Genomic DNA, 144,179 nt, shown 5'->3' with positions numbered 1-144,179 from the left:
GTTAGAAATGCTAACTGCCTAAATAATTATGGAGGGCAATGTATGAACACAGTATTCTGCTGGGACACTGACATTCTTAATGCCAAGCTTGGTTTGTGTAATGAACTGGGAAGGAACCAGGAAACACTGTTGTTTGGTCAAAAGTAGGGCACTAAATATGGAGTAGGGGTTATTTGGGATAGTTTAATTATAGAGGAAATGATGGGTGTGTGAATGCTGAGATAAACAACCATGACTCTCTAGAGGCTCTGGGAGGATTCAAGATTAGACCTGGAGACCAGAATGATACACTTGCTTTGGCAGTGATGATGATCATCATCACATTGTTAATGATGATGATAATCACAATGTTAATGATGATGATAATCCGAGTGATAATGATCTTCACTATAATAATGTTAATGATGATGATAATCACAGTGATAATGTTAATGATGATGATCTTCAGAGTAATAATGTTAATAATGATGATTCGGATCCTTCATTACCATACTTGACCTTTGATATAGGGTCAATATAATGGGATGCTGTAATTGGTTGTTCAAAAAGTAAACAACAGTTTCCCTAAACCGACATCAAAGCATCAGTCAAGACTCCAGGAACAGTGTTCTATAGACAGATATGTCTATAGAAGTGTAGCTCTTTGGACAGCTGTTGTTAGGGTATCGTCAAGGTGTTGTCTAGCTGTCGTTAGGGTATCGTCAAGGTGTTGTCTAGCTGTCGTTAGGGTATCGTCAAGGTGTTGTCTAGCTGTCGTTAGGGTATCGTCAAGGTGTTGTCTAGCTGTCGTTTGGGTATTGTCAAGGTGTTGTCTAGCTGTCGTTAGGGTATCGTCAAGGTGTTGTCTAGCTGTCGTTAGAGTATCGTCAAGCTGTTGTCTAGCTGTCGTTAGGGTATTGTCAAGGTATTGTCTAGCTGTCGTTAGGGTATTGTCAAGGTGTTGTCTAGCTGTCGTTAGCGTATCGTCAAGCTGTTGTCTAGCTGTCGTTAGGGTATCGTCAAGGTGTTGTCTAGCTGTTGTTAGGGTAACGTCCAGCTGTTGTCTAGTTGTCATTAGGGTATCGTCAAGCTGTTGTCTAGCTGTCATTAGGGTATCGTCAAGGTGTTGTCTAGCTGTCGTTAGGGTATCGTCAAGCTGTTGTCTAGCTGTCGTTAGAGTATCGTCAAGGTGTTGTCTAGCTGTCGTTAGGGTATTGTCAAGGTGTTGTCTAGCTGTCGTTAGGGTATCGTCAAGGTGTTGTCTAGCTGTTGTCTAGCTGTCGTTAGGGTATTGTCAAGGTGTTGTCTAGCTGTCGTTAGGGTATTGTCAAGGTGTTGTCTAGCTGTCGTTAGGGTATCGTCAAGCTGTTGTCTAGCTGTCGTTAGGGTATCGTCAAGCTGTTGTCTAGCTGTCGTTAGGGTATCGTCAAGGTGTTGTCTAGCTGTCGTTAGGGTATCGTCAAGGTGTTGTCTAGCTGTTGTTAGGGTATCGTCAAGCTGTTGTCTAGCTGTCGTTAGAGTATCGTCAAGCTGTTGTCTAGCTGTCGTTAGGGTATCGTCAAGGTGTTGTCTAGCTGTTGTCTAGCTGTCGTTAGGGTATCATCAAGGTGTTGTCTAGCTGTCGTTAGGGTATTGTCAAGGTGTTGTCTAGCTGTCGTTAGGGTATCGTCCAGCTGTTGTCTAGCTGTCGTTAGGGTATCGTCAAGCTGTTGTCTAGCTGTCGTTAGGGTATCGTCAAGGTGTTGTCTAGCTGTTGTTAGGGTATCGTCCAGCTGTTGTCTAGCTGTCATTAGGGTATCGTCAAGCTGTTGTCTAGCTGTCATTAGGGTATCGTCAAGGTGTTGTCTAGCTGTCGTTAGGGTATCGTCAAGCTGTTGTCTAGCTGTCGTTAGGGTATTGTCAAGGTGTTGTCTAGCTGTCGTTAGGGTATCGTCAAGGTGTTGTCTAGCTGTTGTCTAGCTGTCGTTAGGGTATTGTCAAGGTGTTGTCTAGCTGTCGTTAGGGTATTGTCAAGGTGTTGTCTAGCTGTCGTTAGAGTATCGTCAAGCTGTTGTCTAGCTGTCGTTAGGGTATTGTCAAGGTATTGTCTAGCTGTCGTTAGGGTATTGTCAAGGTGTTGTCTAGCTGTCGTTAGCGTATCGTCAAGCTGTTGTCTAGCTGTCGTTAGGGTATCGTCAAGGTGTTGTCTAGCTGTTGTTAGGGTAACGTCCAGCTGTTGTCTAGTTGTCATTAGGGTATCGTCAAGCTGTTGTCTAGCTGTCATTAGGGTATCGTCAAGGTGTTGTCTAGCTGTCGTTAGGGTATCGTCAAGCTGTTGTCTAGCTGTCGTTAGAGTATCGTCAAGGTGTTGTCTAGCTGTCGTTAGGGTATTGTCAAGGTGTTGTCTAGCTGTCGTTAGGGTATCGTCAAGGTGTTGTCTAGCTGTTGTCTAGCTGTCGTTAGGGTATTGTCAAGGTGTTGTCTAGCTGTCGTTAGGGTATTGTCAAGGTGTTGTCTAGCTGTCGTTAGGGTATCGTCCAGCTGTTGTCTAGCTGTCGTTAGGGTATCGTCAAGCTGTTGTCTAGCTGTCGTTAGGGTATCGTCAAGGTGTTGTCTAGCTGTCGTTAGGGTATCGTCAAGGTGTTGTCTAGCTGTTGTTAGGGTATCGTCAAGCTGTTGTCTAGCTGTCGTTAGAGTATCGTCAAGCTGTTGTCTAGCTGTCGTTAGGGTATCGTCAAGGTGTTGTCTAGCTGTTGTCTAGCTGTCGTTAGGGTATCATCAAGGTGTTGTCTAGCTGTCGTTAGGGTATTGTCAAGGTGTTGTCTAGCTGTCGTTAGGGTATCGTCCAGCTGTTGTCTAGCTGTCGTTAGGGTATCGTCAAGCTGTTGTCTAGCTGTCGTTAGGGTATCGTCAAGGTGTTGTCTAGCTGTTGTTAGGGTATCGTCCAGCTGTTGTCTAGCTGTCATTAGGGTATCGTCAAGCTGTTGTCTAGCTGTCATTAGGGTATCGTCAAGGTGTTGTCTAGCTGTCGTTAGGGTATCGTCAAGCTGTTGTCTAGCTGTCGTTAGGGTATTGTCAAGGTGTTGTCTAGCTGTCGTTAGGGTATCGTCAAGGTGTTGTCTAGCTGTTGTCTAGCTGTCGTTAGGGTATTGTCAAGGTGTTGTCTAGCTGTCGTTAGGGTATTGTCAAGGTGTTGTCTAGCTGTCGTTAGGGTATTGTCAAGGTGTTGTCTAGCTGTCGTTAGGGTATTGTCAAGGTGTTGTCTAGCTGTCGTTAGGGTATCGTCCAGCTGTTGTCTAGCTGTCGTTAGGGTATCGTCAAGCTGTTGTCTAGCTGTCGTTAGGGTATCGTCAAGGTGTTGTCTAGCTGTCGTTAGGGTATCGTCAAGCTGTTGTCTAGCTGTCGTTAGAATATCGTCAAGGTGTTGTCTAGCTGTCGTTAGGGTATTGTCAAGGTGTTGTCTAGCTGTCGTTAGGGTATTGTCAAGGTGTTGTCTAGCTGTCGTTAGGGTATTGTCAAGGTGTTGTCTAGCTGTCGTTAGGGTATCGTCAAGGTGTTGTCTAGCTGTCGTTAGAGTATCGTCAAGCTGTTGTCTAGCTGTCGTTAGGGTATTGTCAAGGTGTTGTCTAGCTGTCGTTAGGGTATTGTCAAGGTGTTGTCTAGCTGTCGTTAGCGTATCGTCAAGCTGTTGTCTAGCTGTCGTTAGGGTATCGTCAAGGTGTTGTCTAGCTGTTGTTAGGGTATCGTCCAGCTGTTTTCTAGTTGTCATTAGGGTATCGTCAAGCTGTTGTCTAGCTGTCATTAGGGTATCGTCAAGGTGTTGTCTAGCTGTCGTTAGGGTATCGTCAAGCTGTTGTCTAGCTGTCGTTAGAGTATCGTCAAGGTGTTGTCTAGCTGTCGTTAGGGTATTGTCAAGGTGTTGTCTAGCTGTCGTTAGGGTATCGTCAAGGTGTTGTCTAGCTGTTGTCTAGCTGTCGTTATGGTATTGTCAAGGTGTTGTCTAGCTGTCGTTAGGGTATTGTCAAGGTGTTGTCTAGCTGTCGTTAGGGTATCGTCCAGCTGTTGTCTAGCTGTCGTTAGGGTATCGTCAAGCTGTTGTCTAGCTGTCGTTAGGGTATTGTCAAGGTGTTGTCTAGCTGTCGTTAGGGTATTGTCAAGGTGTTGTCTAGCTGTCGTTAGGGTATCGTCAAGGTGTTGTCTAGCTGTTGTCTAGCTGTCGTTAGGGTATCGTCAAGGTGTTGTCTAGCTGTCGTTAGGGTATCGTCAAGGTGTTGTCTAGCTGTCGTTAGGGTATCGTCAAGGTGTTGTCTAGCTGTCGTTTGGGTATTGTCAAGGTGTTGTCTAGCTGTCGTTAGGGTATCGTCAAGGTGTTGTCTAGCTGTCGTTAGAGTATCGTCAAGCTGTTGTCTAGCTGTCGTTAGGGTATTGTCAAGGTATTGTCTAGCTGTCGTTAGGGTATTGTCAAGGTGTTGTCTAGCTGTCGTTAGCGTATCGTCAAGCTGTTGTCTAGCTGTCGTTAGGGTATCGTCAAGGTGTTGTCTAGCTGTTGTTAGGGTATCGTCCAGCTGTTGTCTAGTTGTCATTAGGGTATCGTCAAGCTGTTGTCTAGCTGTCGTTAGGGTATCGTCAAGGTGTTGTCTAGCTGTCGTTAGGGTATCGTCAAGCTGTTGTCTAGCTGTCGTTAGGGTATCGTCAAGGTGTTGTCTAGCTGTCGTTAGGGTATTGTCAAGGTGTTGTCTAGCTGTCGTTAGGGTATCGTCAAGGTGTTGTCTAGCTGTTGTCTAGCTGTCGTTAGGGTATTGTCAAGGTGTTGTCTAGCTGTCGTTAGGGTATTGTCAAGGTGTTGTCTAGCTGTCGTTAGGGTATCGTCCAGCTGTTGTCTAGCTGTCGTTAGGGTATCGTCAAGCTGTTGTCTAGCTGTCGTTAGGGTATCGTCAAGGTGTTGTCTAGCTGTCATTAGGGTATCGTCAAGGTGTTGTCTAGCTGTTGTTAGGGTATCGTCAAGCTGTTGTCTAGCTGTCGTTAGAGTATCGTCAAGCTGTTGTCTAGCTGTCGTTAGGGTATCGTCAAGGTGTTGTCTAGCTGTTGTCTAGCTGTCGTTAGGGTATCATCAAGGTGTTGTCTAGCTGTCGTTAGGGTATTGTCAAGGTGTTGTCCTAGCTGTCGTTAGGGTATCGTCCAGCTGTTGTCTAGCTGTCGTTAGGGTATCGTCAAGCTGTTGTCTAGCTGTCGTTAGGGTATCGTCAAGGTGTTGTCTAGCTGTTGTTAGGGTATCGTCCAGCTGTTGTCTAGCTGTCATTAGGGTATCGTCAAGCTGTTGTCTAGCTGTCATTAGGGTATCGTCAAGGTGTTGTCTAGCTGTCGTTAGGGTATCGTCAAGCTGTTGTCTAGCTGTCGTTAGGGTATTGTCAAGGTGTTGTCTAGCTGTCGTTAGGGTATCGTCAAGGTGTTGTCTAGCTGTTGTCTAGCTGTCGTTAGGGTATTGTCAAGGTGTTGTCTAGCTGTCGTTAGGGTATTGTCAAGGTGTTGTCTAGCTGTCGTTAGGGTATTGTCAAGGTGTTGTCTAGCTGTCGTTAGGGTATCGTCAAGGTGTTGTCTAGCTGTCGTTAGGGTATCGTCCAGCTGTTGTCTAGCTGTCGTTAGGGTATCGTCAAGCTGTTGTCTAGCTGTCGTTAGGGTATCGTCAAGGTGTTGTCTAGCTGTCGTTAGGGTATCGTCAAGCTGTTGTCTAGCTGTCGTTAGAATATCGTCAAGGTGTTGTCTAGCTGTCGTTAGGGTATTGTCAAGGTGTTGTCTAGCTGTCGTTAGGGTATTGTCAAGGTGTTGTCTAGCTGTCGTTAGGGTATTGTCAAGGTGTTGTCTAGCTGTCGTTAGGGTATCGTCAAGGTGTTGTCTAGCTGTCGTTAGAGTATCGTCAAGCTGTTGTCTAGCTGTCGTTAGGGTATTGTCAAGGTGTTGTCTAGCTGTCGTTAGGGTATTGTCAAGGTGTTGTCTAGCTGTCGTTAGCGTATCGTCAAGCTGTTGTCTAGCTGTCGTTAGGGTATCGTCAAGGTGTTGTCTAGCTGTTGTTAGGGTATCGTCCAGCTGTTGTCTAGTTGTCATTAGGGTATCGTCAAGCTGTTGTCTAGCTGTCATTAGGGTATCGTCAAGGTGTTGTCTAGCTGTCGTTAGGGTATCGTCAAGCTGTTGTCTAGCTGTCGTTAGAGTATCGTCAAGGTGTTGTCTAGCTGTCGTTAGGGTATTGTCAAGGTGTTGTCTAGCTGTCGTTAGGGTATCGTCAAGGTGTTGTCTAGCTGTTGTCTAGCTGTCGTTATGGTATTGTCAAGGTGTTGTCTAGCTGTCGTTATGGTATTGTCAAGGTGTTGTCTAGCTGTCGTTAGGGTATCGTCCAGCTGTTGTCTAGCTGTCGTTAGGGTATCGTCAAGCTGTTGTCTAGCTGTCGTTAGGGTATTGTCAAGGTGTTGTCTAGCTGTCGTTAGGGTATTGTCAAGGTGTTGTCTAGCTGTCGTTAGGGTATCGTCAAGGTGTTGTCTAGCTGTTGTCTAGCTGTCGTTAGGGTATTGTCAAGGTGTTGTCTAGCTGTCGTTAGGGTATTGTCAAGGTGTTGTCTAGCTGTCGTTAGGGTATCGTCCAGCTGTTGTCTAGCTGTCGTTAGGGTATCGTCAAGCTGTTGTCTAGCTGTCGTTAGGGTATCGTCAAGGTGTTGTCTAGCTGTCATTAGGGTATCGTCAAGGTGTTGTCTAGCTGTCGTTAGGGTATCGTCAAGCTGTTGTCTAGCTGTCGTTAGAGTATCGTCAAGGTGTTGTCTAGCTGTCGTTAGGGTATTGTCAAGGTGTTGTCTAGCTGTCGTTAGGGTATCGTCAAGGTGTTGTCTAGCTGTTGTCTAGCTGTCGTTAGGGTATTGTCAAGGTGTTGTCTAGCTGTTGTTAGGGTATTGTCAAGGTGTTGTCTAGCTGTCGTTAGGGTATCGTCAAGGTGTTGTCTAGCTGTCGTTAGGGTATTGTCAAGGTGTTGTCTAGCTGTCGGTCCACCTCTCTTCCCTCTTTCCTCCACTTCTCCTCCACTTCTCCTCCACCTTTCCCCACCTCCTCAATCTCTCCCTCCATCCCCTACACCTCTCCTACACCTCTCCCACACCTCTCCCACACCTCTCCTACACCTCTCCCACACCTCTTCCACACCTCTCCTACACCTCTCCCACACCTCTCCTACACCTCTCCCACACCTCTCCCACACCTCTCCTACACCTCTCCTACACCTTTTCCACACCTCTCCTACACCTCTTCCACACCTCTCCTACACCTCTCCTACACCTCTCCCATACCTCTCCCACACCTCTCCTACACCTCTCCTACACCTCTCCCACACCTCTCCCACACCTCTCCCACACCTCTCCTACACCTCTCCCACACCTCTCCCACACCTCTCCTACACCTCTCCTACACCTCTCCCACACCTCTCCCACACCTCTCCTACACCTCTCCTACACCTCTCCCACACCTCTCCCACACCTCTCCTACACCTCTCCTACACCTCTTCCACACTTCTCCTACACCTCTCCTACACCTCTCCTACACCTCTTCCACACCTCTCCTACACCTCTCCTACACCTCTCCCACACCTCTCCTACACCTCTCCCATACCTCTCCTACACCTCTCCCACACCTCTCCCACACCTCTCCTACACCTCTCCTACACCTCTTCCACACTTCTCCTACACCTCTCCTACACCTCTCCTACACCTCTCCCACACCTCTCCTACACCTCTCCCATACCTCTCCCACACCTCTCCCACACCTCTCCTACACCTCTCTTACACCTCTCCTACACTTCTCCTACACCTCTCCTACACCTCTCTTTGCTCCCCAGTGAAATGTAATGTAACAGTACAGTTGAGAGTGGTTTATTGTACACATCCTCACAACCAGAACAGAGATTTTTACAGTTGTCACCTGCTCATGTGGATAAGAGAGATCAAGATTTTTGGTTCTGCTTTCCTGACAGTTCAAACCATAGACTGTATAAATAATGGACGACGCCCTTTCGCTCTTTTCCATTGGTGAAAAATTAAGCCACCAGTGTCCTGATACGGCGCTGACATCTTGGACTTGCGTCTGCGCAGATAGCGATCTTGGGACCTGTTCTGCGCAGTAGTTATGCGCAGTAGCGAGAAGGAAGTAAAGCCGTAAAGCCGCGAAATCAACGGCCACCCCTGTGCCCCGCCCTCTCTCTCCCTCGCAGAATGCGCATACCGTAATCAATCGCAAGTCCAAGTACAGTACAACCTTTGCTTGTTAAACCTAGACGATATGTTATAGCCTAACTTACATCATGTTTAACCTTAATTTAGAATAGGCCTAATACAAAAATAATTGGTAACTTCTAGCTAACGATCACCTGCTAGCTATTAACATGGCTATTAACGAGGCTTGTTGTCTTTTAGCTAACGTTAGCTAGCCCATTACAGTTATTTACTAATTAAATAGCTTATAAATTTAACTTACCGAAAAAATCGATTGGAAATGCCAGATCGGTTAGCACAATGTACTGCAGAACAACCCATTATGTCCATGTGAAATTATATCAATTATAGAAATTTAGAGATTAAATGTAAAGTTCCAATCACCTCAGTCCTCCGAAGATTCAGTGGCTCCTCGGCTCAGATAGCTGTCAATCACAGCTGTGAATCACGACGTCACACCACCGTTTTTAGAGCATTAAATAACTAACTAAAAACAAACTTATTTTAAAAACAAACTCTTGAATTTACATTAGCGTGATACAAACTACAGTAAATGACAGAAACCAGCTTCGGAAAAAATATATTTGAAGGGTAATTTAATTGTTTAGTTGGTCTCGCGTCCCATTGAATAACATGGGGAGGGCGGGGTTTATGACCTATACTGGGACCACTCACCAGGGGGCGATCGAGACGTTTTGGCTTCACTTTTCAGGGCTTGTGCGGCACGCTTGGTTCAAACTTAGATCCTCTAGAGAATTGTTTGGATGTCTTTTCCAGCAACACTGGTTGTCAACCGTTGAGTAGCCATATTACACATATAACTGACAACTGTCTGTCTGTAACATCCACTTCCATTTTACCAACAGCCTTTTTCTGACTATTGAATCGTGTGACATCTGTCCCTGTGTTTCTAGGTGTGGTGAGGCATCATGGGTAGTTTTAAGGGCCATGCATTGCCAGGTTGTTTCTTCCTGTTAGCAGGCCTGTGGTGGGCTGGAAGGTTCTCCCTGTGGTACACCACCCGCAGGAACAAGAGTCTAGGCTCCACCCGTCTGGCTAGTCGCTCCACACAACACCGGCTGGAGATCATCGAGGGATCCACCATTGTGTTCTTCTCTGTGGTTGGTGAGCATCACCATGGTTTAACATGGTCCATGCATGGCTGACCTTACTAATATCTTCTAGACAAAATGTAAGTGATCTGATTGGTTGGTCAACATACACTGATCTACAAAAGTGGTTCTACCAACTAGGGTCACTCAGGAGGTGGTGTATTAGTTGGTTAGTCCAGTATGGTTGCTTGCCTCAGCTCGGGCATCTGTCAGCACAGTCAGTGTGGAAGACTGTAGAGGATTTTCCACCAGACCTGTGGGGATTCTGGGATAGGCATCTAGGTTGAGCAGCATAATAAGAACCAGAACGGCATTGGATGTGCTTTGGAAGACACGTCTTGACATTGGCTGTAAGTTGCTGTGATAAAACAGAGCCTTCATCAAAAATAAAACAGCAATAATAAAATAATAATAGCTGAAAACGTCCGATTTGTACAATTGTTAATTGTTAGTCATTCTAATATTGTTGAGATACAGTTAGGTCTGGAAATATTTGGACACTGACACAGTTTTCATAGTTTTGTCCCTGTACGCCAACACAATGGACTTGAAATGAAACAGCCGGTGGTTGAACAAAAATATCATATGAAACGTTTAAGGATTGCAACCATTTTCATACACAGTCCCCTTATTTCAGGGGCTCAAATGTAATTGGACAAATTAACACAATCATAAATAAAATGTTCATTTTTAATACTTTGTCAAGAATCCTTTCCAGGCAATGACTGCTTGAAGTCTGGAATGCATGGACATCACCAAATGTTAGGTTTCCTCCTTTGTGATGGTTTGCCAGGCCTTTACTGCAGCTGTCTTCAGTTGTTGTTTGTTCATGGGTAGTTCTGCCTTAGGTTTTGTCTTCAGCAATTAAAATGCATGCTCGATCGGATTGAGATCAGGTGATTGACTTGGCCATTGCAGAATATTGCACATCTTTGCCTTCAACAACTCCTGGATTGCTTTTGCAGCATGTTTTGGGTCCAACTGTAAAGTGAAGCACTGTCCAATCAACTTTGAATTTAGCTGAATCTGAGCAGACAACATATCCCTATACATTTCAGAATTCATCCGACTGCTTCTGTCTTCTGTCACATCATCAGTAAACACTAGTGACCCAGTGCAATTGGAAGCCATGCATGCCCATGCCATCACACTGCCTCCACCGTGTTTTACAGATGATGTGGTATGCTTTGGATCATGAGCTATTCCAAGCCTTCTCAATACTTTTTTTCTTCCCATCATTCTGGTACAGGTTGATCTTCGTTTCATCTGTCCAAAGAATGCTGTTCCAGAACTGGGCTGGCTTTTTTTAGATTTCTTTTGGCAAAGTCTAATCTGGCCTTTCTATTCTTGAGGCTTATGAATAGTTTGCACCTTGTGGTGAACCCTCTGTATTTGCTCTTGTGATGTCTTCTCTTTATGGTAGACTTGGATAATGATTTGCCTACCTCCTGGAGGGTGTTCTTCACTTGGCTGGATGTTGTGAAGGGGTTTTTCTTTACCATGGAAAGGATCCTACGATTGTCCAGCACTGTTGTCTTCTGTGGACATCCAGGCCTTTTTGTGTTGCAGAGCTCACCAGTGCGTTCTTTTTTTCTCAGAATGTACCAAATTGTTGATTTGGCCACGCCTAATGTTCTTGCTATCTCTCTGATGGACTTCTTTTGCAGCCTAAGGATGGCCTGTTTCACATGCATTGAGAGCTCCTTTGACCACATGTTGTGGGTTTACAGCAACAGCTTCAACAAATGCAAATGACACACCTGGAATCAACTCCAGACCTTTTACCTGCTTAATTGATGAAGAAATAACAAAGTAATAGCCCACACCTGTCCATGAAACAGCTTTTGAGTGAATTGTCCAATCACTTATGGTACTTTGAAAAAGAGTAGGCTACATTTTAAATTGCTGTAATTCCTAAACCCTTCCTCCAATTTGGATGTGAATACCCTCCGATTAAAACTGAGAGACTGCATTTTAAGCACATATTCATTATTTATCTGTAACTTTAATATATCTTGGAAAACAGTGAAAATAACAAAACTTGTGTCAGTGTCCAATTAATTCTGGACCTAACTGTATTGTTACTGATAATGTATGACAGCGAAAAACTATATTTGGAAGAGATCTGCTCCTAAAAAAATCTGTTTTTCTTGGCTGCTTATGGGAATCAGGCTTGTTTTGTGCGGGGTTCCAGGGATGCTTGCAGAGCAGTTTGGGCCAGATGGGCCATGGCTTCATCTGTATGACCACACGGAGCAGCACTGGGAAAAGCTCCACAACTGGCAGCACTCAACCATGTACCTGTTCTTTGGCCTGGCCGGAGCCATCTCTGTAATCGTACACGCCACTGAAGCTGCTCCGCTCGCCCTTGACAGACTCATGCTGGCCATGGCTTTCTTCATGGAAGGTAACAGGACTGGGGAGGCTGAGGAGGTGGACATGTGGTGTAGTTACACTGATCCTGAATAAAGAGATGTGGTGTTCCTATTTTAGGGTTAGGTGTTTAGGGGTTGTATTTCCTTGAGTTTTTGTTCTATACCACCTGCTGTCCATGCGTGTTTACTGGGATCAGGGTTAGGGGTTAGGGTTGTATTTGGGTTATAAAGCATCTCTCTGCTCTTCTCAGGGTTCTTGTTCCTGTATCACCTTCACGGTCGGGCCATGCTGGATGTCCATGTCCACCAGTTGCTGCTGTTCAGTGTGTTTGGAGAGGCTTTGGTGTCCTTCCTGGAGGTGTTCCACAGAGGGAACATTCTGCTGGAGCTGCTCAGAGCATCGCTTACCATACTGCAGGGCAGCTGGTTCTGGCAGGTCAGTCTGGTTCTGACTGTTATGGTTCTGTTCTTCCCTTCACTGCATGATGTTCTGTTTAGACCAGAATTCACAAGTAGTGAATTATATATGAGGGATTATAGCTCAGGTACATACATCCATCAAGATGAATCAATGAATCCTGAAACCCAGTGTTTTGACCCTCTAGTTGAAAAGCCCTGCTCTAACACCTCTGTTCCCCCCAACAGATTGGTTTTGTGCTGTACCCCCCCAGCGGAGTGGAGTGGGACTTAATGGACCACGACAACATGATGTTCATCACCATGTGTTACTGTTGGCACCTGGCTGTTGGTCTGCTGACTGTCAGCATGGTTTACTGCACCGTCAGCTGGTGAGAAGCGTCTTATCGATTAATATCACATAACCTTCCTTGTTAATATCACATTACCTTACTGGTTGATATTACATTACCTAAATGGTTAATATCACATTACCTTACTGGTTGATATTACATTACCTAAATGGTTAATATCACATGACCTTACTTGTTGATATTACATGACCTAAATGGTTAATATCACATGACCATAGTGGTTAATATTACATGATCTTATGGGTTAATCTCACATGACCTTACTGGTTAATATGATATTACCTTATAGGGTAATATCATATGACCTTACTGGTTAATAATACATGTACCTATCGGTTAAAATTACATGTTATTATTGGTTAATATTATGAGTAATTAAATAATTGGTTAATATTACATTATCTTATCGGTTAATAGTACATGTTATTATTGGTTAATGTTACATGATTGTACTGGTTAATATTACATGTTCTTATTGGTTAATGTTACATGTTATTATTGGTTAATGTTACATGATCGTTCTGGTTAATATTACATGTTCTTATTGGTTAATAGTACATGTTATTATTGGTTAATGTTACATGATCATACTGGTTAATATTACATGTTCTTATTGGTTAATGTTACATGTTATTATTGGTTAATGTTACATGATCGTTCTGGTTAATATTACATGTTCTTATTGGTTAATAGTACATGTTATTATTGGTTAATGTTACATGATCGTACTGGTTAATATTACATGTTCTTATTGGTTAATGTTACATGTTATTAGTGATTAATCATCATGTTAAAACTCATTGAGATTGTTCCCTCAATTCTAATTGTGTGTCTACCCCCCATCCCCCTTGGCAGTGTGGTGAAGTCCAGACTGAAGAAGACCCCCCCAATAGAGATGGGACTGCTCAAACCCAGGGAGAGGGAGCAGGAGTCAGAGGATGAAATCCTGTAACAGAAACATCACCAAGAGAGATTCTTATGAAGCCCTGTGTTTAACTCCACCCAGCCCTACATCACCTGACAGCAGCACCAATCACATGCAGTGATCTATTTTGGATTTTATATCAGGAAGTCAAGCAACCCTGTTCTTCCTGGACCCAGTCTCTCTACATCCTCCCAGAAGATGCTTCATTAGTCCTAAAAAGATGCTGACATTGTTTTAATTTGCATTTTAATATAATTTTGCTAAGGAGTATTAGATATCCTATTGTATTTATTTAGCAAATGGAGCATTATGGAGGGGGGGGGGGTACAGGGAGTCTAAATCTGAAAAGTGGGTCCAGGGATTAACCCTAGATCTCCAGAGAGATACCATACATGTGTAGAGACACTCAGCACTGATGGTGAACTTTGAGTGAAATATTCTGTGTACTCAAATGATAAAAGCTACCCAAAGGGTGGCCAGTCAAGCTGTTCTGCCATAGTTTGTGTAATTATGTGTGTAGCAGTGACATCACCTGGCCAGGTTGTGTAACAACATGTATCATACTGGAGACTCGGTCTACATAACAGTAGATTCAATGGAACAAACATTACTTCTAAGTCCTAGAAACATACGTTATGTCAGTAAATATATTGTGCCTTGGATTATGAATAATATGAATTAAACTCTTGATAACACTTGACAAGAATGATGGGGATAAATACTGGATAGGATTGAAGAGAACAAAGAGGCCTGACAGAGCTGCTGGGAAGCCCTTGGGCTTTTATTATAAATCTAAACCCAAACTAAAAGGGAAAATAAAAACACAACAACCAAGGGTCAATGAGTGTAGCTGGAGCACTCTACTCTACTCTACTCTACTCTACTCTACTCTACTCTACTCTACTCTACTCTACTCTACTCTACTCTACTCTACTCTACTCTACTCTACTCTACTCTACTCTACTCTACAGCACCCACAGACTCTCCAACCATACCCATCTGGGAGTTCCTTTTATCCTGGCCCAGATGAGCCGTAATGGACTCCAGGTGAGGGTTGTCAGGGTTCTAGGTTTGGGCTGCGTTCAGCAGCCCCACAGTTCTCCTCTGAGCTACCCTGAGGGTACGGTGGCACGGCGCTGAAGCTCCACTTGGGCGCCCCCACGCCACATAATTCCATAACGCAGTTTAGTCACCATGACTCTTGTCCTCTGCTCATTATTTTCATTTAACTCTTTATTCACTTGATTATAGTTGGACCTTTTGTAGTTACATGTTTGTAATCTGTTGAAAACTGCTGTGTACGTGTAAACTTGTCAGGATTTCATTTTGTTTGGTCTATATAGACAGAAGAAATGAGATATTAGGGGTCAGCCATTTAGAAGAAAGGAGATTTAATATTAAACCCAGGATTCCAGGGCTGTAGACACTGACCAATCAAATAATTGGAACCTGTTGATAAAGACTAGAGGGTAGTATGTTGTTGACCCTACATTAAAAGATGAGAGAAATCTAACCTTTGATTGAGGTAAAATTGTTAAAAAACAGTAATCACGATTTTTTTAGGCTAAATCTCTACTCATAAAAATTGTGTTATTATATCTTATGCTATGAATTAAGAATCATAATAATTGTGGTATAATATATTATGCTATGAATTAAGAATCATAATAATTTTGGTATATTATATTATGCTATGAATTAATAATCATAATAATTGTGGTATGATATATTATGCTATGAATTAATAATCATAATAATTGTGGTATAATATATTATGCTATGAATTAATAATCATAATAATTGTGGTATAATATATTATGCTATGAATTAATAATCATAATAATTGCGGTAGTGTTTTGTGAAATGTATGGGCAAAAGTCAGATCCAAGACTTGCCCAAACTGCAGATACTGAGCTTTTATTCCTATGTGCAAGACAAAACACTATACTAAGCCATACTATCTAACCCACTCCACCGGCCTATAATGGAAGTTGTTTATATTGGTGAACAGTAGTAGCCCATGGGATGGAACTCCTGAAGCACGCCATTCGACTATCCTCCGACCTTAGGGAAGAAACAGTGGGTAAAGTGCTGGGCGTTGTACCGGATCGCACGTTCCAGCTGGGAAAGATTTAGAAATCGCCACTCTTGCATGGTGACCGAACTGGAATTCAGAACAAGTTTTTCACCGTTTTCCGGAGTTCCCAGTAGTCATTAGGGCACCAGTCGTAGTCGGAATTATCCTTGTTAAAAATTCCGATTTTGTTTAAACACCGCATTAGTGCGTCTGTCGGTGGCGTCTTTATGAGTACCTTCGAAGATTGAAGTACCTTAATTGCTAACATCGTTTGGAAACACTAGCCATCAGAATAAAACAATTCATGATCATATATGTTCCGATTTTACTGCGCTCAGCCAACCCAATATAAATCATGGACAAGCTTAAGTCGGTTTTGAACGGCACGGATGGACCCAAAGAACCACCAAACATTCTTCAGGTGAAAACACATGTATTTATGCTACTTTAACTATACTAGCCTGTTATGAGTTAGTGTGGTTAACGTTTCATAACCCTTTTAGTCAACGTCATAATTAGATAAGGAACGTCAGGGTAGAAAACTTTGGTTAGGCCTAAATGCATTTGTTAATCATCCATAAATTTTTTTTGTATACAAACAGAATATATATATTCATTTAATTCCTTGATTAATTGATCTTGTGAACTCGCCCTATAGCTCTCCACTAAATAACCTTTTCTCGTTTCAGGCTGCAAATGAAGCGTCTACTCTTAGTTGGGGTACCCGAGTAAAGGGTTTTATCGGCTGCTTCGTGATTGGCGTTATATGCACAGTTTTGGTGAGTGGACATATGGGTATAAAACATACATTTATTTCTTACATTGTGTGCGTAATTTCGCACCGTGCATTTCTTTTTAGGAGACGTGCACCCGAGATGTCGTGTTACTGGTTTAGCCTGCTTTCAGGAATGTTCAGTATCTCTTTTTGTATTGTTTAGTTAACATGTGCTATGTGCTTTGTTTAGTTCAAATGGAACTCGTCACCTATGTGTTTCCTGCTTTGCCCCGAAATAACTTAAGACTAAATTAATGGAGCTGAAAACTCTGTCATCCTGACAGACTGGCTGTATTCACTGTGTTGACACCTGGCTATGGTTCTATGAAAGTCTAGTAGATACTTATCAAGAACCTTCCTCAAATGTGAAGGACGTTGATTGAAAAATAATGTGTTATTTAACCTGTGTTGACATATTTTACATCAACAGGGGCCATGTTTGCTCTTCATTCCCAAAATAGGTATCCTCCTCTTCATCATCTTTTATACATTTGGAAACATCTTCTCACTGTGCAGGTGAGACCATCAGTGGGAAACCAACTCTGTAAATATGTCACTGTACATGACACTGTCCTTAGAAACCTTTCAGCATGTATTAGGGGGAATATTTATTTCTGAGACAGGCCAGCCTGTTATTTCTGACCCTGTTCTGATCATCTTGTTCTAACTGACTCTGACCCCAAGACTGTGATTGTCCCCATAGAACCATGTTCTGATCAACCATAAGAATGTGATTGCACCAAAAGAAACCATGTTCTAACCAATGCCAAGGAGGTGACTGTCCCCATAGAACCATGTTCAAACAACCCTAAGAATGTGACGTTCTTTACAGCACTATGTTCCTGATGGGGCCAATCAAACAGCTGAAGAGAATGTGTGACAAGACCAGAGCTCTGGCTACCACCATCATGTTGGTGAGGATCAAGCGGACCATCATTGGTCTGTGGCTAGGGCGGGTGTGTCTGTGGCCGGGGCGGGTGTGTCTGTCTGCGGCGTGTGTCTGTATATGACACTTGACCAATTTACTGAACCAGCTTTTAATTACAACAATGTAAGGAAACCAAGGGACTGATTAAGTTTGAGCACTTGTTTTTCTCTTTTTCTAGACATGTCTCGTGTTAACTCTCTGTGCAGCCTTCTGGGTGAGTCAGCCTTAACAAGGTCTGGTCCATGGCTGGACGTAACCCTAACCTACACTAAACTGAACCATAACCCTAACCTTCCCCTTGATTGAACATAATGTCCTAACATGGGCAAAGCAGCTTGTAGTTTAATAAATTACCTGTATTTACATGCCTGATATGCATGTTGGATTTGGGCAAGAGCTCACCAGAGCGGTCATGCACCAATGCTTGAGGCCATGCACCTCTTATACACTCACCTAAAGGATTATTAGGAACACCTGTTCAATTTCTCATTAATGCAATTATCTAGTCAACCAATCACATGGCAGTTGCTTCAATGCATTTAGGGGTGTGGTCCTGGTCAAGACAATCCCCTGAACTCCAAACTGAATGTCAGAATGGGAAAGAAAGGTGATTTAAGCAATTTTGAGCGTGGCATGGTTGGTGGTGCCAGACGGGCCGGTCTGAGTATTTCACAATCTGCTCAGTTACTAGGATTTTCACGCACAACCATTTCTAGGGTTTACAAAGAATGGTGTGAAAAGGGAAAAACATCCAGTATGCGGCAGTCCTGTGGGTGAAAATGCCTTGTTGATGCTAGAGGTCAGAGGAGTTCCGAAGGCGAAAGGGGGTCAAACACAGTATTAGTATGATGTTCCTAATAATCCTTTAGGTGAGTGTATAATGTTATATGAAAGGTATTGATGAGTTCTTTCACATATTTCAGAGTAAATCGTAAAATGCATGTTATTAACTTAAATGTTTGTTTTAGTGGAAGAACTTTGGCCTGGCTTTGTTGTTTTGCATTCTGCAATGCATAGCATTAGCCTGGTGAGTGAACATATTCTTAAAGTGTTTAATTTGTTCATTAATACACATCTGTTAGTTTTTTGTTGGCTTTAAAAATCTGAAAGAGAGGGATGTGTAATTATTAATTTCTGTAAACGTGTGTTCTCTGCAGGTACGGCTTATCGTATATCCCTTTTATCAGGCAAGTTGGCTTTTTATCATTTATGAAGAGTGTGGGTTCAAATGACTCTTTCTGCAAATAATTACAAGTTACAAATGTATACATGATGGATTCTATAAATCATTTAAAACAACAGCTGTGTGTGTGACACCTGATTATTTGTTTCCCTTTAGAGATGCAGTCCTGAAGGTAATCATGATGTGTGTGAAGTGAAGCATCCCCACTTGACAGAAGGAAAAATACTGCAACTTCCTGGAAGGTGTTTTAGACCTTTCACCCCCTGTCAAAAACTGTGCAGCTTCAGAAATGACAAATCTTACAGCAAGATTGCACTGTCTCCTCTTGGGCCTATGACCTTGCAAAATGTGAGGGAGGTTTTATTGTATGAGGTTTTATTTGCTCTGCTTTTGGTTTGTTTTTAGATGCCCTGCTCTATACACATACATACATACATACATACATACATACATAATTAATGTTAATGTTTTTAATATATTCCTGTATTTGTCTAACATGCTGGGAAATCCTGGGAATGCTAATTGAAGAAATGGAACAACTAAGTTGGCCCATTGTATGCAATTGTTAAACGGTTCAATAACATCCTGTAAATTGTTTAATTTATTATAAATAAAGGATTTCACAGTCATTCATACTGAATGTTTAAGGAAAGAAACGAATGGACTAAATAACATAACGTTACTGTAGAGGACATCCCTTTTGATGTTTCTATCTGTAGAAACAAAACAGTCTGAATGAACGAAACTATGGGAATGGAAGTACGTCTTTGTGTTGTGGGAGACAGAGAGGAACAGCTGAAGTACGGAATAGTCAATAGTACGAGCTAGAAACTCGACCACCAGGGGGCGTATGCGGTCCGGTTTCATTCACCAGGACCTACAAGAACACGCCTCCACTTTCCAACGTCATCAAACCAGGAAGTGAACTAAGTCGTTTGGCGCGTACCTTCCTGTTCTCTGTTACTCTGCTGCTTTGGGAAATATGGCGAGCTTCCCTCAAAGAATAAAAAATAGCGTTCCAGAAGAAAACAAGAGCAGTTTGTCTGAAAAAGATTTGCAGAAAATGGGTTTGCAAGGTTTGTTTTGGGGAAGATGTAGGTAACGTCGGTTAGCCTTTGACCCACTGACTGTCAAGTCAACGCTGTTCACTTGAGCCATGGTGGCTAAACTCGTTTGAGTTCAATACTCTAGTAGCTGGCAACCAAACTTGTTTGTCATTGTCAATATTTCATGTACATTTGTAGCGGAATTCTTGTCTGGAAAACACTAATTGTTTATATAGACATTAGGTAAATGTAGCAATGACTTTACTCAATTTTAAAATATTTCGGAACAACCAAAGAATGTTTGCAGTTATACATTTAACCACAAATACCGTAGCTCTGTATTGGGAAAATAAGGGGATTACCAGATGTTATTTTACCTGGTGTTTTATTTTAAACATCAGACTGGAGCAATGAGCATAACTGTCTAGGGTGCAGAAAGTGCAGTTGCATCTGGAGCACATTTACTGATAGGTAGAGACCCAAACAAAACCTTTGATTTGAGATAAAAGGGCAGCCAATCACTGTTCTTGATTCCCACATCCAATCAGTGCTGTGGTTTTCTCAGGGATCCAGTTGAGGGCCTATCAGCTGGACGGAGTGCGGTGGCTCACTCAGTGCCTAGCCAACCAGCAGGGATGTATCCTAGGAGATGAAATGGGCCTGGGCAAGACCTGCCAGGTGAGAGGCCACCTAGCACCTACACACCCACAGAGATGAATAGAGGAAGCCCTTAGTGACAAAGAGGTGTGTAGAGAAAGCCCCAGTGTCAAAAACAGATGTGTAGAAATCTACTAATGACACCCACAGAGATGTGTAGAGAAAGCCCCTAGTGACATCCACAGAGATGGGTAGAGAAAGCCCCTAGTGACATCCACAGAGATGGGTAGAGAAAGCCCCTAGTGACACCCACAGAGATGGGTAGAGAAAGCCCCTAGTGACACCCACAGAGATGTTTAGAGAAAGCCCCTGGTGACATCCACAGAGATGGGTAGAGAAAGCCCCTGGTGACACCCAGGTGTCTTTGTCTTAACTCTGTATGTGTTATGTAGACATGACATTAATCAGTTTGTGAACCATCATTTTGATTGCTTTCTTGTCTGCCTGTGTTTTGTTGTCTGTCTGTGTGTGTTTTGTTGTCTGTCTGTGTGCATTTTTTGGTCTGTCTGTGTGCGTTTTGTTGTCTGTCTGTGTGCGTTTTGCCGTCTGTCTGTGTGTGTTCTGTCTGTGTGTATTGTGTCTGTGTGTTGTGTGTGTGTGTTGTGTCTGTCTGATTGTGTGTGTGTTGTTTCTGTCTGTCTGTGTGTGTGTTGTTTCTGTCTGTGTGTGTGTTACTCCTCAGACCATCTCTCTGCTGCTGTACCTGCGAGGGGTCCTGGGACAGGGGGGTCCGTTCCTGATCCTCAGTCCTCTGTCTGTCATGGGTAACTGGAGGAGTGAGATGGAGCGGTGAGGAGAACAGCACACGGTTAACTTGTCTTCTTTTTAAAACATTGATAGAAAAAACAACTCAGAACAGGATTTATATTGCTTGAAAACACTGCAGTTTTTTCCCCAAACCACAAATTGGGCAATGCTTTCCTTCAACCATTAGGGGGAGGCTCTCACACATTGCACTTAATTAACCAGATAAGTCTGTTGAAAACCAAATATCATTTTCAGTGACAACCTGGCCATTTGCCTAAAATGTAAATAACTTGGTACCAATCTGTGTCCTTTATAAACTCAGTAAACTAGAATGTAAAGGTCACAGTGATGTGTGTTTAAGGGGGTCAGCATCTAAAGGTCACAGTGATGGGTGTTTAAGGGGGTCAGCATGTAAAGGTCACAGTGATGTGTGTTTAAGGGGGTCAGCATGTAAAGGTCACAGTGATGTGTGTTTATGGGGGTCAGCATGTAAAGGTCACAGTGATGTGTGTTTAAGGGGGTCAGCATGTAAAGGTCACAGTGATGTGTGTTTATGGGGGTCAGCATGTAAGGGTTGAATGGAAAACCTACAGGGCGGTAGCTCTCCAGGAACAGGATTGAGCGGCCCTGCTATAGACGATGTCTCTGTAATCAAGGATTGCCAGGATGATAATTTTTACAAGGACCCTGGACAGTGTGGGTGAGGGATGCCTCGTTGCAGAAAACAACCAAACACAATCTTCTGTATTTAACTTGGTGGGTGATGTGGGTACTGAATGAGAGTGTGCATTCTAGAAAAGGTATTGTTACCAAGCTATCTGTGCATGTGGACGTACTAGAGCTCAGTCCCAGTCAGGCCAGGATGTTTGGCCTGACTGTAACTGAGATGGAAAGTGTCTAACTACCACAGCTCTGACCCCAGACGCATCTGGTGAGTACTGGGACACATCACAGAATACAAATGGAGGAATAGCAGTGGGGTGCCTCTAGGCATCTCTGAGGTAAACATGGCTTTACCTAAATGTACCTCTACTTTTCACCTACAAGAATCAGAAAAAAATATGAAAATATCCCATACCAAACTTGAGATATTGCAATCGCAGTAACCATAGCAACCCGATTTCCCTCACTACTGCCGTTTAACTAACCTTTTCAGCAAGATAGACAAAAAGTACAAGTATTTCATATATTCCTCTATGTGTCAGCTATTTAAATCTGAAGAAATTACAAAAATATCTCTTACCAAACTCAAGATATTGAAACCACTGTAACCATGGCAACACGTTAAGAAATATTTTTTAAAACAACAACCGTTCAAACCACTTTTCCAGCAAGATAGACAAACAGTATGAATACTTCATATATTCCTCTACCTCTCATCTATTTAAATCTGAAAAAATAACAAAAAGACCTCTAACCAAAGTCAAGATACAGCAGTAACCATAGCAACATGATCTGACAAATAAACTTGAAACTGAAACTTGGTTGGCAGCCTGTTTCAGGGTGGCTCTGATTGAATATTTCACTGTGCTAGGGTTAGTTCACAGCATTGTGGAAACATGCTGGGAACCTTTAACTTTATATTAAATATACAGTGGGGAGAACAAATATTTAATACACTTCTGATTTTGCTGTCTGTCATTTTTATCATAGGTACTTTTCAACTGTGAGTGACGGAATCTAAAACAAAAATCCAGAAAATTACATTGTGTGATTTTTAAGTAATTAATTTGCTTTTTATTGCATGACATAAGTATTTGATACATCAGAAAAGCAGAACTTAATATTTGGTACAGAAACCTTTGTTTGCAATTACAGAGATCATACGTGTCCTGTAGTTCTTGACCAGGTTTGCACACACTGCAGCAGAGATTTTGGCCCACTCCTCCATAGAGACCTTCTCCAGATCCTTCAGGTTTCGGGGCTGTCGCTGGGCAATACGGACTTTCAGCTCCCTTCAAAGATTTTCTATTGGTTTCAGGTCTGGAGACTGGCTAGGCCACTCAAGGACTTTGAGATGCTTCTTATGGAGCCACTCCTTAGTTTCCTGGCTGTGTGTTTTGGGTTGTTGTCATGCTGGAAGACCCAGCCACGACTCATCTTCAATGCTCTTACTGAGGGAAGGTGGTTGTTGGCCAAGATCTCGCAATACATGGCCCCATCCATCCTCCCCTCAATACGGTGCCGTCGTCCTGTCCCCTTTCCAGAAAAGCATACCCAAAGAATGATGTTTCCACCTCCATGCTTCACGGTTGGGATGGTGTTCTTGGGGTTGTACTCATCCTTCTTCCTCCAAACATGGCGAGTGGAGTTTAGACCTCTATTTCTGTCTCATCAGACCACATGACTTTCTCCCCTTCCTCCTCTGGATCATCCAGATGGTCATTGTCAAACTTCAGACGGCCTGGACATGTGCTGGCTTGAGCAGGGAAACCTTGCGTGCGCTGCAGGATTTTAATCCATGACGGCATAGTGTGTTACTAATGATTTTCTTTGAGACTGTGGTCCCAGCTCTCTTCAGGTCATTGACCAGGTACTGCCATGTAGTTCTGGGCTGATCCCTCATCTTCCTCATGATCATTGATGCCCCACGAGGTGAGATCTTGCATGGAGCCCCAGACCGAGGGAGATTGACTGTCATCTTGTTCAAACAGGTGCAGTTAATACAGGTAATGAGTGGAGAACAGGAGGGCTTCTTAAAGAAAAACAAACAGGTCTGTGAGAGCCGGAATTCTTACTGGTTGGTAGGTGATCAAATACTTATGTCATGCAATAAAATGCTAATTAATTACTTAAAAATCATACAATGGGATTTTCTGGATTTTTGTTTTAGATTCCGTCTCTCACAGTTGAAGAGTACCTATGATAAAAATGACAGACCTCTACATGCTTTGTAAGTGGGAAAACCTTCAAAATCATCCGTGTATCAAATACTTGTTCTCCCCACTTTATACATAACCTCTGCCTGGACCACTTCCTTATCCAAAGAGCTACAGCCTATAGTGTTGTTCTTGTGTTCTGTTAGGCTCTTGTCCTGCGTTCTGACTTGCCTTTTTCCTGTTTTCTGATTGGCAGTTATCCAGCACTCTGATAAGGTATGTTTGTTTTCTTCCTAGCTTTTCTCCTTGTCTGAAAGTGCTATGCTACTCAGGAGACAAAGACAAGAGAGCTGAGTTGCAGAGAGACATGGACACCACACACTACCATGTCCTACTGACTACATATGAGGTATAACTCACTACCATGTTATACTGACTACATGAGGTATAACTCACTACCATGTTCTACTGACTACATATGAGGTATAACTCACTACCATGTTCTACTGACTACATATGAGGTATAACTCACTACCATGTTATACTGACTACATGAGGTATAACTCACTACCATGTTCTACTGACTACATATGAGGTATAACTCACTACCATGTTCTACTCACTACATATGAGGTATAACTCACTACCATGTTCTACTGACTACATATGAGGTATAACTCACTACCATGTTATACTGACTACATGAGGTATAACTCACTACCATGTTCTACTGACTACAAATGAGGTATAACTCACTACCATGTTCTACTCACTACATATGAGGTATAACACTCACTACCATGTTCTACTGTCTACATAAAAGTTATAACAAACTTCCATGTTTTACTGACCAGATAACAGTTATAACATACTACTTTTAAAGTCTGATTGGGATCATTCCTCTTCAGTTTTGTTAAATTAGTGTTGTCCTTCTATCACAAAAAAATCCATTATTGGTTTCTTGCGCACATACAGTGGGGAGAACAAGTACATGATACACTGCCGATTTTGAACTTCTTTATATTTAAACTCATGGGCAAAATAACATGTTATAATGAGCACTATGTTAGCAGGCAACATATTTATGTGGTGCTGCCATATAAAAAAAACCCTGATATGCTAAACACAGCACCTTTAGCAACACATTGATTAAACTGACCTGAGACACCAACAATCTTTGCCACCATCCTATAAGCTTTATTGCGCTTGTACCCCACTATAATTAGCTTTTCCTCCAGTTGGTAGCAGAACCTTTCACACGGAGCAAAATTATTTCATGTGCTGTTGCACTACAACGACGGCCCAACAAGGAAGACCGTCTCTTGTTTATGAAATACTCTACTTCCATTGGATAGACGTCTTGCATTAGCAGGATTCATTTACATAATATTGACCGTGGCCAACTTCTTCATGCACCGGAACAGCTTAAGCAGCCGCGCTGCCTTGAGATGCTTTGCCCAACCGCCAACCACGCCTTGACGGCATCCATAGAAAATGAATTGTATCCGTCCAAGGCAGCGAGTGCGCCAGAACAGTGGACGTGCACCATGACTGACTGACTGACTGACTGACTGACTGACTGACTGACTACCACTTGCTAAATAGCGTAGTGGTTAGAGATGCAGACTCGCATGCCGGGGACCAGTGTTCGAGTAAGCCTAAAATTAGACTCTTCATGGTTATATTGCGACTGTTTGTCTGTCTCTCTTACTGTAGGCTAACTGATTAAGCTACCTAAGGTATTTTGCACTGCTGGGAAACAATTTGAGACAAACCATTTGAGTAAGATAGGGGGGTTGGGATTCATCTCACACATGAATAATGTAATGGAAGGCAGAATATAATTTGTTTATATGTTTGGGAGAAACATAAATATGCAAAATAACATACTGTACTATATTTAATATATGTGTACATTTTATTTAGAATTTTCACCAGGGCAAGGCATTCTGGGGCCCTAGGCGGCTGCCTACTTTGCCTCATGGTAGTGCTGCCTCTGGCTATACCAACACGCGGCATATGTATATGTTTGTCTCCTAGTGGTTAAAGACACACTAGAGTGGCTGATGTCATAGAGGCCATTTGAAATAATCTTCAATAATTTATTTATTTTAGAGTGCAAAATAGCTATGGTGTAATGTAGGTAGATACAGGATAGTTCTTTAAATACAGTGAAAATGTACATTTCTTTATTTCCTAAGATAACAAATAACATTAAATTATAATACATATATGTATTTGTATTAGGGTTGAACCATATTGGAAATAACTGACATTGCGATATATTGTTTTTCTGCAATATATATTGCGATATGAAAAAACAGAGGATCTCTTCAGAAAGCGCTTTGGCTATCAACCTGACAGTCTGTATCCTTCATTCGTCCCCGGCCCCATCCTCTACAATTAAAATGCATGAAACTTATGAACATTTTTATATTTCAGAACAGGTTGCTAGGTAATAACATGTAACAGTAATAGTATAGCAATAGCAACAGTAGTAAAATAGAATGCGCTATTGGGCATAACTTACCAACTGCAAGATGCAGTCTGTTGCGGAAGCTCTGCAATCTGGTCCACTTGTTCAGGTGCAGCCTTCACCATGTTCGCGGCATTGTCTGTTGTAATACAGACTAGACGACTCTCATCTAGGCTCCAATCAGATAAAGCTTCTCTCATCCCTGTTGCGATGTTCTCACTTGTATGATCCTCTGGGAAAAATGCAGTTTGCAAACAGTGACTTTTCAGATGGAAGTCCTCATTAATAAAGTGTACGGGCAGACTTATGTAGGGCTTCGTTGTCTGGCTGGACCACAAGTCTGTTGTTGCTGTATAATATTTCACTTGTGACAGCTCTGTTTCAACTTGTCTTGCATCTCCTGTACAACTCTGGAATGGCAACTTGAGGAAAATAGTTGTGTGATGTCATTACATACCGCTTGTCAAGCAAACGGATCATGTTTTTAAAACGCACTTTGGTAACCGTGTCTTTTGGCGACGTGAAATGTTATTGAATCTTTGATTTCTCTTTGCCGTTTGGAACCTTTCTTGTATGGCGTTTTTGCTTTGGACGGCATTGAGATGCTTTGCAGTCGTCATACGAGGATTCGTGGTGCCGCCTCAAATGATCAGATAAATTGGTGGCGTTGCCTCATGTTGTACCTGTTTTGGGTCAGTATCATCAGTACCGCCCACTGTGACCCCCATCCATGCGTGGGTCGTCTCACCAGCTGCTCGGCGAACTTCGCCAACAACATAAGATGTCTGCGACTGTTGAGAGGTTAGCCAACCTTGCTGTAGGCAAGTGAGCAGTGTAGAAACACACACACAATGGCCTTACTAAATTACTGGATTATACTTAGAATTTCCATCTAATATAGTAATAAACAATAGGATTTCATTGTACTGTGGAATAGCAACATTTCCACCACACTTATTCCACAATGACTGCAACCATGAAAAAGTGACATATGGAATTGTGAAATAAAATGTTAAATGTAGAAATACACTATTAAATATTTTACATGTTTTTTATTAATTATTTTATTTATAATTGAAATGATATATTACCCTTTACATTTAATTATTGCATGGGGTTTATATTTAACAAAGTCCCTAAAATTCCTCTTCACAAACTCGTTCATTATTTTAAAAGACAATTCTTAATGGATAATTGGGACAGATTTGGGTTTTGGGCCCACAGCTGAAAAGCTCTGCCCTCAACAGCTCTCAATGTGGCAACACTGTTTCAAGCAACTGTATTATTTTCTGCAAGTAATACATTTCTGTCATTGTCAGATCTGTCTCAGAGATGCTTCATTCTTAAAGAGGTGAGTCAGGGATTGACATCTTAACTGCTCTCTGTATTAACTCTATGCTATGACAGCTGTCAGTGTGCTCTACTACAACACTGATGGTCAGAACCAACCTGGGTCTGTATTAACTCTATGCTATGACAGCTGTCAGTATGCTCTACTATAACATCATTGGTCAGAACCAACTTGTATCTGTTGTGCAGGAGAACGTGGAAGGTCCTGGTAGTTGATGAGGCCCACAGACTGAAGAACCACAACTCCTTGTTGCACAAAGTCCTGCTGGAGGTACTGCTACTAATAATTAGATTTATTCTAGTCCTGATTAAGATCATAGCACTAATAGAGGTATTCTAGTCCTGATTGAGATAATAGTACTAATAGAGGTATTCTAGTCCTGATTGAGGTAATAGTACTAATAGAGGTATTCTAGTCCTGATTGAAATAATAGTACTAATAGAGGTATTCTAGTCCTGATTGAGATCATAGTACTAATAGATGTATTCTAGTCCTGATTGAGATCTTAGCACTAATAGAGGTATTCTAGTCCTGATTGAGATCATAGTACTAATATAGGTATTCTAGTCCTGATTGAGGTAATAGTACTAATAGATGTATTCATATTCACCATAACTCTCACTCTCAACCCCTTTTTTCTTCTCTCCCTAGTTTTCTCTCGGTTTCAGATTGCTGTTGACAGGAACTCCTATCCAGAACAATTTGTTGGAGGTCTACAGTCTGTTGGCATTCATCGAGCCTGGTCTCTTTCCTTTAGACCAGGCTGAGGAGTTCACCAGCAGATACAGCCATGTGCAGACACAGCCTGCTCTGGGTAGGATGCTCTGTTGACCTGTTAGACACCCCAGTTATGTAATCATAATGCTATATCAGGGGTTTAAACCTTAACTAGTGGACCTGGTAGAGACCCCAATGATGTAATAATAATGCTATATCAGGGGTTTAAACCTTAACTAGTGGACCTGGTAGAGACCCCAGTTATGTAATCATAATGCTATATCAGGGGTTTAAACCTTAACTAGTGGACCTGGTAGAGACCCCAATGATGTAATCATAATGCTATATCAGGGGTTTAAACCTTAACTAGTGGACCTGGTAGAGACCCCAGTTATGTAATCATAATGCTATATCAGGGGTTTAAACCTTAACAAGTGGACCTGGTAGAGACCCCAATGATGTAATAATAATGCTATATCAGGGGTCTAAACCTTATTGTTCTGTTACAGGCTCTTTTTGTCCGCTGTCATGCTTCGGTGTCTATATCTGACACCAGTGATCTACAAAGTCTGTTTACCGTGTCTGTCCATGTGTGTTTCTATCTGTGTGTTTGTGTGTCTGTGTTCAGCCAGTGAGCTCCAGAGTGTGCTTCAGCCATTCCTTTTGAGGAGAGTAAAGTCTGAGGTGGCAGCCGATCTCCCAAAGAAGACCGAGTTGCTGATGTATCATGGCCTTTCAGCCCTGCAGAAGAGATACTACAAGGCCATACTCATGAAGGACGTGGGTGAGACTGATGTTGCATACAAACCATATCCTGATCTATAACCATATCCTGATCTATAACCATATCCTGATCTATAACCATATCCTGATCTATAACCATAACCACATTAATAACCATATCCTGATCTATAACCATAACCACATTAATAACCATATCCTGATCTATAACCATAACAACATTAATAACCATATCCTGATCTATAAACATAACCACATTAATAACCATATCCTGATCTATAAACATAACCACATTAATAACCATATCCTGATCTATAACCATTACCACAATAATAACCGTATCCCGATCTATAACCATAACCATATTTATAACCCCAACCTGATCTTTAACCATAATCTGATCAATAACCATAACTTAATCTATAACTATAACCAGATTTATAACCATATCCTGATCTATAACATTAACCTAATCTATAACCATAACCTGATCTATAATCATGACATGATTTATATTCCTATTGTGATCTATAACCATAACCTGATATAAAAACATAAAATGATGTAAGACCATAACCGGATCACAAAAACATACTTTAATCTATAACCATAACCTGATCTATAACCATATCCTAATCTATAATGATAACAATATATACAGTGGGGAGAACAAGTATTTGATACACTGCCGATTTAGCAGGTTTTCCTTCTTACAAAGCATGTAGAAGTCTGTCATTTTTATCATAGGTACTTTTCAACTGTGAGTGACGGAATCTAAAACAAAAATCCAGAAAATTACATTTTGTTATTTTTAAGTAATTAATTTGCTTTTTATTGCATGACATAAGTATTTGATACATCAGAAAAGCAGAACTTAATATTTGGTACAGAAACCTTTGTTTGCAATTACAGAGATCATACGTGTCCTGTAGTTCTTGACCAGGTTTGCACACACTGCAGCAGGGATTTTGGCCTACTCCTCCATACAGACCTTCTCCAGATCCTTCAGGTTTCAGGGCTGTCACTGGGCAATACAGACTTTCAGCTCCCTCCAAAGACTTTGTATTGGTTTCAGGTCAGGAGACTGGCTAGGCCACTCCAGGATCTTGAGATGCTTCTTATGGAGCCACTCCTTAGTTGCCCTGGCTGTGTGTTTCAGGTCGTTGTCATGCTGGAAGACCCAGCCACGACCCATCTTCAATGCTCTTACTGAGGGAAGGAGGTTGTTGGCCAAGATCTCGCGATACATGGCCCCATCCATCCTCCCCTCAATACGGTGCAGTCGTCCTGTCCCCTTTCCAGAAAAAAAATGATGTTTCCACCTCCATGCTTCACGGTTGGGATGGTGTTCTTGGGGTTGTACTCATCCTTCTTCTTCCTCCAAACAATAGAGTCTCATCAGACCACATGACCTTCTCCAATTCCTCCCCTGGATCATCCAGATGGTCATTGGCAAACTTCAGACGGCCTGGACATGCGTTGGCTTGAGCAGGGAAACCTTGCGTGCGCTGCAGGATTTTAATCTCTGACGGCATAGTGTGTTACTAATGGTTTTCTTTGAGACTGTGGTCCCAGCTCTCTTCAGGTCTTTGACCAGGTCCTGCCGTGTAGTTCTGGGCTCATCCCTCACCTTCCTCATGATCATTGATGCCCCACGAGGTGAGATCTTGCATGGAGCCCCAGACCGAGGGAGATTGACCGTCATCTTGAACTTCTTCCATTTTCTAATAATTGCGCTAACAGTTGTTGCTTTCTCACCAAGCTGCTTGCCTATTGTCATTTAGCCCATCCCAGCCTTGTGCAGGTCTACAATTTTATTTCTGATGTCCTTACACTGCTCTCTGGTCTTGGCCATTGTGGAGAGGTTGGAGTCTGATTGAGTGTGTGGACAGGTGTCTTTTAGACAGGTAACGAGTTCAAACAGGTACAGTTAATACAGGTAATGAGTGGAGAACAGGAGGGCTTCTTAAAGAAAAACTAAGAGGTCTGTGAGAGCTGGAATTCTTACTGGTTGGTAGGTGATCAAATACTTGTGATTATACTATTATACAAATACTCACACAATGTGATTTTCTGGATTTTTGTTTTAGATTCCGTCACTCACAATTCAAGTGTAGTTATGATAAAAATGACAGACCTCTACATGCTTTGTAAGTAGGAAACATTGCAGATTTTACAGGTTATCAAATTCTTGTTCTCCCCACTGTAACCATAACCACATCTATAACCATAACCACATCTATAACCATAACCACATCTATAACCATAACCTGATATAACAACCATAGCCTGATCTATAACCATAACATGATCTAAGACCATAACGGAATCCAAAAACCATAACCACATCTCAAACCATAACCAATAACCCATCTTTAATCTATAATTCACCTGATCTATTACCAACCTGAACCAGATCTGTAACAAACCTGATCTATAACCAACCTGATCCTGATCTATAACCAACCTGATCCTGATCTATAACCAACCTGATCCGGATCTAAAACCAACCTGATCCTGATTCATAACCAACCTGATCTATAACCAACCGTATCTTAAACTATTACCAACCTGATCCTGATCTATAACCAACCTGATCCAGATCTATAACCAACCTGATCCAGATCTATAACCATAACCTGATTTTTGGTTTCAGAAGTCTTCTCAAGATGGGCAGGGACTTAGCTGTCCTTTCAGAACACAGATATACATTAAATGTTGGACCAATGTTCAGCTAAAATACAAGATCTCAGACATGTAATGTCGTTTTGGCAGCAGATGGAGAAAAAGAGACATTAGCAAGAGGGTGTGAAAGGATCGGTCATTCAGAAGTTTTTTTTCCTTCAATTTTCTTTCAGCCTGCTGCAGCCCTCTTTCAAAATCATGTTAGTAAACCATAGTCCTGGCCTACTTTTCTCTGTCCAGTCCTAATGGAGTGTCCACCATTTTGAGTTTGGTTTGACAATGACTGACAAGTGCACAAACCGATTTGCTGTTGTGTTTCCAGATGCCTTTAAGAATGACCAGGGCAACAAGACCAGACTACTGAATATACTGATGCAGCTCAGGAAGTGTGTGGATCACCCCTATCTGTTTGATGGTGAGACCCTATTGGTTTAGAGATGTGTGGACCGCCCCTACCTGTTTGATGGTGAGATCCTTTTGGTTTTGAGATGCTTGGACCACCCTTATTTTAAGAGATGTTTTGTCCCTTCCTCAGGTGTGGAACCAGAGCCGTTTGAAATGGGGGAGCATCTGATCGAGGCCAGTGGGAAACTCAGTCTGCTGGACAACATGCTGGGCTTCCTGCATCAACGGTCAGTCATACAGAGAGACAAAACGGTCAGTCATACAGAGAGACAAAACGGTCAGTCATACGGAGACACAGAACGGTCAGTCATACGGAGACACAGAACGGTCAGTCATACGGAGACACAGAACGGTCAGTCATACGGAGACACAGAACGGTCAGTCATACGGAGACACAGAACGGTCAGTCATACGGAGACACAGAACGGTCAGTCATACGGAGACACAGAACGGTCAGTCATACGGAGACACAGAACGGTCAGTCATACAGAGACACAGAACAGTCAGTCATACAGAGACAAAACGGTCAGTCATACGGAGACACAGAACGGTCAGTCATATGGAGACACAGAACGGTCAGTCATATGGAGACACAGAACGGTCAGTCATATGGAGACACAGAACGGTCAGTCATACTGAGACACAGAACGGTCAGTCATACGGAGACGCAGAATGGTCAGTCATACGGAGACACAGATCATCATCACAAAGTCCATCATTACTCCTCCAAAGTTACACTGGAATATCTAATATGATGCTTTCCTTTCAGTGTGCCGCTGATGTGATTGACATGATGTCTGTTTTAAGAGGCCACCATTTCTGTATTTCCCATTTTGTTCAGGGGACACCGGGTTCTACTGTTCTCCCAGATGACCAGGATGCTGGACATTGTGCAGGATTACATGGAATACAGAGGTAGTTAATATCTATATTGTATTGGTGTAAGAGACGGACTGGAATGACTGGACAGATTGTACTGACTGGACTGAGTGACTGTACTGACTGAGTGACTGTACTGACTGAGTGACTGTACTGACTGAGTGACTGGACTGAGTGTCTGGACTAACTGGAGTGACTGGACTGACTGAACTGAGTGTCTGGAGTGACTGAACTGACTGATTGGACTGACTGGACTGACAGGCTAACTGGATTGACAGGCTAACTGGATTGACAGGCTAACTGGATTGACAGGCTAACTGGACTGACTGACTGACTGGACTTGACTGACTGACTGACTGGACTTGACTGACGGACTGGACTAACTGACTACTTGTTTGAAGTACAGTGTTATTTGTATTCCATTATAGTACTGTTATTTGAGTTGCTTTATAACAGTGTTGTTTGTAGTCCAGTGTTATTTGAGTTCCATTGTAAGTGTTGTTTGTAGTCCAGTGTTATTTGAGTTCCATTATAAGTGTTGTTTGTAGTCCAGTGTTATTTGAGTTCCATTATAAGTGTTGTTTGTAGTCCAGTGTTATTTGAGTTGCATCATAATAGTGTTGTTTGTAGTCCAGTGTTATTTTAGTTGCATTATAATAGTGTTGTTTGTGGTCCAGTGTTATTTGAGGTCTATTATAATAGTGTTGTTTGTGGTCCGGTGTTATTTGAGATCTAATATAATAGTGTTGTTTGTGGTCCAGTGTTATTTGAGGTCTATTATAATAGTGTTGTTTGTAGTCCAGTGTTATTTGAGTTCCATTATAAGTGTTGTTTGTAGTCCAGTGTTATTTGAGTTGCATTATAAGTGTTGTTTGTAGTCCAGTGTTATTTGAGTTGCATTATAATAGTGTTGTTTGTGGTCCAGTGTTTTTTGAGGTCTATTATAATAGTGTTGTTTGTAGTCCAATATTCTTAGTGTTGTGTTTGTTTGCATGTATCCAAGGCTACAGCTACGAGCGTCTGGATGGTTCAGTCAGAGGGGAGGAGCGGAATTTGGCCATCAAGAACTTCAGCAGCAAACACGTCTTTGTCTTTCTGCTCAGCACTAAAGCAGGTCGGCTTTCCCCGATCCCTGACCTCTAACCCTAATACTTACTGGCACCTGACGCCATGCCTTCTTACCTTTATACAAAAAAGCTAAAAATCTATATAATATTGACTGTTTTATAGCATTTTAAACCATTGCATAATGAAAGACAAAGTCACTGGAATCCATTCTTAGGGGGACATTGGTGGGACAATTCAATGTAATCTGTTTCTTTGAAATAATACATTGCAGTCATTTATAAAGGGTGTTTTTCAAAACATAGTAGTAAATGATTGGATCTTCTTTAACCAGTTATATAAAAGACTGATTCATTGATTAATGACTAATTAATTGATTAATGACTGATTCATGATTCTCCGTGTCGCTTCATCCAGTCTTCTGGGTCTGGCCCAAACCTGCAGGTTCTCCAATTTGACAGAATCCATTGATCTCTGGGACCATGCAGTCTTGAAATCATCTTAGATGAAGTCAAATACGCATTTGTGGTGAAGATGTTTGATGTGGGAGTGGACTAGCTTTTGATATGGTGAATCGTTTAATAGAGTAGCAGGAAATTACTTTCATGCAAAGCATGTGAAAGGGTTAATCAAGCAATGCTCTCAAGCAGTTGTGATGGTTTAACAATGGATATTATAACAGAGATAATAGAATCTGAGTCCGATGGAAGAGCTGACAGATGCCTGAGGAGGTTTAGTGAATAACACCTCCCCACAGTCAAACAGGGAGGAGGTTCACTAAAGAACACCACCCAACAGTCAAACAGGGAGGAGGTTCACTAAAGAACACCACCCAACAGTCAAACAGGGAGGAGGTTCACTAAAGAACACCACCCCACAGTCAAACAGGGAGGAGGTTCACTAAAGAACACCACCCCACAGTCAAACAGGGAGGAGGTTCACTAAAGAACACCACCCAACAGTCAAACAGGGAGGAGGTTCACTAAAGAACACCACCCCACAGTCAAACAGGGAGGAGGTTCACTAAAGAACACCACCCCACAGTCAAACAGGGAGGAGGTTCACTAAAGAACACCACCCCACAGTCAAACAGGGAGGAGGTTCACTAAAGAACACCTCCCCACAGTCAAACAGGGAGGAGGTTCACTAAAGAACACCACCCAACAGTCAAACAGGGAGGAGGTTCACTAAAGAACACCACCCCACAGTCAAACAGGGAGGAGGTTCACTAAAGAACACCACCCCACAGTCAAACAGGGAGGAGGTTCACTAAAGAACACCACCCAACAGTCAAACAGGGAGGAGGTTCACTAAAGAACACCTCCCCACAGTCAAACAGGGAGGAGGTTCACTAAAGAACACCACCCCACAGTCAAACAGGGAGGAGGTTCACTAAAGAACACCACCCCACAGTCAAACAGGGAGGAGGTTCACTAAAGAACACCACCCCACAGTCAAACAGGGAGGAGGTTCACTAAAGAACACCACCCCACAGTCAAACAGGGAGGAGGTTCACTAAAGAACACCACCCCACAGTCAAACAGGGAGGAGGTTCACTAAAGAACACCACCCCACAGTCAAACAGGGAGGAGGTTCACTAAAGAACACCACCCCACAGTCAAACAGGGAGGAGGTTCACTAAAGAACACCACCCCACAGTCAAACAGGGAGGAGGTTCACTAAAGAACACCACCCAACAGTCAAACAGGGAGGAGGTTCACTAAAGAACACCACCCCACAGTCAAACAGGGAGGAGGTTCACTAAAGAACACCACCCCACAGTCAAACAGGGAGGAGGTTCACTAAAGAACACCTCCCCACAGTCAAACAGGGAGGAGTTTCAGTGAATAACACCTCCACATGCATTTTGGAGCACAGTGTTGAACCCAGTTTCAGAACGCTGGGTCTTGGTCAAAGCTGGGTCTCCTCCATGTTATTTGATGGTGCTTTTGGCCACGATTGTGATGAGTTACCCTCTTATTCCTCTTATCAGTTCTCTGCCCCTCTGACTCCCACGCCTGAAGGCTAGCTGTTGACACTGAACTGGGACTGTATGTACAACTTACCCCTGTGTTATCTCTCCATCTCATCTGTTGACAGCAGCTGCACCTGTCAGAGAGCGCTCAACCGCAGTCTTCCACCACAGATAGACAGTCCTGAGAGGGAGGATGTACAACTGGCTCTAAATGAGGCCACTAATGTTTCTTTTTGGTTCAGCCAGAATATGAAAGCTGAGAGGGCATAGAAAAAGAAACCAGGCCTAGTTCAGCCAACCCGCGATAGAAGGTGTTGCCTTCTCAAGAATCGAATCCGGGTCACCCACGTGAAAGGGGGTGTGGTTAACTGCTACACCACAGAGCTGTACATTTGCTGAGTGTCAGTATAGCCTGTGGACATTATATAAAGTTGTCATGCATTAACATCATGCCACATTTGAATATATCGTTAGACACCATTAAGCATTGTGTTAAACGGAGTAACGTTTCTTATGAAGTTTTCCTCCACCACAAATAGCATCTATGAACTGTATGGCTTTTGCCACTGGCCGTTTTAACAGCTTATTAGCCATTCGTGAATGACATTGATACAATAACTACTGTATCAATATAGGTGACGATAACAGACTTTTTCGTCAAGTGAAAAGACAAGAGAATCGTAGCCAGCTAAGTGTTTGTCTATCCTGAAGAAATCCTAAGACATAAATAGAAATAAACTGACTAACGTTTCTCACTAAGTTTACCTCCACCACAAATAGCGTCTATGAACTCTATGGCGTTTGAAACTGGCTGTCTTAACTGTTCCATGTCCACTCTCTCAGTTACTCTCTCAGTCACTCTCTCAGTCACTCTCTCAGTCACTCTCTCTGTCACTCTCTCTGTCACTCTCTCAGTCACTCTCTCTGTCACTCACTCAGTCAGTAAGAGACATTTGCTCTTCTAGGCCGGCTCCACTTACGCAGCAAAAATGCAGTTTTTGCATCAAAGCTGCTTTATGAACAGATCACCTCTAACTGATCACCTCAGTTACTCACCTACTGAAGGGAAATGTTTCACATGAGAACATAAAATAACCAAACAACTATCAAAGGCAGGACATCCTGTCCTGGTTAAAAGAAGAATATATTTTGTATTTAAGAAGAATACATTTCTTCTTAAATAAATCTTTGCATTGGGATTTTTAAGTTTGTTATTTGTGTTTTGGTTTGTATTTGGGGTACAAGGTACTGTTGCTATAGGGAACATAACAAGCAAACCTCTGCTGTGGCCTCTGACACTTGCTGTGTCCTCTGACCCCTGTTGTAGGAGGCGTTGGGATGAACCTAACAGCAGCTGATACAGTTATATTCATGGACACTGACTTCAACCCCCAGAATGACCTGCAGGCTGCCGCTCGCTGCCACCGGATTGGTCAGACCAGGTGACTCAGGGCCCTCTTGGTGTTCTTACATTGGTGCCCCTTCTCACCTTTAAAAGGCAGGAGGCAGGGGACTTTAGACCTCCTCAACCAGTCTTCACACTGTAACTCTGGATGGAAAGGTGATCTGGATTCTGGGCAGTGAAACTGTGGATGACAGCTGGTCTGGTAACTATGGGTGTTTTATAACAGGCCTGTGAAGGTGATCCGGCTCCTGGGGAGGGATACCGTGGAGGAGATTGTGTACGCTCAGGCGGTGTCTAAGCTCCGCCTCACAAACATTGTGATCGAAGAGGGGCGGTTCTCCATGCTGGACCACACCCATTCTGATTCAGCTGGCCTGCAGGTCAGTAACCCTGACAACACAGTCAGTAAACCTATTGTATCCATTCTTTTCCTGTTTTATCGTTTCATCCATTATTTTTGTCTCTCATCCATCCTGTTCTATGTCTCTTTTGCCTCATGCGTCCTGGTTTGTCTCTCTTCTCTTATTCATGTTGTTCTGTCTCTCTCCCCATCCATCCTGTTCTGTGTCTCTCCTCGTCCAACCTGTTCTGTGTCTCTCCTCGTCCATCCTGTTCTGTGTCTCTCCTCGTCCAACCTGTTCTGTGTCTCTCCTCGTCCATCCTGTTCTGTGTCTCTCCTCGTCCATCCTTTTCTGTGTCTCTCCTCGTCCATCCTGTTCTGTGTCTCTCCTCGTCCATCCTGTTTTGTGTCTCTCCTCGTCCATCCTGTTTTGTGTCTCTCCCCATCCATCCTGTTCTGTGTCTCTCCTCATCCATCCTGTTCCATGTCTCTTTATCCTCATCCATCCTGTTCCATGTCTCTCTCTCTCCTCATCCATCCTGTTCCATGTCTCTCTCTCTCCTCATCCATCCTGTTCCATGTCTCTTTCTCCTCATCCATCCTGTTCCATGTCTCTTTCTCCTCATCCATCCTGTTCCATGTCTCTTTCTCCTCATCCATCCTGTTCCATGTCTCTTTCTCCTCATCCATCCTGTTCCATGTCTCTCTCTCCTCATCCATCCTGTTCCATGTCTCTCTCTCCTCATCCATCCTGTTCCATGTCTCTCTCTCCTCATCCATCCTGTTCCATGTCTCTTTCTCCTCATCCATCCTGTTCCATGTCTCTCTCTCCTCATCCATCCTGTTCCATGTCTCTCTCTCCTCATCCATCCTGTTCCATGTCTCTTTCTCCTCATCCATCCTGTTCCATGTCTCTCTCTCCTCATCCATCCTGTTCCATGTCTCTCTCTCCTCATCCATCCTGTTCCATGTCTCTCTCTCCTCATCCATCCTGTTCCATGTCTCTCTCTCCTCATCCATCCTGTTCCATGTCTCTCTCTCTCCTCATCCATCCTGTTCCATGTCTCTCTCTCTCCTCATCCATCCTGTTCCATGTCTCTTTCTCCTCATCCATCCTGTTCCATGTCTCTCTCTCCTCATCCATCCTGTTCCATGTCTCTCTCTCCTCATCCATCCTGTTCCATGTCTCTCTCTCCTCATCCATCCTGTTCCATGTCTCTTTCTCCTCATCCATCCTGTTCCATGTCTCTTTCTCCTCATCCATCCTGTTCCATGTCTCTCTCTCCTCATCCATCCTGTTCCATGTCTCTCTCTCCTCATCCATCCTGTTCCATGTCTCTCTCTCCTCATCCATCCTGTTCCATGTCTCTCTCTCCTCATCCATCCTGTTCCATGTCTCTCTCTCCTCATCCATCCTGTTCCATGTCTCTTTCTCCTCATCCATCCTGTTCCATGTCTCTCTCTCCTCATCCATCCTTTTCCATGTCTCTTTCTCCTCATCCATCCTGTTCCATGTCTCTCTCTCCTCATCCATCCTGTTCCATGTCTCTCTCTCCTCATCCATCCTGTTCCATGTCTCTCTCTCCTCATCCATCCTGTTCCTTGCCTGTCTTTTCAGCTGAGTGATATCCTGAAGTTTGGAGTGGACAAGCTGCTGTCATCTGATGAGAGTTCTGTCCAGGCGGTGGACCTAAGTCAGATTCTGGGCCCGTCTGAAGGAGGGGAGTGGCTGACTGACGAAGACCCCGCCCTGATCCAGGGCCTGCCCACCGAGGAAGAGGAGGGGGGGGTTACTGTGAGCCAGAGTGAGCAAAAATCAACAATCAAGGATTATATTCACTTTATTTGTCATAAGATTCAACTGAACTGTGTCTTTTTGGAGAGATACATTATTGGGACAATGTTTACCTCCGGTTTCATATGTTGTGGGTGTATACCGGGTGTTTGTCTTCCGGTCCCACCCAGACCACATGTACTACTTTGAGGGGAGGGACTACTCCCGGGAGGTCAGCTCCGAGGACCAGAGGAGCTTCAGTTGTCTATTGGAGGAGCAGCAGGAGGAGGGACCAGGAGAAGAGGGACGGGCAACCAGACACAAAGCTGGAGGCGTAAGTCTCTGTTACAGACTCCACTCGCTAGACTACCTTTGTCAGATGACTTGAACAACTACAAACTCACCAACCCAGAATAACAAACTCACCAACCCAGAATAACAAACTCACCAACCCAGAATAACAAACTCACCAACCCAGAATAACAAACTCACCAACCCAGAATAATAAACTCAACAACCCAGAATAACAAACTCACCAACCCAGAATAACAAACTCACCAACCCAGAATAACAAACTCACCAACCCAGAATAACAAACTCACCAACCCAGAATAACAAACTCACCAACCCAGAATAACAAACTCACCAACCCAGAATAACAAACTCAGGGTTAACAAACGGTAAGGAATATTTGAAACTCACGTGTGAAAAGGTTAAAGAGACAGACTCTGGTGTAAAGTAGACAACCGTTCTCATCACTAATGTTTTGGACCTTTAGGTATCTCTGTCCGGGCCCCTGGGAGCCCCCCTGCAGAAGAGGAGGGCTTTAAGTGTGACAGAACTGAAGGAGAGGAGCAGGAGGAATAAGGAGGCAGCAGCCAAGAGGGCCTGTCTGCAGGAAGACAGGAAGAAGAGACAGGAAGAGGAGAAACACAAGAAGAAGTAAGGGCCTATTCACCCCCCCACAGGGCCTATTCACCCCCCCACAGGGCCTATTCACCCCCCACAGGCCCTATTCACCCCCCCGCAGGCCCTATTCACCCCCCACAGGGCCTATTCACCCCTCCCCCCACAGGGCCTATTCAGTAAGGCCCTATTCACACCAGTACAGGCCCTATTCACACCAGTAAGGCCCTATTCACACCAGTAAGGCCCTATTCACACCAGTAAGGCCCTATTCACACCAGTACAGGGCCTATTCACACCAGTAAGGGCCTGTTCACCCCCCCCACTGGGCCGGCCTGTTGTAGTTGCATTTCAATTAACAAGACTTGACAAGATTTGCATTGGCCATTATAATTTTTTATCTGTGTGATTATAGTCACTTGATGTTCTATTGAAATCTTATATAATGTACTAAACAAGCTAGTTAACTGCTGTGAATGTGTGTGTGTGTGTGTGTGTGTGTTGCAGAATGGCATGGTGGGAATCCAGTGGATACAGATCTCTTTGTCTACCCTCGGTGGAGAGCGAGGAAGAGGACTCAGACGACCTCAGTGTGACCTCTACAGATTCAGAACACACTGCTATTGGCTATGTTTTGGGTGATGTCACACACCCCCATGCTAAACAGGAAGACGCCATCATAGTGCACTGTGTTGGTACGAAGAATTCAGCTTTAAAAATGAACTATTTTCCTAAAGCAGAGTGGGCGAGAAAGGAAATCAGCTTTTCACAGAAAGATTGGTGACCTAATTTAAATCTTTATAAAATTAAATACTTATATTAGTATATATATATATATATATATATATATATATATATATATATATATATATATATATATATATATATATATATATATATATATATATATATATATATATATATATATATATATATATATATATTAGGCTACCAAGCTTGCTAGGGTAAACAATACCTGTTAACAGATTCAGTTTGCAGTGACTTGTGAAGTAGGAGGTGTGAAAGCATTTGAACTCAAAAGTGGAAGGGATAAATCCCAGCCAAATTACACAGGTCTGTAATAAGTCCTAGCCAAATTACACAGGTCTGTAATAAGTCCTAGCCAAATTACATAGGTCTGTAATAAATCCCAGCCAAATTACACAGGTCTGTAATAAATCCAGCCAAATTACACAGGTCTATAATAAATCCCAGCCAATTTACACAGGTCTGTAATAAATCCCAGCCAAATTACATAGGTCTGTAATAAATCCCAGCCAAATTACACAGGTCTGTAATAAATCCATCCAAATTACACAGGTCTGTAATAAAACCCAGCCAAATTACACAGGTCTCTGTTAAATCCCAGCCAAATTACACAGGTCTCTCTTAAATCCCAGCCAAATTACACAGGTCTTTGATAAATCCCAGCCAAATTACACAGGTCCCTGTTAAATCCCAGCCAAATTACACAGGTCTCTCTTAAATCCCAGCCAAATTACACAGGTCTCTCTTAAATTCCAGCCAAATTACACAGGTATCTGTTAAATCCCAGCCAAATTACACAGGTCTCTGTTAAATCCCAGCCACATTACACAGGTCTCTGTTAAATCCCAGCCACATTACACAGGTCTCTGTTAAATCCCAGCCACATTACACAGGTCTCTGTTAAATCCCAGCCAAATTACACAGGTCTGTAATAAAACCCAGCCAAATTACACAGGTCTCTGTTAAAACCCAGCCAAATTACACAGGTCTCTGTGAAAACCCAGCCAAATTACACAGGTCTCTGTTAAAACCCAGCCAAATTACACAGGTCTGTAAAAAAAAAAAACAGCCAAATTACACAGGTCTCTGTTAAAACCCAGCCAAATAACACAGGTCTCTGTTAAAACCCAGCCAAATTACACAGGTCTCTGTTAAAACCCAGCCAAATTACACAGGTCTCTGTTAAAACCCAGCCAAATTACACAGGTCTGTAAAAAAAAAAACAGCCAAATTACACAGGTCTCTGTTAAAACCCAGCCAAATCACACAGGTCTCTGTTACAACCCAGCCAAATTACACAGGTCTCTGTTAAAACCCAGCCAAATCACACAGGTCTCTGTTACAACCCAGCCAAATAACACAGGTCTCTGTTAAAACCCAGCCAAATTACACAGGTCTCTGTTAAAACAACAGGGGGTCTGAGGTAACAACAGGGGGTCTGAGGTAACAACAGGGGGTCTGAGGTAACAACAGGGGGTCTGAGGTAACAACAGGGGGTCTGAGGTAACAACAGGGGGTCTGAGGTAACAACAGGAGGGCTGAGGTAACAACAGGTGGGCTGAGGTAACAACAGGTGGGCTGAGGTAACAACAGGTGGGCTGAGGTAACAACAGGGGGTCTGAGGTAACAACAGGGGGTCTGAGGTAACAACAGGGGGTCTGAGGTAACAACAGGAGGGCTGAGGTAACAACAGGGGGTCTGAGGTAACAACAGGGGGTCTGAGGTAACAACAGGGGGTCTGAGGTAACAACAGGTGGGCTGAGGTAACAACAGGTGGGCTGAGGTAACAACAGGGGGTCTGAGGTAACAACAGGGGGTCTGAGGTAACAACAGGGGGTCTGAGGTAACAACAGGAGGGCTGAGGTAACAACAGGAGGGCTGAGGTAACAACATGAAAATGTTGTAATGAAAACATCAATGTCTTTGTTGAATTTTTAGATGACTCAGGCCGTTGGGGTACAGGTGGACTCTTTACAGCGCTGGAGAACCGGTCAGATCAACCACGTAAACAATATGAGCTTGCTGGAAAGATGAAAGGTGAGCTCACATGATCTACTGCAAGGACATAGTTAATATTATTTTTATGCCTTTATTTCAACCAGGAACACAGACTGACCAATGTCTCTTTTACAGCTGGGCCCTGAGAATACATGTTCTCACATACAGTTTAAGTACAATGATTAAGAAATCACACAAATCAGACAACACCATCTCAGATTACACAAAAAATACAGCAACAGATTGTTACATTTACACACAGTTACAAGCAACACAAAAATAAAACTCCTCAAATAAATGTTTTAAATCGGCAAGGGGGACATGTGTCTAAATTTTAAGTTTGGTCTGCAGACTATTCTATGAGCAAGGAGTGTAACAGGAAAAGACAGTCATACCCAATTCTGTGGAGATTGCAGGAGCCTTAAGTGTAATCCAGGCTGGAGATCTGTTTTTTTTGGTAACATTTCTAATGTTGATAAGTGATGATAAGTAAGAAGGTAGTGTATTCAGAAGTGCTTTATAGACAAACATGAGAGAATGTTGTTCTGGTCTCATGGCTTAGCGAAATCCATCCCTGACTTTGATATGAACAACAGTGGTGAGTTCTGTAGTTAGCACCTGTAATAAACCTAAATGTGCACAATGATAAGCAGCATCCAGTGGTTTAAGTGTGGATGCAGTAGCATGCATGTAGATAATATCCCCATTATCTATAACCGACATAAAAGTAGCTTGCACAATTTGTCTTCTATTTATAGAGGCTAACATGTTTCTGTTTCTATAGAGGAAGCCTACCTTGATCTTTAGCCTTTTAAAGTGTTCATCAACACGTATTTTAAAAGACAGTTTATCAGCCATATCCCTAAGTATTTATATGCAGGGACTTGATTAATTTGAGAGCCATATAAGCTCGTAAGAGAGTGTATTTTCAACCAGCTTTTTGGACCCATTAAAAATCATAAAATTGGTTTTCTTTGCATTCAAAACAAGTTTATTGAGACCCTGGTAATATCTTAGAATGTCTGTCCAGCTGTGATAATGCTTCAGCAGCCATTGAAGCATTAGAGTACATCACTGTCATCAGCATATAGATTAATTTTAAACTTTCTTACCTTATCACCGATATTGTTTATGCAGAGATTGTTGGCAAATAATATGAGTGCTTTAAGAGTAATTCAGTGCATCTTCATATAAGTGTTATAATGTAAGACACAAGTCCAATTGTGGCTGATTCAATTGATTATTTATTCATTATTTTGAAAGAAAATACATGTCTTCAAGGTCCCAACATCCACCGTGCATGTCATACCAAAAACCAAGGTATGACACCAAAGAAACTATTGTTAAGATAAATTTTTTGGGGTGTTCAATACCCCCTAATTCTTACAAAGCCTAATTAAGGGGTTTGTCATTTCATGTGGTATACCTTGATTCATTTTATTATGTCCTGTCCATTGATTGCGTTAAGAGACCTATTTCTGATCAAAGTTATTTCCTATCCTGTTAGTTGATTATCCAGATCAACTGTAAATCATGAATGTGTGCTAACTTAGTCTGCATGGTGTCATGAATACACGGACAATGGACTGAATCCAAGAGCAGAGCGCTAGGATGTTTAATAACAACTCAATCCAGAAACACAGGGCAAGCAGAAGGTTGGCACTCGAGCAGCTGATATCAGCCAGAGGCAAAGGTACAAAAGGATTAAGGCAGAGCCGTGGTCAAAACAATAAATGGAAGGCAATGGTCTGGTACACTGGTTAACGCTAGAACTGACAAGAAAGAAAGGCTCAGTAGAGTAGCACGTAAACACAATACCTCACAAAAAAGCTACAAACAGAACTGAACTATATAGGAACTGATAGAGAGCAGGTGAGCAGAGACACAGGTGAAACTCATTAGGACTGACACAGGGAAGAAGGCTACATTCAAAACAACACTGAAACAGCATTACAAAAACAAAATCAAAACACAAGACAAGTCATAGGCAAACCCAGCCCTCACACATTGACTGAAATGGTAAAGGGAGGGGTCTGAGGATACTGTTATTCATATTTTGTTTCCGGTGAATGTTACTTAAGAACTTTTACCAGATATTTAAGGGCAGTCTGGCCTTAAAGGCTCTTATTAGACCAGGCAGTCTGGCCTTAAAGGCTCTTATTAGACCAGGCAGTCTGGCCTTAAAGGCTCTTATTAGACCAGGCAGTCTGGCCTTAAAGGCTCTTATTAGACCAGGCAGTCTGGCCTTAAAGGCTCTTATTAGACCAGGCAGTCTGGCCTTAAAGGCTCTTATTAGACCAGGCAGTCTGGCCTTAAAGGCTCTTATTAGACCAGGCAGTCTGGCCTTAAAGGCTCTTATTAGACCAGGCAGTCTGGCCTTAAAGGCTCTTATTAGACCAGGCAGTCTGGCCTTAAAGGCTCTTATTAGACCAGGCAGTCTGGCCTTAAAGGCTCTTATTAGACCAGGCAGTCTGGCCTTAAAGGCTCTTATTAGACCAGGCAGTCTGGCCTTAAAGGCTCTTATTAGACCAGGCAGTCTGGCCTTAAAGGCTCTTATTAGACCAGGCAGTCTGGCCTTAAAGGCTCTTATTAGACCAGGCAGTCTGGCCTTAAAGGCTCTTATTAGACCAGGCAGTCTGGCCTTAAAGGCTCTTATTAGACCAGGCAGTCTGGCCTTAAAGGCTCTTATTAGACCAGGCAGTCTGGCCTTTAAGGCTCTTATTAGACCAGGCAGTCTGGCCTTAAAGGCTCTTATTAGACCAGGCAGTCTGGCCTTAAAGGCTCTTATTAGACCAGGCAGTCTGGCCTTAAAGGCTCTTATTAGACCAGGCAGTCTGGCCTTGGTCAGGGAGGTGAACAGGAATCAAAATGGCCACTCTAACAGAGCTTCTAAAAAAAAATAATTTAGAGATTTTGCCATAATTTGCATGAATTATACATTTACTCTATAACACAGCAAAATGTAGAGAAAGTGAAGGGGTCTGAATACAGAGAGCACTGTCATGGGTGTCCAAGCATCATATAGATCATGGTTTAAGTTCTCTCCAGTAAATCATTTGACCCTGTTTTAGATCTGGAGCTGGGATCAGTGCTGATGTTCCCTGTCGATGATAAACAGTCCAGACTGGACGGTCATGACCAGGTAAACACACAGAAACACACTCGCATAACCACTAACACACTGATTGGACGGTCATGACCAGGTAAACACACAGAAACACACTCGCATAACCACTAACACACTGATTGGACGGTCATGACCAGGTAAACACACAGAAACACATTCACATAACCACTAACACTCTGATTGGACGGTCATGACCAGGTAAACACACAGAAACACACTCACATAACCACTAACACACTGATTGGACGGTCATGACCAGGTAAACACACAGAAACACACTCACATAACCACTAACACTCTGATTGGATGGTCATGACCAGGTAAACACACAGAAACACACTCACATAACCACTAACACTCTGATTGGACGGTCATGACCAGGTAAACACACAGAAACACACTCACATAACCACTAACACACTGATTGGACGGTCATGACCAGGTAAACACACAGAAACACACTCACATAACCACTAACACTCTGATTGGACGGTCATGACCAGGTAAACACACAGAAACACACTCACATAACCACTAACACACTGATTGGACGGTCATGACCAGGTAAACACACTCACATAACCACTAACACACTGATTGGACGGTAAAGAGCAGGTAGAATTCATTTTTGTGAACTGGGCTTAGCTGTCCTGTGTTACTCAAAATTGTCTTCTAAGTTCACCTTATAGTAGCTAATATTAACAATGCCTGAAAGTGAGCTTTTGTTATGAATTATTTTAGCCATTTTGGTACAAGACAAGCAGTGTCAAGCTTCACCAGCAGAACTCCAAAATAGTGATGGAAAATGCCATGCCTACGACAGCTATTGATCATGCATGACGAGTCAGGTTTGAACTGACCTGAATATATTTTACCGTCATAATGGACTGTGCAGCAGAAGGCTGCTTCTCTACTCTGACATTAGCTACCTAAAGGTTAGCTAATGTAAGCTGGTCAACTATTCCACAAGCGGGCATTTGTTTCATAGGACGTGAAGTTAAGGGTGTCTGGGGGCTAGATTGTGAATTTTACACTGGCTATCAATATCTGCAGGTTTGCACAAAATAATCTAGCGACTTGAGTGTTTCTCTGAAGTGCCTCAGAAAATGTAGTGTGGTGGAAATAAGCCCTAAGTAATACATTAAAATATATCTCAAAGACTATAGAATAGTATATTCTGTTCGGGTACAGCTGCCCTTCATCCTGTTGTTAGCACTGCATAACCAACTAATGAGTCACCTCCAAAATGATTCATAAAGATAAGATACTAAGATGAAAACTAAGATGAACACAACCAGTGGAAAAGTAGTAAAACTGCTTGGCATTATGCCACAACACGTGGTGAGGTAGGTGGCTAGTGGGGATACGAGTCCAAGGGCCACAGTTACAGCATTTTGGGTCACTAATTCTCCAAATCTATAGTAATACACCTCCATGCCAATAGCCCATCTGGAAGATTTGTCAGATAAAAACATGTTTTATTCCCTTTGTAGTCATTAAGATAAATAATGGGCCTTGCGTAATTGATGACACAAACCTGTTTTTCTCCATATGGACGTTGGTATATCCCCACAGGTAAATACATGTACTATATAAGGCTGTCAGGATGCCTCCATGTGACTGGTTTAAAGGTTCCTGTATAATTGATGGTTATCCTCAGGTGGCGCTGATTGTGGCCCATCACAGAGGCAAAGACAACAGGCTGTCCAGCATCCACCTATCTGCGCTGGAGGAAGGGCTCAAGAAGATCTACAGGGTGGTCAAGACTAGAAAGGGTGGGGTGTGTGTGTGTGCGTGTGTGTGTGCGTGTGTGTGTGCGTGTGTGCGTGCGTGCGTGCGCGTGCTAAACTTCTAGGGAAACTCATCACACCTTTCTGTTCCTAGCTAGCGTCCACCTCCCTCGAATAGGACACTCCACCAGAGGATTCAACTGGTATGGAACAGAAAGACTCATCAGAAAACACCTGGCTTCCCGGGGCATACGCACCTTAATGTATCCTTTATAACCCTAACACCTTAATGTATCCTTTATAACCCTAACACCTTAATGTATCCTTTATAACCCTAACACCTTAATGTATCCTTTATAACCCTAACACCTTAATGTATCCTTTATAACCCTAACACCTTAATGTATCCTTTATAACCCTAACACCTTAATGTATCCTTTATAACCCTAACACCTCCACGTCTCCTTTATAACCCTATCACATCCATGTATCCTTCATAACCCGAACACCTCCACGTCTCCTTTATAACCCTAACACCTCCACGTCTCCTTTATAACCCTATCACATCCATGTATCCTTCATAACCCTAACACCTCCACGTCTCCTTTATAACCCTAACACCTCCACGTCTCCTTTATAACCCTAACACCTCCACGTCTCCTTTATAACCCTAACACCTCCACGTCTCCTTTATAACCCTAACACCTCCACGTCTCCTTTATAACCCTAACACCTCCACGTCTCCTTTATAACCCTAACACCTCCACGTCTCCTTTATAACCCTAACACCTCCACGTATCCTTTATAACCTTAACCTCTCCACGTATCCTTTATAACCCTAACAAATCCTCGTCTCCTTTATAACCCTAACACCTCCACGTCTCCTTTATAACCCTAACACCTCCACGTCTCCTTTATAACCCTAACACCTCCACGTCTCCTTTATAACCCTAACACCTCCACGTCTCCTTTATAACCCTAACACCTCCACGTCTCCTTTATAACCCTAACACATCCACGTATCCTTCATAACCCTAACACATCCACGTATCCTTCATAACCCTAACACCTCCACGTCTCCTTTATAACCCTAACACATCCACGTCTCCTTTATAACCCTATCACATCCACGTCTCCTTTATAACCCTAACACCTCCACGTCTCCTTTATAACCCTATCATATCCACGTATCCTTTATAACCCTAACACATCCACGTCTCCTTTATAACCCTAACACCTCCACGTATCCTTTATAACCTTAACCTCTCCACGTATCCTTAAAACCCTAACACATCCTCGTCTCCTTTATAACCCTAACACATCCACGTCTCCTTTATAACCCTAACACCTCCACGTATCCTTTATAACCCTAACACCTCCACATATCCTTTATAACCCTAACACCTCCACGTATCCTTTATAACCCTAACACTTCCACGTCTCCTTTATAACCCTAACACCTCCACGTCTCCTTTATAACCCTAACACCTCCACGTATCCTTTATAACCCTAACACCTCCACGTATCCTTTATAACCCTAACACCTCCACGTATCCTTTATAACCCTTACACCTCCACGTATCCATTATAACCCTAACACCTCCACGTATCCTTTATAACCCTAACACCTCCACGTCTCCTTTATAACCCTAACACCTCCATGTATCCTTTATAACCCTAACACCTCCACGTATCCTTTATAACCCTAACACCTCCATGTATCCTTTATATAACCCTAACACCTCTGTACATAATTTGCAGCAGGGTTGTATTCATTACCAAAATGTTTGCAGTGAAAAACAAACAAACGTCTCTAACTGTACAAATGAATTCAGGTCTGCCTCTGTGTGGTCCTTTACTGTCTGGTAGATATTACTACAACAGAGCTGCCTCTGGTACGTCCACAACCACCTCCTCACCACCAGCTTCAACCTCCAAGGCTTTAGCCCAATCCCCACCAGCCTTGGTGCCCCACTCTTCTGACTCAGACTCAGAGATAGGCTGTGAGGAAGGAGAAACAACCAATAAGAGCAGCAGGAGCCATAGCCCGCGTGGCCCCCCCCTGCCTGATTTCATGAAGGGAGTCCATGTGTTCTTCTACAACCTGGCTGCATCAGACAGGAAGAAGCTGGCACGCTATCTCATCATGTATGATGGAGACGAGGAGGGGCTGATGAGTCCAGAGGTCACACACGTTGTAGCTGAACTGGAGAGCCATGTCCACTCTCAGGTGGTTATTATAACATTACGTTGACATTTCCAGGACAGTTACTATAACATTACATTAACATCTACAGGATGGTTATTATTACATCACATTAACATAACCAGGCTGGTTATTATAACATTACGTTGACATCTCCAGACTGGTTATTATAACATTACATAGACACCTCCAGAATGTTTATTATAGCATTACATTAACATCTCCAGGATGCTTATTATAACATTATATTAACGTCTCCAGGATGGTTATTATAACATTACATTAACGTCTCCAGGATGATTATTATAACATTACATAAACATTTCCAGGATGGTTATTATAACATTACATTAACATCACCGGGATGATTATTATGTAACATTACATTAACATCTCCAGGATGATTATTATATGATATTACATTAACATTTCCAGGACGGTTGTAATAACATGACATTAATATCTCCAGGATGATTATTAAAACATTGACATCTCCAGGATGGTTATTGTTACATTAAACACTTTGCTGCCTTGATATTGCTATACTTTACTCTCTAGGAGCTCCGGGAGCTGATTGGTCAGTATCCTCAGGCACTTGCTGCTTCTCCAATCAGAGGCAGGTTAACACTGCCAAGTTCCTGTACCAACTAAAATCATGATGCTCTTCAAAAACGTATTTGCCCAAGAATTATTGGTTACCTTTATGAAATTGAGCAAAAGTGAATGCAAAAAATAAACACATAAAATAAGTATTTTTTTGGGCTGAAGCATGAGGGGAGCTGTATACTTTCATTACAACACAATGATTAATTAACGAGGGATCTCAGACTACTCCATGCAGCACATTTCAAGATCCTTGATAGTCTTAGGTTTTGCTTGTGGACTGCCCTCTTCGATTCAGACCACAGGTTTTTGGATTAAAGTCCAGCTACTGTGAAACATTGTGATCTTCTGGTTATGCAACAATTTCTGTGTTGGTTTTAATGTGCAGTCAGTTCCTTAGAAAGCCCATTTTACAACAGCAGTTGTGGGGGTGGGGGTGGGGGGGGCGTTCATTAGATCTACAAGGATTTACAGTGGAGAAGGAGAACTGACCCTGCTCCCCGGCACAATAATATAGCAGAGTAAAACCTTGGGGCTGAGACAGTGGGGTCCAGTGACAGAGCCCAACAGGCAGGAAATCATTCCACTCACATTGCCAAGCATCAATCAAAGGGACACCCACCAATCGCAACCACCCTGAATGAGGGCCGAGTATTGCCGGCAAAGTTCACCTCAATTGCACAATGGGTGCAACAGAGAGACATCAATAAGCCAGGGACTTCTCCTCCGAATAGCATTGGAGGGAGGACATCCCAGTGGCGATGAGAGCCCACCTGGCAAGACAGCAAGGGTGGACAGTACCAAGCCTTTCTGGTCACCTTCACGCCCCTGGGCCAGACTATACCTAATCATAGATCATGCTGTTGAGATGAGTCTTTAGTAGACACTTGAAAGTTTGCAAATCAAACCTTAGTTGGCAGATCATTCCACGGTAGTAGAGCTCTTTGAGAGAAAGCCCTGCATCCAGCTGTTTGTTTAGAAATTCTAGGTACAATTAAAAGGACTGCATCTTGCGATCATAGGTTACATGTAGGTATGTATGGCTGGATCATTTCAGCGAGGTAAGTAGGAACAAGTCCATGTATTGATTTATAGGTTAAGAATAAAACCTTAAAATCAGCCCTAACCCTAACAGGCAGCCAGTGTGGAGTAATGTGTTGACATTTTATAGTTCTAGTAAGGATTCTATCTGTCGTGTTCAGCACTAATTGAAGTTTATTTTTTGAGTTGTCAGGGTAACCGGAAAGTAAAGCATTGCAGTAATCTAATCTATAAGTAACAAACGCATGGATTTCTACATCAGTTTTTGTTAAAATGTTTCTGAATTTTGAAATGTTCCAAAGATGAAAATAAGACATATGAGATATATTGAAATATGAATCAAAGGAGAGGTCAGGGTCAAGGGTAACACCAAGGTTTTTTACAGTTTTTTGGATACGACCATGCAGCCGTCGAGGTTCAAAGTGAGATCTGCTAACATTCTTTGTTTCTTGGGTCCTAAAATGAACATTTCTGTTTTTTATGAGTTTAAAAGCAAGAAGTTTTCTGTCATCCACTTCCTAATATCTGAAATGCATGCTTCCAAAGTAGCTTATTTTGGGGCTTCTCCATGCTTCATTGAAATATATAACTGTGTGTCATCAGCATAATAGTGAAAATTGACATTGTGATTCCGGATTACATCACCCAGAGGCAGCATATATAGTGAGAGCAATAATGGGCCCAGAACCGAGCCTTGAGGAACACCGAGGATATGCTATCTACACATACAAACTGATATGTTTCAGATAAATAAGATTTAAACCAGGCTAGAACATGTCCACGTAGCCCAATATGGGTTTCCAGTCTCTCTAAGAGAAGGGAGTGATCAATAGTGTCAAAAGCAGCGCTAAGATCAAGAAGCAACAGGACGGATGTGTAACCTTTGTCTGAGGCCATTACCTTCACGAGTGCAGTCTCAATACTATGATGGGATCTGACACCGGATTGGAGCATTTCATAATTATTTGTCTTCAGGAAGGCATTCAGTTGTTGGGAAACACATTTTTCTAAGATTTTTGAGAGGAATGGGAGGTTCGATATTGGCCTGTAACTGTTTAATTAGTCTGGGTCCAGAAAGGATTTTTTCAGATGAGGCCTTATTTCTGCTATTAGTGAGTTTGGTACACATCCTTAGGATAGGGAGCAATTAATTACATTCAACATTGGCTGACCTAGCACAGGAAATAGCTCCTTAAGTGGAATCTGTTGGCAATTTGTGGGTTTAGAACTCATTACTAATTTAGTGAACGTGCTGAGCAATACAGGATCAAAATATTCCCCATTGACACCAAAAAGTGTCTTCATTGACACCAGGTCAGGGAGATTCAGGTCATTCTCAGGACAATTGCGATTTTGGGGAATATACCTATTTAAGGAGGAGTCAGTAATTTGTTTTCTAATGGCAATGATCTTTTAATCAAAGAAGTTAATTTACTCATTACTGCTGAAGTTTTTTGGCTGAAATACTGGTACTGAGTTGAATTCATCAAGCCATCAATCTTAACAAGGACCGCTAATAGCAAAGCCCCACAGCATTAATGATCCACCACCATGTTTTCATCTGGGTAACAGGTACTTTTCCTGGTATTTGGTTCCTTTTTGTCGCTTTATGTCAGATTGTCAGTTGTTTATGTATTTTTTTATATCCTTTACTTGAAGGTCAAAGGTCTCCTTACAACTGAATGCTCTTTGGTTTTAACATGGTGCTTTTATTTGCATGCAACCACATATTTCTACCCCGGGGAAACAGGAGCAGCTAAAAGTCATCAATACCCTTCCTGGAGACCGACAAACTAAAAATCATATTTTCATAACAGACACCACCTTGTTTGGTTTTATTTCCAATATTATTTAAGGTACTTATGAAACCAGTGTTTTCCAGAAATAATTGTACTAATTGAAATATTTTGTTTGACAAACTACTGTGTTGTGATAGAAGTATACAGGCCAAAATATGACACATTGTTTGTGTAGTTTATTTTTTGGAATTCACTTTGTGCTCCATTTCATGGAGCTGCTGATACTTCTTGAACTGACTGTATGTACATCATGCTGCATCCAGTCATCTCAGAGACCCAAGCTTGAAGACACTACATCTGTCTTCCTTTGCCCTGCCATAACACTTAATATGTACTCTTCACTATGTCTGCACTATTTATTCCATCTGAAGTGGCACTTTTCTTTATTTGAGTACAATAAAGGAAGAAACAAGACTCTTGCTGTTATCTTTGTGTGTTACAAACCTGACGGTCTCCCCATAAAAATAGTGAAATGAGGAAACTGTTGCTTATTCCCAGATGGAAAAGGGCTATTTCTGGTTTCCATTTTTGGCATTACGGTAGGGGTAATTAAAGATAAGAATTATCATTTCAGTGACACGTTCCAAAAATGTGGGTGTCTATACACTGTGACAGAAAAATATGTATTATTGGGGAATTTTATGAAAAAATAAACATCATTGTTTGGTGTGCTACTATTGGGGTTAAGTTTAGGGGGGTTAATTTTTTTTTTTGACCTACGGATAGGTGAACATCGGATTTACAAGGGGTATTAATTAAAAGTTGATCTCCCCGTTTATGCAGATACGTTAGTAGTTTGTGTGCGTGTGTTTGCGTGCCACTGTCAAGACAACTCAACGCACCGAGGTTGTGAAAGGGACGTGATGCCACACCACCTGTTGGGTTTTTTACAGGTTCTCACTGCGCAGTCTCCATTGAAGCTCCAACGGATCGGATTGTCTGGCGAAATTTGCGGTACAAAGAGTTGAGTTTGTCATGACAAACAGATTTATGAAGTGTTTGTTACTTGTTTGTTATTGACGGAAGGGGGAGCTTGGTACACATCTCTTGGTAGTACATTGTCAGATGAATCAGTGCGGATGTCGAGACTAGTGAAGACACATACCTGCTGTTCGATTTTAAACTTTGTACACGTTGGATTTGAAACCCGATCTAGGTGTTGGATTTTGTACGATGAGGTAGGTCAACCTTTCTAGAGCGCTGAACATTGGTATGAACTTGTATGAATGTGGTTGAGAAAATATTATTGTCACTTGTGTTTTACCATTAGTTGCATATAACTTTCAGGATACTTTTATAAATAGATATATCTCACAAGTATGTGCTTTGTTTTTGTAAATATTTTCTGTTTTATTCTGAAATTACAACTGTAATCCGGGGAAGTCAATTTAGCATTTATAATCAGAATAAAAAGTTACTGAAATTGCATGTCTAATATTCAAGAGGTGTGATGTACAGGAAAGCGAAAGGAAGATAATAAATTGTGCGATACGCAGCAGATTTCTGCGGTTGACTGACAGATAGGGTAGATGCATCGTGGGCGGACGGCAGGTTTGTACCTTCGCGTGAGATGATGCACGCCCAGCGTGTAACCTTGTGAGGTGACGTCAATAGCAACAACGGACTCTGGAAATTCTGAGTTGAGCTTCAGTTCTGAATCTGGGTCAACGCAACTGCTAGTACAGCGGAAAACGCAAACGTGACTGACCAAGATCCTGAGCAAAATGTGGTCCCCATCTGAGAGAGTAGGTTTATGCACATCCCACCTGACTACACTGGATATGGAGGATATTTCTCCAAACCATGGCAGTGTTTTGCTTTATTTTGATATATTAACGTGATTGCAAACATATTTGCCTCCAACCCTGCAGTTAATTTATATTATATTTATAGGCCGTGTACCATCATGTAGTTTGCAAACAGCCCTGTTAATAATGACTTCCTCTGCTTGGTATTAAAATGTATAAACTTTCATATAACTTTGTTAATACCTGCTCATAGCTTGAGGGCTGTTGATTTTCCTCCAGACTAATACATTCTAATAAACTTAATTTAATTAATTAGTCATGGTGAGGTCAGGTCTTATTTAATAAAGGTGCCTGTCATGACAGGACCATAGGCAATATAAACAGCTATGTTAAGGGAACATGTAATCATCATAGTATGACACCAAGTCAAATAAACTTCAGGTATATCAATCAATCAATCAAATGTATTTATAAAGCCCTTTTTACAACAGCAGTTGTCACAAAGTGCTTTTACAGAAACACCCGGCCTTAAACCCCAAGGAGCAAACAACAGTAGTGTTGAATTTCAGTGGCTAGGAAAAACTCCCTAAAAAGGCTGAATTTTAGGAAGAAACCTAGAGAGGACCCAGGCTCAGAGGGGTGACCAGTCCTCTTCTGGCTGTGCCGGGTGAAATATTTAGAGTCCAATTGGAATAATTAATAAATTTATCTGGGCTAAATCAGCAAGACAACCCCGAAAAAGGAATGGTTTTGCAGGTGGTGGCCTCAGACAATTGCTCTTTCTCCTTATCCTGACTGACTGATTCTTCTCTAGTTTTGTGTTTTGCTAGTGTCAATGGCCCTCATTTATCATTCTTGCGTAGAAACGGGCGTATATGTTGGCGTAAGATTTTGCTTACACTGCTCTCACCGCCTGATTTATGAAGCTGTGCGTACCTTTAAAATCCAGGTGTACGCAATACCTGCCCTTGATAAATGCCGCGGCTGAAAACGATCGTCATTAGAATAACACGCCCCTATATATTCAAGTCTCCGCATCTCCCACGCCCTCATTTTATGCCATGGACACACGGAAGACAGCAAAAAAGAGAAACTTCTCTGACGTGGAGATTGAGACGATCACCAGGGAGGTAGAAAGCAGTTTAAAAATGCGGAATAAAAGATGATGATGTGATGTGGAGTGCCATTCATTCACATTAATAATTGCATGACAATTTGTAATATTCGTCTTATTATTTTATGATATTTATTATTAATGACGTTTATTGTTATTTAGAAGAAGAATGTCGTTATTATTATTATTTCTATTATTATTATTATTATTTAAAAGAAGAAGAAGAATGTCATTTTTAATATTTTGTCAGTCTGAATTATATTTTGATAATTAAAAGCCTTTTATTACTGAACCCAGTCCGTGCGCAACTGCCGGGCCTAACCCTGAAACGTCATGTAAAGCGCACAGGCTCGCATCTGAAGGAATACATATAAATCAAATGCTTTGGTACAGTCACACAAATTAAACATTGAAGTCCATGTTGCACAAAAATGAACACTGAAGTTTGTAATTATTATGTTTGTTGTTTTTTTTACAGTGGATCATGATATATCATATCTTTTAATTTGTCAGTGCGTTAGGATTTTCTTTTCTGCGTAGGATTTGAGAGTGCCGTACGCCAACGTCCATACTGATAAATCTCAAAGTCACCCTGGTTTTTTACGCAAGGGGGTGGAAATTTGGTGTACACACTTTTGATAAATGAGGGCCATTGGCCCTCATTTATCATTCTTGCGTAGAAACGGGCGTATATGTTGGCATATGATTTTGCTTACACTCCTCTCACCGCCTGATTTATGAAACTGTGCATACCTTTAAAATCCAGGTGTACGCAATACCTGCCCTTGATAAATGCCGCGGCTGAAAACGATCGTCATTAGAATAACACGCCCCTATATATTCATGTCTCCGCTTCCTGGATGGCAAAGGCATTGGCCCTCACGTTTCCCAGACCTGAATCCAATTGAGGACCTCTGGGACATTATGTATTGGTCCAACCAACACTGCCAAGTACTGCCACAGACTGTCCAGGAACTCACTGATGCCCTGATCTAGGTCTGGGAGGAGATCCCCCAGGACACAATCCGCTGTCTCATCAGGAGCATGCCCAGATGTTGTCGGGAGTCTGTACAGGCATGTGGAGTCAAACACACTACTGAGTCACATTTTGAGTTGCCATGAGTTGCTGTTCTACGCCAGTTGGAACAGCCTGTGATTTCAATTCTTCACTTAGATTTTCGGTGTGCGTTTGAATCCAGCCCTCAGTCGGTTGGTGATTTTGGTTTCAATTGACCGTTGTTACGTCATTTTGTTCTCAACTAATTACACAATGTACAGTAAAGATTTGATCTTTAATATACTTTGTTCATTGAGACCCGATATGTTATTTAAGTGTTCCCTTAATGTTTTTGCACCGTGTAGTTGAGCTGGAATGTAATGAACGTTGTGGACCTGATTATAGCCCCGCCCCCTTGCCTATCTTTTGTGCACCTGAATGTAGCCTTGCCCCTAGCCTATATGCCAAGAAATAAGCTTGGCAGCACAAGGGCTTTTATTAGATTTAAAAAAACGATGATAATACACTGTCAATAGTCACAAGTTCTAATGCTTTTGGCCTGTTGAGAGGAGTGCAGTGAACGGGGATCCTTCTGGAACATGCCCATTACAACAGTGACATGGACACGAGACGGAGGTTGTTGGTTTGGTTTCCCATCAGTGAGAATGGTATTTCCACAGAACTGACATCACTTCCTGCTCCCCACCAGAGCTATACGGCAACAGAATACTACTGCTGGTAACTAACTGCTACGGCTTCAGAAAAGTCCCTCTTAACTGCTCTGTAGGCGCCCCTTGATCTATTAATCTATACATTTTTCATTATTTTAACATCCAAAATTATGAGTCATGAATTTGATGATAAAGGATAACCTCACACTCACACCAGTCACCTAATTGTCTGTTTGAAATATGTCTTGTTGGTTTGTGGTAAATGGCTGTTGAATGTCTTGTGTTTTGGATGTTGTGTGTTAAATACTCAGAGCTGCTCTGTGTTGCTAGAGAAACATCCCCTGAAGGATAATAAATTATCACATTAGATCAATCATTTATCTGGTGAATAGGTCCCTCCTACAGTCAAATACTTTCTCCATGCCACCTAACGGTTTCAGTAAATGTTTTGTGTTATTTTGAACAGGCTGTTGATGCTTTTTTTGACAGGTTGTTGATGTTATTTCTTACAGGCTGTTGATGTAGTTTCTGACAGAGTGTTGATGTTGATGTAGTTTCTAACAGAATGGTGTGTGGTGTTTCTGACAGGTTGTTGATGTTGTTTCTGAGAGAATGGTGTGTGTTGTTTCTGACAGGCTGTTGATGTTGTTTCTGACAGGATGGTGTGTGTTGTTTCTGACAGGATGGTGTGTGTTGTTTCTGACAGAATGGTGTGTGTTGTTTCTGACAGGCTGTTGATGTTGTTTCTGACAGGATGGTTTGTGTTGTTTCTGACAGGATGGTGTGTGTTGTTTCTGACAGGCTGTTGATGTTGTTTCTGACAGGATGGTGTGTGTTGTTTCTGACAGGATGGTGTGTGTTGTTTCTGACAGAATGGTGTGTGTTGTTTCTGACAGGCTGTTGATGTTGTTTCTGACAGGATGGTTTGTGTTGTTTCTGACAGGATGGTGTGTGTTGTTTCTGACAGGCTGTTGATGTTGTTTCTGACAGGATGGTGTGTGTTGTTTCTGACAGGCTGTTGATGTTGTTTCTGACAGGATGGTGTGTGTTGTTTCTGACAGGCTGTTGATGTTGTTTCTGACAGGATGGTGTGTGTTGTTTCTGACAGGCTGTTGATTTTGTTTTTGACAGAATGGTGTGTGTTGTTTATGACAGGCTGTTGATGTTGTTTCTGACAGGATGGTGTGTGTTGTTTCTGACAGGCTGTTGATGTTGTTTCTGACAGGATGGTGTGTGTTGTTTCTGACAGGATGGTGTGTGTTGTTTCTGACAGGATGGTGTGTGTTGTTTCTGACAGAATGGTGTGTGTTGTTTCTGACAGGCTGTTGATGTTGTTTCTGACAGGATGGTGTGTGTTGTTTCTAACAGGATGGTGTGTGTTGTTTCTGACAGGCTGTTGATGTTGTTTCTGACAGGATGGTGTGTGTTGTTTCTGACAGGATGGTGTGTGTTGTTTCTGACAGGCTGTTGATTTTGTTTTTGACAGAATGGTGTGTGGTGTTTCTGGCAGGTTGTTGATGTTGTTTCTGACAGGATGGTGTGTGTTTTTCTGACAGGATGGTGTGTGTTGTTTCTGACAGGATGGTGTGTGTTGCTGGGCGTGAAGGGACCTGATCCATGGTGGCTGATAGAATGATGTTCCCCACACCCTGCTACTCAACCACAGCTACAGACAGGTCAGCCTATATCCACCAGGCATTATATCCACCAGGCATTATATTCACCAGGCATTACTGTATATCCACCAGGCATTATATCCACCAGGCATTATATTCACCAGGCATTACTGTATATCCACCAGGCATTATATCCACCAGGCATTACTGTATATCCACCAGGCATTATATCCAGCAGGCATTACTGTATATCCACCAGGAATTATATCCAGCAGGCATTACTGTATAGTATCTCACAAAAGTTGCGTACACCCCTCACATTTTTGCAAATGTTTGATTATATAATTTCATGTGACAACACTGAAGAAATGACACTTTGCTACAATGTAAAGTAGTGAGTGTACAGCTTGTATAACAGTGTAAATGTGCTGTCCCCTCTAAATAACTCAACACTCAGCCATTAATGTCTAAACCGCTGACAACAACAGTGAGTACTTCCCTAAGTGAAAATGTCCAAATTGACACCAGTCATTACTGTATATCCACCAGTCCTTACTGTATATCCACCAGGCATTACTGTATATCCACCAGGCATTATATCCACCAGTCATTACTGTATATCCACCAGTCATTACTGTATATCCACCAGGCATTACTGTATATCCACCAGGCATTATATCCACCAGTCCTTACTGTATATCCACCAGGCATTACTGTATATCCACCAGGCATTACTGTATATCCACCAGGCATTATATCACCAGGCATTTTTTTAGCTGTTTTACATTTTTTACCAGTTTGCCTGAGAATTTATTAATTTTTACAGAAATGACCTGGGAGCAGGTAGGGGTAACTGCCTTACTCAAGGTCAGAATGACAGAATGGTTACTCACCTTGTTAGCTTGGGTTCTAGAACCTGAGCACTTTATTTACTGGACATCCTACATCCATCCTACTATACCCTCCACTAACCCTGACCCTAACCTGTAACCTTAGTCCCAGTCCTGACCCTAACTTAAGTACCAAGCCTGACCTTAACATCTAACCCTTGACCTCTGTCCCAGTAGACGTGTCCCCTATCTGACCTTTGAGAACACCCCAGAGGAGGACGACGAAACCATGAGCACTAAGGACTGCCACAGGGAAATCTTCACAGAGCCAGACCCAAGGCCCATCTCCCACCCTGATGGCTTCAGCCTCCCCCTGGATGATGACTCCTCCTCCCACCCTGATGGCTTCAGCCACCGGGGGGCTCTGGAGGGGCAGCAGCCCAACAGAGGCCTGTTGGAGGATAGCTATTCTCCGTATCAGCCCCCTGTTGGTCTGCGGGCCGGATACAGCCAGCCCACACCCTTCCCCAGCCAGGCAGACATGTACAGCCACTCCACTCCGTTCCCCAGCCAGACGGATGCCTTCTGCCGGCCCACTCCATTCCCCAGCCAGATGGACCCCTCGTGGATCCAACCCAGCGGTGCCTGGTCTGGACCTGTTTACCCCAGGAGCCTGCCCTCCTGCCCAAACCCGCCAGACTACCCCCAGTACCCAGGAGAGAGCTGCTACTCACAGGGGAAATCCCTGTCCCTGCCTGGGCACTACAGTACCAGCAGCCTGGAGCAACCCCGCTCCCTGCACTCCAACCCCCCCTCAGGAGGCCTCTTCCACTCCCTTCCCCCCTACTACTGCCCCCCCCCTGGGGCGGCCTGCTGTGCCAAGTGCCCTGTAGGGGGCTTCATCATGGGCCCTGCGCCCCACCACGGCCCCCAGCCAGGCCCCAGATACCATCTCCCCTACACGCCCCCCTGTGAGTACTGGCTCTGAGTTATTCATACCCCTGTCCAGTTCACTGATTTTACTGAATTGCAAATGAAATATCTCTGTTCGATATTCTGTTGTGAAATACTGACACTTAAAATCAGTAATTGTAAGGTGGCATTTGTTGGGAATTAATAAGTTTAATGGTCTATTGCACCATCTTCTTTGGCATCGCTGCCACTCTTTTTGGATGTTTTCTTAAGACATTAGTAACAGTCCCTCCTCCGCTGTCACCATGCTCATTGTGGTTGTACAAAATCAGCAGTTGTCAACGTATTTCTGGGCCGGTGTAAAATGTTTTGTCTCAAGACTGCCTCCTTGTGGACATAGCTTTTAAATATCTGTGGATACATAAAGTACGCAGTGGAGTATGTTAGCAATGCCGCTTGTGTAGCGTTCGCGTACGTACATACATACACCTCCGAAAATGAAGTATATCAAGCGCTCTCAGCTTATTGTGAAAGGGTTTTTATAAGATAATATCAACATGATGAAAATGCTAACATTTGTCCTAATGGCTTAACGTTGTAAGAAAGTCAATCTGTGCCTTTTCTAATTTGGAAGAATTGTCTGTATAAAACGGTACAAAATATACTTTTCAAATCATGGTCAGTCCTTGCATCCCTCTTGCTTTCAGAATTTTAGAGTGGTTATTTTTGTCCAGGCCAATCCCCTTGCCAGAAGTGTCATTCCCAGTAGTATGATGTCCAGGAACAACTGCATTCCCTGATGAAATGCGTCTTGAGCACAACATTTCATAATATGATAATGCTGTACAATTCACATTGGATAAAACCCCAATCAGCAATGACAGGCTATGTGAAGAAAGATCATTATTATTAAACTCTTCACTTCAGACAAAAGGAGAAGCTCACTGTTCCTCTCTCCCTTTCCTTTCCAATTATCTTTCTCAGATCCAGATAACTGCAGTCTTCCTGCTGCAGGCTACATTCAGAGGTAAGCAAGTGTATGATTTGCAAGAACAAGAGCACATCGTCCTGTTTACTATAAAATATATTTGTTTCTGAAACTGTTAATAAGTAGTGCAGCATTCTAAGGCATTGCATCGTAGTGTCGAGGCGCCAGGTTTAATCCCAGTGTGTATCACAGCTGGTTGTGACCGGGATTCTCCAGTGGGTGGATAATCAACATTCCTGCCCAGGACGATGAGGGGTTCGGCCATTAGGAATTCAAAATTCCGTTGCCTAGGACAATGAGAGATTCGGCCATTAGAAATTCAGAATTCCTTTGCCCAGGACAATGAGAGATTCGGCCATTAGGAATTCAAAATTCCTTTGCCCAGGCCAATGAGAGGATCGACCATTGGGAATTCAACATTCCTGCCAAGGACAATGAGGGGTTTGGCCATTAGGAATTCATAATTCCTTTGCCCAGGACAATGAGAGAGTCGACCTCTGGGAATTCAACATTCCTTTGCTCTAGGGGATACTTGTAACTGGTCAGGCACCTGGACTAATTTGTACAATCTACACATTGCTTCCTCTGAGGCAGGTTAGGCAGATTTCCTGCTTCTTCCAAGATGGTGTCTGGGCTGACATCCTGCTTCCTCCAAGGCGTTGGTTAGGCTGACTTCCTGCTTCAACCAAGCTGTTTGTTTGGCTGACTTCCTGCTTGCTCTGAAGCATTGATTTGGCTGACATCCTGGTTCCTCTGAATCGTTGGTTAGGCTGACTTCCTGCTTCCTCCAAGGCATTTGTTAGGTTGACATTCTGGTTCCTCTGAGGCATTTTTTCAGTTGACACCCTGGTTCCTCTGAGTCATGGTAACACTGACTTTCTGGTTCCTCTGAGGCATTTGTTCAGTTGACACCCTGGTTCTTCTGAGTCATTGTAACTCTGACTTTCTGTTTCCTCTGAGGCATTTGTTCAGTTGACACCCTGGTTCTTCTGAGTCATTGTAACTCTGACTTTCTGTTTCCTCTGAGGCATTTGTTCAGTTGACACCCTGGTTCTTCTGAGTTGTCGGTTAGGCTGACTTCCTGGTTCCTCTGAGGAGTTGGTTACGTTGAACACCTTGTGATGTTCAACGTAATTTTTTCAACGTAAAAGTAATTTTTGACTTTTTTCTCACCTTAGCCCCAACCCGAAACCCAAGACCAACCCCTTCAGCGCACCCCTCTCTCTGGAGCAAAGTAAGTACCACTTGGATTTCACCAGAACACTGGTCCATAGAGGCCCTGGGTAGACCCATACACCAACTAGGAGTCATGGATTGGGTAGACACTAACTACATATTAAGGAGCCCTAGTTCAATTAATCAATCACGTTTATTCATAAAGCCCTTTTTACATCAGCAGTTTTCACAAAGTGCTTTTACAAAACACCCAGCCTGAAACCCCAAGGAGCAAACAAGAGTAGTGTTGAATTTCAGTGGCTAGGAAAAACTGCCTAAGAAGACCGAAATTTAGGAAAAAACTTTAGGAACCAGGCTCAGAGGGGTGACCATTCCAGAGCATAGTTCAGTAGTCTTAAGGAGCATAGTTCAGTAGTCTTAAGGAGCATAGTTCAGTAGTCTTAAGGAGCATAGTTCAGTAGTCTTAAGGAGCATAGTTCAGTAGTCTTAAGGAGCATAGTTCAGTAGTCTTAAGGAGCATAGTTCAGTAGTCTTAAGGAGCATAGTTCAGTAGTGTTAAGGAGCGTAGTTCAGTAGTGTTAAGGAGCATAGTTCAGTAGTGTTAAGGAGCATAGTTCAGTAGTGTTAAGGAGCGTGGTTCAGTTGTGTTCAGGAGCATAGTTCAGTAGTGTTAAGGAGCATAGTTCAGTAGTGTTAAGGAGCATAGTTCAGTAGTGTTAAGGAGCGTGGTTCAGTTGTGTTCAGGAGCGTAGTTCAGTAGTGTGAAGGAGCATAGTTCAGTTGTGTGAAGGAGCGTAGTTCATTAATGTTGAAGGAGCGTAGTTCAGTAGTGTTCAGGAGCGTAGTTCAGTAGTGTGAAGGAGCATAGTTCAGTTGTGTTCAGGAGCGTAGTTCATTAATGTTGAAGGAGCGTAGTTCATTAATGTTTAAGGAGCGTAGTTCATTAATGTTGAAGGAGCTTAGTTCAGTAGTGTTAAAGGAGCATGGTTCAGTAGTGTTCAGGAGCATAGTTTAATAGTGTTGAAGAAGCATAGTTCAGTTGTGTTCAGGAGCGTAGTTCATTAATGTTGAAGGAGCGTAGTTCAGTAGTGTTGAAGGAGCATGGTTCAGTAGTGTCCAGGAGCATAGTTCAGTAGTGTTCAGGAGCGTAGTTCATTAATATTGAAGGAGCGTATTTCTGTAGTGTTAAGGAGCGTAGTTCAGTAGTCTTAAAGAGCATAGTTCAGTAGTGTTAAGGAGCGTAGTTCAGTTGTGTTCAGGAGCATAGTTCATCAATGTTGAAGGAGCGTAGTTCAGTAGTGTTCAGGAGCGTAGTTCAGTAGTGTTGAAGGAGCATGGTTCAGTTGTGTTCAGGAGCGTAGTTCATTAATGTTGAAGGAGCGTAGTTCAGTAGTGTTCAGGAGCATAATTCAGTAGTGTACATTCAGTCTGTAACAGCACAATATATGGACAAAGTGAAGGGGTCAGAATACTTTCCAAAGCCACTGTAAAGTTGAGGTGGAACTCTACTGTTCAGACCTCCATGCTTTTTCAGTGAGATCTTTCCATCTTACCTCTATTTAAGCCCTGGCATTTTTTTCTAAACTTTTCTAAACTCTGGTCACCACAGGAATGGTGTTTGTGACCTCTGACCTTTTAATCCTGGTTACCATAGCAAACGTTTTGTGATCTGTAACCTTTAAATCCTGAATATATTTTGTGGCCTGTAACTTCTTCTTATCATAGGAAGGGTGTTTGTGACCTATGAAGCCGACAGTGATAAACATGTGAACCAGATCATCAGATTTGTGGCGTTGCTGAGACACAATGGCTTTGACACACATGTAAGTACACACATGGACAAAGCTGTTTCTTTTGTTAAACCCCATGTTGAAAGAAATGTATGTGTTCATGTATTTCTAGGAGTGTTTTTGTACATGTATTTTCAATTTACATATATAAATTGATATAGGCAAGACTGGAATACCCCACTGCTCAGTAAAATACAGACCTCAGACGTTGTTTTCCTGGTGTTTCAGATTGACATGTTTGAGCAGCACTTTCGGAGCATCAGTAAAATCGACTTCATGGAGCGGTACCTCAGTGAGGTAAAGACATTCTACCCCGACTGCCTTTCAGATGGCACTCCGTGCTGAGCTAGACAGTTGCTGTTAGAATGTGAATATGACATGTTTATAATGCGTTTGGGATGTTGGATACATTTAGAACATACTGTATTTGGAATGTGGGATGTGTTTAGAATGTGTTTAGAATGCAGATTAGAATATGTTTGTTTGTTTATATAATCACTTTAGATTATGTTTGTTTCAGATGTATTTTGACTGAAAAAACACCAGCTCGTTTAAATGTGGTGGAGGAACATTACATTGCTGTGTGCCCTAGAGGACATTTTTTAAACATCTTGCCTGACTTTTCCATGCCTTGTCCTTTAACAGAAGGAATACCTAATTATCATCATTATCAGCCCTAAGTACCATGAAACGGTGACAGCATCACCAGTTAGCCTGGACAATGACGAGAGGACCCTGAACACTGTCTATATTCACAAGCAGGTATTTCAAGACAGTTACATACACATTACAGATACCTCAACACAGTTATATTCAAACCTAACAGTTACATAAATAAAAATACCTTAACACAGTTCAATTCAAATCTCACAGTTACATATACAAAGATACCTCAACACAGTTAAATTCAAACCTAACAGTTACATATACAAAGATACCTCAACACAGTTTCATTCAAATCTCACAGTTACATATACAAAAATACCTTAACACAGTTACATAAAAACCTAACAGTTAAATATACAAAAATACCTCAACACAGTTACATTCAAATCTCACAGTTACATATACAAAGATACCTCAACACAGTTACGTTCAAACCTAACAGTTACATATACAAAGATACCTCAACACAGTTACATTCAAATCTCACAGTTACATATACAAAAAGACCTTAACACAGTTACATTCAAACCTAACAATTAAATATACAAAAATACCTCAACACAGTTACATTTAAATCTCACAGTTACATATACACTCACCTAAAGGATTATTAGGAGCACCTGTTCAATTTCTCATTAATGCAATTATCTAATCAACCAATCACATGGCAGTTGCTTCAATGCATTTAGAGGTGTGGTCCTGGTCAAGACAATCTCCTGAATTCCAAACTGAATGTCAGAATGAGAAAGAAAGGTGATTTAAGCAATTTTGAGCGTGGCATGGTTGTTGGTGCCAGACGGGCCGGTCTGAGTATTTCACAATCTGCTCAGTTACTGGGATTTTCACGCACAACCATTTCTAGGGTTTACAAAGAATGGTGTGAAAAGGGTAAAACATCCAGTATGCGGCAGTCCTGTGGGCAACAATGCCTTGTTGATGCTAGAGGTCAGAGGAGAATGGGCCGACTGATTCAAGCTGATAGAAGAGCAACTTTGACTGAAATAACCACTTGTTACAACCGAGGTATGCAGCAAAGCATTTGTGAAGCCACAACACACACAACCTTGAGGCGGATGGGCTACAACAGCAGAAGACCCCACCGGGTACCACTCATCTCCACTGCAAATAGGAAAAAGAGGCTACAATTTGCAGAGCCTCACCAAAATTGGACAGTTGAAGACTGGAAGAATGTTGCCTGGTCTGATGAGTCTTGATTTCTGTTGAGACATTCAGATGGTAGAGTCAGAATTTGGCGTAAACAGAATGAGAACATGAATCCATCATGCCTTGTTACCACTGTGCAGGCTGCTGGTGGTGGTGGTGTAATGGTGTGGGGGATGTTTTCTTGGTACACTTTAGGCCCCTTAGTGCCAATTGGGCATGGTTTAAATGTCCATCCCTTTATGACCACCATGTACCCATCCTCTGATGGCTACTTCTAGCAGGATAATGCACCATGTCACAAAGCTCGAATCATTTCAAATTGGTTTCTTGAACATGACAATGAGTTCACTGTACTGAAATGGCCCCCATAGTCACCAGATCTCAACCCAATAGAGCATCTTTGGGATGTGGTGGAACGGGAGCTTCGTGCCCTGGATGTGCATCCCACAAATCTCCATCAACTGCAAGATGCTATCCTATCAATATGGGCCAACATTTCTAAAGAATGCTTTCAGCACCTTGTTGAATCAATGCCACGTACAATTAAGGCAGTTCTGAAGGCGAAAGGGGGTCAAACACAGTATTAGTATGGTGTTCCTAATAATCCTTTAGGTGAGTGTACATAAATACCTCAACACAAAGCAAATATAGCGGCATGATCATTTAACCAATGTGCTGAGCTATAAATGGAAAGCAGAATCTTTATTGCAGTGTCCAAAATAATGCACAAATAAATCCTGCAATAAAGAATGCACAAAGATTGATTCACCTGTTCAGTTCTACTACTTTGAAATAATGTAAACCAAATGAGAAATACATCCACTTTGATCCACTATTTGATCCACAAGAGTGTGAGAAAAACATGTAATTCCTGCCATTCCCACTTTCTAATTCAGTTGAATGAGGGTGTGGCACAGGTGTCGCTGGGTTGTGTCCCAACCAGTAAATTATTTTGGGTGTGATAGTTAAATGTTAAAAATATATTTTTATCTGTTTTCCAACTATTTTGTATACAATAATTTTTCTAATACAAGACATTTTAATAACGAGAAAACATGTTTTTAAAAGTAATGACAGTTTCTCCTCTCCCCCTCAGGGTGAATTGATTCTCATGTAAAAATCTAACTCAGAAACCATTAATAATATCAATAACAATATATTGTAGTTATTACTACTATGAATGTTGACCAAATTATTATACATTCATAATAGGTCTAAGAATACAAATTGTAAATGATTGATGGGAGTGACTGATCAGTATATATCATATTATGATAACGCCAACTCCTCCTCTGACAGTCTCCCTTCCTTCCCCTCCCTTTATACCCAAACATCCCCCCTTTATACCCAAACATCCCCCCTTTATACCCAAACATCCCCCCTTTATACCCAAACATCCCCCCTTTATACCCAAACATCTCCACTTTATACCCAAACATCCCCCTCCCTTTATACCCAAACATCCCCCCTTTATACCCAAACATCCCCCCTTTATACCCAAACATCCCCCCTTTATACCCAAACATCTCCACTTTATACCCAAACATCCCCCCTTTATACCCAAACATCTCCACTTTATACCCAAACATCCTCCCTTTATACCCAAACATCTCCACTTTATACCCAAACATCCCCCCTTTATACCCAAACATCCCCCCTTTATACCCAAACATCCTCCTCCCTTTATACCCAAACATCCCCCTCCCTTTATACCCAAACATCCTCCCTTTATACCCAAACATCCTCTCTTTATACCCAAACATCCTCCCTTTATACCCAAACATCCCCCTTTATACCCAAACATCCCCCTTTATACCCAAACATCCCCGCTTTATACCCAAACATCCTCCCCCCTTTATACCCAAACATCCCCGCTTTTTACCCAAACATCCTCCTCCCTTTATACCCAAACATCCCCCCTTTATACCCAAACATCCCCCCTTATACCCAAACATCCTCCCTTTATACCCAAACATCCCCCCTTTATACCCAAACATCCTCCCTTTATACCCAAACATCCCCCCTTTATACCCAAACATCCTCCTCCCTTTATACCCAAACATCCCCACTTTATTCCCAATTATCTCCACTTTATACCCAAACATCCCCCCTTTATACCCAAACATCCTCCTCCCTTTATACCCAAACATCCCCCTCCCTTTATACCCAAACATCCTCCCTTTATACCCAAACATCCTCTCTTTATACCCAAACATCCCCCCTTAATACCCAAACATCCCCCCTTAATACCCAAACATCTCCCCTTTATACCCAAACATCTCCACTTTATACCCAAACATCTTCCTCCCTTTATACCCAAACATCCTCCTCCCTTTATACCCAAACATCCCCCCTTTATACCCAAACAACCCCCCTTTATACCCAAACATCCCCCCTTTATACCCAAACATCCCCCCTTTATACCCAAACATTCCCCCTCAGTCGATAAGACAGGGTCATTATAAAAGTGAATGAACAACTACCAAAATGATGCTCCTAAGTCTCTGCAGCATGCGGCGTGTGTTGCAGCCGAACTGGCTGCTGAGAACCCTGCGGCTGCAGGAATGAACGTCTGCCTGCTCAGGATGAATGAGGTGACGCGAAGCCAAATAGAAAAACAAATTACGACCGCCTATCATGTTGTGAAGATGGAAAAACCCTTCATGGAATACGTCCATGACATATACAGATAGAGAAACCATACAGACATGGCTTGTCGACAGGAAGTGTCATGTTAACTATGCCTGCCTAAGAGGTTGCTAGCAGTGACACACAAGAAGCCTGCGAACAAACTAGCTTTTATATGTCACATCTAATGAAAGTATCGTCATGAAAATATGATAATGATATGTATAGTAATATTTTGATAACTATTTATTAAAAAGTAATCATGTACATTGAGTCATATTTATGTACACAGCAATTGCCTGTATCAGCTCATGTCTCACATCACATGCAAAACTGTGGTATGAATTAATATTCTGATTATTTAATATTTACATATAGTGTTTCTGTACCATACATTTGTATTGTGTGTTTTTTAAATTCAGTTCAGGACAGTAAACATCCGTCCGGGCCAGTGGATCTCAAACCAACTGGCCTATTAGGGTCAGTGAGAAAACAAGAAACCAGGCAAGCCTAGTTCAGCCGGCCGGCAATAGAAAGTGTTGCCCTCTCGAGATTCGGACCCGTGTCGCCCACGTGGAAGGCTGTGTTGTTAACCACTACACCATAGAGCTGTATGTTTACTGTATGTGAATAACATTAATACAACAACCATCAATAAGGGTGATGATACTTTTTCATCAAGTGAAAAGAATTGTGGAATCTACCAGAAATAATTAATAAATGCAATTGCTCTCAGTAGCTTTGAACTTAGGTCTTCCACATGAGAGGCACTGCCTTTAACCACTACACCCCAGCGTTACACACTTCAGCAGTCGCTAGACTCCATTGAGGATTGTGTTAAACTGACTAACGTTTCTTATTATGTTTACCTCCACCACAAATAGAGTCTATGAACTGTTAGCTTTTGCCACTGGCCGTTTTAACAGCTTATTAGCCAGTAATAGGCTTACTAGTATCTACTAACTTCCTAGGAATAATCATAAGAATTGGGCAATTTCTAGCAAGACTGAAGATTAACTTTTACATGCCAGAAACAGTCGCAATATAACCATATACGGTTTAAGTTAAGGCCTTACTATAACTTAACTAATGTATGTTGTAGCCAGCAAATGTGTTTGTCTATCCTGACCCAAAACGCATGCACGGATGCGTACTTCAAAAATCCACAAGAAACAGTTGAAATATAACCGTACACTGTTTTATTTCAGGCTAACTATAATGTAGATACTGGATTTAGTCAGTCAGTCACTCAGTAAGAGACATTTGCTCTTCTTGGCTCCGCTTGTGTGGTCCGGCAAAAAGTTAGCGTTGGACCCTGGGTGCTAGTAGCGGGAAGAATGGACGGTGGTGGCTAATTGGCCGGTGACAGGGAGGAATGTAGTCGAGCTTCCCCGGAGGGAGGTGTGATCACAGGAGGCGCTGTGACAGTGTAGGTTACTGTAAATCATCCTTTGATCATCCTTTTACTCTGCTAATCAAATGTACAAGTTATTGAATAAAACACTGCAATGTTTTTACTTGAAGAGAGGCTTCATATCCTTGGATCTATCAGTTTTATTTCTATGATTAGGCTGTAGCCTGTGTTATTCATTCTTTTAAATGTGTCGTGGTTATCAAGCAACCGTGCTTTAGGCCTACGTATGGTTATTCATGTGGACATTCTTTAATCGTTGCAAACTGGTCGATAATGTCTCTCATTACCTTCTACATCATCAAAATGAGATCAAAATGAAAACTACATTCTAATGGATTTATTTTGAATTATTTAAGTGTTGTGTAATTTTAATTTTGCACATTTATAGGCCTAATAAACCAATGAAAATCTGTCATTCATTATTTCGAAGACTAAGACCCAGTAGATGAACTGATGCTCTGGCTGGATGGTGATGCTGTGGAAGAGAATGTCCATGCTAATAGGGACGATTCATATGCTGATGAGGAGAAACCCTATATTCATTAGAAAATAGTACAAAGGCAACATATCAAATGTTGTAACTGAGACATTTTATAGTTTTTGAAAAATACATGCCAACTTTGAAATGAATTAGAACAGCATGGCTCCGTATTAAAAGTGGCCTGGCTGCACACAGACCTGTCACCCACTGAAAATATTTGGCTGTTGAGCAGCTGAAATGCTATTTCAAGCAAGACTGAGAAAACATTTCACTTTCAAAACGACAGTAGTTGGTCTCCTCAGTTCCCAAACGCTTAAAGAGTGTTGTTAAAAGAAGAGGTGATGCAACACAGTGGTAAACATGCCCCTGTCCCAACTTTTCTGAAACGTGTTGCTCGCATTAAATTCAAAATAGGCATGTATTTTTCCAAAAATGATTTGCACCTCATGGCATTTTGTTTTTATTTGCACTTTGCGCAGCGACCCAACTTTTTTGGAAACAGGGTTGTAGATTGTGGCACAGAACTAGAACGTTTTCTGTAAGATTTGAATGGGAGAGGTCTATATATACATATATGGACAAAGTAGAGTGGGGCAGGTTTCACTCATTTGTTCTATACTTTGTCATGTTGCAGCTGCAGAATGAGTTCATACAGAATGGCAGTAAGAACTTCAGATTCATCCCCATCCTGTTTCCTGGAGCTAAGAAGGTAACTATCCTATCTCATCCTGTTTCCTGGGGCTAAGAAGGTAACTATCCTATCTCATCCTGTTTCCTGGGGCTAAGAAGGTAACTATCCAAATGAAAGAAACGCTATGTTCAGTGTTGTATTAATATAAAATAGTTAAAGGAAAATGAAGCGTATTAATAGCTTCTATGTAGCTCGTTCTCCACTGGTTGCTGTTTTCTAATGACAGTGGGTCAGAGGCCTTTGTTCACATCACCGTAACAGAACCAAATGAGACGAGAACCAATTCTCATTTACAATGACAACCTGGCCAATGGCAGCTAAATACAATCAATACACAATACAACTATAGCGCTATATACAGTCATGTGAAAAAGTAATTACACCCCAGGAAAGTTGTTTTTAAGAAACACATTTTGACACCTGGATATCTGAGCAAAATTTCTGCCGCATTCATTGATAGAGCCCAAACAAAGCATAAAGCATAGAGGCAGTGGAATCAGGCGTGTCGTTAGGCCTGGGCGTCCGGAGCTGTAACCCCAGATCTTTTATGAATAGACCCGGATCTCAAATACCCCATAGCCCATTCATATGAAGAATACGGGAGATTATTGTCATATGTAGCACACAGCCAGTACTTGCCAGAAATTCCTGCAGTTCCTTTAACCCATTTAGGCCTAAACGCCTGCTAAAAAAGGCCTTTTTATGCCTAAGTACTTTTCTGTAAACCCCCTCCAAAACCTAAGGGTTTCCAGAAATATTTGTCAAAATTTGTCAACGCCTACTAAAATCTTAATTTCTCAGGCTCTATAGCAGATAAAAACATGGAATTAAAGGCATTTGAGAGATACTTCTTTGGCTTTCAACTTGACTGACTTGCTTGGCCATAATCTTCAACTGCATTTAAAAAAATTATCTATAAACAACAAAAACATCTAGAATATTTTGAAAATAAGTACAGATCCGTTTTTATTTCATTATTTCATACTTTTGAGGTACCAAAGTGACAAGTGAACATCACTGATACAAAGACAAAAAAACATGTTTTATGTATTATCAGTCGTCAGACATCACAATTACCATCATCCATCATAAGCTAGTATTGTCTATTGCATCCTATTTATTTAGTATTGTTGTTATCCATAATCATCATCTTTAGACATTTATTCATTTATTGTCATTACTCTCACAAGAGTGAAAGTTTTTGGTCTTCCATTCTTCTTGGAAGCCAACGAAATCGTGCATATCCTCTTTCTCACGAAACATCGCTAAGATCCACTGCTCTCTAACTACGCGATCGGCTGGTATATCTAAATCATCTGGGATATCATTTGAATCTGGTCCTGTGTCATCCTCCGTAATTTCATCAATATCACTTCCTTCACATGAGTCAGCCGTGACGGATCGCTAGCGCGCTGTTTAAAAATGTCGACCAAAACCATAGACAGTAAAATAACCTACTGTATGTGTAGCCTTATTTTGACCAATCACAAAGCATTTTACCAGTCAAACACCCCTAAGCATCTCTGTCACTCACCCCAAGAATATTTCAGCCAATCACAGTGCATATAATTGGCATTGTGCCTTGAAAAAGACGACACTGCTCAAAATGAAACGCGTTTGCCGGGCTTAATTGTGTCTACGCACAGATGCGTGATCCGGTCTTAAAGGTAAACACACACAGATGCGTGATCCGGTTTGAATGGGTTCATGTTGCTTTAGGCCTCTTGGAAGCCTCGCTGAGCAGTTTATTGTGAGGTTTTTACTTTTCATTTTTCCCCCTCGAAGATTTCAGTTTGTTTTTCAATTGAATTGTTCACATTATAGGTCACATTAAAAGCGGAAAAAGTTCTGACATGATTTATCTTTGTCTCATTCTTTTACATCACAAATACCTGGCATTTTCACTGGGGAGTGTAGAATTTTTACATCCACTGTAGGTGTTTATCAGTGTTCGATTTAAGCTAAAGAACAATGTTTGATTTTACCTGAAGATGTAGCTTTTTATACCTAAAGATATAGGTATATGTTCAATTCATTTTCAACTTTGTGTCTCTCTCTGTCTCACTCCCTAGGCATCTCTCTAATTCTGTTTTCTGGGACAAAACATTTAAAGCTTTTGTTTATTCAAATGTTAGGTGTTGTAACTGCTTCCTAATCAATATAATCATTATTGGTATTCTTTAGTCCTTCAAAGACAAAGTTGTTATTTTGTCATTTGTTATGCCATACTGAGACATTTCCTGTTTTACCTGCATACCTACATTTTCCAGCAGATGAAGTATTATTGACACTGCCTGAGGCAGATACAGAGTTGCTTATATGCCCTTTCAGTTCTCTGGCCTTTTTACTTGGAATTCAATTTAAATTATTTTACTTTAACTTTATTTTATCAGGTTTTGTCTCATTGAGATTAAAAATGTATTTTCTAAGAGGGACATGGCTGAAAATAAGAGCACAGAAAAGTTACATACAATTACAACATAAAAACACTGATTACCAATGTTCATTATTGTACATAAATTGTCGGAAGTGGACTGCAAGTTACGGATCAAATAATTGACCACCCCCATATCATTATCTGTCAGATTTTAACTGCCAGAAGAATAAAGGTTAAATAAATACAATAAAAGCATGATATACTCTCTGCTGTCAAAGTTAATTACGCAGCAATATATTGAAATTAAATTTCCTCTGCTGGAGTCAGACTGTACCTTAGATAACATCTTTAATTTAATGACTCACTAGTCACCTGTGAGGACTGGGAAATCATTTGTTCATGCCTTTTCAGAGCCAGTTCAGCCCATAGTGACATGGTAGGATAGCAGCTATGGTTACATCTGTTTACCAACCAGTTGGATAATAGGAGGATGAGGGAGGGGAAGACCCTAGTTGAAACACCTACTAAACCCTGGTTCAAACACCAGATAAATGTAACCCTAGTTGAAACACCTACTAAACCCTGGTTCAAACACCTGATAAACTTAACCCTAGTTGAAACACCTACTAAACCCTGGTTCAAACACCAGATAAATGTAACCCTAGTTGAAACACCTACTAAACCCTGGTTCAAACACCTGATAAACTTAACCCTAGTTGAAACACCTACTAAACCCTGGTTCAAACACCAGATAAATGTAACCCTAGTTGAAACACCTACTAAACCCTGGTTCAAACACCTGATAAACTTAACCCTAGTTGAAACACCTACTAAACCCTGGTTTAAACACCAGATAAATGTAACCCTAGTTGAAACACCTACTAAACCTTGGTTCAAACACCTGATAAACTTAACCCTAGTTGAAACACCTACTAAACCCTGGTTTAAACACCAGATAAATGTAACCCTAGTTGAAACACCTATTAAACCCTGGTTCAAACACCAGATACATGTAACCCTAGTTGAAACACCTACTAAACCCTGGTTCAAACACCTGATAAACTTAACCCTAATTGAAACACCTACTAAACCCTGGTTCAAACACCAGATAAATGTAACCCTAGTGTGAAACACCTACTAAACCCTGATTCAAACACCTGATAAATGTAACCCTAGTTGAAACACCTACTAAACCCTGGTTCAAACACCTGATAACTTAACCCTAGTTGAAACACCTACTAAACCCTGGTTCAAACACCTGATAAACTTAACCCTAGTTGAAACACCTACTAAACCCTGGTTCAAACACCTGACAAATGTAACCCTAGTTGAAACACCTACTAAACCCTGGTTCAAACACCAGATAAATGTAACCCTAGTTGAAACACCTACTAAACCCTGGTTCAAACACCAGATAAATGTAACCCTAGTTGAAACACCTACTAAACCCTGGTTCAAACACCTGATAAACTTAACCCTAGTTGAAACACCTACTAAACCCTGGTTCAAACACCTGACAAATGTAACCCTAGTTGAAACACCTACTAAACCCTGGTTCAAACACCAGATAAATGTAACCCTAGTTGAAACACCTACTAAACCCTGATTCAAACACCTGATAAACATGCATGTTAAAACCTGATGTGACCTGCCTCTCCTTCTCTCTCTCTCCCATCCTCTATCTGCCTCTCCCACCCTCTCTCTACCTGTTCCTCTCTCCCTCTATCTGTCTCTCCCTCCCTCCCTCCCTCCCCTGTCTGTCCCTCCCTCCCTCTATCTGTCTATCCCTCCCTCCCTCTGTCTGTCTATCCCTCCCTCCCTCTGTCTGTCCCTCCCTCCCTCTATCTGTCTCTCCCTCTTTCCCTTTTTTGGTCCCTCTCTCTCTGTTTCTCTCTTCCCCCATCTCTCTCTCTCTCTGTCTTCTATCCCTCCCTCCCTCTCCATCCATCTCTCCCTCCTCTTCTTTCTTTTACTCTCTCTGTCTGTTCCTCAGTGCCATGTTCCAACGTGGCTCCAGAACACTCAGGTCTACAGCTGGCCTCGGGATAGAGATGATGTCCTACGTCGCCTGATGAGAGTAGAAAAGTACAACCCTCCTCCCATTGGCGAACTGCCCACCATTGTCTCCATCCCGATCTAACAGCGCAGCGCCCCATCTGGTCTGGAGGACAGACAGTATACTGCTCCATAAAGCTACGGTGACATGAATGCGGATGAAAGCAGATTTCCATTAATGGGCACAGAAGACACGCTGTGATCGACTTATCTGATCGTATCAACTCTGACGAGGCCTGAACCCTTTGCTGCTTCCTTCACAGCAGTCTTGTCTATGTCTGCTGCTTTGACTGGACATGTTTTCACTGCTTTGTGATTTGGGTGGTTGCAGCTCTGGAATAAGTGATAACTCATATCTGTCCTGTGCAGTGTCTAACGCAACCATGTGGGCAAAATCTTGTTGTGACTTGTCATGCCTCTGCAATCGTTTTGTCAAGCTCTTTCCTTCAGTGGCACCCTTATTCCCTTCATAGTGGGCTGGGTCAACTGTAGTGGACTATATATAGAACAGGGTGCCATTTGGGACAAAGATAATATATCTAAGTCCTTCTGATGACTGTTTGTCCACAGTCCTCATAGTTTACTAATGCATTGAAAGAATGCATTGAAGTGTGCATTAAACATTTTTGAAGTGAGATGTTAAAGTAGAATTTATTCCAGCAAATGGTGGTTAAAATTAGCTTTTGCTTTCAATTATATTTTTTCTCTGGCCATATCATTGTTTCACAGAGAGGAGGCATCTAACATCAAGTTGAAAAAAGTTTAATTCTCTTTTAATTGAATAGGTTCAGTTAAACGATATAGAACATAAATATTGATAAAAATACCTGGGAAGTTGAAATAATTAAATATAAAATTATTGTCTGCTCCTGTATTTATATCTGCTCCTGTAGTTTTAATGACAACCCTCTCAGAACTAAACAGGTCTGTGTTTGTTGTTGCTGGGCAACAATAAAGGGTTTACAAATGTCGCCCTGTTCCTTATATAGTTCACTACTTTTCAGCAGGAACCATGGGGGTTTAGAGCAGCGACCCATTAAACCTCAGCACACTGAGTTTGCTACTTCACTGAATGTACTTGCTATTACTGAGTTGGTTATTTGTCCCAGCTATGTTAAGATGCTACTCACTGGATAAGAATGTGTAAATGACTAAAATGTTCATGTAAAACATTAGTGAAGTGAATGTAGATTTGGGAAGCTAAATCATTCTGCTTTGCATTTTCTACTGATGTTTCGATTGCCTGATGCTGTGCTAGTCTTGTTACCAAGTGCAGTGTTTCCCAATCCTGGTGCTGGGGACATTTTAGGTTTTGCCCTAGAGCTCATCCACCTGATTCAAATGTTGCCCTAGCGCTCATCCACCTGATTCAAATGTTGCTGTAGCGCTCATCCACCTGATTCAAATGTTGCCCTAGCACTCATCCACCTGATTCACACATTGCCCTAGCACTCAACCACGTGATTCAAATGTTGCCCTAGCACTCATCCACCAGATTCAAATTTTGCATTAGCACTCACACACCTGATTCAAATGTTGCCCTACCACTCACACACTTGATTGACATAATCAACCTGTCATCAAGTCTTTAATTTGAATCAGGTGTGTGAGTACTTGGGCATAAACAAAACGTGCACCCCTTTATGTCCCGAGGACCAGGATTGGGAATCACTGACCAAATTAGGTTAATATGAGGAGCGCAACATCAAAGGTTGGCTTCAACTATGCTTTTTAAAGTGTTCCAGTTCAAAATGAATATTGGTTTTTGGTTGCTTGCTATATATTGTGTTCAGACTTGCATTAAAACTATTTCAGGCAACATTATGCTGACAGTTTAGAATGTAATCATTTGAATGGCAATAAATAATACAATTAAGGCTGAAAGGATTTGCCCCTTCATTGGTACTTTTTTGCATATAGATATGTTTAAAAAAAAAATCTATAGGCCAACAACATTATACACAATTGAGGTCCTTGACTATTGAAATTAGATCCTTGAACGTTCTAGAATATGAACTGCCAATTTTTCTCCACTCGTATTTTGAGTCAGGTTCAGGTGAGTCAAAGATAGATACAAATCTCACCAAGCTATTATTATTACTCACTCAACTAGTCACACGCTCGCTGGGAGGGAAGCACATTCCCTGGTCAACTGTCATGACTGAGCTTGCAGGAGCCACTAGAGCATGATCAAACAAAGCAACACAATCTATCCCACAAAACCAATGCTGTCTTCTAATCTTCATCCGCTTATCCGTATCGGGCAGTGGCTCCAGCAGGGGACCCCAAACTTCCCTTTCCCGAGCCACATTTGCCAGCTCTGACTCGGGGATCCCGAGGCGTTCCCAGGCCAGTGTTGAAATATAATCTCTCCACCTAGTCCTGGGCCTACCCCGAGGTCTCCTCCCAGCTGGACGTGCCTGGAACACCTCCCTATGGAGACGTCCTGGGGGCATCCTTACCAGATGCCTGAACTACCACAACTGGCTCGTTTTGACGCAAAGGAGCAGCGGCTCTACTCAAAGTTCCTCACGGATGGCTGAGCTTCTCACCCTATCCCTAAGGGAGAAGCCAGCCATCCTTCTGAGAAAACCCATTTCAGCCGCTTGTACTCGCGATCTTGTTCTTTCGGTCATGACCCATCCTTCATGACAATAGGTGAGGATAGGAAGGTAAATTGATCAGTATATCAAGAGCTTTGCCTTCCAGCTCAGCTCTCTTTTCGTCACAACAGTGCGGTAAAACGAATGCAATACCGCCCCTGCTGCTCCAATTTTCTGGCCACTCCATTGTCCCCTCACTCGCGAACAAGACCCCGAGATACTTGAACTCTTTACTTGGGGTAACGCCTCATTTCCTACTTGGAGAAGGCACTCCATCGGTTTCCTGCTGAGAACCATGGCCTCAGATTTAGAGGTGCTAATCCTCATCCCAACCATTTCACACTCGGCTGCGAACCGGTCCAGTGAGTGCTGAAGGTCACAGACCGTTGATGCCATCAGGACCACATCATCCGCAAAAAGCAGCGATGAGATCCCCAGGACACCGAACTGCAACCCCTCCCCACCCCGACTACGCCTTGATATCCTGTCCATAAAAGTTACAAACAGGATTGGTAACAAAGCGCAGCCCTGGCGGAGGCCAACCCCCACCTGGAACGAGTCCAACTTACTACAGAGAACCCGAACACAGCTCTCACTTTGAACGTACAGGAATTGGATAGCCCTCAAAAGGGACCTCCTCACCCCATACTCCCGCAGCACCTCCCACAGTATCTGCCGGGGGACCCGGTCATGTGCCTTCTCCAGATCCACAAAACACATGTAGACAGGATGGGCATATTCCCAGGCCCCTACAGGATCCTTGCAAGAGTAAAGAGCTGGTCAGTTGTTCCGTGACCAAGACAGAATCTGCATTGTTACTCTTCAATCTGAGGTTCGACTATCTGCCGAACCCTCCTTTCCAGTACCTTTGAGTAGACTTTCCCAGGGAGGCTGAGAAGTGTGATACCCCTGTAATTGGCACACACCCTCTGGTCCCCCTATTTGAACAGGGGAACCACCATCCCGGTCCGCCACTCCTTAGGCACTTTCCCCAACTTCCACGCAATGTTGAAGAGGCGTGTCATCCAAGACATCCCCTCCACACCCAAAGCTTTCAACATTTCAGGACGGATCTCGTCAATCCCCAGAGCTTTGCCACCGTGGAGTTGTTTGACTACCTCAGTGACTTCTGCCATGGAGATTGACGATGCTTCCCCATCAGCCTCCAGCTCTGCCTCCACTATAGAGGGCGTGTTAGTGGGATTTAGGAGTTCCTCAAAGTGTTCCTTCCATCGCCCAATTACCTCCTCAGTTGAGGTCAACAGTGTCCCATCCTTACTCTACACAGCTTGGATAGTTCCCCGTTTTCCCCTCCTGAGGTGGCGGACGGTTTTCCAGAAACACCTTGGTGCCGACCGAAAGTCCTTCTCCATGGCTTCCCCAAACTCCTCCCACACCCGCTGTTTTGCCTCTTTCACAGCAGAGGTCGCAGCCCTTCGGGTCTGTCGGTACACTGCAACCGTCCCCGGAGTCCTCTGGGATAACATATCCCGGAAGGCCTCCTTCTTCAGTAGGACGGCTTCCCTGACCACCAGTGTCCACCAGGGTTTTCGAGGGTTACCGCCCCTTGATGCACCTAAGACCTTTAGACCACAGCTCCCCGCCGCAGCTTCGGCAATGGAGGTTTTGAACATCGACTACTCAGGTTCAATGCCCCCAACCTGTGAGTTGAAGATCTTTCGGACAGGGTCCTCCTCCAGACGTTCCCAGTTCACCCGCACTACCCGTTTGGGTTTTCCCGGTCTGTCCAGAGTCTTCCCCCACCCCCTGACCCAACTCACCACCAGATGGTGATCGGTTGACAGCTCCGCCCCTCTCTTTAACCGAGTGTCCAAAACATGCGGTCTCAGATCTGATGACACGATCACAAAATCAATCATCAACCTTCGGCCTAGGGTGCTCTTGTACCACGTACACTTATGAGCATCCTTATGTTCGAACATGGTGTTCGTTATAGATAATCCATGACTAGCACAGAACTCAAACAACAAACGACCACTCGAGTTCAGATCAGGGAGGCCGTTCCTCCCTATCACGCCTCTCCAGGTGTCTCCATTATTGCCCACGTGTGCGTTGAAGTCCCCCAGCAGAATTATGGAGTCCCCTACTGGAGCCCCATACAGGACTCCATTCAAGGTCTCCAAGAAGGCCAAATACTCCAAAATGCTGTTCGGGGCATATGCACAAACAACAGTCAGAGATCCCCCCCCACAACCCGTAGGCGTAGGGAGGCAACCCTCTCATCCACTGGAGTAAACTCCAACATAGCGGCACTCCAAACGAGGGCCCTGGGCTTCCTCCGGGCAGGGTAACTCCTCCTCTTCCTCGTTCATACATGGAGTATTTTTGAACCATTCTTAGTCTGGCTCCTCCACTGAGACCACTTTGCCATGGGAAACCCTACCAGGAGCACTAAGGCCCGGACAACACAGCCCTCAGATTCATAGGAACACACAAACCTCTCCACCATGATAAGATGATGGCTCCCGGAGAGGTACTGTCTTGTTATTGGTAAATATGAGAGGTCAGCATTAATTTTATTTAGTAAAAGAGAGAGGTTAGCATGTCTCCTAATTGGTAAAGGTGAGAGGTTAGCATGTAAATTAATTGGTAAAGGTGAGAGGTTAGCATGTAAATTAATTGGTAAAGGTGAGAGGTTATTATTATGTCTCATAATTGGTAAAGATGAGAGGTTAGCATTGGTACAAATTAGTAAAGGTGAGAGGTTAGCATTGGTACTAATTGGTAAAGGTGAGAGGTTAGCATTGGTACTAATTGGTAAAGGTGAAAGGTTAGCCCCCTCCAAGAACTGCCACCTTAACGTGGTGGAGGGGTTTGAGTACCCGAGTGACCCTAGGAGCTATGTTGTCTGGGGCTATATGCCCCTGGTAGGGTCTCCCAAGGCAAACAGGTCTTAGGCGACGGGTCAGACTAAGAGCGGTTCAAAACCCCTTAATGAAGAATAACATTTTGAGTACCGTGACGTCGCCCGGTATGGCGCAGCCGGGGCCCCACCCCGGAGCCAGGCCCGGGGTTGGGGCTCGAATGCGAGCGCCTGGTGGCCGGGCCTTCCCCCATGGGGCCCGGCCGGGCTCAGCCCGAACGGGTGACGTGGGGCCGCCCTCCCGTGGGCTCACCACCCACAGGAGGGACCATAAGGGGCCGGTGCAAAGAGGATCGGGCGGCAGTCGAAGGCAGGGGCCTAGACAACCCGATCTCTGGACACAGAAACTGGCTCTAGGGACGTGGAATGTCACCTCGCTGGCGGGGAAGGAGCCTGAGTTAGTGCGTGAGGTTGAGAGGTTCCGATTAGAGGTAGTCGGGATCACCTCTACGCACGGCTTGGGCTCTGGAACCACACTCCTTGAGAGAGGATGGACTCTTCACCACTCTGGAGTTGCCCATGGTGAGAGGCGGCGGGCTGGTGTGGGTTTGCTCATAGCTCCCCAGCTCTGCCGCCATGTGTTGGAGTTTACCCCGGTGAACGAGAGGGTCGTTTCCCTGCGCCTACGGGTCGGGGATAGGTCTCTCACTGTTGTTTGTGCCTACGGGCCGAACCGCAGTGCAGAGTACCCGACCTTCTTGGAGTCTCTGGGAGGGGTGCTGGAAAGTGCTCCGACTGGGGACTCTATTGTTCTACTGGGGGACTTCAACGCCCACGTGGGCAACGACAGTGACACCTGGAGGGGCGTGATTGGGAGGAACGGCCCCCCTGATCTGAACCCGAGTGGTGTTCAGTTATTGGACTTCTGTGCTAGTCACAGTTTGTCCATAACGAACACCATGTTCAAGCATAAGGGTGTCCATCAGTGCACGTGGCACCAGGACACCCTAGGCCGCAGGTCGATGATCGACTTTGTTGTCGTCTCATCTGACCTGCGGCCGTATGTCTTGGACACTCGGGTGAAGAGAGGGGCGGAGCTGTCAACTGATCACCACCTGGTGGTGAGTTGGATCCGATGGTGGGGGAGGAAGCTGGACAGACTCGGCAGGCCCAAGCGTACTGTAAGGGTCTGCTGGGAACGTCTGGCCGAGTCTCCTGTCAGAGAGATCTTTAACTCCCACCTCCGGCAGAGCTTCGACTGGATCCCGAGGGAGGTTGGAGATATTGAGTCCGAGTGGACCATGTTCTCCACCGCCATTGTCGAAGCGGCCGCTCGGAGCTGTGGCCGTAAGGTCTCCGGTGCCTGTCGAGGCGGCAATCCCCGAACCCGGTGGTGGACACCGGAAGTAAGGGATGCCGTCAAGCTGAAGAAGGAGTCCTATCAGGCCTGGTTGGCTTGTGGGACTCCTGAGGCAGCTGACGGGTACCGACAGGCCAAGCGGGCTGCAGCCCGGGTGGTTGTGGAGGCAAAAACTCGGGCCTGGGAGGAGTTCGGTGAGGCCATGGAGAAGGACTATCGGCTGGCCTCGAAGAGATTCTGGCAAACCATCCGGCGCCTCAGGAGAGGGAAACAGTGCCCTACCAACGCTGTTTACAGTAGAGGTGGGCAGCTGTTGACCTCAACTGAGGATGTCGTCGGGCGGTGGAAGGAGTACTTCGAGGATCTCCTCAATCCCGCTGACATGTCTTCCATTGAGGAAGCAGAGGATGAGGGCTCAGTGGTGGACTCGTCCATCACCCGGGCTGAAGTCACAGAGGTGGTCAAGAAACTCCTCGGTGGCAAGGCACCGGGGGTGGATGAGATCCGCCCTGAGTACCTCAAGTCTCTGGATGTTGTGGGGCTGTCTTGGTTGACACGCCTGTGCAACATCGCGTGGCGGTCGGGGACAGTGCCTCTGGGATGGCAGACCGGGGTGGTGGTCCCTCTTTTTAAGAAGGGGGACCGGAGGGTGTGTTCCAACTATAGGGGGATCACACTTCTCAGCCTCCCCGGGAAAGTCTATGCCAGGGTTCTGGAGAGGAGAATACGGCCGATAGTAGAACCTCGGATTCAGGAGGAACAGTGTGGTTTTCGTCCGGGCCGTGGAACACTGGACCAGCTCTATACCCTCTACGGGGTGTTGGAGGGTTCATGGGAGTTTGCCCAACCAATCCACATGTGTTTTGTGGATTTGGAGAAGGCATTCGACTGTGTCCCTCGCGGCATCTTGTGGAGGGTGCTTGGGGAATATGGGGTCCTGGGTCCTTTGCTAAGGGCTGTCAGGTCCCTATACAACCGAAGCAGGAGCTTGGTCCGCATTGCCGGCAGTAAGTCAGACTTGTTCCCAGTGCATGTTGGACTCCGGCAGGGCTGCCCTTTGTCACCGGTTCTGTTTGTAATTTTTATGGACAGAATTTCTAGGCGCAGCCAGGGGCCGGAGGGTGTCAGGTTTGGGGACCACACGATTTCGTCTCTGCTCTTTGCAGATGATGTTGTCGTGTTGGCCCCTTCTAACCAGGACCTTCAGCATGCACTGGGACGGTTTGCAGCCGAGTGTGAAGCGGTGGGGATGAAAATCAGTACCTCCAAATCCGAGGCCATGGTCCTCAGTCGGAAAAGGGTGGCTTGCCCACTTCAGGTTGGTGGAGAGTGCCTGCCTCAAGTGGAGGAGTTTAAGTATCTAGGGGTCTTGTTCACGAGTGAGGGAAGGATGGAACGGGAGATTGACAGACGGATCGGTGCAGCTTCTGCAGTAATGCAGTCGATGTATCGGTCTGTCGTGGTGAAGAAAGAGCTGAGCCGCAAGGCGAAGCTCTCGATTTACCAGTCAATCTACGTTCCTACTCTCACCTATGGTCATGAGCTTTGGGTCATGACCGAAAGGACAAGATCCCGGATACAGGCGGCCGAAATGAGTTTTCTCCGCAGGGTGGCTGGGCGATCCCTTAGAGATAGGGTGAGAAGCTCGGTCACCCGGGAGGAGCTCAGAGTAGAGCCGTTGCTCCTCCACATCGAGAGGGGTCAGCTGAGGTGGCTTGGGCATCTTTTTCGGATGCCTCCGGAACGCCTTCCTGGGAAGGTGTTCCGGTCCCATCCCACCGGGAGGAGACCCCGGGGAAGACCTAGGACACGCTGGAGGGACTATGTCTCCCGGCTGGCCTGGGAACGCCTCGGTGTCCCCCCGGAAGAGCTAGAGGAAGTGTCTGGGGAGAGGGAAGTCTGGGCATCCCTGCTTAGACTGCTGCCCCCGCGACCCGGCCCCGGATAAGCGGTAGAAGATGGATGGATGAAAGGTTAGCATGTCTACTAATTGGTAAAGGTAAAAAGGTAAAAATGTCATATCAAGTTAAAGTTGCATTTTTATAAGTACTGGAGCCACAAGATATTATCAGCCAAATAAATGCTTATTTGCATACTTACATACTTGACATTGCTGGAGAGAAATGGTTAAATGGAGGTTTGCATGGTTTTCTCAGGTATTTAATATCAATAAACAACAGCAAGTTTTGACAACAGTGGTTGGATCAATGTGTAGAAAGGATTAGGTTAAGTTAAAAAATATATATTATTAAGGGTAATCAATTTAGATTCTTATGAAACTTAGATGCATGTGAATGTGGATGCATGTGAATATCCAGAACCTGTCAAAAGATTCAGAATCAAATCAAAATACATATATACTTCAGCTTCTTCAAAGTTGCCATCCTTTCCCTTGATTAAAGCCTTGCACACTCTTGGCATTCTCTCTTCCAGCTTCTGGTGTGGAAGACACCCTCGGATTTTCGTCAGCAACCCGTGACCATGGAGAGCATTTAGAGCAAGTGCATTGGAAGGGAGGCTGGATTGAATTCACCCTAACCTTAGGAAACACTGCCTGACCACACTAAGGCGGGTTTCATGGTCCTAGAGCCAGCCCCTATGAGAGCTAAATGTAGCCGGGACTGAAACTTAGTAGCTAGTTTAGATTTTTATTGAGCCAGGGTACAATGACAACCATTCCCTGCCTTACTTAGTTGGCACCGCCGTCTTAATAATGTTGATAATGTTTGCTAAAGGCATTGTTAAGACATCGCTCTGGATAGATGTCCTGGTTTGGTGAGAGCCTGGTTCCAGTGTTGCACTGGGTCCAAACACACCATCCAGTAGTGGCCAGTGGACAGATGAAGAAATTCCACACCAAGAGTTTTAATTGAATCCTTAGAATGTCAAACGTCGTTACTCTGGAGTCTCTTACTCAGCAGGAATGTGTTTTAAATGGTTCCAGCTGCTTGCCTGCAGGGTTTGGTGTTCTCCCTGTGTGTGCACATGTTTCCACGGTGTGTAGGAGTGAGAATGTTGTCCTGGAGCAAGGGAGGAAAACAAAACTGAAGAAAGCTAAGTAAATTAATCAGAAGGTAGTTTTTCTAGCTGTTCAAGGTAAGAAATAAAAGGCTGCCATTTTTGGTAAAGTTGACAGTTTTTTTTCAAGCTGTAAGAAAAACACATTACTGATCCACTGAGAAACGGATGGGGGTGGACTGACTTCCAGTTTAAACGTATTCTACGCCTGGCCAGTAAGGACGTGAATGCAACTACCTCCACCTGTCTGTGGCTCAAGGAGGACAAATCAGCAGGGATGTCAAACACCCCTAACAGGGGGCACGACTGAAGGGCTGCACCTCAGACAGGGCTGCACCTCAGACAGGGCTGCACCTCAGACAGGGCTGCACCTCAGACAGGGCTGCACCTCAGACAGGGCTACACCTCAGACAGGGCTGCACCTCAGACAGTGCCTTAAATATTCAAGACAGGGCATTGGGCAAACATGTGAGTGAGGTCACAAGGCGAGGCATGGCATGGCATCACGCTCACCCTTTACGTCAGGGTATATACAAGCCAATCTGGCCTTGGAGAAGTGCACTCTGTGTACAAGTTTAAATTGGATAAGACCCAGTCGAGCACAAGGTGTTGTGGAGCTTATCCTGTCCATTGCCTCATTCCACCACTCTTACGTAAATTCAAGCCCCATCTCCCGCTCCCAAGCCGACTTGATTTTGTCAGAGGAGTGCACATCAAGAGACATAATGGGCGAGTAGATTTGAGAGATGAATCCTCTCTGTTGGGGTAGTAGAGATAACACAGCACCCCAGGGTCTACTTGGGGTCAGGGCCAGAAACCCAGGGAACTAGGAGGAAGCAAAGTGCCGTACCTGAAGGTAGCGGAAAAAGTATGATGGAGGCAATGAACACTTAGAGGCAAGATCAGGAAAACTAAAAAAACCTGTCACCATACAGATAGCAACACACTTTCTTGACCGAAGGGAGAAGGCAGTATCCACTCTGGATGGGGGAAATGCATGATTTCTATCAATAGGGGCCAAGGTAAATGCAGAAGAGAATTTAAAATGCTGTCAAAACTGGTACCAGATCCTAAGGGACAACGTCATGCTAGATTGTTATTGGTTCTGGCAAAAACTTGAGATAAACAGAACAGATTCAAGAATTTTATCTCAATCATGCTGTTTGAGGACTCTGAGCCGGCCAATCAGAAATACCCTCACTTAAAAATGTTCATGACCAGGATGTCCCATACTATTCTGTTATTACGCTACGTCCAGAATGTTGTGACATTCGTGCTGAACGGATGCATCTGTGTGTCAGTATAAAGGTCTCCTGGTACCGTTCATCGCTCTTCATATACACATCTTTGACTTAATCTTAATAAAGGACTTTCCCTTTATCCTTGTTTTCTATCACAGCTTAAGAGCCAGGTTGTGACACCATTCGGTTATTACTATTCTAATACTGAGTCGATTTTTTACCTATTTCATTACACATCTGGAAGGAAAACTATTTAACTAATAGTTTGAGTAATTATAGGTTATCACATTAGTGTGTGCTGACATTGAGGGGTTTTCTGACTTGAATTCTTTCGGTACTTTCTGGAAGTCAAGTCCATTTACTCAGTGTGACTTGAAAACTGACAGCCCTCCAAGTAAGCTGGTATTTCACACAGTAAATTAATGCATTATTACTGGGTTTTGTGGTTGTTCCACTTCACTGTAAATGGTTTTGAATGAGAGGATCTGCTGAATAACTAAAATGTAATGTAATGGTAATGGGGGTGGTCTGAGATTCTCAGAATTACAGCTCTGGTGAACAAGGTCAATGCATTGTGAACAATACCGGCCTCTAGTGGCCAAAGGCTGTTGTAACATACAAAACTCCACGGAGAGCTTCTACCATTTAGATTTACTATAGATCATCTAGCCATGCTTTCTCTATGGATCATAATAGGAATTATACCATATAAGGAAGCACGGTCTATAATTCCCTATGAATCATAAAAGCATAAACCACACTTCACAGGGAGTCTGTGTATCATAGTCCAAGGGCCAGCTTCATATTGAAACACTGTTTAACAGATCTTTAAAGGTGAACTCTGGTCACATGATCACCTAATTCACATTGCCAAACTCCTCGACTGTTCTCAAGTGATCTCACCTTTTGGCAGCCAGATCTAAATGAGGTTCAGGTGTGCAGCAGGTTGTTTGGGGAAGGGGATCCACTGCTCTGTTTAAATAGAATTAGTTGTCACTTGTATTTTGCCTTCCAAATCACTTACTGTTGTGCAAGGAGGGACTTCTAAAGTGAAAGGTGGTTTCAGGTGGAAGGACGTGTCAGATGAATGATAAAATCCTTAACAGCAGAACGTAGTATGAACAACACCAATAAATAAAGATAAATAAGGCTCATCATCAATGAGGGCAACTGGTTTAATGTTTTATCATCAAAATAATTCTACCACCGCAGAAGATCTGATCTCAGATACCCTGATCTGAATACAGTGTTCATAGATTCAACTACATTGAAAAGCACAGGAAATATTTAATATTAATAATTTTAATAATATAACAAAAAGACAATGACATCTGTAATAAAAGTGGATTAAAAAAGTGACATTTGTATGTAAATAACTTTGTAAGAATAAGAAAAAAGTAACAGCAACCAACAGGTTCCTTCTATTGGACCACAATACTGAAGTGCTATTTGTTCTAAGCTTTTAGAAAACACGCTTAAAAAGCAGGGAGCAGTTTTTCATTTCCTTCAAGGAAAGGTACTGTACAATGCAGAACCAAGTAGAGTTCAGCCAAGTCAACATCTTAACTCTCTAGGTGATAAGTTAAGAGTTGTCATAACTCACAATGTTCCCATCTTCCAGCCTGTATCACAAAACATCTTACAGAAAGAAAAACATATTCTGTTCTCTTATAAAATAATAAAATATTTTTCCCCAAAAAGGAAAGAATTCTTCCATGGTGTTGTCAACAGGTGTGTGTATTGGTTTTTGAGTCTGTATTCATGCATAAGTATAGCCACATAAAACACAGTGAAAATCTTACAACTTTTGCACCATCGTTATTTTCATTTCAACTGTTCTTTTTGAGTTCTTTGTTTTCTGTTTAATTAGTTGTAATAACTTCATAGGTTCCAATACAACAACATGACAATTATACATCCCAAACCGCACACCCTTCACTACCACCCATAGGGCTCTGGTTAAAAGTAGTGCACTATAAAGAAAACAGGGTGCCATTCAGAACGCACTCCAACACTTCATATGCGATGACACGGTGGAAGCTCTCAGCTCACTCAGACGTCATCAGCTGGTAAAGGAGGGATGTTGAACCTTGGTCTGGTGAAGAACGACATCTTCTCTCTGCAGACAGACAGCAGTCAGTTGAAGTGATGACAAAGGCGACTGCACCATGTCAGGAAGCAGCTGACTCACCTGAAGGTTTGGACAGGAAGAGGTTCTTTGAGGCTCTGACCTCTCATCTGGAGAACCTCTTTAGAAGCTTTTCTCAGCCTCCTTTCCGCTGCTTCTTCCTGACACTGCTCTGACCGGCTCTGGCTGGCCTACACATCAACACGACAAGAAATCGACATGTCAACACGTCATAAAGAGACCATAGAAATAATAAACATAATAATCAAAGGTACCAAAAGACAGCAGAGCTGGTGGCCGTGGAACCATTTTAGGTATTTTATGAAAAGGTATGTTTTCAGATGTTTAAAGAAGATAGATAGGGACTCTGCTATCCTGGCCTCTGAGGGAAGGGGTCAAGTGTTGGTTTCTTTAAGAGAGACTTCTCAGAGATTTCAGAAATAAGATGGGAAGTCATTCAGTCAGCTGTCTACTGGTCTCTCAGAGCTCTACCTATCTTTGTCTGTCTGTCTGTCTACCTGTCTGTCTACCTACTTGTCTACCTGCCTGTCTGTCTACCTACCTGTCTTTGCGCCTCTCTGAGCAGGCAGCGGAAGCGTTGGTCTCGGAGAGCCCAATGTGGCAGCTCAGTGGGACAGCTGTTGTGTTCCTGGTCCTCCAGTCTCATCTTCAGCTCTCTCAGGGTAGCCAGCTCCTCTGTCAGCTGCCTCTGGCGCACCCTGCAGGCCTGGAGGTCCAGCTCCAGGTCCAGAGAGGTCCGGGTTGGCTGCTCCACCAAGGACGACTGGTACGACTGCTGCTGACAGGGACATATGGAGGGAACACACACAGACACCGACACACCAACACCGACACACACACCGACACACCAACACCGACACACCAACACCGACACACACACCGACACACACACACACACACACACACACACCCCAACACCGACACACCAACACCCCAACACCGACACACACACCGACACGACACACACACACACACACACCCCAACACCGACACACCAACACCGACACACACACCGACACGACACACACACACACACCCCAACACCGAAACACAGACACACACACCCCAACACCGAAACACAGACACACACACACACACCCCAACACCGACACACACACCGACACACACACACCCCAACACCGAAACACAGACACACACACCAACACCGAAACACAGACACACACACCCCAACACCGAAACACAGACACACACACACACACCCCAACACACACACCGACACACACACACCCCAACACCGAAACACAGACACACACACCAACACCGACACACACACCGACACACACATACCGGTCACACACATACCGGTCACACACACACACACACCGAAACACAGACACGAAACACATCAACACACACCGGTTACACACACACACACACACACCCCGACACACACACACACACCACACACACACACACCCCGACACACACACACACACACCACACACACATTAGTTCTGCATGATGATCATGATGATCAGTTGTTCTTCAGTATGTTATTCAGCTGTACCTGTTTATAACGTAACGTTCTTCTTTCCAACGTGTTTCTGACGAAGGGAGAGTTGGGTTTCTTTGGGAGAGTTGAACTGTCGCTGTCACTGCGATATAACTATCAGAGATTAACACAGAGTTAAACACAGTTACAAACCACTGACTGACAGACCAGCAACACTGACATACTGACTGACAGACCAGCAACACTGACATACTGACAGACAGACTAGCAACACTGACATACTGACTGACAGACCAGCAACACTGACATACTGACAGACAGACTAGCAACACTGACATACTGACTGACAGACCAGCAACACTGACATACTGACTGACAGACCAGCAACACTGACATACTGACTGACAGACCAGCAACACTGACATACTGACAGACAGACTAGCAACACTGACATACTGACTGACAGACCAGCAACACTGACATACTGACAGACAGACTAGCAACACTGACATACTGACTGACAGACCAGCAACACTGACATACTGACTGACATACTAGGTATACTGTCTGTCTGTGTCTGCGTGTGTGTCTGTACCCACCCTGCAGACGTACTGACTGCGTGCACCAGGGGAGAAGGTCTGTGAGCGGACTATAGTCGAGCTCCGTATGAAGGAAGAGGTGTGGCCATAACGAGACCCCACCCCTCTATCCTTAGACCGCACCCTCACCGGCTCAGGAAACACCCCCTCGGTCATCGTCGCCTTTTCCACCTATCCAATCACAGCACAGTACAGTTAACCTAAAAGTGACAACTAAAAACGCAAAACTTAGAATTAGGAAATCAAAGCTCTTAGTACTTTCAAGTGGGACCAGAAAAGTAGCTCCCACAGGGAACAATTGTTTTGAACAGTCACACTGTTCAAACTCCTGAATTCTCCAACCAAACCATCACTGATGTCAAGATTATTCATCATCTGAAGCCTTCCATAGTCTAAACTTTCACACACTTTAATCTCTGAACTGTAACAGTAGTGATTCCTGGGTATTCATAGACATCAGTTAACATACCACTGCATGCTGACTGTTACCTTGATCGTGATTGGTTGAAGGCAGAGGCCCTCTCCCCTAGGCCCTTCTGGATAGGTGGAGACCAGTGCTGTGGTGTTACTGCAGCCGCTGTCTACAGACTCAGCCTGCCAGCTCCTGAAAAACACACTTATTTAATGTGGAATAAGAAGAGACAGGTGTCTTGTGTATTACAACACGTGTGTGATGAGTGTAGGGGGTGTGTGTGTGTGTGTGTGTGTGTGTGGTTACCTTTCAGATGCGTCTTCCCCGTGCTCCAGGTCCCGTAACTCCAGGTGGGCCTGTAAGATAACATAAAATATTATAACAAAGCTACGCAACATAGCAATAATTTTTTATTATAACACAACGCTATGTAACAAAGCAATATAAAATTATGTTACGGTACGTAAAATAGCAATTTAAAATCATATAACATAACGCTGTGCTAGACCGCAATAAAAAATAATAACGATATGTAACATAGCAATATAAAATAAAATAACGCTACACTTACCTAAAGGATTATTAGGAACACCATACTAATACTGTGTTTGAACCCCTTTCGCCTTCAGAACTGCCTTAATTCTATGTGGCATTGATTCAACAAGGTGCTGAAAGCATTCTTTAGAAATGTTGGCCCATATTGATAGGATAGCATCTTGCAGTTGATGGAGATTTGTGGGATGCACATCCAGGGCACGAAGCTCCCGTTCCACCACATCCCAAAGATGCTCTATTGGGTTGAGATCTGGTGACTGTGGGGGCCATTTCAGTACAGTGAACTCATTGTCATGTTCAAGAAACCAATTTGAAATGATTCGAGCTTTGTGACATGGTGCATTATCCTGCTGGAAGTAGCCATCAGAGGATGGGTACATGGTGGTCATAAAGGGATGGACATGGTCAGAAACAATGCTAAGGTAGGCCGTGGCATTTAAATGATGCCCAATTGGCACTAAGGGGCCTAAAGTGTGCCAAGAAAACATCCCTCACACCATTACACCACCACCACCAGCCTGCACAGTGGTAACAAGGCATGATGAATCCATGTTCTCATTCTGTTTACGCCAAATTCTGACTCTACCATCTGAATGTCTCAACAGAAATCAAGACTCATCAGACCAGGCAACATTCTTCCAGTCTTCAACTGTCCAATTTTGGTGAGCTCGTGCAAATTGTAGCCTCTTTTTCCTATTTTTAGTGGAGATGAGTGGTACCTGGTAGGGTCTTCTGCTGTTGTAGCCCATCCGCCTCAAGGTTGTGCGTGTTGTGGCTTCACAAATGCTTTGCTGCATACCTCGGTTGTAACAAGTGGTTATTTCAGTCAAAGTTGCTCTTCTATCAGCTTGAATCAGTCGGCCCATTCTCCTCTGACCTCTAGCATCAACAAGGCATTGTTGCCCACAGGACTGCCGCATACTGGATGTTTTTCCCTTTTCACACCATTCTTTGTAAACCCTAGAAATGGTTGTGCGTGAAAATCCTAGTAACTGAGCAGACTGTGAAATACTCAGACCGGCCCGTCTGGCACCAACAATCATGCCACACTCAAAATTGCTTAAATCACCTTTCTTTCCCATTTTTCTGACATTCAGTTTGGAGTTCAGGAGATTGTCTTGACCAGGACCACACCCCTAAATGCATTGAAGCAACTGCCATGTGATTGGTTGATTAGATAATTGCATTAATGAGAAATTGAACAGGTGTTCCTAATAATCCTTTAGGTGAGTGTATGTAACACAGCACTATAAAATGATAAAACACAATGTAACAAAGTGGGGAGAACAAGTATTTGATAACCTGCAAAATCGGCAGTGTTTCCTATTTACAAAGCATGTAGGAGTCTGTCATTTTTTATCATAAGTACTCTTCAACTGTGAATGTCAAAACAAAAATCCAGAAAATCACATTGTATGATTTTTTGCTTTTTATTGCATGACATAAGTATTTGATACATCAGAAAAGCAGAACTTAATATTTGGTACAGAAAACTTTGTTTGCAATTACAGAGATCATACGTGTCCTGTAGTTCTTGACCAGGTTTGCACACACTGCAGCAAGGATTTTGGCCCACTCCTCATACAGACCTTCTCCAGATCTTTCAGGTTTCGGGGCTGTCGCTGGGCAACACAGACTTTCAGCTCCCTCCAAAGATTTTGTATTGGTTTCAGGTCTGGAGACTGGCTAGGCCACTCCAGGACCTTGAGATGCTTCTTATGGAGCCACTCCTTAGTTGCCCTGGCTGTATGTTTCGGGTCGTTGTCATGCTGGAAGACCCAGCCACTCATCTTCAATGCTCTTACTGAGGGAAGGAGGTTGTTGGCCAAGATCTCGCAATACATGGCCCCATCCATCCTCCCCTCAATACGGTGCAGTCGTCCTGTCCCCTTTCCAGAAAAAAAATGTTTCCACCTCCATGCTTCACGGTTGGGATGGTGTTCTTGGGGTTGTACTAGTCCTTCTTCTTCCTCCAAACACGGCAAGTTGAGTTTAAACCAAATAGCTCTATTTTTGTCTCATCAGACCACATGACCTTCTCCCATGACCGTCATTTTGAACTTCTTCCATTTTCTAATAATTGCTCCAACAGTTGTTGCCTTCTCACCAGGCTGCTTGGCTATTGTCCTGTAGCCCATCCCAGCCTTGTGCAAGTCTACAATTTGATCCCTGATGTCCTTACAAAGCTGTCTGGTCTTGGCCATTGTGGAGAGGTTGGAGTCTGTTTGATTGAGTGTGTGGACAGGTGTCTTTTATACAGGTAACAAGTTCAAACAGGTGCAGTTAATACAGGTAATGAGTGGAGAACAGGAGGGCTTCTTAAAGAAAAACTAACAGGTCTGTGAGAGCCGGAATACTTACTGGTTGGTAGGTAATCAATACTTATGTCATGCAATAAAATGCAAATTCATTATCATACATTTTTGTTTCTGGATTTTTGTTTTAAATTCTGTCTCTCACAGTTGAAGAGTATCTATGACAAAAATGACAGCCCTGTACATGCTTTAAGTAGGAAAACCTGCAAAATCAGCAGTGTATCAAATACTTGTTCTCCCCACTGTAGCAATATATAATAATAACACATGTAACAGCAATTTAAAATAATACAATGCTATGTAACATAGCACTATAAAATAATATAACATAACGCTGGATAGATAAAAGCATCTGCTAAATGACAAAAATAATATATATATATGTCTATGACATCAGACATTGGACCCACCGTGGTCCTCGAGGCCTGCTCCTCTCTCTGGCCCCCAGGGCCCCTAGACTGTCTGGCCCCCAGACCTCCTCCAGACACATGAACTCTGTGGACCCTCAGCCAGCAGAACGACATCTCTGGGACACTGTCGCACTCGGACAGACACATCTGGGCGGTTCCCTGGTGCAACAGACAAGCGTTCATGTGTATGAAGACAGCACAATTAAATTTTACAGTTCTGATACAAACATGAGTGGACAGAGAAACAGAGGAACAGAATGACACCCACCAGTATCTCCTCCTCTCCTTCTGGCCCCAGGCTGCAGACCGACAGCTGCAGAGAACTGAGGGCCCGGGCGTCCGCTGGAACAGGTAAGCGGAAGGCCTCGTTGAAGCTAAGCTGGGGCTCAGGGTTCAGGGCCTTACAGCAGTAGAAGGAAGCCCTCCCAGCCTCCACGGGAACCAGTTGAACCCTCACATACCTGGACAGAGACAGTAAGTTACATGATTAGGAAAATGTAAGAAAACCACCAACGTACACCTCTAATAACTGTATATTGTGTTTCCTGAAAGAGAGAGAACAGGAAGAACTCCCAACTATACCTTCACATCCCTGAAAGAGTATAATGGACCGCAAAAAAGTCTAAAAATGAATCTAATCTTACACTTTATATCCATCCTTCACGTGGGTCTTGTTCAGGTTCTTCAGCTGTAGCAGATGTAGGAGGAGGGACTGGGAGATGTCATCATATCTGGACAATCCGGAAAGAGACAGCAAGACAGACATTCAGAAAGAGAACCAACCAATCATTTAAAACTAGAAAAGCAACCAGGCAAGCCTAGTTCAGCCGGCCCGCAATTAAAATGAATAAATACTGCTGCCCTCACCGGATTCAAAGCTGGGTCTCCCACGTGGCAATGTCTTTAACCAGGACGCCACGGTCCAACACGTTTCATTAGTCACTAGACACCACTGAGCATTGTGTTAAACTGACTAATGTTTCTTATTAAGTTTACCCCCACCACAATAGTGTCTATGAACTGTATGGCTTTTGCCACTGGCCATTTTAACAGCTTATTAGCCAGTAACAAGCTTTACCAGTATCTACTAACTTACTGGAATAGTCATAAGAATTGAGCAATTTCTAGCGACACTGAACTTTACACTGCCAAAGCTATTTCATTTCATAAAACATCATTTTTTCTTTCATTCGTGAATTACACGGATACAATAACTATCAATAAAGGTGACGATAACTTTTCATCAAGTGAAATGACGGGAGAACCGTGGAATCTACCAGAAATAGTCGCAATACTGTATAACCGTGAACATTTTCAGTTGTGGGTTACCCTGAATGTAGTAGCCAGCTAAGGTCCTGTCTATCCTGACCCAAAAAACACACCCGGGTGCGTACTTTGAAAATCCACAAGAAATAGTCGCAATATAACCATAAACAGATTAATTGCGGCCCACAAATGAAATTAATAAATATTGTTGATGTCACTAGATTCAAACCACTACACCAGATGTCTCATTAGTCGCTAGACTCCATTGAGGATTGTGTTAAACTGACTAACGTTTCTTCACCCATCCATCCATCTTCTTCCGCTTATCCGGGGCCGGGTCGCGGGGGCAGCAGTCTAAGCAGGGATGCCCAGACTTCCCTCTCCCCAGACACTTCCTCTAGCTCTTCCGGGGGGACACCGAGGCGTTCCCAGGCCAGCCGGGAGACATAGTCCCTCCAGCGTGTCCTAGGTCTTCCCCGGGGTCTCCTCCCGGTGGGACGGGACCGGAACACCTTCCCAGGAAGGCGTTCCGGAGGCATCCGAAAAAGATGTCCAAGCCACCTCAGCTGACCCCTCTCGATGTGGAGGAGCAGTGGCTCTACTCTGAGCTCCTCCCGGGTGACCGAGCTTCTCACCCTATCTCTAAGGGATCGCCCAGCCACCCTGCGGAGAAAACTCATTTCGGCCGCCTGTATCCGGGATCTTGTCCTTTCGGTCATGACCCAAAGCTCATGACCATAGGTGAGAGTAGGAACGTAGATTGACTGGTAAATCGAGAGCTTCGGCTTGCGGCTCAGCTCTTTCTTCACCACGACAGACCGATACATCGACTGCATTACTGCAGAAGCTGCACCGATCCGTCTGTCAATCTCCCGTTCCATCCTTCCCTCACTCGTGAACAAGACCCCTAGATACTTAAACTCCTCCACTTGAGGCAGGCACTCTCCACCAACCTGAAGTGGGCAAGCCACCCTTTTCCGACTGAGGACCATGGCCTCGGATTTGGAGGTACTGATTTTCATCCCCACCGCTTCACACTCGGCTGCAAACCGTCCCAGTGCATGCTGAAGGTCCTGGTTAGAAGGGGCCAACACGACAACATCATCTGCAAAGAGCAGAGACGAAATCGTGTGGTCCCAAACCTGACACCCTCCGGCCCCTGGCTGCGCCTAGAAATTCTGTCCATAAAAATTACAAACAGAACCGGTGACAAAGGGCAGCCCTGCCGGAGTCCAACATGCACTGGGAACAAGTCTGACTTACTGCCGGCAATGCGGACCAAGCTCCTGCTTCGGTTGTATAGGGACCTGACAGCCCTTAGCAAAGGACCCAGGACCCCATATTCCCCAAGCACCCTCCACAAGATGTCGTGAGGGACACAGTCGAATGCCTTCTCCAAATCCACAAAACACATGTGGATTGGTTGGGCAAACTCCCATGAACCCTCCAACACCCCGTAGAGGGTATAGAGCTGGTCCAGTGTTCCACGGCCCGGACGAAAACCACACTGTTCCTCCTGAATCCGAGGTTCTACTATCGGCCGTATTCTCCTCTCCAGAACCCTGGCATAGACTTTCCCGGGCAGGCTGAGAAGTGTGATCCCCCTATAGTTGGAACACACCCTCCGGTCCCCCTTCTTAAAAAGAGGGACCACCACCCCGGTCTGCCATCCCAGAGGCACTGTCCCCGACCGCCACGCGATGTTGCACAGGCGTGTCAACCAAGACAGCCCCACAACATCCAGAGACTTGAGGTACTCAGGGCGGATCCACCACAAATAGCGTCTATTATGGTAACTGTATGGCTTTTGTCACTGGCCGTTTTAACAGCTTATTAGCCAGTAATATGCTTACTAGTATCAACTTCCTAGGAATTAGGGCTGCACAATCTATAGTTTCAGCATTGACATTGTGATGTACGCATTCGCAATAGTCACATCACAGAACGTGTGATTTAGTAAGGTCAACATATCAGTCTACAATATATATATTTTTCAAATGGAAAACTAGCATTATGTCTGTCTGATATAACGTAATTTACTCCAATGTATGGGTTATTGGATACACAGTTAATTATAATAATAATAATTATTATTTTAAAACACAGAGTTCGTTGCTGCACGTGGTTGACATGCAGGTTCGGCTTGCGCGTGATGAAATGATGAGCGAGGAACAGGCAAAAAAGGCAGAAATTTAGTATTTGGTTGAAAAAATAAATACATCGTCAATTATATGGAAATATTTTGGCTACAGACAGGATGATGTTGACCAAAAACTGGAATGCCTTGCAAAAACACGAGGCAACACACAAATTTGTTTGATAATTTGAGGCGGCACCACGAATCCTCGTATGACGACTGCAAAGCATCTCAATGCCGTCCAAAGCAAAAACGCCATACAAGAAAGGTTCCAAACGGCAAAGAGAAATCAAAGATTCAATAACATTTCACGTCGCCAAAAGACATAGTACCAATTAACATGGTTACCAAAGAGGGTTTTAAAAACATGATCCGTTTGCTTGACAAGCGGTATGTAATGCCATCATGCAACTATTTTCCTCAAGTTGCCATCCCAGAGTTGTACAGGAAATTGCAGACCAGATTGCAGAGCTTCCGCAACAGACTGCATCTTGCAGTTGGTAAGTTATGCCCAATAGCGCATTCTATTTTACTACTGTTGCTATTGCTATACTATTACTGTTACATGTTATTACCTAGCAACCTGTTCTGAAATATGAAAATTTTCCTAAGTTTCATGCATTTTAATTGTAGAGGATGGGGCCGGGGACGAATGAAGGATACAGACTGTCAGGTTGATAGCCAAAGCGCTTTCTGAAGAGATCCTCTGTTTTTTCATATCGCAATATATATCGCAGAAAAACAATATATCGCAATGTCAGTTATTTCCAATATCATGCAACCATACTAGTAGGAATTGCTAGCAAGACTGAAGATGAACTTTTCAATGCCAGAAAAAGTTGCAATATAACCGTAACTGTTTTATTTCAGTCTTAATATAATGTAGATACTGAAGGTTAGAGCCAGCGAAGGTTTCGTCTCTATGGAATAATTCTTAACCCATACTTTGTTTTGGCTGTGAGGAGATACGAATGCGGGACCTATAGTTTGTAGGTCCGTTTCTCTAACCACTACGCTATTTAACAAGGGGTAGTCAGTCTGTCAGTCAGTCAGTAAGACACATTCACTCTTCTTGGCCGGCTCCGCGGTCCAGCAAAAAAAGAAAACTCCAAAGAACCCACCATAAACAGTAGACATGCTACCGTGCTCTAAACAGACTACACTGGGATTGAATACCAGCTCAGTGAACATTGGCTTGCTATGGAGAAAGGCCACCATAGGCAGACCAGGCTCTCGAGGGAATATGAGCTATGTTATTAAAATAAAAAGAGAGAGAAATAGTCGGACAACAGAAGACAGTGAAAGAAAGAGAAAAAGAGACAGAAATAGAATGCAGGCAAGATGGAGAGGGAGTTACTAACAGCAGGCCCAGTTGTATCTGTGCTGGTTCCATGACAGAGGTGTAGATGATCTCCTCTGACCCCTCAGTCCTGCTGGAGACACACAGAGACCATGAGTACTGGTTCATCATCCTGGTCCAGAACACCTCAAGGTCTATGCCCAAGCAGACACACCTGGTTTAACCAAATGCCTTGATTGGTTCAAGGTCTATGCCCAAGCAGACACACCTGGTTTAACCAAATGCATTAATTGGTTCAAGGTCTATGCCCAAGCAGAAACACCTGGTTTAACCAAATGCCTTGATTGGTTCAAGGTCTATGCCCAAGCAGACACACCTGGTTTAACCAAATGCCTTGATTGGTTCAAGGTCTATGCCTAAGCAGACACACCTGGTTTAACCAAATGCCTTGATTGGTTCAAGGTCTATGCCTAAGCAGACACACCTGGTTTAACCAAATGCCTTGACTGGTTCAAGGTCTATGCCTAAGCAGACACACCTGGTTTAACCAAATGCATTGATTGGTTCTTGTTGCATTTCTCTTCTTAGTGACTAGGTGGTGCTGGTGCCTCTGACTTAGCCAGTCAGAACGGCAGACTGTCAGAACGGCAGACTGTCATCACAGCTGTCATTTTTTAGATATTAAAGAATATTCTGAGGTCACTCAGCCCCCCAACATGCTCTAAATTCACTCAAAATAGTCTTGTTGTTTGCGCCGTTAAATGTTTAGTTTGACCAGCTGCTGTGTTTTATATGTTAGACATTTCATTTTAGGTGGTGACATCACCAGCCCCCCAACATGCTCCAAACTGACTCAAAATAGACTCAATCGTTTGTGCTCCTTTTGTCCTGGTTTGTGCCTGTAAAAAAGTGTTGTTTGTGCTGCCACAGTTTTTGATACATAACCTATATTTCTACTGGATTGTGCAATGTCTTTACTCTCTTTCCAATACAGCTCTGTACACAAAAAAGTATCCAACACTAAATTAAAGTGCACTTAAACATGTTGGTCAGATAGATATATATACAGTAAAAATGTCGGGTTATAAACTGAAAATGTATCACATCGATAAACTTTCTTACAAGTTAGGTAATGAAATTATTTCAAATTTATGACAAAATAAATACACAGAAATACGTAGCACGTGTATTTATGACATAACGTTGACATTACTACTGTTTTTATGCAGGAAAATATTAACATAACAGCATAACAAGTAAAAACATTCACCTTGGACTTCGTGTTACATTCCACACATCCAGTGAGCATCGCTGCGTCCATTGACAGTTGAAAATGCACAATTAATAGGTAAATCACATGAATGCGATTTGTTTTTGTGTGATTTGGTTTGCCGTTACCGTGTTTTGTCTGCAATTGTATCGGTAAGATACATTATCATTCTGTAGAAAAGCAGAATGAAAATGACTAAACTACATGTCCATTACATCTATATGAAGGAGCTGCTATTAAATTATAATGAGGCAATTTAGGATGTGAAGACTAGGTATTTTCCTGAACTAATTGCAGCACACAGTCACAATTGTGCAATTGTACTAGAAAAGTGCTATACAACTTATTATTATTATTATTTAAAGCACTGCAGCGCCACAAATAAAACTTATAAAGGCACAAACGATTGAGACTATTTTGTAGACGTTTTGCGTTGGGTGGTGGAACAACTTCATGCATATTATTAATACACGGAGTAGTAATACAAAGGTAATACACAGAGAATACACAGATTATTACTCTGTATAATAATATACAGAGTAATAACAAACAGAGTAATAACAAACAGAGTAATAACATACAGAGTAATAACAAACAGAGTAATAATATACAGAGTAATAATATACAGAGTAATAATAAACAGAGTAATAAATAAGATAAGTAATATAAATAACAATAAACCTTGTAATAAGAAAGCGATTAACAGTAGTCTGTGCCCTCCTTCAGTCCAAATGAACTGACCTTCTCTCCAAAAATACAATTATTCTCATTTAACTAAACTCAAACTCAACTCAAAAAAGAATAGTATGTCCAAATTAACAGAATTTCTGTACAAATTAACTAATCCTCTGTCTAAATTACCTAATCTTCTCTTCCAGTTACTTAATCTTCAACTCACCTCCGTCCCCAGGCCTCAAATACTCCGCTGTCTGTAGCCAGCGCATCCTCGGCCAGCCCCGCCCCCGCTGAAACTCTCCTAGCTCGTCGCCCGCTGCGGTTAGAGCTGTTAGAGCGCAAAGTGACTCCTACAGAACCACAGGATGACATACACCATGTTAGAGCTGTTAGAGCGCAAAGTGACTCCTACAGAACCACAGGATGACATACACCATGTTAGAGCTGTTAGAGCGCAGAGTGACTCCTACAGAACCACAGGATGACATACACCATGTTAGAGCTGTTAGAGCGCAGAGTGACTCCTACAGAACCACAGGATGACATGCACCATGTTAGAGCTGTTAGAGCGCAGAGTGACTCCTACAGAACCACAGGATGACATGCACCATGTTAGAGCTGTTAGAGCACAGAGTGACTCCTACAGAACCACAGGATGACATGCACCATGTTAGAGCTGTTAGAGCGCAGAGTGACTCCTACAGAACCACAGGATGACATGCACCATGTTAGAGCTGTTAGAGCACAGAGTGACTCCTACAGAACCACAGGATGACATACACCATGTTAGAGCTGTTATAGCGCAGAGTGACTCCTACAGAACCACAGGATGACATGCACCAATGAGACACTTTCATACTGCTTAAACACCCCCATGGCATTAGAGTACAGTGCCAGTCTCCTATAAAGACTGGCGCTGTTAGACTGTATCCTATAAAGACTGGCGCTGTTAGACTGAATCCTATAAAGACTGGCGCTGTTAGACTGTAACCTATAAAGACTGGCGCCGTTAGACTGTATCCTATAAAGACTGGCGCTGTTAGACTGAATCCTATAAAGACTGGCGCTGTTAGACTGTAACCTATAAAGACTGGCGCTGTTAGACTGTAACCTATAAAGACTGGCGCTGTTAGACTGTAACCTATAAAGACTGGCGCTGTTAGACTGTATCCTATAAAGACTGGCGCTGTTAGACTGTATCCTATAAAGACTGGCGCTGTTAGACTGTAACCTATAAAGACTGGCGCTGTTAGACTGAATCCTATAAAGACTGGCGCTGTTAGACTGTAACCTATAAAGACTGGTGCTGTTAGACTGTATCCTATAAAGACTGGTGCTGTTAGACTGTATCCTATAAAGACTGGCGCTGTTAGACTGTAACCTATAAAGACTGGCGCTGTTAGACTGTATCCTATAAAGACTTGCGCTGTTAGACTGTATCCTATAAAGACTGGCGCTGTTAGACTGTAACCTATAAAGACTGGCGCTGTTAGACTGTAACCTATAAAGACTGGTGCTGTTAGACTGTATCCTATAAAGACTGGCGCTGTTAGACTGTATCCTATAAAGACTGGCGCTGTTAGACTGTAAGCTATAAAGACTGGCGCTGTTAGACTGTATCCTATAAAGACTTGCGCTGTTAGACTGTATCCTATAAAGACTGGCGCTGTTAGACTGTAACCTATAAAGACTGGCGCTGTTAGACTGTATCCTATAAAGACTGGCGCTGTTAGACTGTAACCTATAAAGACTGGCCTGTGGAGCTGAACGGCCCTGGGGCCCCCGCGTGACCTTTCCCCTCCATTAGATGGGCAGCAGAGAGGCCAGACTCCTCAGAGCAGGTCGGGGGGCCCTGGGTTAGAAACTGAGACCCTGGGCCCCTCAGGCCCTCCAGGAGCCCCCGTCCAGCCAGCTCCATGTACTCTTCCGTCATCTGGGTGAGAGGGCAGTCTTGGGAGGAGGAGTGGAAGGGGGTGTCCATGGGGGAGGAGGGGGGAGACAGGGATGACAGGGAGGAGCGTGAGGAGAAGGAGGCCAGGGACTGGGGAGTGTCGTGGGGCAGCTTGGCCTTGCCCGCCAGGGGCAGGAGGTCAGTGGTTAGGGGTAGCAGGTAGCGGAGATGAGGGTCATAGGGTTCGCCTCCAGGGTCAAGGCGGTCATATTGGGGTACTCCGTAGATGTCACTGAAACTGATGGAGCTCAGGGAACTACGGCTGGATGCCAGGCTGCCACGACTACTGCTGGAAGACACCGTCAGAGAACTGGCCGACAGACTGGGAGGAGGAAGAGGAGGGAGGAGCAGGGAGAAAGGGTGGAGGAAGAGGAGGGAGGAGGAGGAAAACGGAGGTAATGTATTATTACAGTATACAGTGTCTTCAGAACTGTATTCTGGAGTCTGAAAGTGTGGTTGTGTGGTTGTGTGTGTGTTCAGTGCGTGGTTGTGTGTGTGTGGTGAGTGTGCGGTTGTGTGCGTGTGGTGAGTGTGCGGTTGTGCGTGGGGTGAGTGTGCGGTTGTGCGTGGGGTGAGTGTGCGGTTGTGCGTGGGGTGAGTGTGTGGTTGTGTGTGGTGAGTGTGCGGTTGTGTGTGGTGAGTGTGCGGTTGTGCGTGGTGAGTGTGCGGTTGTGTGTGGTGAGTGCGCGGTTGTGTGTGGTGAGTGCGCGGTTGTGTATGTGGGGAGTGCGCGGTTGTGTATGTGGGGAGTGTGCGGTTGTGTATGTGGGGAGTGCGCGGTTGTGCGTGGTGAGTGTGCGGTTGTGTGTGGTGAGTGTGCGGTTGTGCGTGGTGAGTGTGCGGTTGTGTGTGGTGAGTGCACGGTTGTGTGTGGTGAGTGCGCGGTTGTGTGTGGTGAGTGCGCGGTTGTGTATGTGGGGAGTGCGCGGTTGTGTATGTGGGGAGTGTGCGGTTGTGTATGTGGGGAGTGCGCGGTTGTGCGTGGTGAGTGTGCGGTTTTGTGTGGGGAGTGCGCGGTTGTGTATGTGTGGAGTGCATGGTTGTGTATGTGTGGAGTGCATGGTTGTGTATGTGTGGAGTGTATGGTTGTGTATGTGGGGAGTGCATGGTTGTGTATGTGGGGAGTGCATGGTTGTGTATGTGGGGAGTGCATGGTTGTGTATGTGGGGAGTGCATGGTTGTGTATGTGTGGAGTGCGCGGTTTAGTACCTCCTGAGCTGAGTGTGGAGGTAGGTGGTAATCCTGGTTGCTTCCTCCAGTTGTCTAAGCAGAACGTTCCGCTTCTCCTGCTGAAGGATCCTGAGGGACAGACAGACACCATTACTACATTATCACACAGGCCAACAACAACATCTCCTCTCAGCAGGTGAACTAGGCTCCCTTATTTGGCCTCTGTGCTTTGAGATACTACCTAAACAGACCTCCTGCTAAAACAGCATTATGGATGTTTCAACCAGGCACGTTGTTAGGGTTAGGGTTAAGGTTAGGGTTAGGGTATCCGGGGCGCCCCAGATCTTTTATGAAAAGCCCTGGATCTCAAATTATTTATATTTTTTGTTGAATAAATCAGTTGAATAAATAAAAAAGTATTTATTCAACTGTAATTCCCACATTTTTTAGGTGCTCTGTGTGTCATTCAAGCACCAGATCTACTTCACACTATTTGGCACGTGCACATTTTGTGTGCGCCCCCGAGGGAAAGAGAGAGAGCACACTTAACAGGCCTTGTCATTGTTGGCTGTCCTGTTCATTTACTTTGGCACCTCCAGAGTCAAATTCATTGTATGTGTACACATACCTGGCGAATAAAGCTGATTCTAATTCTCTATATTCACCAATATCAGAACCAAAGTCCAGTCTGGTGTTGGAGAGGATCATGCGACTGGTGTTGGAGAGGATCATGCGACTGGTGTTGGAGAGGATCATGCGACTGGTGTTGCAGAGGATCATGCGACTGGTGTTGCAGAGGATCATGCGACTGGTGTTGCAGAGGATCATGCGACTGGTGTTGCAGAGGATCATGCGACTGGTGTTGCAGAGGATCATGCGACTGGTGTTGCAGAGGATCATGCGACTGGTGTTGCAGAGGATCATGCGACTGGTGTTGCAGAGGATCATGCGACTGGTGTTGCAGAGGATCATGCGACTGGTGTTGCAGAGGATCATGCGACTGGTGTTGCAGAGGATCATGCGACTGGTGTTGCAGAGGATCATGCGACAGGTTTTGGAGAGGATCATGCGACAGGTTTTGGAGAGGATCATGCGACAGGTTTTGGAGAGGATCATGCGACAGGTTTTGGAGAGGATCATGCGACAGGTTTTGGAGAGGATCATGCGACAGGTTTTGGAGAGGATCAGGGGAAAGGTGTTGGAGAGGATCAGGGGACAGGGGTTGGAGAGGATCAGGGGACAGGGGTTGGAGAGGATCAGGGGACAGGGGTTGGAGAGGATCATGCGACTGGTGTTGCAGAGGATCATGCGACTGGTGTTGGAGAGGATCATGCGACTGGTGTTGGAGAGGATCATGCGACTGGTGTTGGAGAGGATCATGCGACTGGTGTTGCAGAGGATCATGCGACTGGTGTTGCAGAGGATCATGCGACTGGTGTTGCAGAGGATCATGCGACTGGTGTTGCAGAGGATCATGCGACTGGTGTTGCAGAGGATCATGCGACTGGTGTTGCAGAGGATCATGCGACTGGTGTTGCAGAGGATCATGCGACTGGTGTTGCAGAGGATCATGCGACAGGTGTTGCAGAGGATCATGCGACAGGTTTTGGAGAGGATCATGCGACAGGTTTTGGAGAGGATCATGCGACAGGTTTTGGAGAGGATCATGCGACAGGTTTTGGAGAGGATCATGCGACAGGTTTTGGAGAGGATCATGCGACAGGTTTTGGAGAGGATCATGCGACAGGTTTTGGAGAGGATCAGGGGAAAGGTGTTGGAGAGGATCAGGGGACAGGGTTTGGAGAGGATCAGGGGACAGGGGTTGGAGAGGATCATGGGAACACGTGCAAAAACAGCCAACGAGTGCTTTGTCTTCACAACCTTGTTTAAAATGCCCAAAGTCTCTTGCCAGGTTGGTGACATCCCTGCTATCGGGCAGTTAATGTCTTGTGCACAGAGTAGGTGATCGGAGGAGTCTGGTGTCCCGTGGCAACGGGGGTTTGAGCCCTGGCCCCTTCTGTGTCCTTCTACATACTTGCCTCTCCTTTCTATCATCGTACCATTAAAAGAACGATTATTGGGGAGTTAATTGACTGATGTGTTTGTGTGTTTCGCAGGCATGTGTGGAGCACGTCCAGGGAAGGTGACTACAGATGGTGTCACCATACTCACATGATTTTCTTTTTCTTTGTCATTTATCTCAAACTGTTTTCCAGGTGAATGAAACGTTTAAATGTGACAACTGAATCCAGCCACCAGGTGTTGCCATGGTGAAGACTATAACATTTTAATAGCTGGTTCTTCACAACCTACAGAGGGCGCTCCACTTCTAAGGAAGCGGCTTAATGTACCTAGATTCACAACCTAGGTGGGTGTGGAGCGTTTTCTATTAAAACCCTGGAGCAGCTTTGGCTGAGCCTTTGATTGGTGATTATAATACACACACTCTGTTTTTAGTGGTTATTTGTTAATATTCTCTAAAGTTTCCTGTTGCCCTCGCTTTTAGTTTATTTTTTTCAATTTAAAGTGTGTTGCAATTTCAGATGCAATTTAAATTTGATTTGATACAATTCAATAAACTGGTGGTATGCTAGGCTATGCTAGGTCTGGTGGATGCAGCTGACAGACAAAGTTGGCTAAGGTCAGCTATTAAGGTCAGGTATTAAGGTCAGGTATTAAGGTCAGCTATTAAGGTCAGGTATTAAGGTCAGGTATTAAGGTCAGGTATTAAGGTCAGGTATTATTCAGACAGGTTGTTTGGTTAAGGTTAAGGGTTAGGTATCATTCAGACTAGTTAGGGTTTGATTAAGGTTAGGTAATAAGGTTAGGTATTAATCAGACTGGTTAGGGTTTGGTTTAGGTTAGGGGTTAGGCATTAATCAGACTGTTTAGGGTTTGGTTTAAGTTAGGGGTTAGGCATTAAATCAGACTGGTTAGGGTTTAGTTAAGGTTAGGTATTAATCAAACTGGTTAGGGTTTGGTTTAGGTTAGGGGTTAGGCATTAATCAGACTAGTTAGGGTTTGGTTAAGGTTAGGGGTTAGGCATTAATCAGACTGGTTAGGGTTTGGTTTAGGTTAGGGGTTAGGTATTAATCAGACTAGTTAGGGTTTGGTTTAGGTTATGGGTTAGGCATTAATCAGACTAGTTAGGGTTTGGTTTAGGTTAGGGGTTAGGCATTAATCATACTAGTTAGGGTTTGGTTAATGTTAGGGGTTAGGCATTAATCAGACTAGTTAGGGTTTGGTTTAGGTTAGGGGTTAGGCATTAATCAGACTAGTTAGGGTTTGGTTAAGGTTAGTGGTTAGGCATTATTCAGACTGGTTAAGGATGGGGAAAGGCTGTCCTGACCACCACGACCACATAACTAAGTATTACCTCTGACTGGCTCCTTGGCTCTGGGCCCTGTGAGCTCTCTGCACCTCCTCTTCCAGCCGTCTCCTCTCCTCATCCAGCTCTGGGGAGGTGCTAGGGGGGTGTTGTTGGCTGGCTAAGGTCAACTCTTGCAGAAGCGCCTCCTTCTCTCTTAGGAGCAATAGGAAGTCGCGGTCTCTGTCCGCTTCTGCCCGACCAGACCAGCTCTCACTGTCCAGCTGGGCCAACTGATGCTGGATACTGGACACCCTGGACGAAAGGGCAGGCAAGGAGAGGCGGAGAGGGAGACAGGAGAGGGAAATGGAGTTAGAGAGATGGAGACAGGGGAGGGAAATGGAGTTAGAGAGAGGGAGACAGGGGAGGGAAATGGAGTTAGAGAGAGGGAGACAGGGGAGGGAAATGGAGTTAGAGAGAGGGAGACAGGGGAGGGAAATGGAGTTAGAGAGAGATAGAGGGATGGAGAGGGAGACAAGGAGCCCTTACCCTAACCGTCCTCTAAGACCCATGTGGCATGCCATCTCCAACATAATGCAGCATACCAGAGCATGGCACTCAGGCCTATAGTGACAACATACAGCCTGGCCATCATCACAGTAGACTCCTTCAGAAGATGATAGAGCCAAGCAGGGCTGGGTCCCAAATGCCAACCCAGTCACACACACAGACACATTACAGACTCAGTGACTCAGGGACAGAGCATGCAAGTTTCCACAGGTCTCATCTCTCTCTACTCCCTTTCCTTCTCTAGTCTCTCTCTCCCTATCTATCTAACCCTAACTATCTCTGCTTCCTGAGCAGCACCTAACCCCAGCCACTAGTCCCGTAACCACGTAACCCTAACGATCTCTGCTTCCTGAGCAGCACCTAACCCCAGCCACCAGTCCCGTAACCACGTAACCCTAACGATCTCTGCTTCCTGAACAGCACCTAACCCCAGCCACCAGTCCCGTAACCACGTAACCCTAACGATCTCTGCTTCCTGAGCAGCACCTAACCCCAGCCACCAGTCCTGTAACCACGTAACCCTAACGATCTCTGCTTCCTGAGCAGCACCTAACCCCAGCCACCAGTCCCGTAACCACGTAACCCTAACTATCTCTGCTTCCTGAGCAGCACCTAACCCCAGCCACCAGTCCCGTAACCATGTAACCTTAACTGCACACGTGATTCAGAGTCCAGAGATGTACTGTAAAGGACGAGGATGATGTGTGCATTAATGATGTGTGCATTACTTTTTCTTGGCTTCCTCGTACTGCCAGTGAAGTTTGACTTTGTCCACCAGTGGTGACGAGTCCTGGGAGCCATACTGCAGAAAACACAAAAACATTTGTATAATAACACATTTTTAAAAGGACCATTGCAGGCATATTTATTCTGTATTTAACAGGAAAGCCTTTGAAAGAGAAGTTGATTCAGTAGATGTGAATGGGAATCAGCGGCTTAAACCACTAGACCAGCTTTGGATACACGTAACATCTGGCCATCTGACACACTACTAAAATAGAAGCCATCAAACCTCTCCAGTGCTGTCGGTCTGACAGGCTGAGTCACAGTATTGAATATGACAGGAGTCACCCAGAGTCAACAGGCTGTTGGCCACCTCATTCTGAACATCACTGATCGACACACTGTTGGGGCAGTTCACTGTGAGCAAGGCCAGGCTCTAGAGACAGACAGAAAGGGGGAATGAGAGAGAGAGACAGAGAGGTGGAATGAGAGACAGACAGAGGGGGGGAATGAGAGAGAGACAGACAAAAAGGGGGAATGAGGAGAGAGAGACAGAGAGGTGGAATGAGAGACAGACAAAAAGGGGGAATGAGGAGAGAGACAGACAGAAAGGGGGAATGAGGAGAGAGACGGACAAAAAGGGGGAATGAGGAGAGACAGACAGAAAGGGGGAATGAGAGGAGAGACAGGCAGAGGGGGAATGAGAGAGAGACAGGCAGAAGGGGAATGAGGAGAGACAGACAGAGGGGGAATGAGAGAGAGACAGACAGAGGGGGAATGAGAGAGAGAGACAGACAGAGGGGGAATGAGAGAGAGAAAGAGACAGAAAGGGGGAATGAGAGAGAGACAGAAAGGGGGAATGAGAGAGAGACAGAAAGGGGGAATGAGAGAGAGACAGAAAGGGGGAATGAGAGAGAGACAGAAAGGGGGAATGAGAGAGACAGAAAGGGGGAATGAGAGAGAGATAGAAAGGGGGAATGAGACAGACAGAAAGGGGGAATGAGAGAGAGAGAGAGACAGAAAGGGGGAATGAGAGAGAGAGAGAGAGACAGAAAGGGGGAATGAGAGAAAGACAGACAGAGGGGGAATGAGAGAGGGAGAAAAGAGAACCATTTTGTGAATAATAAGACGTGAGATGTGGATAATAATGAGATGTGGATAATAATGAGATGTGGATAATAATGAGATGTGGATAATAATGAGATGTGGATAATAATGAGATGTGGATAATAATGAGATGTGGATAGCATCACAACAGCCACTAGAGGGCCGCCTTTAAAGTTCTGTTTAAAGTATTGGAAATCTCCACCACTACGCTTAAGGTCAGACGTGACATTTGGATACCTGGATAAGGTCCAGCCTCTCCTTCTCTCCGGTACTGATGCTGTTCTTGATGCTGCGCAGCTCAGTGAAGATGGCCTGGGCCTCGTCCAGCTTGTAGTTAGTCTGACTAGATGACATCTTCCTGTCAATCCTACACACAAAAAAACCCACACACAGACCAAAAAAACACACACACACAGAAAATAGACAGAGAGACAAAGACATTACTAAAAGATAGACTAATGTTGTACAGATGTACAGTATCAGGCTGCTACATTGTGTTAATGATGTAGCTGAACAATACAGAGCTGCACAAGAAATAACATTCTAGTGAGGGCACGCAGCCTTGCTAAATCCTAACCAGTCTCTCAGTCCCTGTCGCTGAGAAACATTCCCACAACGTGATGCTCCCACCACCACGCATTGGCTGCATCCTGTGGTCTCATATAGTCTGTATTCTAGGGGACTGGTGTTCACCAACCACAGGTGGACACCAATGAATGCGTGCATCTCAGCTCGTGGTCTTAATACTTTTCATTTTCTAAAAATCATCACAAATTTCCCAAATATTTCTTAATATATTTAATTCAATATAAAAGTCTATAACAACAAAATGTTGAGGAAGTGAAGGGATCTGAATAACTTCCCAAGCCTCTGTATTGGTGCCCTGAGGAATGATTCCTATCTTCCGCCCCCTTCTCCTCCACCCTCCCGCCCCTCCACCTTCCAGTCTACCTCCCCTCCACCCTCACCCCTCCACCCTCCCGCCCCTCCACCTTCCAGTCTACCTCCCCTCCACCCTCACCCCTTCACCCTGCCTCCCCTCCACCTTCCAGTCTACCTCCCCTCCACCCTCACCCCTTCACCCTGCCTCCCCTCAACTCCACCCTCCACTCTTTCCCCTCCACTCAACCTCCCCTCTACCTCCCCTCCCCTCTCCACCCTGCCTCCCCTCTCCACCGTCTCCCTCCCCTCTCCACTCTGCCTCCCCTCCCCTCTCCACCCTGCCTCCCCTCTCCACCGTCTCCCTCCCCTCTCCACCCTGCCTCCCCTCCCCTCTCCACCGTCTCCCTCCCCTCTCCACCCTGCCTCCCCTCCCCTCCCCTCTCCACCGTCTCCCTCCCCTCTCCACCCTGCCTCCCCTCCCCTCTCCACCGTCTCCCTCCCCTCTCCACTCTGCCTCCCCTCCCCTCTCCACCGTCTCCCTCCCCTCTCCACCCTGCCTCCCCTCCCCTCTCCACCGTCTCCCTCCCCTCCCCTCTCCACCCTGCCTCCACTCTCCACCGTCTCCCTCCCCTCTCCACCCTGCCTCCACTCTCCACCGTCTCCCTCCCCTCTCCACCCTGCCTCCACTCTCCACCGTCTCCCTCCCCTCTCCACCCTGCCTCCCCTCTCAACCCTGCCTCCACTCCACTATCCGCCCTGCCTCCCCTCTCCACCCTGCCTCCCCTCTCCACCCTGCCTCCCCTCTCAACCCTGCCTCCACTCCACTATCCGCCCTGCCTCCCCTCTCCACCCTGCCTCCCCTCTCAACCCTGCCTCCACTCCACTATCCGCCCTGCCTCCCCTCTCAACCCTGCCTCCCCTCTCAACCCTGCCTCCACTCCACTATCCGCCCTGCCTCCCCTCTCCACCTTGCCTCCCCTCCCCTCCCCTCTCCACCCTGCCTCCCCTCCACACTCCTCTCTACCTCTTCCTCCCAGTACAAGCTCTGCTTTGTTTCCCCCCCATCTTAGGCTGCAGACTTTATACCCTCCCTCCCCTCATCTGTGGTCTTACTGTCTGTGTGTCTTAGGGTGTGTGTGTGTGTGTGTCTGTGTGTGTGTGTGAATGTGTGTCTTAAGGTGTGTGTCGTGTCTTACGGTGTCTCTGTGTGTGTGTGCCTCAGAGTGTCTATGTGTGTGTGTGTGTGTGTGCCTTAGAGTGTCTGTGTGTGTGTGTGTCTTAGAGTGTCTGTGTCTTAGAGTGTCTGTGTGTGTGTGTCTTAGAGTGTCTGTGTGTGTGTGTGTGTGTGTGTGTCTTAGAGTGTCTGTGTGCGTGTGTGCGTGTGTCTGTGTGTGTCTCTGTGTGAGTGTGTGTCTCTGTGTGTGTGTGTGTGTGTGTCTCTGTGGGTGTCTGTGTGTGTGTGTGTGTGTCTGTGTGTGTCTCTGTGTGTGTGTGTGCGTGTGTCTGTGTGTGTGTCTGTCTGTGTGTGTCTCCGTGTGTGTGTGTGTGTGTCTCTGTGTGTGTGTGTGTGTGTGTGTCTCTGTGTGTGTGTGTCTCTGTGTGTGTGTGTGTGTGTGTGTGTCTGTGTTTAAAAGTCACTAAAGTCAACAATGATTAAAAATAAAAAGGGAAGCTCAGCTCCCTAAAAACGCTTTTTAATCTAAGTCACTAGTATCATTGATACTTTAAAATGACACCCCAGTTCCCAGAGTGGAGGACACCCCAGGTCCCAGAGTGGAGGACACCCCAGGTCCCAGAGTGGAGGACACCCCAGGTCCCAGAGTGGAGGACACCCCAGGTCCCAGAGTGGAGGACACCCCAGGTCTCACCCCCACTCCCATGACCTTCCCCACACTCCTCCCACCCACCACTCTCCCCTGCCCCCCTCCCTCCTCCAACCCCCCTCCCTCCTCCAACTCCCCTCCCCCCTCCAACCCCCCTCCCTCTGACTTCCCCTTGGCTCTCTGCTCCACAGGTTCATCCTCTTCCTGATGTGGAGCCACCCTTTCTCCAGCAACACACACAGATTCACACACACTAACAGACAGAAAGACACACACACACATACACACACACTAACACATAGACCCACACACACCTAGACCCACACAAACACACACACACACACTAACACACACACTAACACACACACTAACACATAGACCCACACACACCTAGACCCTCACACACCTAGACCCTCACACACACACACACACACACACACACACACACACTAACACACACACTAACACATAGACCCACACACACCTAGACCCACACACACCTAGACCCACACACACACACACACACACACACACACACTAACACACACACTAACACCTAGACCCACACACACCTAGACCCACACACACCTAGACCCACACACACCTAGACCCACACACACCTAGACCCACACACACACACACACACACACACACTAACACATAGACCCACACACACCTAGACCCACACACTAACACAGACACACTAACAGACAGACAGACACACACACACACACACTAACTCGCACTAACACTCGCACTAACACACACACTAACACACACACTAACACATAGACCCACACACACTAACACACGCACTAACACACGCACTAACACACGCACTAACACACTAACACAGACACAGAGATTGAGTCCCTATTTCTAACTTAACAGCAGTTCAGAATCGTTCTCAGCACCAAACCTTGACTGTACGATATTATATAATGAACAACTGAATGACCACATGGCAACAACAAACTACCTAGTATCTAATACTAAGACTCAGTATCTTTGGGTTAGGGATTAAAAGACTCAGTATCTTTGGGTTAGGGATTAAAAGACTCAGTATCTTTGGGTTAGGGATTAAAAGACTCAGTATCTTTGGGTCAGGGATTAAAAGACTCAGTATCTTTGGGTTAGGGATTAAAAGACTCAGTATCTTTGGGTTAGGGATTAAAAGACTCAGTATCTTTGGGTTAGGGATTAAAAGACTCAGTATCTTTGGGTTAGGGATTAAAAGACTCAGTATCTTTGGGTTAGGGATTAAAAGACTCAGTATCTTTGGGTTAGGGATTAAAAGACTCAGTTTCTTTGGGACCATTCAGGACTGACTGGCTGACCAGCTCATCTCAAACATTCTGTACAATCACATTTGCATCCTTGCAGAACCCTCTGGAGATGACAGACAACACCTCACATTTATCCAGAATACAGGCAGCTCTTTGAAATCCATTATTTGTAACACAAAAGCATGCTCATCGTTACATTGAGTTCAGTAAGGTTACAGAGAGGCAGACAGACACACAGTAAGGCTTGGGTTAGAACAGGAGCATGCCACCAAAGGACTGACAAGATTGGGGACAAAGGAAGGGACAGTTGACAGACATGGTTGGGGACAAAGGAAGGGACAGTTGACAGACATGGTTGGGGACAAAGGAAGGGACAGTTGACAGACATGGTTGGGGACAAAGGAAGGGACAGTTGACAGACATGGTTGGGGACAAAGGAAGGGACAGTTGACAGACATGGTTGGGGACAAAGGAAGGGACAGTTGACAGACATGGTTGGGGACAAAGGAAGGGACAGTGGACAGTTGACTATAGATACGAGAACCCATTACCCTCTAAGGTTAAATGTATGTAAAACATTTTACATGTGTGTGTAATTATGTTAACATATACTCACTTTTGAATTTTCTGTTTGACAATATAAACATGCCTTTGAACTGAATCTAGAGGAGTACTTACTCCTGCAAGGTCTCCACTCCCAGCTCCTTATACTGCAGCTCCTGCTTCATCTGAGCCAGCTCCTGTTTCAGCCTGAGGAGCTGAGGACAGGTCAGAAACACACACACCTCAATGACCAATATAAATTTGTAAACTCACTGACCGAATTGAAACGCAGAACGGCCAGCTGAGCGATCACCTGACCAACTCAACTGCTAGCGCTTCCCTCCCGTTAGCCATCAGTACAGCCAGTTCAACACCAGTGTTTTTAAAACGTCATCCATCCAACAATAAGCCCAGCCTCATATTGGCAGAGTGCTCCTGGTTTCCGTCAAGGTGCCCTTGGTTTCCGTCAAGGTGCTCCTGGTTTCCGTCAAGGTGCTCCTGGTTTCCGTCAAGGTGCTCCTGGTTTCCGTCAAGGTGCTCCTGGTTTCCGTCAAGGTGCTCCTGGTTTCCGTCAAGGTGCTCCTGGTTTCCGTCAAGGTGCTCCTGGTTTCCGTCAAGGTGCTCCTGGTTTCCGTCAAGGTCCTCCTGGTTTCCGTCAAGGTCCTCCTGGTTTCCGTCAAGGTCCTCCTGGTTTCCGTCAAGATGCTCCTGGTTTCCGTCAAGGTGCCCTTGGTTTCCGTCAAGGTGCTCCTGGTTTCCGTCAAGGTGCTCCTGGTTTCCGTCAAGGTGCTCCTGGTTTCCGTCAAGGTGCCCTTGGTTTCCGTCAAGGTGCTCCTGGTTTCCGTCAGGGTGCATCTGTTTTCAGCAAAGAGCTGCAGATGCCTTTAAGCATGCTACATTTTCTTGATGTAGTCCCAGATGTTCCTTTAAACTGGTTTCAAAAACCATAATAACCAGAACACAAGCAAACCTAAATTTAGAAATAAAAACAGCATTTTGGTATACGCTTAGTACTTCATTGACCTTTAGTCTACACTGCTCAAAACATTTAAGGAAAATGTCAACATCACAGTATAACACCAAGTAAATTAATCTTTAGGTATATCAATCTTTCCACTTAGGAAGCATAATCGATTGTGAATCAGTGTCACCTGTTTTGGGGCAAATGAAAGTGACAACCAGTGAACTGGAGAGACAACATCAAGACAACACCCAAAAAGGGAATGGTTTTGCAGGTGGTGGCCACAGCTCTCTCCTTATCCTTCCTGACTGATTCTTCTCTAGTTTTGTGTTTTGCTAGTGTCCTTGTCACTACTGGTAGCATGAGGCGGTACCTGCAGCCCATTCAGGTTGCACAGGTAGTCCAGGTCCTCCAGGATGGCACATCCATACGTGCCATCACAAGAAGGTTTACTGTGTCTCCCAGTAGAGTCTCAAGAGCATGAAGGAGATACCAGGAGACGGGCCGTTACACAAGGAGAGTTGGACAGGGCAGGGCATCAACTCAACAGTAGGACTGGTATCTGCTCCTTTGTGCAAGGAGGAACAGGAGGAGCACTGCCAGAGCCTTACAAAATAACCTCCCTCCTGGGCTAATGGTGTGCATGTCTCTGACCAAACTGTCAGTTTCTGACCAAACAGACTCCATGAGGCATGAGGGCCAGACATCTTCTAGTGGGACCTGTGCTCACAGCCCAGAGCTGTGCAGCTTGATTGGCATTTGCCAGAGAACACCAGAATTGGCCGGTCCACCATTGGCGCCCTGTTCTCTTCACAGATGAGAGCAGGTTTACAATGAGCACATGACGGGAGATGCCGGGGTGAACATTATGCTGCCTGAACCATCATCCAGCATGACCGGTTTGGTGATGGCTCAGTGATGGTCTGGGGAGGCATATCTTTGGAGAGTCACACAGACCTCCACATGCTAGCCAACGATACCCTGACTGCTCTTAGGAACCGGGATGAAATCCTCAGACCCATCATCAGACCTTACGCTGGTGAGGTGGTTCCATATGGCTAGTTAGATTCAACTTTATTGTCATTGAACAAGTAAAGTACAACAAAATGCAGTTTGCATCTAACCAGAAGTGCAAATAGAGGAGGGCAGAAAAATTAAGTATGTATGTACAAGTCGAATGTATAAATGTGCAAGAAATGCAAATGCCTTACATATGGCAATTATAAATGTACAGTGGAAAATGTACACATTAACAGAAAATGTACAGGTATTAAATATAATGTATGTACAAGTGGGATAAATAGTTGTGTGGGTACAAGTGACAATTCTCAATGGCATTTTGAATTTGCAATCGAGGCAAATTGAAGGAGTAGGGTAGCATGTGCAACTGAAATGCAGAGACAGCAGCAATGAGGTTTCCAAGGTAGACGTGTATGTAAGAATCCCTGGGTTCCTCCTGGCGCAGTGGGCCCTGGGTTCCTCCTGGCGCAGTGGGCCCTGGGTTCCTCCTGGCGCAGTGGGCCCTGGGTTCCTCCTGGTGCAGTGTGCCCTGGGTTCCTCCTGGCGCAGTGGGCCCTGGGTTCCTCCTGGTGCAGTGGGCCCTGGGTTCCTCCTGGTGCAGTGGGCCCTGGGTTCCTCCTGGTGCAGTGGGCCCTGGGTTCCTCCTGGTGCAGTGGGCCCTGGGTTCCTCCTGGTGCAGTGTGCCCTGGGTTCCTCCTGGCGCAGTGGGCCCTGGGTTCCTCCTGGCGCAGTGGGCCCTGGGTTCCTCCTGGCGCAGGCCAATGCCCGGTCTCGTGTGGCCAGAGGGTGTAGGCAGTTCCGGGATGACGAAGGCATGGATGCCATTGACTGACCCTCAGCAAGGGCCAGTCCCAGACCTGAATCCAAAACCTCTGGGACATTATGTATTGGTGCATCCGACACTGCCATGTATCGCCACACTGTCCAGGAACTCACCGATGCCCTGATCCATGTCTGGGAGGAGATCCCCCAGGACACCATCTGCCGTCTCATCAGGAGCATGCCCAGATGTTGTCGGGAGTGCATACAGGCACATGGGGGCACATACACACTACTGAGTCACATTATGAGTGGCAGTGATGAAATTCAAGTTGGAACAGCGGTGTGAGATTTTCGGTGCGAGTTTGAATCCAGTCCTCAATCGGTGGGTGATTTTGGTTTCCATTGACCGTTGTTACATCATTTTGTTCTCAATGAATTACACAATGTACAGTAAAGATTTTGATCTTTAATATAATTTCCTTTATCGAGACTCGATGTGTGATTTAAATGTTCCCCTCATTTTTTTGAGTGTATTTAAATAGGCAATAGGATACTTCCTACATTAGGCCTTGAGGATGTGATTTTTACCAATGGATTTCTGACATTCTGGAGTTAAAAAACATCAATATAAACCTGCTGATTTGAATGCTGAATGCATACTCTCAGATAGGGCCACAGTGTCACTGGACCCCCGTCTCAGCCCCAGGGTTTTACGCTGGTATATTATTGTGCCAGGGGGAGTAGGGTCAGTTCTCCTTCAATCTAAGGAACACACTCTCTAAACTTCCCTTGTGTCCTGTCCCGTTTACACTTAGGAAGACATGAGCCCCTGGACCAGACCTCAGGACTACCAGGCCAGAAAGTCTCATAGCTGCCCCTGTCCAAAGTCCTCCTGGTTGTGTTGCAGATCAAGTAGCTGACGTTACCTGACGATTCCATCTGCCACTGCGCTGAACATTCCCCTCCCCCCGATTGTCCCTGTCCTCGTCCATCTGGTCATTCTGCTGACTTATATATGTTTTATGGACTCTGGACACAGCCCACATGCACTAAAATGTTCACCCAGCACAGCCAGAAGAGGACTGGACACCCTTCAGAGCCTGGTTCCTCTCTAGGTTTCTTCCTAGGTTTCGGCCCCTTTTAGGGATATTTTCCAAGCCACTTTTGTTACTTGATCTTTGGGGTTTCAGGCTGGGTGTTTTGTAAAACACTTTGTGACAACAGCTGATGTAAAAAGGGCTTTATAAAAATTTAATTAAATTGATTGAATGCTGATTAACTTAAAGCCATGGAATATGAGAACATACGCCACAGGTATAACAACACATCACATTTCACTGTTCTAACTGTGTTGGCAACTGGTTCAGTATAGCAATAAATTAGCACAGGGGGTTCATGGTGCCCAGAGCCCCCCCATCCCGCTGCCCAGAGCCCCCCAAACCCACTGCCCACAGCCCCCCAACCCGCTGCCCACAGCCCCCCAACCCGCTGCCCACAGCCCCCCAACCCGCTGCCCACAGCCCCCCAACCCGCTGCCCACAGCCCCCCAACCCGCTGCCCACAGCTCCCCAACCTGCTGTAGAGGGGCCACTCTCCTGCTGCAGGGCCACAGACAGTTCAGACGGACGTACAGTCCATTGTTCTCCAGCTGTAGTGACTTACACGTTCACGCCTACAGGATATCTCCGCTTTGATTTGGTCAGGGTCATATTTGGCATTTGAAGATGAACCAGAGATTGCTGTGAACAAAATGAAGAGCAGGAGAGAGATGAGTGGAGAGAGAGAAAGGAGAGAGAGGGGAGAGAGTGGCAACCGAAAGAAGGGAGAAGAGAGAGAGAAGAGAGACAGAAAAAGGGGTGAGTAAATGCTGAGGGGGTAAACAGATGTCTGTGTAAAAACACCCTTTGAAGTCCTGAACGACATAAGCACAACAGACAGGGAGGAGAGGGAGGTTGAGAGGTAATATGTACTAAGGGGAGACAGGAAGAGGTGGGGCCTGATCTGTCATAACAGGAAGAGGTGGGGCCTGATCTGTCATAACAGGAAAATGCAGTTAACTTTATAACCAGGCTCAATTCCAATTGTTCAAATGAACATGAGAACACAACTTAAGTCATGAAATGCACTTGGGGAAATCCCCAAATTCACTGATTCTTGTGGATGACAAGTGAAGTTGGCTCCTGTACGGTGGTACACTTGTCAAGCGTTAATTACCCACAACGCAACAGGATCACTTCTCTTGGAATGGAAAGATGTCTCTGAGAAGTTGATGAAATAGTGGAAAGCTGTTTCATTCCTTGTAAATAGTCAACTTCAGAGTGTAAATCAACTGAGCCGGTAATGGGAAGGTCCTCTCATGTGGACAATTGGAATTACTACTATAACTAACTAGTCTAGAAATTAAGAGGTCAGTTCAGTATAGAATCAATGATTAGTGAGTCACCCTCAGTCAACTGGTGTAGGGTTAGAGGTCAGGATAAAGGTCAAGAGGGTTAGAGGTCAGGGTTCAGCAGAGTATATTACCAGTGATTATTGAGTCACCCTCAGTCAGCTAGTGTAGGTTAGAGGTCAGGATAAAGGTCAAGAGGGTTAAAAGTCAGGGTTCATCAGATTATCTTACTAGTGATTATTGAGTGTGCGTCATCCTCAGTCAACTGGTTGAGCAGCAGCATCTCTTGCTGGATGAGAGCCAGTCTCTGCTGCTTGACCTGGTACATCTCTCTCTTGGCACGAAGTGCTTCCTGTGCCACCACCAGGTACTCTTTCAGCATGCGCTCCTGCTCCTGCCGCCACTGAGTGCGAGGGTTCTCAATCTGAGTGGTCTCTGGGGAGAACAGGACACCTCGAAGTATCAGCAACTAGACCTGGTTTTGTTCCAAATCTAACACTATCCTTCCTACAAACCGCACAAGCTGGGGTCAAAACAACTGCACTAGACAGGAAATAGGGCACAGAATCCAGAATAAAGGCAAGGGAATAGGGTGCTATATTGCACTATAAAGGGAATAGGGTGCTATAGTGCACTGTAAAGGGAATAGGGTGCTATAGTGCACTGTAAAGGGAATAGGGTGCTATAGTGCAACTGTAAAGGGAATAGGGTGCTATAGTGCAACTGTAAAGGGAATAGGGTGCTATAGTGCACTGTAAAGGGAATAGGGTGCTATAGTGCACTGTAAAGGGAATAGGGTACTATAGTGCAATGTAAAGGGAATAGGGTGCTATAGTGCACTGTAAAGGGAATAGGGTGCTATAGTGCACTATAAAGGGAATAGGGTGCTATAGTGCACTGTAAAGGGAATAGGGTGCTATAGTGCACTATAAAGGGAATAGGGTGCTATAGTGTACTGTAAAGGGAATAAGTTGCTATAGTGCACTGTAAAGGGAATAAGTTGCTATAGTGCACTGTAAAGGGAATAGGGGGCTATAGTGCACTATAAAGGGAATAGGGGGCTATATTGCACTGTAAAGGGAACAGGGTACAATAGGGCAATATAAAGGGAATTGGGTCCTATAGGGTACTTGGAATAGAGTGCTATAATGCACTATAAAGGGAATAAGGTGGTATTAAGTACAGCCCATAGATCTCCTGCTCGGCTCATGACATCACGTCTGAGAATGGGGCGGTGGACAGGATGTGTGGAGCCGAAGTTCCGGAACAGTTCCTGTTCCCTCCTGTTACACTTCCTGTTTCCTCTCAACTAGTAAATGTACATGAAGGACTTTCAGACTGGCTGAACAGCTGACACTGAAGCATGAAAGACTTTCAGACTGGCTGAACAGCTGACACTGAAGCATGAAGGACTTTCAGACTGGCTGAACAGCTGACACTGAAGCATGAAGGACTTTCAGGCAGGCTGAACAGCTAACACTGAAGCATCTCCACACGAAGACTCCAAATACACACAAACATGTTGACAGATCTGACACAATAATGCATTTGTCCTAAACAAATGTGAGACAGCAGACCAAATCCACACGAGAGATGAGAATAAATACACTAGTGATTGACTGAAGGACACAGCTAACGGATCAGTGACACATTCCGGGTTATATCTGTAGTTTAGCTTTACTGTATAATAACCCACTAGTGAACTCATATGATACAGGAATTCCAGAGGTTCCAGGCATTCACATTTCTACACTGTGTGGACAATAGCGTTTTTCTAATTATACATTCTCTAAGAGGGTCTCAACCGTCTTAACGAACATGTTTGAAGTCACTGGTTATATTCTACAGCCATTAATAAACAAAACATTTAATATCTCCAGGAGTACTACAATGAAACATGTACTACATTATCTGTGATGTAAGGTGTATTATTAACCTAATAATAGTAATGTATGGTGCATTGATAAAGTAGTAATGGTGACGTATTGTGCATTGATAAAGTAGTAATGGTGACGTATTGTGCATTGATAAAGTAGTTATGGTGATGTATGGTGTATTGATAAAGTAGTTATGGTGATGTATGGTGTATTGATAAAGTAGTTATGGTGATGTATGGTGTATTGATAAAGTAGTTATGGTGACGTATGGTGTATTGATAAAGTAGTAATGGTGACGTATGGTGTATTGATAAAATAGTAATGGTGACGTATGGTGTATTGATAAAATAGTAATGGTGACGTATGGTGTATTGATAAAATAGTAATGGTGACGTATGGTGTATTGATAAAATAGTAATGGTGACGTATGGTGTATTGATAAAATAGTAATGGTGACGTATGGTGTATTGATAAAATAATAATGGTGACGTATAGTGTATTGATAAAGTAGTTATGGTGACGTATGGTGTATTGATAAAGTAGTAATGGTGACGTATGGTGTATTGATTAAGTAGTTATGGTGACGTATGGTGTATTGATAAAGTAGTAATGGTGACGTATGGTGTATTGATAAAGTAGTAATGGTGACGTATGGTGTATTGATAAAGTAATAATGGTGACGTATGGTGTATTGATAAAGTAATAATGGTGACGTATGGTGTATTGATAAAGTAGTAATGGTGACGTATTGTGCATTGATAAAGTAGTTATGGTGACGTATGGTGTATTGATAAAGTAGTTATGGTGATGTATGGTGTATTGATAAAGTAGTTATGGTGACGTATGGTGTATTGATAAAGTAGTTATGGTGATGTATGGTGTATTGATAAAGTAGTTATGGTGATGTATGGTGTATTGATAAAGTAGTTATGGTGACGTATGGTGTATTGATAAAGTAGTTATGGTGACGTATGGTGTATTGATAAAGTAGTTATGGTGACGTATGGTGTATTGATAAAGTAGTTATGGTGATGTATGGTGTATTGATAAAGTAGTTATGGTGATGTATGGTGTATTGATAAAGTAGTTATGGTGATGTATGGTGTATTGATAAAGTAGTTATGGTGATGTATGGTGTATTGATAAAGTAGTTATGGTGATGTATGGTGTATTGATAAAGTAGTTATGGTGATGTATGGTGTATTGATAAAGTAGTTATGGTGATGTATGGTGTATTGATAAAGTAGTTATGGTGACGTATGGTGTATTGATAAAGTAGTTATGGTGATGTATGGTGTATTGATAAAGTAGTTATGGTGATGTATGGTGTATTGATAAAGTAGTTATGGTGATGTATGGTGTATTGATAAAGTAGTTATGGTGATGTATGGTGTATTGATAAAGTAGTTATGGTGATGTATGGTGTATTGATAAAGTAGTTATGGTGATGTATGGTGTACTGTCTCAGTGTTGTAACAGTTAAATAGGACAATTGACAACTTACTGTTGATGTGGTCAATGTAGTAGACGCCCACCTGCTGGTCGTAGACCACCTCCCATCCCAGAGGCAGCTCATCTCCCACACAGTCTGCGAAGGTCAGGGGCTTGGTGATTCTGCAGGGTATAGCATGGATTCCTTAATTAATGAGGTCAGGGGCTTGGTGATTCTGCAGGGTATAGCATGGATTCCTTAATTAATGAGGTCAGGGGCTTGGTGATTCTGCAGGGTATAGCATGGATTCCCTAATTAATGAGGTCAGGGGCTTGGTGATTCTGCAGGGTATAGCATGGATTCCTTAATTAATGAGGTCAGGGGCTTGGTGATTCTGCAGGGTATAGCATGGATTCCTTAATTAATGAGGTCAGGGGCTTGGTGATTCTGCAGGGTATAGCATGGATTCCCTAATTAATGAGGTCAGGGGCTTGGTGATTCTTCAGGGTATAGCATGGATTCCTTAATTAATGAGGTCAGGGGCTTGGTGATTCTGCAGGGTATAGCATGGATTCCTTAATTAATGAGGTCAGGGGCTTGGTGATTCTGCAGGGTATAGCATGGATTCCTTAATTAATGAGGTCAGGGGCTTGGTGATTCTGCAGGGTATAGCATGGATTCCTTAATTAATGAGGTCAGGGGCTTGGTGATTCTGCAGGGTATAGAATCTTTAGTCAGACTTGAACACACACACACACACACCTTCCCACACAAAATAGTTAAATACCGGGGAAGGAGTGAGGCATGTGAAACATCCGGAGAATTCCTCTCCACTACCACAATGAATACATAGTGTCATTCTGACTGCATAGACTTAGCTTGGAGAGTGGGTAGTGACATCACACAACATTATGAAGACATTTTGTTGACATTATCATAGTGTAATCCAGGGGCTACTAGATCATGGCTTCTTCAGAAGGTAATGTCTGTCAGCCATGAGACACATTAAAGACATCAGTCTGTCATCTAGAAGTGTCAAGACCCATTTGCCTGATTGTTAAAATCATCTTTCACAATTTATAATTAATATAATTTATCAACAGTGATGTACATTCGTTTTCCCTTCCCTTTCCCTTTTTTGAATGGGAAAAAGTATTTTCTTTCGATCATTAATCTCTCCGAGAGACCTCAGCAGTGAACCTCAGCAGTGAACCTCAGCAGTGAACCTCAGCAGTGAACCTCAGCAGTGAACCTCAGCAGTGAGCTCTAAGATCTGAAACTCCCTCCCCCTCAGAACACCAGAGATCTGAATTAGAGAATGCCAGATCTGAATCAGAAAAGGCCTGAAGGTTTGTGACGTTCTAATCTTGTGACAACAGCTCAAGCTCTGCCAAGCAATGTCTTAGAGGTTTGCTAAGCCATCACTCCCTGAGCAAAGCAGAACCATCATTGATAAACAGCTTACAAGGTCAGAGTAAAATCCTATTTTCTCCTACTATTTTCCATCAATTTTAAAGCAAACAAATAAGAATTTGTGACTGACTGATTCCCACCAGAGGCTTTCTGAATAAGAATTTAAGGAATCGTCTTCAAGTTTGACTTCAATAAGAGGCATTGATTCAATTTAGATTGTGTGAAATTCTCAGAGTGAATTAGCTTGTGTGTGTGCCTGAGTTTAAATGGATGGGACGCCTAAGCATTACACATTTAGTCCAGGCTGACTGACAGAGAGACATTTGCTAATTCTATAATAATCAGAGTGGTCTTCTGTTTTCCCAGTCGGTCGGGATATTTCAATCTACTGGCCCCTCTGCCTGGCGACGGGGTGTTGCATGGGAAAGGCATGTGTAACTGGAAGCTGGGACGAACCACAGCATCCCCTCTCCCTGCAGCCCAGCCCCCCATGGCCCAGCCCCCCACGGCCCAGACGCCCTCAACAACAAAGACTGAGTGGCATACAGACTACAAATGAAGACATCATTCTAGTAATAGGTTGTGTTTTAATGTTCTGGTTCCATGTCACATGTCCCCCTATTCCCGGGGTAGTTCACTAAGTCTGACATGAACAGAGGGGAATCAGGTTTGCAACTTGATAAAAGACACTGGAGCGTGGTATCGACAGCCTAGTGTCATGACAACAACAACCGACAGATTCGGGAGGAAGATTGCAACAAGCGTTCCCCATAGTCTCATGTTCTGTTTCATGTTCTGCATTGTCAAATTTCATCTTCTGTATTATATCAAATGTCATATTCTGCATTATGTAAAATGTTATGTTCTGCATTATATCAAATGTAAATTTCTGCATTATATCAAATTTCATCTTCTGCCTTATGTCAAATTCCATGTCCGTTATGATGTCATATTTCTGTGTGGACCCCAGAAATAGAATCACATTCTATCTAATTAGGATGCAAAGACATTGAGAGTATTTCCATCTCTCAGAGAAAGCAGGTCCAGACAGCAACTGATGCTGAAGACGAGAATAAGAGGTGAGACTGACCCAGTGACCTCAACATTACAGACATAGTATGGGTGACTAAAAGCACCAGTAGTAGAGACCAGGACAGACTGGCTGGTCTTACATGCTCATCGCTGGACAACCCAACAGAACATACCATATGGACCACTTCAACTCTGATATGCACCAAGAATAACCCTCCCACCGCCCGTCCTTATTCCCAACCCCCCTGCCACTACAGCGATTAACCAGGACCTTAACAGACCACAGAAGGACCTCCCTTTGCCCAATTTGCGATGATGTAATATACTGGTGAGGCCTTCTGGTCTCAGTAAGTAATAATAACCCACATACATTGTACAGTGCATACCAAAAGTATTCAGACCCCTTCTGTTAGATTACAGTCATATTAAAATGGATTACATTCAACCTACACACTTTACCCCATAATGACAAAAACTTTTATATTCAGAACCCTTTACTTAGTATTTTGTTTAGCACCTTTGGCAGCAATTCCAACCTAGAGCATTCTTGGGTATGACGATACAACCTTGGCACAACTGTATTTGGGTAGGGACTCACATTCTTCTCTACAGATGCTCTCAAGCTCTGTCAGGTTGGATGTGCAAGCCAGAGCTGAGCCACTCGAGGACATTTCCAGACTTGTTCTGAAGTCCCTCACATGTTGTCATGGCAGTGTGCTTTGGGTTGTTGTCCTGTTGGAAGGTGACCTTTCACTCCAGGCTCACTCCTGAGCATTCTGGAGCAACTTTCATCAAGGATCGGTCTGTACTTTCTCTGTTCATCTTTCCCTCAGATGTGACGCTTGGCATTCAAGCCAAATAATTCAATCTTGGTTTCATCATACTAGTGAAGCATGTTTTGCCATGGTCTGAGAGTTGAGGTGCCTTTTGGCAAACTCCAAGCGGGCTTAGAGTGGCTTCTGTCTGGTCAACCAACCATAAAGGCCTGATTGGTGAAGTACTCCAAAGATATTGTCCTTCTGGAAGGTTCACCCATCTCCACAGAGGAAATCTGGAGCTCTGTTAGAGTGGCTATCAGGTTCTTGGTCACCTGCCTGACCAGGCCCTTTCTGTTGCAGCAGTTAAACAGGATGCAAATAAATACTAAAGATAATGACATTCATATCCATAATTATACATTTCTGTGAAGTATCAATCTAGCATCGGTCTCCTAACTCACAGTGAAAGGTCACATGATAGAGGCATGTTGATGACTATAAGGAACATTAATAGGAAACATTAATTGTAAAAATGGCTCAGAGTAAAAGGAACTGCAGCATGATTTAGTATTGGTTTACAATAAGAGCTGGGCACAGATTTATTATTTGACCTTTCACTTTCTGATTTCCTCGGATAGAACAAGAGGTGTGTATAATTCTGTAGCTATGACAGCACAAGGTACAATTCTATAGAAACAGCATGACAAAACAATCTTTGATTGGTTTGGTGTGTTGTTCATCCTGTTTAACAAGCATTCCTGGCCATTTAGGCAAAACAAAAACACACATGCTGTACTAGCTACTGAAAATGCTGTTTTTGTTCTGAAAGTTAGTTTTTCAAAAGTTACATTATCTATCTGGATTTCATGTAATAGATAGGATTAATTGAATATGGAAAAAAGACAATGAACAGAACACAAATCACTATTCAGGTCAATGATTTCTGTATTCTACTCAAATAATTGTATACAGTTCATCCACGATAAACATTCAGATATCCTTCGGAGGGAAGAGAATACTGAGCGGTGATACCTTGAAGTGGAGGTTAAGCTGCAGATCATGATTAACATGTAAAGTCAGACCAGAGTAGAACAGAATACAGCAGAACATAACAGAGCAGAACAGATCAGAGCAGAACACAGCAGAACAGATCAGAGCAGAACACAGCAGAGCAGAACACAGCAGAGCAGAGCAGAGCAGAACAGAATACAGTGGTACAGATCAGAGCAGAACAGAGCAGAACAGAACAGAGCAGAACAGAAGAGAACACAGTGGAACAGATCAGAGCAGAACAGAATACAGTGGTACAGATCAGAGCAGAACAGAGCAGAACAGAACAGAGCAGAACAGAAGAGAACACAGTGGAACAGATCAGAGCAGAACAGAATACAGCAGAACAGATCAAAGCAGAACAGAACAGAGCAGAACAGAGCAGAACAGAACAGAACACAGCGGAACAGACAGAACACAGTGGAACAGCTCAGAGCAGAACAGAATACAGCAGAACAGAACAGAATACAGCAGAACAGATCAGAATACAGCAGAACAGATCAAAGCAGAACAGAATACAGCAGAACAGATCAAAGCAGAACAGAACAGAGCAGAACAGAACAGAACACAATGGAACAGCTCAGAGCAGAACAGAATACAGTGGAACAGATCAAAGCAGAACAGAATACAGCGGAACAGATCAAAGCAGAACAGAATACAGCGGAACAGATCAAAGCAGAACAGAATACAGCGGAACAGATCAAAGCAAAACAGAACAGAGCAGAACAGAACACAGTGGAACAGCTCAGATCAGAACAGAACACAGTGGAACAGATCAGAGCAGAACAGAACACAGTGGAAGAGAACAGAGCAGAGCAGAACAGAACAGAGCAGAACAGATCAGAGCAGAACAGAACCGAATACAGCAGAACTGCTGACTTGGCAAAGCCCAGATGCATTTATTAATTATTATGTTTTTTACTCTTAAGATGTGCACCCAGCACAACCAGACAGGCCACCCCTCAGAGACTGGTTCCTCTCTAGGTTTCTTCCTAAGTTTCAACCCTACTAGGGAGTTTTTCCTTGACACTACAGTTAACATTGTTCTCGTTGCTCTTTGGGGTTTCAGGCTGGGTGTTTTATAAAAGTACTTTGTGATAACTGCTGATGTAAAAAGGGCTTTTTAAAATACTTTTGATTATTTAAATTTAACAGAATAGCGTGGAATAGATCAGAATAGAGTGGTGCCGATAAGAGCAGAACAGAATACAGCAGAGTCAAACATAGCAGCTCAAAACAGGGCAAAATTGGACAGAACAAAACAGGGCAAAATTGGACAGAATAAAACAGGGCAAAATTGGACAGAACAAAACAGGGCAAAATTGGACAGAACAAAACAGGGCAAAATTGGACAGAACCAAATAGAGCATGCTTCTATCTACAGTTACAAGACTCATTCCCAGAGTAACCTTGTATCCAGCATATTATTCAAAGCACACATGAACCTGGAACACCTACCATTTGAAAGTGGCTTTTAGAGAGGGACATTATCATATAGTGGGAGTGTTAAGTATTTGTATCTTCTGAATTTTGTGAATCAAAACACACAAATTTGTGTCATTTTCTGATGTTTGATTACATCCAGTCTAGCCTGAGTCAGCCAATTTATACCACCAGATAATATTACATCCAGTCTAGCCTGAGCCAGCCAATTTATACCACCAGATAATATTACATCCAGTCTAGCCTGAGCCAGCCGATTTATACAACCAGATAATATTACATCCAGTCTAGCATGAGCCAGCCAATTTATACCACCAGATAATATTACATCCAGTCTAGCCTGAGCCAGCCAATTTATACCACCAGATAATATTACATCCAGTCTAGCCTGAGCCAGCCAATTTATACCACCAGATAATATTACATCCAGTCTAGCCTGAGCCAGCCAATTTATACAACCAGATCATATTGTATCCTGTCTAGCATGAGCCAGCCAATTTATACAACCAGATGATATTACATCCAGTCTAGCATGAGCCAGCCAATTTATACAACCAGATAATATTACATCCAGTCTAGCCTGAGCCAGCCAACTTATACAACCAGATAATATTACATCCAGTCTAGCCTGAACCAGCCAATTTATACAACTAGATAATATTACATCCAGTCTAGCCTGAGCCAGCCAATTTATACCACCAGATAATATTACATCCAGTCTAGCCTGAGCCAGCCGATTTATACAACCAGATAATATTACATCCAGTCTAGCCTGAGCCAGCCAATTTATACAACCAGATAATATTACATCCAGTCTAGCATAAGCCAGCCAATTTATACCACCAGATAATATTACATCCAGTCCAGCCTGAGCCAGCCAATTTATACCACCAGATAATATTACCTCCAGTCTAGCCTGAGCGAGCCAATTTATACAACCAGATAATATTACCTCCAGTCTAGCGTGAGCCAGCCAATTTATACCACCAGATAATATTACATCCAGTCTAGCCTGAGCCAGCCAATTTATACAACCAGATAATATTACCTCCAGTCTAGCCTGAGCCAGCCAATTTATACAACCAGATAATATTACATCCAGTCTAGCCTGAACCAGCCAATAACTGCCTATAGCACTGGAACTGGAACTAGTGAGACACATGCAGTAAATAGATATTTTTACGCCATTCTCATTGGCTAATGAAGTTCAAGCTGTTTAAGGTGTTCCACTTGACCTTTGGGTGTCAAAATGTCTGCACACAAGATTACTTCAGGTCTGGTACTTATAATTTTGTCTAAATCCATAGTTGAGCAGTACCATCTTTTGCTAACATTGACATTAAGTTGTCTATCTAATGTATTGGAGGCATGGGATCTCCTTTTATCCAAACTGTCCAATTATATAAACTGGGTTTTGAGCATATAAGATAATGGGATATAAGCAGGTCCAATATCAATAAGAGTCAGTCTGTTAGATCCAGTATCAATAAGAGTCAGTCTGTTAGGTCCAGTATCAATAAGAGTCAGTCTGTTAGGTCCAGCAGTGGATGTAGAGGATGTAGTAGATTACTTTATTATGACTGACATGAGTGCTACAGGTTTAGTTGTTTACGCCCCAAATTCTCCTCTGTCCTCAAAGGGACAGTTCGGCCCAGATTCATATTTGGGTTAAGGTTACCCAGAGTTGTTACTGAAGGCACATTGTTTTGAATAATGACTCAATCTATTATTCAGCTCTGTCCCGGTCTTTAATTAGCATTATTAGCATCATCCAAAAGTGAAACTATTTGCTTGAGAGTGAAAGGAAAATATTTATCTATCATGTCTAACTCTGAATACGACAAGGAAGAATACTTTTTCGGGGGATAGAGCCTTACTTGTTCAAACCAGAATACACAGAGGATGAATTGACCCCAACTAGAGGCTCGGACAGCAGCAGAGGAGGGGGGGCGATGGTGAACCAGTTAATCTTCAACTGTTGCCCAGAATATCTGGAGATTGGTGGTGTACTTGTGGATCGTGCAATCTAATGCCACCCCGAAATTGAATGCTTTTGTTACAACGGGTGGGACCTATTTATTGTTGGAGAGCATGAATGACCCAGTCCCTGAAGCTGAACTCATTCCAAAATGTGGGGTTGATCATCCAGATTTCTTCCCCCTCATAACTCCTGGGATGCTGGAGACTTTTTTATATTCCAAAAATATACTGGAAAAAACGTTCTAGGCCCGAGGGACCCAATGACCAGCTCTCAAAAGAGTAACTAGCCACAGTGCCCTCCACATTTATTGGCACCCCTAGTAAAGATGAGTAAAAAAGGGTTATACAAAATTCACCTTGTGGTGAATTCGCTTAATGACTGAAAAAAAAAAAGATAAACATCCAACCTTTAATTGAAGTAAATTTATTCTGAGAATAAATCTCTCATCAATAAATAATTATTTCTAACAAAATCACATGTGCTATGATTATTGGCACCCCTAGGAATTCTTATGAACAAAACGTAACTGAAGCATTTGTTCCATTTAAATTTTACTATTTCAAGTTGATCAGTGTTTAAGAAATTTCAAGCTGGAATACATGACTTCCTGGTATAAATATCAGGTGAAACAGAGGCCCTATTCTCTTATTCATTCATCAACATGAGAAAGATAAGAGAACACAAATTCAGTTAGGTAAAAGCGTGTTGAAATTCATGAGTCCGGGAATGGGTATAAGAAAATAGCTACTCACCTGAAAATGCCCATATCTACCAACATTTTAAAGCCACAGGAACTGTCACAAACTTGTCTGGAAGAGGATACAAGTTTATGTTCCCCCCCACGCACGGTGAGGAGGATGATAAGATAGGCAAAAAAATCCCCAAAGATCACTCTTGGGGACTTACAGAGGAGAGTAGCATCTTGGGGTCACAAAGTCTACAAAACTACCATTAGGCGCCACTTCAATGCCAACAAATTATTTGGAAGGTATGCCACAAAAAGCTGTTCCAATCATTACACCCCAAACGCACCTGGAGTATGCTAAACGCTACTGGAACTTTGACTGGAACGGAGTGCTATTGTCAGATGAAACAAAAATGTAGCTTGGTTGCAACAAACTTTTAAGGTGGGTTTGGCGTGAACAGAAGGGTGGCTATACTGAAAATCACCTGATACCCACTGTTAAGTTTGGTAGAGGTTCCGTGATGTTGTGGGGTTGTTTTTCCTCCAAAGCCCTGGGAACCTTGTTAGGGTACAGGGCAACTCCATTAAATATCAGGACAGTTGAAATCTGAATCTGTCTGCCTCTGCCAGGAAATTAAAACTGGGTCGTCACTGGATCTTCTAGCAGGACAATGATCCTAGACATACGTCCAAATCAACACAAAAATGGTTCACTAAACACAAAATCAATCTTCTGCCATGGCCATCTCAGTCCCCTGACCTAAACCCCACTGAATACCTGTGGGCTGTGTTGAAGAGGAGAGTGCTTAAGAGAGGACCAAGGACCGTGGATGATCTGGAGAGATTCTGTAAAGAGGAATGGTCTCAGATTCCTTGCTCTGTATTCTCCAAACTTACGTTTGGATAATTATTTCTTGAGGACTGATTTTTTCTCAGAATATTTTCTTTCTGGTTTGATTCAAGCAACAAGCTATATTGCTATTTTTCTGGATACAGCCAATCAGACAAGCATTTATTTGATTACGAATATGAAAACAAGTAAAACTTCAAATCTTTCCCACATCCCATGTGCCTTTGCAAACAAAACTTGACTGCTGCATTTTCCTCTATGATAAAAACAATGCTGAAGTCCACCGATGAAAATGGGCCAGCTAGCGAAGCTACCTGTCTTCACGTAGCTTGTTGAGGTTCAAGTTTAGGCCCCTTTTATCTATGCTAGGGCGACTGATTACAAAATGTAGTTTGCAGTGTTTTGGAGTATTTTTCCGCTGGCAACACAGCTTTTGTAAAGCGGAACGCACTGTTTCCATTCATGAATTTGGACAACGCTAATAACAGACTGGAACGGAGTTGAATAATGTATTGTTTTGAAAAATGACACAATGTGCCTTCAGGAACAACTCAGGGTAAGTGGACATTTACCCAAAAATGAATCTGGGCAGAACTATCCCCTTAAGACCATGTCTGGAGACTGGCTGATCCCTATCGGAGTTCAAGATGACCAGAATTGATCCCCTCCACATGACACTTGACCCCTGTGATGTCAAAAACTACAGACCATGCTCTTTGACTCACTCTTTTATCTCCTCTCTCAGAATGATTTCCTCAACCCTAATCAGTAAGGCTTTTTTGACTGGCCACTGAATGAAGACTGATCTCATCATTGAGTCACAGAGGCTTTTTCCCACTGCTAAAGCAGATCTAGCTACTCTCTTGTCATCCTCCCAGATCTATCCAGCACTTCCCACACGGTGATACATCTGATCCTCCAACCTCTCAAGCCTGGGCGTCTAATTCTCTGCACCCATACCACCTAGTAGATCGCTCAGATCAGGTGACAGGAAGGGGATGTGTTTCAGTTCCACAGGCTCTTATTACTGACGTCCGCTTAGGCTTGGTCTGACCACACCTTCTACGACACGACGGTGGTGATGCATACGACACGACGGTGGTGATGCATACGACACAACGGTGGTGATGCATACGACACGACGGTGGTGATGCATACGACACGACGGTGGTGATGCATACGACACGACGGTGGTGATGCATACGACACGACGGTGGTGATGCATACGACACGACGGTGGTGATGCATACGACACGACGGTGGTGATGCATACGACACGACGGTGGTGATGCATACGACATTACGGTGGTGATGCATACGACACGACGGTGGTGATGCATACGACACGACGGTGGTGATGCATACGACACGACGGTGGTGATGCATACGACACGACGGTGGTGATGCATACGACACGACGGTGGTGATGCATACGACATTACGGTGGTGATGCATACGACACGACGGTGGTGATGCATACGACACGACGGTGGTGATGCATACAACATTACGGTGGTGATGCATACGACATTACGGTGGCGAACATGTTTTTTGCAGCTCCACCCAGACCTCACTGCCTATTCCTCCAAACAAAACAAATAATCATATTCTTAAATCTCCTGCATTCATTCAATTCTTTGAACAATTTAATGCCATAAACGATGTACCGTACGCACAAGCATTAAGTGTAAAGTAAACAAAAAGACATGTTTAGCTGGTTCCACTTTATGTAGATAGTGCATCCATGATCTACCGGGTCGTGGTTCTTATGCACCAAACACCACAAATCATTAAAAAGAAGGAAATTCACTTGCGCAGCCCCTTTGCAACATGTTCTATTGACTGAAGAAAATCACTTAATTTCTCCCGTTCTAGTTAAGTTACCATGACATTTTCATGTGGGCTATAAAAGTAGTGTTGCTACTTAAGCTACATAGCAACGTATGCTATTCTCATGCTCCACTTTCTCACTGTGGTGTTGCTGATTATCTGCTCACAGTAATAAAGTTGTCTTCATATAACACATTTTCCAATCCAGCAAAATAATTCTACTGAATCACGAGGCGACCTGTGGGTTTAAATCATGCTTTAATTCCACCAATCTAAACTGTAAGCAGAGCAAACGCCACCGGCACGTTCTTAACCCTAACCTCTGCCAGCCCAGCCCCCACCACGTTCCAAACACTAACCCCTGCCTGCCAGGCCCCCACCACGTTCCAAACACTAACCCCTGCCAGCCCTGCCCCCACAACCGGCACGTTCCAAACACTAACCCTAACCCCTGCCAGCCGGCCCCCACCACTGGCACGTTCCAAACACTAACCCCTGCCAGCCGGCCCCCACCATCACCATCAGAGAAAGAAAAAAGCAACATAATGAAAACACTGGGGGAAGCAAACTGACCCAGTGGGGTTCAGCAGTTGAGAATAAACTCCCCCCTTCCAGAAGAATTACATTCGGTGTGCTTTGTGACCATATAAAAGGCTCCACTAAGAGCAGCACACAGCCGGCATGTCTCTGACATAACACAGCTAATGAAGGGGGGTGGGGGCTAGTGGTGCCGCACAGGGACAGGGGGGCAGACTGAGGTCCTGGGGCATTAGGGAACATGAAGGATGGGGAGGCAGTCTGAGGTCCTGGGGCATTAGGGAACATGAAGGATGGGGAGGCAGTCTGAGGTCCTGGGGCATTAGGGAACATGAAGGATGGGGAGGCAGACTGAGGTCCTGGGGCATTAGGGAACATGAAGGATGGGGAGGCAGTCTGAGGTCCTGGGGCATTAGGGAACATGAAGGATGGGGAGGCAGACTGAGGTCCTGGGGCATTAGGGAACATGAAGGATGGGGAGGCAGTCTGAGGTCCTGGGGCATTAGGGAACATGAAGGATGGGGAGGCAGTCTGAGGTCCTGGGGCATTAGGGAACATGAAGGATGGGGAGGCAGACTGAGGTCCTGGGGCATTAGGGAACATGAAGGATGAGGAGGCATACTGAGGTCCTGGGGCATTAGGGAACATGAAGGATGGGGAGGCAGACTGAGGTCCTGGGGCATTAGGGAACATGAAGGATGGGGAGGCAGACTGAGGTCCTGGGGCATTAGGGAACATGAAGGATGGGGAGGCAGTCTGAGGTCCTGGGGCATTAGGGAACATGAAGGATGGGGAGGCAGTCTGAGGTCCTGGGGCATTAGGGAACATGAAGGATGGGGAGGCAGACTGAGGTCCTGGGGCATTAGGGAACATGAAGGATGAGGAGGCATACTGAGGTCCTGGGGCATTAGGGAACATGAAGGATGGGGAGGCAGACTGAGGTCCTGGGGCATTAGGGAACATGAAGGATGGGGAGGCAGTCTGAGGTCCTGGGGCATTAGGGAACATGAAGGATGGGGAGGCAGACTGAGGTCCTGGGGCATTAGGGAACATGAAGGATGGGGAGGCATACTGAGGTCCTGGGGCATTAGGGAACATGAAGGATGGGGAGGCAGTCTGAGGTCCTGGGGCATTAGGGAACATGAAGGATGGGGAGGCATACTGAGGTCCTGGGGCATTAGGGAACATGAAGGATGGGGAGGCAGTCTGAGGTCCTGGGGCATTAGGGGACATGAAGGATGGGGAGGCATACTGAGGTCCTGGGGCATTAGGGAACATGAAGGATGGGGAGGCAGTCTGAGGTCCTGGGGCATTAGGGAACATGAAGGATGGGGAGGCAGTCTGAGGTCCTGGGGCATTAGGGAACATGAAGGATGGGGAGGCAGACTGAGGTCCTGGGGCATTAGGGAACATGCCTGATATTCCACAGCCTGAAACAGAAGACCTAGCAAACTGGTGTGCAGTGTGGGCCAAGAGAGGCCTGGACCAGAATCAAAGGCCAACTTCTACCTGAATGGGTTGCACAATTCTAGGAACTATCAACAAACATTCCAAAATGCAGGTTGGACGATTCCCAGAATAAGAAGGAAAAGCAGGGAATACATTTATTTTTCAATCCTGTAGCCTTACAAAAAAGGGTTCCAAAAGGGTTCTTTGGCTGTCCCATAAGAGAATACTTTATGGTTCCAAGAAGAGTAATTTTTGTTTCCAAGTAGAACCATTTTGGGTTTTATGTAGAATCTAAAAAGGGGCTAAATATTAACAAATAGTGTTCTTTAAAAGGGACAGCTAAAGAACCCTTTTACGTTCTAAATAGCATTTTTGCCAGACTGTGTAAGCGGAGCTGGCCAAGAAGAGTGGATGTCTCTTACTGACCGACTGACTGACTGACTGACTACCTACCCCTTGTAAAATAGCGTAGTGATTAGAGAAGCGGACCTGCGAACTATTTGTCCCGAGTTCGTATCTCTTTGGGTCAGGATAGAAAAACACATTTCCTGGCTACAACATAGAGTAGTTACATTATACAGTTAAATTGCGACTGTTTCTGGCATAGAAAAGTTCATCTTCAGTCTTGCTAGAAATTGCTCAATTCTTATGATTATACCTAGGAAGTTAGTAGATACCAGTAAGCCTATTACTGGTTAATAAGCTGTTAAAACGGCCAGTGGCAAAAGCAGTACAGTTCATAGACGCTATGGTGGAGGCGAAAATAATAAGAAACATTGGTCAGTTTAACACAATCCTCAATGGAGTCTAGCGACTGCTGAAACGTGTAATGCCGTGGCGTAGTGGTTAAAGACAGTGCTTCTCATGTGGAAGACCTAAGTTCGAATCTATTGAGAATTCACAATAAGATCCACAAATAGATTCCATAATTTTCTCGTCTTTTCACTTGATGAAAAAGTATCGTCACCTTTATTGATGGTTATTGTATTAATGTCATTCACGAATGAAAGAAAAAAGTACATTATTATGCCATGAAATGAAATAGCTTTGGCAGACTCGCTTGCAATTGCTCAATTCTTATGACAATTCCAGTGAGTTAGTAGATACTGTAAAGCTCATTACTGGCTTATATGCTGTTAAAACGGCAGAGGTTAACTTAGTAAGAAACGTTAATCAGTTTAACTGTATCAATGTCATTCACAAATGGCCAATTAAAACGGCCAGTGGCAGAAGAGGATTTGTTCAAGATAAAAACAAGAGGTTAGTCTTTCTTGGTTTCATGTTTAATCAGTGATACATAGCCTACATTTTTATTTCAATATGGCAACATGACATCTTCCTACAGTACTGCTATGATGAATTCACAAATAATTCACAAATAATATGCTTGGCCGGTGGATCTTACTTCTACAAGTCCCCTCGGCAGGTGAGCCAACGTGTGTTTGTGTGTACGCCACCACGGCTGACAACCAACGTGTGTTTGTGTGTACGCCACCACGGCTGACAACCAACGTGTGTTTGTGTGTACGCCACCACGGCTGACAACCAACGTGTGTTTGTGTGTACGCCACCACGGCTGACAACCAACGTGTGTTTGTGTGTACGCCACCACGGCTGACAACCAACGTGTGTTTGTGTGTACGCGACAGAACAGCCGCCCCAGTGATTTCTCAGGTGACTGTGTCGTGCATTCCCACTAGGATGTAAGTTCTCACTACAAGCTGTCATCTGCCAGCAGCTCAGGTCCATCTAACACATGGCTCCTCTGCTTCCCTCCCCTTCACACACAGATACTACAGATCTCCAAGTTTGTTGGATTAAAATGCTGGTCTAAACTACGCTACAATTTCTGTGAGGTATCAACGAAGAGTCGAGATGCTATGTTATTTTGTTGCGTAAATTTGCAGATATGGATAGCACCAGACATCTTCAAAGGTAGCATGCGCTACATTTCCGAATGTGCCCCCCAGATGTTATCGAATTACCCCGCCCTGGATTTTCCCAAATGAGCCCCCCCCCGCCCCCCCGACATTTTCAGAAAAAAAAACTTGGACCCTGCCTTCTAGACATCATGAAGTCCTCTGCCTACTGGTAGTCACAGAGCAGAGCCCTTAGCCTACTGGATGTCACAGAGCAGAGCGATTAGCCTACTGGTAGTCACAGAGCAGAGCCCTTAGCCCACTGGTAGTCACAGAGCAGAGCCCTTAGCCCACTGGTAGTCACAGAGCAGAGCCCTTAGCCTACTGGATGTCACAGAGCAGAGCGATTAGCCTACTGGTAGTCACAGAGCAGAGCCCTTAGCCCACTGGTAGTCACAGAGCAGAGCACTTAGCCTACTGGAAATCACAGAGCATTTTTTATTTTTGAAATAGAATAAAAACGAGATAGAAAGCTATAAAAGCTGTAAGGCTAAATAGTGTGGTTAAGTTGAAATGCTCAGTCATAGGCACGTGAAAAGAGAAGTGTTTTTAATCTGGATTTAAAAATGTATATGTTTGGGGCACGTCTAAGATCTTCTGGTAGTTTATTCCAGTTGTGTGCAGCATAACTGCTAAACGCTGCTTGACCATGTTTAGTTTGGACTCTGGGCTCTACTAGCTGACCTGTGTTCATGGATCTAAGAGCCCTGCTTGGTTTATATTCTATCAACATATCAGAAATGTATTTGGGTCCTAAACCATTCAGAGATTTATAAACAAAAAGCACCACTTAAAATCTATTCTGTAACTGACTGGGAGCCAGTGCAAAGATTTAAGAACCGGAGTGATGTGCTCTGTTCTTTTGGTCCTGGTCAACATTCTAGCAGCAGCATTCTGAATGAGCTGCAGCTGTTTTACAGTCTTTTTGGGGAGTCCAGTTAAGAGCCCATTACAGTAATCAACACGACTAGAGATAAAAGCATGGATGAGCTTCTCTTGATCTTTTTGGGACACCAAGCCCTTGATTCTGGCTATATTTTTAAGGTGATAGAATGCTGTTTTGGTGACCGCTTTGATGTGACAGTTGAACATGAGGTCTAAGTCTATCAGAACACCAAGATTACACACTTGATCCCTGGTTTTAAGGGCCTGAGAATCCAGCTCTTTACTAATACTAGTTATTTTATTTTTGTAGCCAAACACAATAATCTCTGTTATCTTGGTTTAATTGTAGACAATTTTGGTTAATCAGAACTGATCCCTGGGGATCTCTGAATGTCATAGCGACCCTATCAAAATCATGATTACCAATGGTGACAAAGTAACTCCAGCCATCTAGATAAGATCTGAACCAATTAAGGACTGTCCCGGAGAGTCCTACCTAATTTTCCAGCCCATCTAGAACTGCACTGAGATCTAATAGAACCAGAACTGTTATTTTATCTGAATTTTGGATGTCACCAAGCAGAGTCCTTAGCCCACTGGTAGTCACAGAGCAGAACACTTTGCCCACTGGTAGTCACAAAACAGAGCCTTTAGCCCACTGGTAGTCACAAAGCAGAACACTTTGCCCACTGGTAGTCACAAAGTAAAGCTGTCAGCCTATGGAGTCTGATTACCACAGAAGATGCTATGAACAACATATGAACCATGTCAGCCTACTATCCAATGAACACAACAAACATCATACGAAGGGTAGGGATCACAGATCAGGAAAAGTTCCTCCATTCCCTCCTCAAACAATATTAACAAAGGAACAGTACACATGACACGTCTACTCAAACCTTGCAGACATATATCCGATATTTACCCTAACCCTAACACCACCATACAAACACAATGTTATAAAAACAAGTAGGTATTTAAAAGCAGGTCATCAATACTACATATTTGAATGTATAAACTAATACAAATAGTGGATTTATTTAATGACAAATTAAACCTCAGATTGAAGCAATGGGAACCTGTCTGTCTGCTTGTCTGTCTGTCTGTCTGCTCCAGCCTGTTTCTCGCCTGCTGCTGGAAACTCCGTCCCCACAACGCAGCTTTGCAACTGGCCCAACTAACATTCCAAACATTCCACAAAGAGATTTCTGGGAATTGAAGTTCCATTCAGTTTTTAAGTTGCATTTTATAGCTCTTAGTAAATCAGGAACATTATGGTTATGAACATGTATATTGATTTCATATATTTTTTTGTACTTCTTTAAAATATCATGTCCAGTGACAGGCAGATTCTGTGTTTCTTCACCATGAGGGTTTTCTGACAACTTTAGCATCCCGATCACCCTTGACCTCTGAGGGGAGTTAAGTATGTAAGGTAGAACAGAGACTCAGAGACAGGCAGTCTTTTTACAGTGACAGGGACCTACGAGGACCCAGTGGGAACAGGCAGTCTTTTTACAGTGACAGGGACCTACGAGGACCCAGTGGGAACATGGATTATCTCAGTCTGACTAGGCAGAACACACGTCACTATGAAGTCATGTGTGACAAATAGGTTGTTGTCAGCAGACTGATTTCAACACTTCATGGATCAGGTTCCTGTCCTACCTGGAACTTCCCAGTACAATAACAGTGACTCAGTCCTGCCCTGTATAATGTTGGTGTAACTTTGTGTTAAGTGTTAAGTAGGGTGATCACCTAAAATAACAGCTCATAACATTTGTATTGTACCAAACTGTAGTACCTAAGTTGCAAACACTGTTGAGACTCAACATATACAAAAACATCAATTTCCGACATTGGCACACAGGCACAGGGACTTGAGACTCTCCAGCACAAGCAATAACTCAGACCGTACTGCCATGATCTTGACTATAAATGGATGAATGACCTGTCTTGTCATAGAGATCCAGCATTTACAAATGTACACCGAATATTGGCCGAGGGTGGCAGTGCACCTTTCTCTGGGGACAACATGTTTACTGTTGCCTTGTTTGTTTGGGTATGCTCTCCATGGACTCAAGACTTGTTTGTTTTGTTGCCAAGTTGCAGACACGCTGTAAAACTCTGACTCTGGGGTACATTACCTAGAACTGTTAGGTAGCCTACCTGCTAAAACAATATTTAGCTGTAACTCGGTCGCTCCCCTGGCTACTCATCACTTTAGCCCAGCTTTATCCCCGCCCTCGCCTCTTCCTGTGGATGCAATCTGTCTGTGCTTGGACACTGCTACTGTAAAACCAACTCGCTTAAGTTATAAATAACGAATCATAACATCTTACCTATCTCTGGGGTCGATCCATGACGTCTGTCTAGTGTTGTGATCGATAAAGAACACTCTTCCATCGTAATCCCGAGCTTCCTCCCAGCCTGCGGGCAGCGGCAGCTCGGAGCTGTCTCTCCGTTTACCGCTGCTAACCCACGGCATAGCTGGGATGATGAGGAGGGGGGACTGTAAAGCCCAGACCCCCTGCCCTTTCTCCAACAAAGTTTATTTTCACTGCATTACAAACTACTTCTTCGCACCAATAGCGCAAGTAGAAAGACGCTCAAGCAAATGAGACAACCGAAACAACGCTGTTTGTGAAGCATCTACTTTTCAAAGAACTATTACGGCGCTCTCATGACTCGGTCTCAGTCTCGGTCCTCCATGTTCGCCTCCAACCATATTTCATTCCATCGTGTCCATATTCGGGCAAAGGACATTTGCATAAACGATGCCCACGAGAGAAAACGTACGACTAAAAACGAGTTCTTCGGTCCAATAGGATAAGTCGTTTCATACGTGAACTAAAGTGATGAAAGTAGCTCAATAGGTCTTTTACTATAAGTGCAAAAAAAATAGTAGGGAATGCGGGAATTGTTTTGGGCGTTGTCAGTTGAATAAACTGATTTAAGAAATGGAAATCTAACACACTGGCATCCAACAACACGCAAATAGAAAATATTATATAGCAATGTTTCGTTTATTTTATCGTATGCAAATTTTCTGAATAATGATTCGATTGTTCTGCTCTCACAAATGACTCGCCAGTGACTCTTGCTTTTGCAATTGCAGTTTCATTTGGAAAGAATTTCAGGAATAATGTTAAATCAATAGGTTGAAATGTGTTATTAATATTTAAAATTAGTTTGTTAATAGTTTATGGATCCCCATTGGCCAAACCCAACCCAACTAAGCTGGTATTTGTATGCTTATAAATATTACAGCAGCACCATCTTCCGGTTTTTATTGGAATTCTGTAGGGAACGTGTGGAATAGGAACTCAGTCACAAGTTTGTACAACATAGCTGTTCCCTGCAGGATGAGAATTGTTTTAAGACGTTTCAAGTTTTACATTTCATTACAGAATACACAATGTAAAGAAACGAAATGCTTATACTTGCTGGTTCTCTCACGACAATGAAAAAACAATGGAAATGACCCAGTAAACGAAGTAAGTTAATACAAAATTAAATTAGGACACGGTTATAATGATGATAGTAATGTGAATAAAGAGTGCGAAGTGGCCAGTACATTACTCAAAGCAGATCTCGGGGAGTGGAGGAGTGGGTGAGTGGGGATGTTGATATTGTCGAGAAGAAGTAACAGTCAGTTTATTTTATTGATTGAAAAAAGTAGTGACAGTCGTTAGAAAGTATACGTTTAGCAAGAATGTTTGTAGTTGATTTATTGTTATTATCAATAATAATTAATAACAGGGAAGTCAAATAAAAACAAAATTTAATTTACAATAACTTCCTGGCAGAAATAAACTGAGCTGGTAGAACTGCTAGTTCAAGGTGGTTAGATCATGGTTGAGCTGGCAGACCAGCTTGTTTATTCTGGTGAGACCATGGTTGAGCTGGTAGACCAGCTTGTTTAATCTGGTGAGACCATGGTTGAGCTGGTAGACCAGCTTGTTTAATCTGGTGAGATCATGGTTGAGCTTGTAGACCATCTTGTTTAATCT

General features: G+C 43.9%; 5 protein-coding genes and 2 long non-coding RNA genes across 13 annotated transcripts in view; 5 read left to right on the top strand and 2 right to left on the bottom strand.

The window, feature by feature from the left end:
- Positions 1-14,080, top strand: part of tmem45a (transmembrane protein 45a) — a 16,433-nt gene extending 2,353 nt beyond the window's left edge. For both annotated transcript variants that reach the window (XM_010900681.4, XM_020048801.2), the window contains 5 exons: positions 9,115-9,325; positions 11,507-11,719; positions 11,939-12,123; positions 12,333-12,475; positions 13,313-14,080. In XM_010900681.4, coding sequence (XP_010898983.1) covers positions 9,130-9,325; positions 11,507-11,719; positions 11,939-12,123; positions 12,333-12,475; positions 13,313-13,409 — 834 coding nt within the window. In that variant the 5' untranslated portion in view covers positions 9,115-9,129 and the 3' untranslated portion in view covers positions 13,410-14,080. The remainder of the gene's footprint in view (positions 1-9,114; positions 9,326-11,506; positions 11,720-11,938; positions 12,124-12,332; positions 12,476-13,312) is intronic.
- A 1,223-nt stretch (positions 14,081-15,303) lies between these two features.
- On the top strand, positions 15,304-18,974 carry sft2d2a (SFT2 domain containing 2a). The gene is made up of 8 exons (XM_029121755.2): positions 15,304-15,880; positions 16,149-16,238; positions 16,665-16,750; positions 17,067-17,148; positions 17,341-17,376; positions 18,131-18,189; positions 18,320-18,349; positions 18,502-18,974. Exons 1-8 carry the CDS (start codon positions 15,815-15,817, stop codon positions 18,539-18,541), a joined length of 489 nt encoding a protein of 162 aa, XP_028977588.2. The 5' UTR covers positions 15,304-15,814; the 3' UTR covers positions 18,542-18,974.
- A 132-nt stretch (positions 18,975-19,106) lies between these two features.
- chd1l (chromodomain helicase DNA binding protein 1-like) lies at positions 19,107-51,188 on the top strand. Its single transcript, XM_029121770.2, is given in 25 exon segments — positions 19,107-19,421; positions 19,957-20,069; positions 20,731-20,837; positions 23,912-24,023; positions 27,410-27,441; positions 27,630-27,711; positions 28,093-28,255; positions 28,787-28,942; positions 31,907-31,999; positions 32,120-32,216; positions 32,831-32,904; positions 33,872-33,982; positions 37,236-37,350; positions 37,540-37,693; positions 39,272-39,458; positions 39,619-39,761; positions 40,206-40,369; positions 40,841-41,028; positions 43,040-43,138; positions 46,171-46,241; positions 47,887-48,001; positions 48,111-48,219; positions 49,826-50,186; positions 50,721-50,757; positions 50,760-51,188. Coding segments are annotated over 25 exon segments (3,039 nt in total). The 5' UTR covers positions 19,107-19,327; the 3' UTR covers positions 50,822-51,188.
- On the bottom strand, positions 19,454-26,185 carry LOC109616010. Of its 2 annotated transcripts, none has more exons than XR_002197039.2 (3): positions 26,145-26,185; positions 20,752-20,816; positions 19,454-20,088 (listed from the first exon to the last, which is right to left on the bottom strand). It is a non-coding gene; the product is annotated as an uncharacterized LOC109616010 (long non-coding RNA). The 2 variants fall into 2 exon arrangements; XR_004576064.1 differs by lacking the exon at positions 26,145-26,185 and adding an exon at positions 24,774-24,896.
- Positions 41,394-42,359, top strand: LOC114839656. Its single transcript, XR_003782045.2, has 3 exons — positions 41,394-42,214; positions 42,277-42,307; positions 42,341-42,359. It is a non-coding gene; the product is annotated as an uncharacterized LOC114839656 (long non-coding RNA).
- A 3,257-nt stretch (positions 51,189-54,445) lies between the features above and the next one.
- Positions 54,446-78,510, top strand: traf3ip2l (TRAF3 interacting protein 2-like). Of its 3 annotated transcripts, none has more exons than XM_010900685.3 (10): positions 54,446-54,783; positions 59,716-59,811; positions 60,819-61,552; positions 62,478-62,520; positions 63,660-63,715; positions 65,383-65,480; positions 65,676-65,744; positions 66,093-66,209; positions 72,435-72,509; positions 76,862-78,510. In XM_010900685.3, exons 2-10 carry the CDS (start codon positions 59,753-59,755, stop codon positions 77,006-77,008), a joined length of 1,398 nt encoding a protein of 465 aa, XP_010898987.1. In that variant the 5' UTR covers positions 54,446-54,783; positions 59,716-59,752; the 3' UTR covers positions 77,009-78,510. The 3 variants fall into 3 exon arrangements, with proteins under 3 accessions (XP_010898987.1, XP_010898988.1, XP_010898989.1); XM_010900686.3 differs by having other exon boundaries at positions 59,692-59,811; XM_010900687.4 differs by lacking the exon at positions 54,446-54,783 and adding an exon at positions 57,990-58,202.
- Positions 78,511-89,125: 10,615 nt separating this feature from the next.
- Positions 89,126-142,998, bottom strand: wwc3 (WWC family member 3). 3 transcript variants are annotated; one of them, XM_029121732.2, is made up of 23 exons: positions 142,509-142,998; positions 124,407-124,516; positions 121,257-121,460; positions 120,299-120,375; positions 116,029-116,108; positions 111,597-111,726; positions 110,542-110,688; positions 110,258-110,331; positions 109,029-109,274; positions 105,692-105,781; positions 104,287-104,804; positions 102,755-102,881; positions 100,648-100,716; positions 96,528-96,614; positions 96,152-96,344; positions 95,884-96,042; positions 92,910-92,959; positions 92,681-92,795; positions 92,192-92,362; positions 91,647-91,745; positions 90,660-90,896; positions 90,161-90,288; positions 89,126-90,088 (listed from the first exon to the last, which is right to left on the bottom strand). In XM_029121732.2, exons 1-23 carry the CDS (start codon positions 142,652-142,654, stop codon positions 90,022-90,024), a joined length of 3,324 nt encoding a protein of 1,107 aa, XP_028977565.1. In that variant the 5' UTR covers positions 142,655-142,998; the 3' UTR covers positions 89,126-90,021. The 3 variants fall into 3 exon arrangements, with proteins under 3 accessions (XP_028977565.1, XP_028977563.1, XP_028977564.1); XM_029121730.2 differs by having other exon boundaries at positions 100,648-100,719; positions 142,509-142,997; XM_029121731.2 differs by having other exon boundaries at positions 90,660-90,893; positions 100,648-100,719; positions 142,509-142,995.
- Positions 142,999-144,179: the final 1,181 nt, after the last annotated feature.

This window comes from Esox lucius, chromosome 8 (genome assembly GCF_011004845.1).
Source record: "Esox lucius isolate fEsoLuc1 chromosome 8, fEsoLuc1.pri, whole genome shotgun sequence".
Lineage (NCBI taxonomy): Eukaryota > Metazoa > Chordata > Actinopteri > Esociformes > Esocidae > Esox > Esox lucius.
This window is presented reverse-complemented; position numbering and strand designations above follow the sequence as displayed.

Excerpts from the sequence above, each read along its gene's own strand:
- sft2d2a (XM_029121755.2), top strand. The coding sequence starts at position 15,815 with ATGGACAAGCTTAAGTCGGTTTTGAACGGCACGGATGGACCCAAAGAA. Across the intron at positions 15,881-16,148 it reads AACCACCAAACATTCTTCAG|GCTGCAAATGAAGCGTCTAC; the intron begins GTGAAAACACAT and ends TTCTCGTTTCAG. Across the intron at positions 16,751-17,066 it reads AACATCTTCTCACTGTGCAG|CACTATGTTCCTGATGGGGC; the intron begins GTGAGACCATCA and ends CGTTCTTTACAG.
- traf3ip2l (XM_010900685.3), top strand. The coding sequence starts at position 59,753 with ATGGTGGCTGATAGAATGATGTTCCCCACACCCTGCTACTCAACCACA. Across the intron at positions 62,521-63,659 it reads GCTGCAGGCTACATTCAGAG|CCCCAACCCGAAACCCAAGA; the intron begins GTAAGCAAGTGT and ends TTCTCACCTTAG. Across the intron at positions 63,716-65,382 it reads ACCCCTCTCTCTGGAGCAAA|GAAGGGTGTTTGTGACCTAT; the intron begins GTAAGTACCACT and ends TTCTTATCATAG.
- wwc3 (XM_029121730.2), bottom strand. The coding sequence starts at position 142,654 with ATGCCGTGGGTTAGCAGCGGTAAACGGAGAGACAGCTCCGAGCTGCCG. Across the intron at positions 100,720-102,754 it reads TTTGAGGCCTGGGGACGGAG|CAGGACTGAGGGGTCAGAGG; the intron begins GTGAGTTGAAGA and ends GTGTGTCTCCAG. Across the intron at positions 92,796-92,909 it reads GGGGAAGACGCATCTGAAAG|GAGCTGGCAGGCTGAGTCTG; the intron begins GTAACCACACAC and ends TGTGTTTTTCAG.